Source organism: Hydra vulgaris, chromosome 08 (assembly GCF_038396675.1).
Source record: "Hydra vulgaris chromosome 08, alternate assembly HydraT2T_AEP".
In the NCBI taxonomy this organism is placed as follows: Eukaryota; Metazoa; Cnidaria; class Hydrozoa; order Anthoathecata; family Hydridae; genus Hydra; species Hydra vulgaris.
The window spans coordinates 67,596,669-67,727,500 of NC_088927.1; the positions used below are offsets into that span (position 1 = coordinate 67,596,669).

Here is a 130,832-nt window from a genome sequence, read left to right on the forward strand (position 1 = left end):
TTTTCTAAGAAGTTTAATAAAAATATGTTAAACAGTGCCTTAAAGCATAAAAATGACACATTAGTAAAAGCCACTTAAACTTTAATAAATAAATGGAATAAGTCGTCCGAAGCTACGTTCCAAACATGTGCCTAGCAAACATTTCGACGTAAATATAACGTCGAAATTAGGTTAAGGGGGAACACTCCTCAAAAATTTATTTTCTAAAATATAGCATTACAAAAGTTGTTATATGTTTCAAATAGGAGGACATAAAATGTTAGGAAGATTTATCACAAATAATGGCACCCCGTTGCCATGGCAACCTGGTAACTAGGGAAAAAAGTGAAATTAGTTCCCTCGCCCTGGCAAAGATTGGAGTTGATTAGAATAATATTTTTAGCTGATTTTTTCAAAACTTATAGAATATTGACAGATCTATGCAATAAGCAGACAGTTTTTTCTAACAACCTTTCTACCAGGTGTTATCCATGTTTGATTGTAGAAATAATTTTTAGCACAAAAATCACATACGTTTTTCAATATTTCTTCTGTATAAAAAATGTTTTGAAAAAGTTGTCTGTTCATTGTATACATCTTTATTAAAGGAAGCCTTCCTGAAAATTTCATACAAATCGGTCAAGCGGTTTTCAAGATATCTTTGCCGGGAGATTAAAAACCAGCGTTCTGAGAAAAATGCAAATAAAGATAAAATTGGAAAAAAAAATGTTATAAAAACAATAGTAACTCAAAAAATACCATATATAAAAGTATGTTAACTATAGTTATTAATCATGAAAACCAGCCTCATACATATTTCCTCCTTTCTGATCAAATTTATCAGATTTTTTATGTTTACGTCCTCTCAAAATTTTCCTACGCTTCTTGATGGTATCTTTGTTTTTATACTCCGACATCCTGATTCTTCTCCGGTTCAAGTAATTGCAACTAGAAATGGTATGCTGTCCTGGTATCATAAGTAGTTTTTCAAATATTAAAATACTAGACTTTAATCCTATATTAAAGGCTCCAATAGCATCATAGAGTTCAAACTTTAGCTGTGTAAGCGAAACATACTTTGACTTAGGTATTCTGGACCATATCATTGCATTAAAGCTTTCGTTCTGATTCTGCGTTTTCCCATGAAGTAAACGGTTTAAATAAGAATCTGATGTTAATTCAACATAAATGGGCTTCAATTTAAGAATAATATCAATAGGAAGACCTATTCCTGGTTTATACTCATTTGTACCATTAGCTTTATCTCGATTGTATTTACACCAACTATCTTTACCGACCGGACAATGCGGATAATGATAATTATTTTTCGATGAAGATGCAACATGAAATAAACTTGCTAAGGCTGAGGATCTCATACCTTCAAGGTTGCCACAATTTTGTCTAATAGAAATACCAAAATAATTTTGTAATCTATCAATTGTAGCATTTGTTAAACGGCCTTTACCATTTAAGCCCTTGACTTGTTTTTTTAATTGCCGACAGCGAGATCCAATACGCTTTTGAAAATGTCCAACGCAATCTAATTTAATTACTTCAACATCCTTGTATGTACTTTAAACAGTAGTGTAGCTCTTGCTATCCCCATCACCCAAATATTCTGTGTACCGTAATTTAAATTTCTCAAGAGAGCGATTAAATATATTTACAGCACCAACAGTTTCCATTCCACTAGCAGATCCATCATAGTTTTTGTTACAAACATGTGTTTTTAATTCTGCTTGGTTTTGCTGCTTTGAATTGAGGATATTTCGATTTTCATCGCATATTTTACATTTCCTAGATAAGGCTTCGACATCTAAAACCTTCCCATTTTTTATGGACAATGCTGCCGTAACCCTATTGTGGGAACTATATCCCCTTTTTTGCCATGTTCCATCAACAGAAACTCCAATATCAACTACCTCATCAGGAGATTTGCCTTCCCTGAGTTCTTGTACAGCTTCATGCATAGTTTCATTAGATACTGTTTGCGCTGCGGTTACTAATTTATGTACAATAACATAGTAGCTTTTATTACATATTCCTCTTGGCATATTCATAAGAGTGGCAAACCGATGTAGACCAGTTTGGCCCTGACCCAGTGTTCTCATAGCATATACCACTCTTTTATTAACATCATATCCTTCTACATTTCTTGATGTGTAAAAGTCTAATTTAAATCCACAAATACAACCTATAGATAATTTTGATGCAAATCCTTTGCAAGACTTTTTATTCTCGATTAAAGACAACAGAGGTTGCAAACATTCTGGACATCCAAGTTTATCAAATACGGAGGCAAGAATTTCCATATCAACAAATCTGTAGCCACTGACACATTTTGAGTGTTTACTCGGTACTATTATTGGTTTTTTTTTCTTTTTGATACACTTGCAAATACACTTTCACTATCAACATTATCAACAGAGTCTGTCATATTTACACCATTACTATTAACACTATTTACATCAATATTTACACATTTTTCTTGTTTTCTTAAACCATAAAATGTACATTTACGTTTCTTAAGACGTTTCGTTGAAAATTTAACTCTACCACAACTATATTTCGACTTAAAGCTGTCCATTTTTCTTCACTCGTGCGTAAATTAGCAGCTTAAAAGACGACTTACAATGAACAACACATAAAACACTTTTCTAAATATGTGGTTTTGAATCATGGCTTTAGAGATAGTAGAAAGTATTTGATGAAACTGCAAAAAAAAACGGCATAAAGAGGGGACTATATGCATTTTATTGATAATTTTCTTGTAACTAGGGGCGTTGCTAGGTGAGAATTGCAAACAGGTAGTCATACAAAAATGTCATTTATTTTACAAATAAAAGTTAATTTTGAATAATTTTTTCACCATTTAATTTTATAATAAATTTACTTTTAGAATAGCTAAAAAATAAAAAAAAACGTTTTTTTTGAGGAGTGTTCCCCCTTAAATTGACGTTGTTTTGACGTTGAATATTGAAATTGAATTAAAAGACGGAATGACGTAGAAGTCTAACAACTAAATACCGTCTATTTTCGACATTAAAAATCGAATATGATTTGACGTCTAAATGCTGTTAAGTTTCGCCGTCACATACGTAGTAATATTTAAACTTAAAATAACGTAAAATTACTACGCATTATGGATGTTAAACATTGACGTCGCATTTTGGTTGAACGTCGCACACTAATTAAAAGTGTAAGTAGAAACAACGTTGAAATTAATAGTCGTATGGATTTAAAACCCTGAATCTTCTCAAACTAAACTTAAATAACGTTCTTATGATTTTAATCTTAAACTATACTTTAGAGTTATAATTACAACAAAATATACTAAAAGAAAAATAAATTTAAGAAATATATATTTACTAAAAACATAACTGTATTTTTACAGGTATAGAAAAAAGTATATAAAAGGTATAAAAATAATACATAAACATTTCAAAATATTGTTATAAAACATTTTTTTCAGTGAATTTACGTCCACCTTTTCTCTTTGGCGCATGTTTAAGGTGTTTTGAAATGGCATCATCGACATCCTTCTCAATGCAATTGTTTAAATTAAGAGCGCTTGCTAAAAAAAAAAGCATCTTTTTATTTTTAACTATTTAACAATTAAAATAGAAAGTCGGTCTAAAGATTTTTCTGTTGGTGGTTTATTTTATGGTTTTATCACCTCCTTAGTCCGACTTTATTTACAGTATAAAATATATATGCAACATACAAACATATATACATATATATGGATACAAATTAATAACATCAAACGAAACCTGAATTTCATTTTTTTCGATATTATTTTCAGATGTCGCATTATGAAGCGAAAAGCTCAAAAAGTGGCCATTTGTGGAATTTTTTTAATACACCATTTTCATTCTTTTTTTTTTACAACTTAATAGAAAAATATATATTTTGGTTCCCTCATGTCTACTATCCTAGTCAGAGAAGCATTTTTAAATTATGTTTAAAATACTGTTCCCCCTCTCAAAGGATTGGAGAGGGCCGCTATTTGGGTTCTTCATGTTTCCAAGCTCCAATAACCGTAATATTTTGTAAAACATCCTCATTTGACAATAGTATTAAAATAAAAAATTTTGGAGTTCACATCATGCCTGGAAAAGTGTTTCATCCGTATTTCTTGAATCTTGAATACTGATGTTGTTAACATGATGTGATTATATTATGTTAAATGTTACATGGCGTGTAGCTAAACTGGATAATTGTTGTTAATGCGTTTGTACGGTTTTGTGTGTAATTGCTAATTTGTTTATATTTAAGCATGTTTATGTGGGTTTTAATAATAATTTTGGCGGTATGTAGTTTAATATAAATCATGATTAGAATTTGTAAGAGACAATTTCTCGTTGAGTTAAAAAAAGAAAAATTTTATTCATAACATTATTGTATTTATGTGAAAAACTACACATGAGGAGGATTGATGTTTTGTATAAAATCAAGGAAGTTGGAATTAATAATCCCAAATTGTGCTCTGTGGTTGAGGAAGAAGTGAAGATTAATATGAATGTTCATAACTTTAAAGATTAAAAAGGGAAGATTAAAACATTTCTTGCCAAGCTCAAGATCAAATATGAAAAACACGGAACCTTCTCTCGACTTGATGAATGCGCATTTGAACTGTACCCAAGATCTGCTCCTCCCACATCAATACCAGGAAGATCAGCTAAACCATGGACTGATAGTTTGGAGAGAACTAAAAGGAGAAAGATATCCAGGTATATTAAAGTTTTGATGACACAGATCTTTGAACAGGAGTTGAAAACGAAAAATCCTTGTTCCAAACTGCAGTTGTTCCATTGAAACTGGAAATAGGGGCCATCCGTGTATGGTTAAACCCAATGTCTTTAAGCCCCAAATTTTGCAGGCTTCTTCACCTGCAATACCAAAAAGAAACAAAAGAGTCAACAAGAGCTGAAGAATTAGATGTTAGAAAGAAAGTAGAAAGTCTTTAAGATTTTGAACTTGAAATCCCCTTCTCTAACCAGAAAGCAAAAATAAAAATAAAAATTGAGATGACCATGTTGGACGGTAAGGTAGTGAATGCTATAACAGATACAATCTCAACTCAATCTTGCAATGTTTGTTCTGCCAAGCTTAGTAAAATGAACAAGCTGAATATAATTAAGCTAGATATAATTAGAGAAAAAGTTTGCAATAAGCAAGCTATAGCTTTAGGATCATCTACACTGCACTGTTGGATACGAATTTTGGAATTCATTCTACACTTGGGATATAAAGTGGATATTAAAATATACCAGTCCCGATATCCAGAAGATTAATTATCTGTAAAATCTCGAAAAAAAGAAATCAAAAGAAAGTTTAGAGAGGTGTTAGGCTTAGTGGTAGATACTCCTACGCAGAGATTTGGAAATACTATTACAGGAAACATTGCAAGGAGGGCATTTCTAATAGCAGAATCTTTCTTTGAAATAACAGGAGTTAGTTTGGACATCATTTTAAGACAAAGAAACATATTGAATGTCCTTTGCAGTGGATTCCACCTGAACTTGGATGCTATAATGTATATAATTAAATTTAAAAAGTTGTATATATATGTATATATAATGTATATATATGTATATATATCATACAGTTATATTATATAATATGCAATATATATATTACAACTTATTTACAATTATATATTATATTACAACCAGTGGCGGAACTACTGGACGCAGGACCCTGCGTTGCGGGGGGGCCTACCAGCTATAGAGGGCCCTCATATAAAAAGAATTATACTCTCAATAATATTTATACTATAAAACTCTTTTCCGCAGGTATAGTGGGCCCTAAAATATAAAACTTGGATAAAAAAAATGTCATCCATCGTATTAAAATATATTGTTCAAAAATTTATTTTTGTATTGGAGTGCGTAGTTTACATTTAAACGAAAAGTTGTAGCCTTTTTAAAATTGCATACGCAATTGAGAAATAAAGTACGATTATCAGCTGCGAACTGCCAGATGTTATTGTATAGTTAATTTTTATACCGTTATGTTGTGTTTGTGTATGAATTAGACAATTAGACTGAATTCGGTAAAAATAATATTTTGTTGCGTATATATTTTTTTTAAACTGTAAGAAGTTCTTCAATTTATAAGTTCTTAGTTGCATATTCAACATTTTTAAAATATAAACAATATTATTTGTTATGTCGTTGCATATCAAGGATAATGATTCTATAATCCTTGTTGCATATACAAATTAACTTTTAAATGTATGTTCTCATTTTCAATTTTATATTAAATCTTCCGTTGTATTAAGTTAACTTTTCATTTCTTATTTTATCTGAATTACAAGTCTCCAATTTATTTAATCGTGTTACGAATAATAAAGTATTGTTGCACGAGAGTTTATTACTTCACTGATATATTTAATAAAAGGTAATTAATAAATTTGTAATAATTAAAAACTTTACAACAGGTACTGAATTTATAAATTTGTAATAATTTAGATTTTGACTCATAATAATGGAAAAGAAATTAAGTAGTACAAGCGGTGCAGCAAAAAGAAGAAAGTTAAAAGAAACAAAAGCTACTTTAGCTAAATTGCCGAAGCTAACAACGTTTTTGAAACCAATCGAAAAGCGAGCGGAAACGGAAGTGGAAAGTCAAAACTCTGCAGAAGTGGTATGTATAAATCAGTCAGTAGAACATGATGATATCGAAGAAAACATTGCTACTGGTAATAAAAATGTGAACGAAGAAGATGTGAATAGGTCTCCGAGAAACCACCGAAATGAAGACAAGGAAGATTCAAACTCTGATACGAATGACGCCATTGAACAAATTAATTTAGAAAAATCAAGTGAATTATTTTCTACTGACATTGCAAATTTTCATGGTAAACTACTAACAAAAGATATTAAGAAAATAATTGTATTATCGGAATCGTGTCGGCCAAAAGGTCCTTTTATACGCGACCCCTTGCAAGAAAACCGTAGGTTTTCCAAGGAATATTTTAAAACTACCACAAAATATGGATCTATAGAAAGAATGTGGCTTTGCTATTCCCCAAAACTTGATGCCGTTTATTGCGAGCCTTGTTGGCTCAGAAGAACGAAAAGCAAAGGATAACTGGCGTGAGCATGGTGTCAGAGATTGGCGTGGTCTTTCTAAAAAAATTAAAATTCACGAAAATAGTCAACAACATATATTTGCTTGTTGCATTTATGAAAAATGGCGACATAATGAAACAATTGTTAAAAATATAGAAGAACAAATACGATGCCAATCAAATTTTTGGGTGCAAGTCTTAGAGCGGATAGTAAATATAACATTAGCACTTTGTAAAAATTCTTTGGCTTTTCGTGGTCATCGCGAATCATTTGACAATGAATATAATGGTAATTTTTTAACCCAAGTTCAACTTTTAGCTAAATATGATAATGTTATGAAGCAAGTTTTGAGTATGCCAAATGGATCTATAAAATATTTAAGCCATCAAATTCAAAATGAAGTCATACATTGCCTTGCAACGCATTTAAAAGCCACTCTTACTGCTGATAATAATAGTTCACCTTTTTATTCAATTATAATGGATACAACACAAGATATTACTAAAAGAGATCAGCTCAGTCAAGTATTTAGATACGTAAAAATTATTAAAAATGAAAAAGATGAAGCCACATCAATTGAAATTAAAGAAGTTTTCTTGGGATTCACGGAAATATATAACCACACTGCTGCTGAATTTTAAATCTGTTAGAAAAATATCATATAAAATTAAGTAACTGCAGGGGTCAAGGTTATGATGGTGCGAACGTCATGAGTGGGATATACAATGGGGTTCAGGCCCTTTTTAAGAAAAATCAACCCAATGCTATGTATATGCATTGCGCAGCTCATAATTTAAATCTTGTTATTAATGATGCGGTTAAATGTTGTGTTGAAGTTGCTTCATTTTTTGTAATGCTAGAAGATGTGTATTCATTTTTTGGAAATAGCATAAACAGGTGGGATCTACTATCCAAATATACAGGAGAATCACAAATAACATTAAAAAGGTTAAATCCAACGCGATGGGCAGGAAGATATATTTCTCTTTTCGCCGTTAAAATTCGCTTTCTTGATATAATGAAAGCTCTTTCCGAGATATCAATAACAAGTACAAAACGTGAAGAACGCGAAGAAGCAGTACGAATACAAAAAAATATGAGCAGTTTTGAATTTGTTTTTTTATGCGTGCTTTTGTCTAAAATCCTTAATGAGGTACATATACCATCAAAATTGCTGCAAACTAAAAATTTAGATCTTACGACAGCTTCAGGTTCTCTAGAAAATGCCAGCAAAAATTTAAAACAATATAGAAAGATGTTTGATTCAGCAAAACTTGAAGCGGTAGAAATAGCGACTACGTGGCAGATTCCTGCAATATTTTTTCAAAAAAGAAGAAAAATTGTGAAAAGGCATTTTGACGAATTATCTACAGATCACCGTTTTGATAGTAGAGAGGAAATTTTTCGCATCAATATTTTTATAAAAATTTTGGATGTCGTTATCAACCAACTCGACAATAGATTTAAAGGAATGCAAGAAGTGGTACAATTGTTTTTCTGCATCCATCCAAATAAATTAATGGTAATGAAAGAACGTGAGATCATAAGCTGTGCAGAAGCCATTCAGAGAAAATATAGTGAAGATATAACAACTGAATTTCCGCTGCAAATGGTTATGGTAAAGTCAATGCTACACGATAAAATATCAAAAATATCATCTATACGTGAATTGGGTGACCTTTTAATAGTAAAATTGTCAACTATAGCTGCAAGCGTTCCACAAGTGATAACAGCATTGTTATTGTTTCTTACATTACCTGTTACTGTTGCATCAGCTGAACGTTCTTTTTCGAAACTTAAAATAATAAAAAATTATTTACGAAATACCATTGGTAAAGAATGTTTAAGCGACCTTGCAATAGTTTCTATTGAGGCAAAAGCGGCTGGAAAAATGGAAATGAAAAACATCATTACCGATTTTGCCAATATGAAATCAAGGAGGAAAGTTTTCACTATTTAAGTTCGGTTAAGTTTTAGTTTCGTTTTGAAGTTATCTTTATCTTTATTTAATTTTTTGTTTTTAAATATGATATATGAAATAAATATCTATTTAATATGTGAAGCTTTATTTTTTTTAAAAAAAACATTCTTTTGCGGGGGGGCCCAAATTTTGAAGTTCCGCCACTGATTACAACTATTTATACAATGATATATTACATAAAATAATATATTACAGCTATATATATATAATAATTTATTACATACATTGTATGTAATATATTATTGTATATATAGCTGTAATATATTTTTGTATGTAATAAGGCCTGTATGTACAGGCCTTGTTAAGAAGCGTTACGCAGCTCGCATTTTGCTTGCGAAAAAGCGATTTGCGTTCAGCAGTTTAGCGCTACTTTATCTTTATTTAAATTATCTTTTGATGATGTCGCTAACGTGACGTTTATTCAGAAGAAATAAAGTTGTAAGTAAAAGCATTTAACCTCAATTGTAAACTTATAGGTTTTTTGTTAAAGAAACAGTTTGTTTAATAATTTTTTTTATTTTTGTTAAAAATTAGTTTAAAAAAATAAAGTGTTTTAAGTTTTATCTTAAGGAATTAAATATATAAATTCCTTTGAAATATAAAAATTATTTTTTGTCGTAATAATTAAAAAAAATGCACGATTTATTTTAATGTAAATAAATGTATTTTATTCATAAATTTCATTCGATTTATTATGTCTTAGTGAGAAAAAAATACTGTTTGTATGATTTTTAACGCGTATATATATTAAATAACTTTAATTACAATGCGGTACTTGAAAAGACGCTAGTGACGCAATATAAATTCTAGCGATACAAAAATATATTTGCTGAATTTACGTAATGCGTTACGCGTTAAGGTGGTAGTATAGTAATTAGCAAAAAAAAAAAAAAATCAACTTTTTCAAATAAAAAAAAATTCTACAATGTGTAATATAACATCAATAAGCAAAAAAAAAAAAAAAAAAAAAAATTATGACAAATCTTCTTCAGCATAATTATCGCTGAAGGCCCATAAAGGGGTAAACTGCGACAGAGATTTTTCAAGAACCCCTTATATATTTTTTATTGAAAATTTGGCTGGTTTTACATGTGGCATTGCAACATAGACTAGAAGATTTTGATATGGTCAAAAAAATCAAAAAATATTTGCATTTGTGTAAAATTTTGCAATTTTTGGGGTAACACTCTTTTTCATTCCATATAAATTTCCAACGTTTTGCCTTATTGCCTTACCATAATAATTTTGCAATGTATTTATAACATGTTCTGTTAAGCGACCTGCTCCTCCTAACTTTTTGCCATCACATAAAGTTTCTTTATTTTGTTTTTTTAAGTTTCTTAACCCTTAAAGGACGGCGGGGTATTTTACTACCCCAGAAGAGTTTGTTTTTAACTGCCACATCAACAAATTTTGACTATTTGAACTGCCACTTCAGAACATCTTTTATTATCATTTAAGGAAGTTGTTAGTGTAAAATGTTTTTGTTTTACTAATTAATTGACAATAATATTGTTTGTTAAAAATTTAGTTACGTTAAGGACGGTTGGGGTATTTTTATACCCCATGCAAGTTTTCCCATTTTTTAGTTAGTGAATCAATAAATAGTTATATGAATCATGTTTAGTTTAATACTTGTTTATGTTTTTGTTATTTTTTAATAGGTATGGAGTATTATTTATCTTTTTTATGAGTAAATTATACCATATATGCATTATATATATACAATCACTGTAACAACAATAGTGTGCTCATGTTGCATATATTTTGTTTTTATGTCTAAAATATTTATATTATTGATACAAAATAATAATGCCTAAAGAATTTGTTATATATTTTTCACATATTTTGTTGGATAAACACTGAAACTATTTTTTAGAATAAATAAAACTAATATAATGAGTCGCCCAAGAAGAAATGCTGCAGTCGAGGCTAATAATATAATTTTTAGTTTAAATGAATTATCTTCAAGTGAAGACTCAGCTGACGAAAATCTTACAGATGATGAAGAAGATATTATTACAGCTGACGATGAATCAGATGCTATTATCTCTGATGAAAGTGATGAAGAAGTTGTTCAGGAAAATCACATATTAAATCAAAACATGATTTCAAAGAATGGTGAGGAAATTTGGAGTAAACTTCCATGTGTAAATGCTGCTCAGCCACGCGCACACAATATTATTCGACAACCAACTGGCCCAACAAGGTTTGCGGCCAAAGTGTGGATACTGCCTTTAAACTCTTTATAACACCAGAAATGATTAGAATTATTGTCAACTGCACTAATGCTGAAGCTCGTAGAATAAGACTAGAAGGATGGATTGACACGACAGTAAATGAACTTTATGAGTTTATTGGAGTTCTTCTTCTAGCTGGAGTGTTCCATTCTAAAAACCAAAGCATAAAAGAACTTTGGAGTAGATTAGATGGCATACCAATATTTTTGGCTTCAATGCAAAGAGATCGATTTGTTAACTTGCGACGATGCATTCGATTTGATGAGAGAGAAACACGAAATCAAAGACGGTTTGAAGAAAAATTTGCACCTTTAAGAAATATAATGGAAATGTTTATTACTGAATGTAAGAGCAACTACAATCCAAGTGCATATCTCACTGTCGATGAGCAACTAGTTACATTTAGGGGACGTTGTCCATTTAAGATGTTTATACCTACTAAGCCAGGAAAGTATGGAATGAAGATATGGATATTATGTGATGCTGAAACCTCTTACTGCATAAACTTGCAACCGTATATTGGAAGAGTAAATGGAGCACGTGATGTTGGACAAGGTACACGAGTAGTTCTTGAACTAACTGATCACTTAAATGGAAGTGGTAGACACATAACAGCTGATAATTTTTTTACAAACATTCATCTTGCACGTGCATTGCTAGGACGTAAAAGGACATACACTGGCACCATTAAAAAAAATAAAGGAGAAATACCAAAAAAGTTATTGCCAGCCTTACATCGACCAGTTTACTCTAGCATTTTTGGTTTTCAAAATGACTCTACAATAGTTTCTTATGTACCTAAGAAAAACAAAGCAGTAATATTATTATCAACCTTCCATCACAGTAATGACATTGTTGTGGACCATAATGAAAAACCACGTATTATTCTAGATTACAACAAATATAAAGGTGGAGTTGACACATTAGACCAGGTTGTCAGGTGCTACTCGAGTCACCGAAAGAGTAACCGATGGCCATTTACATTGTTTTGTAATATTTTGGATATTGCAGCATACAATGCTTTGATTTTATTCTTATCAATTCACCCAAATTATAAAAATGGGGCTTCTCATAGAAGAAGAGAATTTTTAAAAGAATTATCAAAAAGTCTTATTAAAAAATTTGATGCAAATGACAATCTTCCGCAAATAGTTGCAAATAATAATCTTCGCCAAGTAATTGCACAAAATAGCCTTTTAAATCAAGGTCAACCAATACAAGAGCAGCATATAAAAAGATGCTATATGTGTCCTCGTGTTCATGGCAGAAAAACCCGTCTGCAATGTGCATCATGTAGCCATTCTGTTTGCAAGGCTCATAGCAAAATTGTTTGCAATAGTTGCCTTATATAGAAGATATATTTTGTTTTTATTTGAATAAATTGTCTCAAATATCACTTTTATTTAAAAAAAAATTCAGAAAATTGATATTTTTGTTAAAAGCACGCATTTTTATTTAAAAAGTTCAACATATTTTGTATAAAAACCTATATTTTTAGTTGGGGTAGTTTAATACCCCAGCCGTCCTTAACGTAACTTTTTTTTCCCGTCCTTTAAGGGTTAATCTAGTACCAACACGTTTTTGAATATGCCCAATGCACTCTGCTTTTTTTATTTCAAAATCTCCATAAGGTTTTGCAGAAACGACATTAACATATGAACTGCTATCTCCATCTCCTAGAAACGTTGTATATCTCAAATTTTTTTTTTTTTCAGAACGCAAAAATATTTTTATTGTACCACTTGATTCCATAGAGGAGGCTGAACCGGTATGACTGATTTTGCACTTTTTATAATGTAAGGAGTGAAAATCATTATATTCTTCATGATGTGTGTATTTTTTTAAGTCCCATATAAACACAACTTACAAGTTTTTGTTTCTATTTCGTAATCAACACACTTACCATTTTCTACAGCAACAGCTGTTACTAATCCATTGTTTGAGGTGTATCCACGTTTCTGCCATGATCCATCAAACCCACAAATAATATCTTTAGATGTTTCATTGATTGATAGTAACTCATTTGCTGCATTTGACATGCTTTTGTCAACCAAACTTTGATAGACATCCAACATTATGTGCAATGTGTCATTATAGCAGTTTTTATTCATTGGAGGGTTCGTGTTCATAATTCCACAGAATGTTTCTATTGCTGAAAATCCCTTACCCATTTCACGAAATGCAATTACTGTACGAGTGTTTATGTCAAAGCGTTTTCGTCCAACACAATTAATTTTTTTATCCATTTTAGCAGATGAAAAAAAAATCGTTTCCCATTCACAATCACTGCAACAAATTTTTAGTCCAATACTTAGGCCATATTTTTTTGAAGAATCAAACTGCAAATTTACTAACTTGTTACATTCTGGGCATTTAAGGACCATTATTGCTTTTTTAAGTAAACCAAAGTTCATAATAAAGTTAAAGTCTTCATTTATCTGTTGAGATTCATTTACAACTTCTTTGTTGAACAACTTCTTGTAGGATGAGAAACATGGTATGTTTTCAACTGAAGGTATGGCTACGGTTTCATTATTTTTGCAGACATTTGTATGTCTGTTTCCATAAAACTTTCTTTTCTTATTTTGGTATACTCTTTTAGTATACTATTTTAAAGTTTTCTTCTTTTGGTATACTATTTTAAAAATTGACTGATGTATACTACACTTTAGACTATTGGTGAACTTATAAAGAGCATAAAATAGCAATAAAGCGTGCTCATTCGCGTATAAATCGAGTCAATAAACAAGAAGTAACTGCTGATTAACAATTTTCATTATAAAAGTTTAGCATGAAACTGTTTTTATTGCTTATTTTATATAACTTTGATTGCAAAAACCCGTAGCAACCTGGTAAATAAAGCGTTGCTATGGATAAAAATTGATATTGAACAATTTAAAAGCAATTTCAGAGGTATACACTGATTATTTTATTACAAAGCAAGATAAGATTTCGACTCTACAATAGTTATATTAGCTAAAAAATGTATTTTTGAAAAAATGAATTTTTCAATTTTAATTACTATACTACCACCTTAAGTAAATTCAGCAAATATATTTTGTATTGTTACGCGTTTTTGTTACTCAGCGAAACTCGTAACAAGGCCTGTAGTAAATATACTTACACATATACACACGCATACATGTATATGTCTAAATTTGCACAATTGTCTTATTTATTCAAATTTGATGAATTTTTTTATCAATGTAGTTTATAAGTCTCCAAACATTTTTAGTGCTCCCTAACACCTTATACTTACCAGATACAGGTAGTAAATTAAATCTTTTTCTGTTCCCTTGCTGACAAATTTGTGTTGTAGGTAGATAAACAGATTTCATCTGGATATTGTCAATAAAGAAGAACATTATATTAGGATTTCAATTTAAATATTTTAAATATATGTTAATAATGCTAAATATTATAGGTTCAATCTTAAAAATTTTAATGGTATGATGATAATGTGCGTCTTTCTTAAAATGTTTAAGATGCTTTAAATTGTAATCATATTGTGGCAAGATTTCAAAGTCATCTATTTATAATAAAACGATAAATTAATTTTTTCACAGCGTGCTATATACTTTATTTAGAATCTGCTGTAAAGTAAATTAAATATTCAATCATAGATTGTCAAATCTCATGACATGAAATTGTTATTGGAGTTTTGGTCCATAATAATCCAATTAACGCATGTTTTAATAAATATATTTGTAAGTATCCGGCATTTTTTTGTAATTGTAAATTTTCATTGCGATATTCATAACATTTTAGTTATAAAAAGATCCTTAACTCAACTCTATGAAAATATGGTTTGATGTTAATGGATTAAACTTTTTCTTCAATAATGAAAATAATTGTTAATGTAACATGATAACCATGTTGTTCATATGTTATGACCATTTTGTATATATGTTGTTACTATGTTGTATAAGTATATATGTAATAAATTATTAAGTTGTGCTTATGTTTATTTTTATTTTATTAAAGTTAAAACAGATGCAAGCACTAAAGAAGAAAGTAACGTTACAAATTGAAGCAGAAATTTATAACGAATCATGTTGACGATTAGATATGAATCGCAAAAAAGCACAATTGTCGAATGGTTGTGAATCAAATCTTTGTATAATAATTGCTATTTGTCGCGTAAATATATATTTTGAAATTTAAGCCTGTTTTTTAAATTTATTCATAATAATTAAAATTGTCAATAATCATTTGTTTAATTCATTTTATTGTCCTTAAACTAATGAAAAGAAGGCCATTTTTGACCAAAAAATTACAGTCGATTCTGCTAAAGATAACTTTAAATAATTAAGAAGTCTAAATATAAAGGAAAATATAGGGACTTCAAAAAGGATTGCTGATCCCGAAAAAAATCCATAACAATCCCATGCGCGACCCAGTTAGTTAACAAAGACAAAATCACGGTGGTACGATGTAAAACTGTCTAATCGTTGTTCTGCCAGTTCTTGTCCTTCACTGGCTAGCCGCTGTTTTACCATCACTGGCTAGCCACGGCTGGTCCATGAAAAATCCTTAGAGCAAAACGGAGCTTCGCCAACGTCAGCATCCATAGCCGGTCCAGTGAGGCAGCCTATACAGGGCCAGTGCGGGACCATTATATCCTTGCTGCCTGGGACTCCGGATGAGTCTAAAAATGCATTTAATACCTTACAACAAAACAAAAGTTCTGGGCTAGATGACATTAGCGTGAACGTGGTAAAAAATGCCAACGATATTATTGAATACCCCCTTCTGCATATCTGTAATCTGTCTTTAAAAAATGGGGTATTCCCTGATCAGCTAAAGCTAGCAAAAGTTGTTCCTATATTTAAAAGTGGAGATGATTCTATAGCTTCTAACTACAGGCCTATTTCTATTTTACCATGCATTTCAAAAATATTAGAGTGCATAATGCACAATAGACTTTACAACCATCTGGTAAACCACCGCCTGTTAAATAATAACCAATATGGTTTTTAGAAACATCATTTAACTGAACACGCTGTAGCCAAATTTGTCAACGAAATTTTAAATGGTTTGACAGCAATAATAGGAGTTTTTCTCGATCTTTCAAAAGTGTTTGACACAGTTGACTACGAGATTCTTCTTTATAAACTGTATAATTATGGAACTGTATAATTATGGAACAATTTAAAATGATTTCGCTCTTACCTTAATAATCCGAAGCAAGCTTTATCATATAATAACTCTGTAACACGACTTGAAAACATTACTTGTGGGGTCCCGCAAGGATCAATTCTTGGTCCATTGCTAGTTTTTCGTTTACATTAACGATATCCACTAATTTTCTAACATACTTAACTTTGTCCTTATTGCTGATGATACGCAAGAATTTTTTAGCCACAAAAACATTAGGCTATTATTTAACACTGTTAATCAAAAACTTGAGAACCTGAATGAATGGTTTAAGGCTAACAAACTCGCTCTAAATGTCGAAAAAAGTAAATATATTCTTTCTACAAAATTATCAAAATCTGAAATCCACCCCTTAATACTACCTGGTTTACTAATTGATAAAACTAAACTTAAACGAGAATACTCAACCAAGTTTTTAGGCGTAATTCTTTATGAACATATTAGCTGGAGTAATCATATTAAAGTAATAGAAAATAAAATATTTAAAATTATTGGAATTATGTATAAAACAAAACGTCTCTTGAACACAAATTGTTTAAAAAATATTTATTTTACATTTATTCGTAGCTACATCAGCTACTGCAACGTTATCTGGGCAAGTACTTATCCTTCAAAGTTAAATACGATCTACAAAATGCAAAAACGAGCGAGTCGCTTGATTTTAAATGCAAATAAATACGCTAGTGCCAGACCACTACTAAGAGAAATTGGAGTGCCTAATGTCTATAAAATAAATATTCTTAATATACTTATTTTTATTTTTAAGTTTAAAAACGGTATGCTACCAAGTATTTTCCAAACTTACTTTTTTTTTTTAAACCACAAATACGAAACTAAATACTCAATAAATAATTTTTTTATACCAAAAACATTATCAAAACAAGCTGATTTTTTGATATCTTGCCGAAGCCCGCGGTTATAGAGGGCCGCGGTTATGGAACTTGCTTTTAACAAGTAGTATTAAAACTTTAACTTCAACTCAACATTTTAAACGTGCAACAAAACAACACTTATTTGATTTTGATACAAAGGAATTACTATTTTTTTATTAAAATTTTTTGATAATCTTAGTTATTATTATGTCTTATAAACTTAGTTATATCTCTACTTTTTCCGAGTCTATAGTGTCCAGAAGCTCTAAACATGATTGTTGACTTATGATCTGCTATAAGAAAAGAGTTCCTGAGATATAATGACTTAAAACTTATTGTTTTTAAGCCCGGAGTCCTGGAGTCCCGGAGTCCTTGCCGCCATTATACCTAAGGACTCCGGGTTCAAAAAACGATTGTTCCTCTAACCTAAAAGTCTTAATTTTTTTCCTATTAGTAGTCCATAAACTTATTCATATTTTTAGAGCTCCTGGATACCAAAAACTAGGATAAAGTAATATTTTTTTGACTTTCAAATCCGGAGTCCTTTTTGAGACTCCGCATCCCTGCTATTATGTCTGATAAACTTAGTTATTATTACGTCTTATAAATTGACGCAGAATCTTAATCATATTGTATGGAATACAATATAATTAGGCCTGTAAATCGAGCCGAACGAGCCAAGCTTGCCAGGGCTTACCTTGGCTCGTTTACATATTAAGAGTGTTCAGGCTCGGCTCGAGCTCGCTTCGAACATGAGATTCTTTGTTCGAGCTCGGCTTGTTAAGGATTAGGATTGTTTGGACTCGGCTCGTTTTACATGTTGCTCGAGCTCGACTGGTTTAAAACTCGAAATAATTATTGTAACCTGTTAGTTTATAGCTCGTTTAGTAAAAAAAAATCGTTCCTTAAAGGCTCGTCTGTAAATAATGCAAGTCCAAATCAACAAACAACATAAACATATATATATATATATATATATATATATATATATATATATATATATATATATATATATATATACATATTCGATATAACATAAATATATATATATATATATATATATATATATATATATATATGTATATATACATATATATATATATATATATATATATATATATATATATATATATATATATATATATATATATATATATATATATATATATATATATATATATATATATATGTATATATATATATATATATATATATATATATATATATATATATATATATATATATATATATATATATATATATATATATATATATATATATATATATACATATTCGAGCTTTAATTGAGCCTATATTAACGAGCCTATGATGTTCAAGCTCGGCTCGTTTAATAAACGAGCCTAATTTTTTGTTCAAGCCCAGCTCGTTTACCATTTGAGCCGAACATGAACGAGCTTTTGTCGAGCCGATCACCGAGCCGTTTACGAACACGAGCCAAAATTTACAACCCTAAATATAACTAAGATGTTGCATCAAATCTGTTTTATATTCCATCTTAATTTGTAGATGGAATATAAAACAGATTTATTTGGTTTTGTATGTATATATGAACAGACATATATTTGTGTGTATGTGTGAGTGTGCGTGTGCGTGCGTGCGTGTATAATAAAAATAAAAGTAGAATAAATAGAGAATTAAAAAAATAATAATAAGAAGAAGAAATAATTTTTTTTTTCTTTTTTATTTTGCAAATAGTAAACTGATTTTTAAATCAATTTTCTCTTTAGTTTCTTTTTTCCTTTTTCATTTTTATCGGTTGAATTTTTTAGTTATATTAACAGGGCTGGATAAGACATGTCTTCTGCCAGCTCCGGTGGAAACTTTAATGTTTTATTGTAAAAACATTGAAAAGGCTTATTTTTTAATGACGAAATTAAATAAATAACATCCCAACATCATAATGTAAACAATCTGTTAAATAAAAAAGATGAAACATTATATAAGTAACATTCTGTAAAATATCTCCGAGCTTCATTTGAATAACTACTTTTTTTTTTAACGTTTCAATATGCGATTTTTCATTTTAACAAAGTTTAAATTTTTTTAAATTAATTTTCTTATATAGATTTCTAACATTGAACATTTGAAACTTTTTCTTTTTAATTAAATAAATTTTTATAAATATTTTTAGTTATTATAACATGTAGTTTAAGCATGTGACCAAAATGTACATTTTTCTTTTTTTTTGGAGGAGGAGGGAGGAGGGGGAGGAAAGGGGGGGAAACATATTGTTTTGTGCAAAATAAGTTAAAAAATATATATTTTACCAAATAATGCTTCTGATACCAAAAGTTATATATTTCAAAAATAAGTCCAATTAAAATATTATTTATTCACAGCTAAAATATTTTTACAATTAATATTTATAAGATTTGAAAACACTTGGTTTGAGAATAGAAAACGAACTATAGCTGATGTTTTTCGTATTCAAAAAATTGTATGTATCATTATTGTTCCGTTTGTATGTATCATTATTGTTCCGTTTGTTATAATGATTACTGAAGATATTTAGAATTGTATATTTTTTCAATTCATTTTGGGTTTTTTTTGTAGGAATTTTATTTTCTAACTCGGTCATTTTAAATTTTGCAGCATAAATGTTTGTTTTTTTTCGTTGACGGCGAATTTTGATTACGGACATCTGACGTTTTACTGATGTATTTTCATTATTAGATATGCTAACTTGACTACAACAAAGGTTATTCGGCGATATAGATTTTGATAAAAGCGTAAATTGTTTTGGAATATATAACTTTTTGATCAATGTTGATTGGTTACTTGGTAGAGTATTTTTATTTATATCGTAAAAGCAGTTCTTTGAACTCATTAAATTTTCTTCAAAATCAATACTATCGTTGTCTTTGTAGTTAAAACATTGTGGAGATAAATATTGTGGAGATAATATGCTTGTTCTTTTTTGTTTTCTTATGGATTTTTTAGGTTTAATAATAAAAGATTTTTTTATAACTTGACTTACTTGTTGTCTGTTGCGAGTACTTCCATTTTTACTTTTGTTTGAACAGGGTTCGGAAATCCATTTTGTTTTATCATTGTAATCAACCGAATCCTTTGAGTCGACTAACGTTTTGGTGGATGGCTCCTTTAAACTCACTTTATTTGGTTTAGTTAAATTTTTGTAGTAGTAAAACTTTTTTTTGCTGATTGTAGTTTTAACAACCAAATCCTCGCAAGAAAAATATGTTTTATTTAAAAGTGAAAATCCATTTTTTGCATCAGCAGGGCGGTCGTTATCACATGCAAACTGAGTTTCGCTTTTAGACCTATTTATCTCGGCAGTCGTAAAATCATCCAAACCTTCAGTTTTACAAAAAGAATATTTTCTTTCTAAACATTGCTCCTTTAAAACAACATCTGGCGTTTCGTTCTTGACAAATAAAGTAGTCGAAGATGCTGAAAATTGATGTTTCGACCATTTCAACATTTTTTTTAATACATTAAATAAAATGTACAAAAATGATTTTTTATATAAATCTGATTCATAATGTTGTCCATAAATTTCTGCACGTTTAGCAATTGCATAGTTTTAATTACACAATATATTTCAAATAGACGTAAACTATAGACAACGGAAAATTTTTATACAACATTAACATAAAAATGTAACATTTTAACATAATTGTTTAAATAAGGCGATAAATAACAAAAATTATAAAAAATTTTATTTTGATCTTTTTTTATCTTCTTTTTTTTTTTTTTTTTTAATTGTCAAATAATAAAATGTTTAAAGAAAGACAAAAATAAATAAATTATTAATTAAAAAATCTGCAACAACGAATTGCTTATTGATTTAATATTAATGTGTGAATTAGTTGAGACATAATTCTGTTTTTAATTAAGCAATCAAGTCTGTCTCGTTTAAAAACATTTTTTTTTCTTTTAACATAAGGAAACCGACTAATGGAGCAAAAGAGAGAAACCGTTTGATTAAGCATGCAGTTATTGAAAATAACAATTATTATTATTTTTTTGATATTCTGTTTAAAGACCATAAATAAAAGAGTTATTAGTTTTTCAAACTCAAAAAACTTCAACACAATCACAAACTTTAAAAATTTATAAACTTTCTCGCCTCCACTTTATTTGAAATGCAGAGTTTTGCGGAGGCTGTCGCAAAAAAGCAAAAACTGTTCGAAGTCTGAAGATATTTTAAAGATTGGTAGTAGTAATAGTATCGAAAACAACTGAATAAGCTCGAAAATGGACTTTTTGTAATAATATCGGAAAAGAGCATAAAACCAAAATTGTAAAAAAAAGGAATTGTATCTGAAATACAAAAAGCAGAATAAAGATCAAAATAGATCAAAAGAAAATAAGTTCAAATAGGGATTTTTCGGATAATATCAAAATATAGAATAAACTGAAATTGTGAAAAAAGGAATAGGCTTGCCCGAACCAAACCCTCAGTCGATGTAGCATCACTCCTTGTATGTTCTACCTATTTGTCAGACGACGTAGCAACACTCCTCACATGTTCTACCTCTATGTTAGTTTTTCGATACTATTCCTAAATCCAAATTTCGATACTATTCCGTATCGGTATTTTCGACACTATTCCTTCTTAATGAATTTCGATTTTTTTTGGAATATATTCCTTATAATTAATTACCGATATCAATCTCAAAAAAAAGTTTCCATCAGAAAAATTTTGATATTATTCCGTTTTTCGAGCAATTTCTTTTCGATAGTAATCTGCTTTCCTTTAAAGATAAGATAATTTGGGGTCCACCTCAAATATTTTCCATTAGAAGTTTAATGATACTGCACTGGTTCAATACTTTTTTAATTTTTTAAAGTTTTAAAAACAAATAACGGGTCCGCCATCTAACTTTTTTTTTTCAACTAGTGCTTATTTTGTGAATGGTAACACTTAGCTCATGTCTGATTTGACAGATAATTAGTTTTATCCTTCCGCTGAACGAATATGGTTGTGTATACGCTTGAACAACGCTGGGAAATATTGCGACATTACTTTGAAAATCATGGTAATGTTGCAGAATGTGTGCGAAAATTGCGTACGGATTTTGAAAGAAAATCCGTACGCAATTTTCCGTCGTTCTCAACAATTGAATATTTCGGAGACATCATTGAGACGAATTTTGCATAAAGACCTTGGTATGACGCCATACAAAATCCAATTGGTTCAGGAGTTGAAGCCAACTGACCATCCAATGCGTTTTCGCTTCGCTAAGTGGGCCTGCGATCGACTTACAGAAAATGCCGATTTTGCCAAAAAAATCATCTTTTCAAATGAAGCTCATTTTGATCTTGGCGGGTATGTAAACAAGCAAAATTGTCGCATTTGGGGCACAGAAAACCCGCACGCATACATTGAAAAGCCGATGCACCCAAAACGAGTCACTGTTTGGTGCGGATTTTGGTCCAGAGGCATAATTGGGCCATTTTTCTTCGAAAATGAGCAAGGAGTGGCCGTTACAGTCAATGGCGATCGTTATCGGGCCATGTTGACCGAATTTTTGTTCACAAAAATTGAAGAGGAAGATATTGGCAACATTTGGTTTCAACAGGACGGCGCTACGTACCACACAGCCGAAGCAACACTCGATGTTTTGCGCTTTGTTTTTGAAGATCGCATTATCAGCCGCAGAGCTGATGTCGTTTGGCCACCTCGGAGCTGCGATTTGACACCGTTGGACTATTATTTGTGGGGTGCCTTTAAAGATAGGTGTTACGCCGACAAGCCAGAGACAATTGACGCTTTAAAGGACAATATTCGTGAAGCCATTGGTGAAATACAGCTGCACACAATCGATAATGTGCTTAAAAATTGAACCGATCGTGTAGGCTACTGCATGGCCAGCCGAGGCAGCCATTTGAATGAAATTATTTTTCATTATTAACCGGAAGGATTGTACTTTCAAATAAAAAAAGACATTTGAGAAAATATTCAGTAGTTTTTTTTATAGCATTTTCCAAAAAAAAAAAGTTTTTTTTTTTTTTTTGAAAATGCTATAAAAACAATAATTTATAATTTTAATTATAAATTATTGTTCAACAACGAAATTTTGTATTCAATAAATTTTAAAACTTAATATAAAGAAATACACCATAAGTGATTTACAAGATTTTCCATAAACAACTTTGTTGTACCAAAATCTTATTCAAAACTGGGTTCTTATTCAATTCTGATTTGCGGGCCAAATTTTGTGGAAAAGTTTTCCAAACATTGTTGCCGAGAAGAATATTTCACTTAATCAGTTTAAAATTAAATCAAAGCAGTGTTTATTTATCTTGTTTTAAGTGTTTCTTTTTAAAAAAATCAATAAAATAAAATGATCTTAAACACTACATCAACATAAATACAATGTAAATAATTTAAGTTAATCTTAAACCAAATGACCCTGCAAGTTCAAGGACTAAATTAAATAATTACTGACAAGAAACATTATCATTAATCGCAATGTTTTTTTCTTCAACTTTTTAGTTGTTCCTTGTTTTTTTTTTTATTTGTTTGTTTTATGTTTTATCTAATTTATTTATGATATTATCTAATAATTACGATGATCTTATTTCAATGTTAATATTTTTGTAAACATTTAACTTATTTCTTAGTATACTTTATACTCTTGGAAAATATTTTGTAAAAAATATATTTATTTATTTATTTAAGTTTACAATGTTAGTCGTGTTACATAATTCATAAGCCGTAATACATAAACATAAGTCGTAATACAATTACGCAAATAATACAATTCAGCGTACTAACAATATAAAGCTAGGTTTCCAAAAGAAGATCATAAGGATCTTATCATCGGAACCTTAAAAAGTAATATTTATAACGTATATATATATAAAATAAAATATATATACACATATACATATATATATATATATATATATATATATATATATATATATATATATATATATATATATATATATATATATATATATATATATATATATATATATATATATATATATATGCAAAACACACATACACACATATACATATATACATATACACACACACACACATATATACATATATATATATATATATATATATATACATATATATATATATATACATATATACGTACATACATACATACATACACACACATACATACACATACACACACACATAAGATTTAACGTATTTACATTATGCAAATATACAACACATTTTAATATATAATAAGCTGAAGATTTAACAAATACATTTTACATTTATTTTTAGTAGAATTTTAGAATGTTGTCCATAGAGAGAATTAATTTTTTTAACTTAATTTTAAAAACAGGAAGAGTAATAGAAGGATCAAAGTTAGGTAATATTATTTTATTCCAAAGATGGGGTGCACGATATGAAATACAAAATTGATTGAACTTAGTTCTACAAAAAGGTTCACTTAAAAAACTAAAATTTCTTAATGTGTACTTATTTATTGGTTTTAAAGAAAAAAGATCATTAAAAACAAATAAAGATAAATCGTTTTTCCATATAAAAGTAAAACATAAGACATTAAATACGTTCAGTTTATAAACATTTAAAACCTTCATATAATCAAAAAAATATTTTGAATGTGAAAAGCGATCCGCATAATTAACTACGCGGATTGCATGTTTCTGACGGCGATAAAGATGTTGTAATTTACTTTTATCCGTACTTCCCCAGGCGATGATTGCATAATTTATATAATTGTGTATAAATGAATAATAGAGTTGGGTTAGGTTTTTTTTGTTTAGATAATTTCGGGCTTTGTATAAAATGCCAATGTTTTTAGAAATTTTAGTGCTTATATGATCAATATGTTTTCTCCAAGTAATATTCTCATCAAGATAAACATCTAAGAATTTTATAACATTATCTCTTTTTATTATCGTTTCATCAATATAAATTTGAGGCATATTACTTGGTAAAAAACGTTTTTTTGCGCAGGAGTGAAAGATAATCCATTTTGTTTTGTTTATATTTAAAGTTAATTTATTAGCTTTGAACCAATTAGAAATGAGATTGAGTTCTTTGTTTGTAGTTGAAAAGAGTTCATATATTGTAACACGGTGGTCGACGATAAGACAAAAATAATGTCTTCTTTTCCTTCTCCGGCCATTAATTTTATTTGTAAATTTATGTAGATTTTAACATTTCTTTAACAGTAAAAAATATATATATATAAAAATAATAATAATAATAATGAAAATAAAAATATAATCAAATATTTAAAAAATCATTTAAGAAACCTTTATAAAAGACGATCGAAATCAAAAGAGCCTAAAATTATTATATGAAAGATTTAAAAAAATAACTTTTTTCAGTTTATTTTTGAATATAGGAACAACAGTGACTGAGCATTTTTTGATGTTTAAGAGTTAAACCCCCATGTGAGGGGGTTACAAAAATTATATAGTCAAAACCTTTAAACGCTGAGAGACAATACTATGAAATTTAAAATTTATCGATGAATATAAGTCTAGTTGAAAGTAGTGCAAAAAATATTTTATCAACTTATTCCCCTCACGATGGGTTGGGGATGAAATTTCATGGCTTTTTTGTTCCCAGCCTTCAATCATCGCCATTTTTTGAAAAAGCATCGTTTCTTGACATAAGTATAAACATGCAAATGTTTGGAGTTTGCTCCATGTCTGGAAGTTAGCTTAAACACCAAAAAATGGTGGATCCGTCACTGAGGAACACTTCAACTTCACATCAAACTTTTTTGCAAAATTAAAGATTATACAATAAAAATGTAACTTTAACTTTTGGTAAGTTGCACGTTTTAATCTTAGGATCGCTAGTAATTTCATTTAAATTTTGCTAGTATTTTAACGTTTTAAATCTTTATAACGTTTACTACGATTAAAAAATTTTGACCGTGTTTAAATAAACAATTAATTAATAATTAAAAAAGTTTTTTCAATAGTTACTAGATAAATTTATTTAGGGGTTGTCCATTAGTTACCTCACATAACTTTTGATAATTTTTGACCTCTCTCCCCCTCCATCCTCTAGCAATAAATCTTTACGTCTTACTAAGCCACCCCCACCCCCTTCCTCCTTAAAATTATGCAAAAAACTTGTACCCCTTGTATCCATCATTTTTTTTGTGTGGCGTTAAATACGATTTTCTTTTGCTTTTAGTTTTTTACTCTACATTATTCGACTAAAACTAAAAAAAAATTGAAAAAAAAGTCAATTTAAAAAAATCAATTCTAATTTATGTTAAATTGGAATAGCCACAATCGAGTGTACATCAACTAGGGTGGTTTATGTTTTAGGACAGGCACAATAGAAAAGATTTTCTAGATTTGAAACTTGAAAATTAAAAAAAATGTGTTGCGTCACATAACTAAATACCTCGTCCCTCCTCCCCCTTGTATATCTTATTGTCATAAAATCGCTAACAGCTTACCCAATCGCGCAAAAGGGAAGGGGGAGAGAGTCCACAAGTTACAAAGTTACTAAGGTTACTAAGGATCGTAAGGTTTACTAAGGGGTCATTTGAAACTTGTGTACTCTGGACACGAGGATTTTAATCTTGTATAATAAATGAGTTGAAAAAAATTATTTAAAAAAACGTTTTGTACTAAAACAAGTATTAAAAAGAAATTTAGGAAACATACATTATTAGGCAGCTTTCTTCAAAGTTTTCTAATAAAGTATAGAATTTAATATATTAAAAAGAAACATTAATAAATTTTGACGTAAGATAAAAACCGGCGCCATATTTTGCAAGTTTATTTTTTTCTTATTTTTATTTTACTTTGCTGTTTAATAAAATTTATAATAAGAAAGATCTTACATATATAATAAATGGCCGGAACAAGAAGAAGGCGCATATTGTCTTATTGCCGAGCCCCGTTTTCATTGCCGCTTTAAATTTATGAAACAAATATAAAATTAAAAGTTAAAAATGTACAGGTTGAAAAATTATTAAGTAAAATACAATATAGGCCGGGTGAATAAAAATTAGCAATTGCTTTTAATCAGTAATTGGTCAGCTTTACGTGAATAAAAACGTTAGCAGTTTTGCTCTAATTTTTATTCACGTAAAGTTAAGCAATTTACTCAGTAATTATTCAGCTTTATGTGAATAAAAACTTAAGCAAAACAGCTTAAGTTTTTATTCACGTAAAGCTGACTAATTACTGAGTAAAAGCAATTGCTCATTTTTATTCACCCGGCCTTATATTACAAATAGTAAATCGTATAATAAGATATGTATATTTACTTATAGCTATTTATTTTTCGTTTTTATAAGAAGAAAATAAGAAATAAATAAAAATAAAATTAAGTGAGTAATAATTAGAGTTGTTAACCGGAAAATTTCGTACAATTCCGGAAAATAAAATTCTTTCGGAAAGATATTGAGAATCAGGAATTTTTTTTTTTCGTACCGAATTTTACGAAACAAAAAAAACCGTCGATGTTTATTTTGCAAATGCTATTTACGAAATGTCGTCTTTCGCAAGTTGAATTATGAAATAAAACTATTTTGCTACATACGAAAGTAGCGCTTACGGAACGAGCTCTTTCGCTCAACGAAGTTTTGAAGTCTATAAAAAAATTTTGTTGGCCAAACGAATATAAATGTAAAAAATAAAATTTTTACATACCAAAATGTTTATAATAAAATTTCATTTTCAGTATTGCAACATATGAACATTAAGGTTTTATTTTTTGAAATAATGATAAAAAACCAAATTTCTTTCGAAATGAAAATCGTTTACACTGCAACTTGCGAAACAGTTCTTAACGGAAAAACACTTACAAAACGCGGCATATTAAAAATATTTAACTACGTTTTATGAATCAAATACATATAATTAACTAGCAAACTAAAATACTAATTATTATAAGTATAATGATATTGATAAGTTTCAGTCAGTAAATTTTTATACATAAAACTAGACTTTTATAAAACATACTGAAAATGTCTTTCAATGAACAGAGTTGAATAATAAACATAACTTGAACAACATAAATTTTTCCCATTTTGGAGGAAATAAGAAAACTTAGAGCATGTAAGTCATTTGTTTGGGATCATGTAGATTTGCCTCAAAAAAATAATACATTTATAATATGTCGACATTGTAAAACAAAGTATGCCGAGGACAATAGTAAATAGAAAATAAAATGGTCCGGCGATTCCACAAGCAACATAACTTGGCATTTAAAACTTGTTCATAAAACATTTGGACCATCAAATTGTAATATCAAAAGACAAGAACTAGATGTTCTTTACAATTTAGATTTGAAAAAAAAATGAAGAAATAGAAGTTGATGAAAACAGCTACATTCATTGCAAACTACCTTGGCACCCGTAAATCATTATATTGATGCTTGCATAATATTAAAGTAATTGGCTATTTGATAATACGTGTTAAAGTTGATTGTATAAACAAAGTAATTAAGGCAAATTTGGACTTTATTACCCTCTGCAATTCATAAAAGTAAGATTAATTTTGTGTCGCTTTAAATAAATTTGTTGTTATATTTTATTTATTTAGCTTTGTAGAAAAGTGAGTGATAATAAGCTGTTGCTAGCTGTTGCTATGTGTAAAATAAGTTAATGACTGTAGTAATAATGAATTAAATTACTGTAATTGGTACTGTAATTGCTTACCTGTATACAGGTGTATAATTAAGGCATACAGTACAGTACATGTAATGTTAAATTATTAGGAAACTATTCTGTCTGTAAATACTGAACTAACTTAGGCAAATATAATTACTGTTCATTTCTGTTTTTATATTATATCAATTTATTCTTTTTTTTATTACAGGATGGGTAAGAAACAAGAGCGGAAAGTTACTCAACGAGCCCAGGTGGAAATATTGCGATCCAAAGGAATGTCATTTAGAGCAATTGGGCAGATCTTAAATATATCACCTGGTACAGCTTGTAAAACATTTAAACGGATCCGTGACACTTAAACGTATTCATCACGCCCTCGCTCTGGCCAAACAAGAAGAACTACAGTGCAAGATGATCGTGCGAATTATGGGATTGCTGTATGCACGCCTCGTTCAACGTCTGGGTTCATAAGAAGTAGACTACCGGAAAGCTGCAGAAACACGAGCTACAAAACTATTCGAAGAAAATTATCTGAAAAAAGTTTGAAAAGCTGCAGACCAGCAAAAAAGCTAAAGCTGTCATTGAAAGATCAATTGCAGTTTTGTGAGAATTACAAGGGCTGGTCCGAGCATGATTGGGAACGAGTTATGTTTAGTGATGAGTCAACGTTCACACAATTTATTTCCTATGCACCAAAAGTTTGGCGTCAAGCACTAATGAGGTACAATAGTAAGTACGTGTTGCCCACTGTCAAACAACCAAAGAAGCTGATGATTTGGGGAGCAATATCAGTGTTTGACCGTACAGGTCTCTGGGATATGCCAGACGGAACTACCATTAATGGCAATGTTTACTTAGGTATTTAAAAAAAAAAATTGCCTAATTTTATGGAAATACATGGAACCACAGTCTTTCAACATTGGGACCATGGCCAGGTAACTCAACTGATCTAAATCCCATTGAAAATGTGTGGTACACTATGAAGAGAAAAGTGGCAGAAAGCAATCCAACCTCTCAGGCCGATTTCATGGAAAAAGTCAAGAAAGCCTGGACATCACCGGATATCACCGAAGATTATTGTCGTTCACTAATTCATTCAATGCCTCGTCGTATAACAGCTGTATTAAAAAATCGTGGCGGCCATACAAAATACTAAATAATTTAAACAAACTACTTTATTTTTGTGCAATATGAACTATTTTTAGTCTATCAGCTATGGTGCTTATTGTTACTTTTATTTTCTTTATATTATTACACATTTGCTATTTTTCACTTGAATAAAAGAATGCGTTTTGCAATTTTACGAACTTTGCAAAATTACGAACAATCAAAATAACAGAAGCTGAAGCTCGAAAATATGAAGAAATTAATTTACTTAAAGATAAATTTAATAGCTTGATTGCAAAGTGCAAATCATTAGTTGGTTTATTTAAACATAGTGAAGGTAATTATTTTATACAAATTTTTCAGAATTAATGTTTTTGATATTGTTAGAGCATAAATTATTGATTACATTATCTTTTTTTTTTTTTTTGCTGTTTAACAATAAATAATCAACATATATATACAAGAAAAAAATAAAAATATGTCCGTAGAAACAAGCACCATTTTTGTATATACAATAAAAAATAAAAACTGTTCTTTTTTACAATGATCTTCATAAAAAAAGAGTTAAACAGACAGGGGCTCAAAGAAGATGAAAATGACAATACGTCATCACAATCTTTTCATAGAGCCCCTTTATACATTTAAATATCGTTTGAATAATTGAATATTCATTTTTAAATACTTCTTGAAATTAGAGGGGTTCTGAACGTTATTAATGTTACTACTGCTTAGAAAATATGATTTTCCAATGTTTTGAGTCTCAGTACCCAGCAAACTCTCCATGCTTTGTCCATGCATGGAATTTATTGGCTGATGACTGCTACCACTTTTTTTTTTTTTTTTACATTTATTTTGCTGTTTAACAATAAATGATCAACATATATATAGAAGAAAGAAAAAATATGTCCGTAGAACAAAGAAGACACTAAAACCTTGTCAACAAGCACCGTTTTTCTAGATATAATAAAAAATAAAAACTTTTCTTTTTAACAATGATCTTTATAAAATAAAGAGTTAAACAGACAGGGGCTCAAAGAAGATGAAAATGAGAATACATTATCCTAATATTTTTTATAGAGCTCCGTTATACATTTTCAATAGAATATAGATATTAAATTAAAAACCCTAATGGACATAAAACTGCTGCGCTAATCAGTAAATTAAAAAAAAAAAAATAATAAATAAATACTAAAATAATTAAAATTACTTGGTGATCCCTTTAAGTACAAATGATTCTCAAATTTTAAAAATTCATTTTTTTATTAGAAACTTAAATGAACTTAATGACTTTGCCATACATTTGAATCCTTTTTGAAAACTATTCCATATATTTGGTCCTCGATATGCTATGCTATATTCAGCACATTTATTAAAGTTTTGAGGCAGTTTATATGAGTTACTAATATTTGCTCTTAGGTAATAGTTTTCATTTATGTTTATTTCAAACTTGTTAATAAAGTTTGCAGGAGAGAGATTATTATTGAATCGATACATAAAAATTAAGTGCTGATAGATATTTATTTCATAAACATCCATCATTTTCATATCTTTTGTTATAGGTTTGGCGTGTTCACGCTTTTTTTTAGAGTAAATGATTCTGCTACCATGTTTTTGTAGACTATAAATTTTTTTAAGTATTGATGGTTGCGTACTCGCCCATCTTGTTTGTTTGCATATCTGATGAAGCAATGAATTAGTCCAAAATATATTAGTTTGAGACTTTGTTTATTGATATATGAGCGAACTCGACACATCATACCAATTATATTAGTGATTTTAGATTGAATATATCTTATTTGAGGAAGCCAGGATAAATTCTCATCAACAAAAACTCCTAGGAATCTAATACTGGCTTGTTTTTTAATTAAGTTATCATTTAAGATAAGGTCAGGCAACTTAACAGGAAGGTTTTCTTCTTGTGTTTTTTTATGAAGTAATATATAGTTTGTTTTCTCTTAGTTAAGTAAGAGTTTGTAAGCCCTAAACCAATTATTTACTTTATTTAGTTCAATATTTATATCTAAGTATAATTTCTTGATATCATTGTTAGTAAGAAATATATTTGTATCATCAGGTGGTAAGATTTTTATTTTTAATCCAATGCTAAGTTTTATTAATTATACCTTATCTTATAGGATGCAATGGTCAACTGTGTCAAAAGCTTTTGATAAGTCAATAAATACTCCTAGAGTAAATTTGTTTTGTTTAAAATCATCAGTTATTTGATTAACTAATTCAATGATTGCAAAGATTTTTTTAAAATCCAAACTGGTTTGGGTAAAATAAATTGTTTTTAGTGAAGTGATTATAGATTCTATTATAAATTACACGTTCAAAAAGTTTTGAAAATATAGAAAGTATTGATATAGGTCTATAATTGGTTATGTCTGAATGTTCATTGCATTTAAAAATAGGAATTACTTTTTCTAATTTAAGTACATCAGGGAAAATCTCCGATGTTATTGAGAGCTTAAGTATATGGATCAGAGGTCTGCTTAGACTGATTTTATTGAAGATAACTAAATCGCTAGTTATTTCATCAAACCCTGGTGCTTTCTTTTTCTTTAAAGAGGAAAAGGCTTCTTCAAATTATTTATAGTTCAATATACTTATTTTATTAGCGAGATTAGGACCAATATTTATAAAATATTTGTTACATTCTTCCGAGATTTGTTTTTTACAGAATATGTCAGTGTTGTAAACATTAATTCTTTTTGGTAAAGAAGTTAAATTTATTTTTTTCCTTCCCATTTTCTCATTAATGATGGACCACGTTTTTTTATTATCAGATTTACATTTAATGATTTGATTACTGTAGTATTTATTTTTAGCCTTTTTTATAAGATTTTGGTAAAAATATTTATAACTTTTGTAGTTTATCTCATTTTTTGTGTTTTTATTTTTTAAAAATTTATTATAGAGTTTTTGCTTCTTTTTTGAGCATTTTATAAGTGATTTATCCATCCACGGATTGGCAACTGCTTTTGTCCTAATTTGTATGTTCTCTTGAGGACAGGTTTCATTAAAGCAATCTAGGAATATATCTAAAAAATTATTAAAAGCTTCGTTAGTGTCATGACATATATACACGCTGGACCACGTTTCTTGTTTTATCGATTTTATGAATTATCGATTAGAATCGATAATTCATTAGTATTACTTGTTTTAAGATTGCGTTTTTTCAAATTTATAACTTTTGGTTCACAATCAGACATGGCTTTTAAATTTCTTACTTTTATAAATATATGAGTATAAGTGATCGCTAATATCAGTCATAAATATCCCGGTTTCAAATTCCATTTCCAGGTAATTATTAATTAAAATATTGTGTATTGCCGTTGCAGAGGTTTTTGACACTCGTGTTGGCTTATTAATTGCTGACAAGACATTAAATTTAAGAAGCATATCAAAAAAGGATTTTGTTTTCGGAGACTTTGAATAAGTTAGAGCATCAAGGTTTATGTCTCCAATAACGTATAAAGTTTTATTTTCTTTATTTATTTTTTCAATCGTATTTTTAATAAAATTTTGAAATGATTTGATTTTGCCACTTGGTGGACGATAAACGCATCCAATTAAAATATTTTGAAACTTTTTATTTACAATTTCAATGAAAAGGCTTTCATAATTATCGTTTGAGAAGCATAGTATGTTTTTTACCTTAAAATCATGCTTTTTTGAGACATAAAGCCCTAACCCTCCACCGTTTTTTTCCACCTACTATTGTTTGACTAATAAATTTATAAGATGGCAAATTAAAAGTAGAATCTAATTCAAGAGAATTTTCAAAATCATGCCAAGTCTCTGAAAGAACTATGACGTCGAACGTGTAATTTATAATATTTAAAAATTCTTTCAGTTTCTCAAAATTTTGCTGCATGCTTCTAATTTTTATACGCAAAACTGAAAAAGAACAATGATCGTTTATTATTTTAAAATCAAAAGGATCAATATATGGTGTGTCAATTAAGTTCATATGGGTTTCTTGAAAAATATTTATATTTTCTTCAGACTGGTTATTTAAAAAGTTACCCTCAAAAGATTTTAAATTTTAAATTATCACTCGTTATCGTTGATCAATTTCTTCATTTCCGTGCGTCGAATTAACAATTATTTTGTGGTCTTTTCTTTAAATTCGTGAACAATAAGTTTATTGTTCACGACTTTAGCATAATGACCATTTTGTCGATGAAGCTTGGCCTGCTCAAAAAGTTCTTTTCGTATTTTTCGAGTCGTAAAACTATAATCTTCATTTATAAAGATATTGCTCCCTTTTAATTTGATTGTTTTTCTAAGATTACCTTTTTATCTTCATAATCACGAAGCTATAGAACAATTGTTCAAGTTTGTTTTACTTTAGCTTGTCCCACTCGATTGGCTCGTTCAATCTTAATATCTTTCTCTATTCCAAGTTGTACGTTAAAAAGTTTCTTAATTAAAGTTTTGTTATATTCGTTTGTTTCAACTATCCCATCGATTCGTAAGTAATTTCGCCTGTTTCTATCTTCATTATCTACCCTCTTTAGTTTTAGTTCGGTATTGTCCAAAGATATTTTTCCCTGCATTTTTCTAACATTTGTTATCTTCACAAATCTTCACAAATCTTATTTATTTTTTCTCCTACTGCTTTAACTTTGTCTTCGCATTGCTCTGTTCTTTAAGAACATTGAGCACTCTATTTGTAAAATACACTAACATTATATACATATATATATATATATATATATATATATATATATATATATATATATATATATATATATATATATATATATATATATATATATATATATATATTGATAACAGTTAAAATATAGGATTAACGAAAAGACTAAAGAAAAACAAGATATATTACAATATGACGTAAAGATAAAATTTTTGCAACATGTTAAAACAAGATGGAATTCAACATATGATATGCTTGATTCAATTTTTTCAAGTAAAGATGCTTTATTATCTATGAAATATGAAAATGGTGCTGAATGCATATTTCAATATGTGCCTTCAAATGACGAGTTTATAATAATAAATGATTTTTGCAATTTGTTTGAATTACTTAAAGATTTTACAATAAGCTTAAGTGGTCGTAATTATCCTACAGTTTCTTTATTATTTCCAGCTGTTTACAGTTTATTGAATAGTAAAATAACTATTATGGAATTCTGTACAGATCTAATAGAAGCATTAAAACTTCAGTTACTAAAAAGTCGCCTAAATTATATTTTAACTGATGATATTTTTGTGGCAGCTACTTATCTTGATTTTCGATATAAAAAATTTGAATTTATAGAAGATATAACCCAACGTCTTGGTTTAATAATTCGAGCAAAAAATTTTGTTAAAAAAATATAACACCGCTGATGCAACAAGTTAGTTTGTTATCGCAAAATGCCATTCATTTAACACCATCAATTCCATCAAACCAATTGTCAAATAATGCGAGTAATGGAAATGCACCAAGACATAAAAATATTACTTTTATATCACAATTAACGGATAAATTTGTCATAAAACCATGTACAAATCTGTTTGCGGATCAAATTCATCAAATAAACTTGGAATTCGAAAAGTATGATGGACATTTAATGATAGTTAATGCGAGAAACAAATTAGCTATAGAAGAAAATGGGTGTTTGGCTTATAAAACAACATAAAATTAAATAATTACGTAACTAAAATATTCGGATGCAACTTCAGTTGCATCCGAAAATTTATTTAGTGTAGCAGGAATTATACAAGATGAACAAAGAAACCGGTTACATCACATGCTTTTGAGTATCCTTAGTTTTATAAAGTTTAATATTATGCAGAAATATTAATTTCAACTTTCAATTAACTATTAATAATATAAACGATTTTTATACATTGATCTTAACAACACTTTTTGTTATATTTGTCAAATAATTATCTTAACGACGAAATAATTATCTTAATAACGTAATAATTGTCTTAATAATAATTAAAAAAAATAATTAAACTTTTACTAACATGTTAACATTAAATAATCAAATCTTAAATTTTAATGAAAGAGTTTTTTATTGCAAAAATTGAGTTGTTTTGAACGAGTCGTTTAAAAAAAAGAGGTCAGAACTAATTTTTACTGTAAACTTGTCGTTAGTTGAACTCAAAGACAGTTTTTCTCCTGTTCTTTCCTTCACATTCATTACTTACCTGAAATTGTGAAAGAGCAGTTAATTAGTCCTGAGTCAGTAAGTTAATGGAAAAAAAAGAGACGGTTTTATACGAATAAAATTTGCGTGGTTGGGAAACAATGCTTTTGTTGAAATCAAAATAAGACATAATTTAAGTAATCAATCCTAAATAATTACTACTCCATAAATAACTACATTCCCCGCAATTTTCAACATCCCAACGTTATTGGGACTATACAACCGCTGAAAGTTTTAAAGCTCTAGCTAATTTGGAGAGCAGTAAAAATTTAGTTGCAAGATTTTGCGGCAAAAAAGCGTGTACGTACAATACAAACTTTTCCCGGGTCTTCGCCCCTAGAAAAAATTTAAACATAAAAGCTCACCAGGACTATACAAGCGCTGAAAGTTTCAGAGCTGTAGCAAGTCTGAAAAATAGTGATAAATTAATGGTTTCATTACAAAAAATGTAATGGAACCAAATATTTTACTTAAAAAATTTTTTTTTTTAAGTTTTTATATTTGAGAATATAAATAGTAAACCTCCATTTCTGCAAAGCCAAAGACAATAAACAACCAAAAGTCGGAAGTGAACCAAAGACAGTACTTGATAAATATTAATGCATATAAACACTGGTATTGGAACATGTTGCGGAGGAAGCGTTGTCCTTTCCCTAAAAACTAACTCAAAGTTTTAGTTTTTTCTATTTAAATTTTAGCTGCGTAACTTTCTTAACCTTTCTTAACCTTTTAATTTTTCAAAAAAACTTTTCCATATAAATGGGTCGCGGTATTGAATTTGAAATGAACTGAGTTTTAAATAAGATCTTGGAACAACAAAATTATTAGTTGAAAACTTTGTGGGATATTTATGAGTAATTTCGGTGAAGTAAGAGTGAAATATATTAGGAGATAAACCATGTTTTAACTTAAACAGTAGAAGCATAACTTGGTATATGTTAAGTTTATAAATATTGAGTGCATTAAGTTCCATAAAAGAGATTCAACATTAACAGTTCTGTTGACACCAAAAATAATTCTACTTGCATGTTATTGTTTGCTATAGGTTCTTTCAAGCTTTCAGCATATGTCACTTCCCCATACAATATTGCAATAGGAAAGATAACTATGAATAAATGAAAAATATATAATTTTGAAAGACTCAATATTAAGAAATGGTTGAACTTTATATAACATTAAGATATTTTTGGAGATTTTGTTTTCAATAGATTTAGTATGATATTTCCATGATATATTTTCACCTATAATCACTCCTAGAAAGTTAACCGTTGACTTCCTTTTGATAACCGTTTTATTTATGAAGAGTTTAGGTTATTTTAAAGAAAGTGGAATAAAAAAAATTTAGTTTTCCCAACATTTACTTAAAGTTTATTATTTGTAACCCAGTCATTTATTTTTAATAATTCTTCGTTAGATATTCTAAACAGGCGAAAATTCGAATCAATTAATTAACATTAAAAATTTTGGATACTAAATATAAATTATTTATATAGAGTAGGATAATAGCGGGCCTAAGATTGATCCCTGGGGAACACCACAAGTTAAAAAATGTTTTTCTGCTTTATTTGCTGCATATATTATATATTGCTTTCTGTTTGACAGGTAACTTTTAAACCATAGTAAGTTATTGTTTAGTATTCCATACAGTTCTAGTTTTTCTATAGGAATATTATGGTTAACAGTGTCTAACGCTTTAGAAAAATCAATAAAAAACTCCTAACGTATAGCAATCATTATTGAACCCATTGGAAATATAATATATTAGCTCGACTATCGCATGATCCGTTGAGTGATTCTTTTTGAACCTAAATTGTTTAGTATACATTATTTTGTTCTCAGTTAAATATATATTCTATCATACATAATTCGTTCTAACAGTTTTGAGAAACATGGTAAGACAGAAATAGGTCTATAATTAGACATATTTGTGTCATCGCCAAATTTAAAATTAGGTATGATCTAAGCAATTTATAATTTCTCTGGTACAATTGAACCTGTCATTTTGAAAAGGGCATAAGTCCAAAACTTTTAACAGTTAGTTTATAAGTTTGAATTAAAAATTTCTATATGATTTATGTTTTTTTTATAAAAAATAAAAAATACATAAGTTATATACGTTCATTATTTATCTACTTCTATGTTTAATTTCTTTAGCAACCTAGACATTATTTTAATAAAAATCATATTTTTGTTGATTTTGAAAAGTTTTAGTAAATGGACTTGTGCCCTTGTCGAAATGACAGGTTCAATTCTGGATTTTGGTGAAATATTAAAAATATAAAACAGTGGCGGTTCAATAATATTAAACACTGCTTTAACAACAATCACGATAATTTTATCTATGCCAGCCAAGTATAAAAACTTAATTTTTGTAATGGTTAAGGAGTCTTGTTTGCACTATAATTGTTTTATAATAGTTAGATTTTCTTTGAGTACTTGCGTTATTTTGTGCTGGATTTTTTTTTGTTAACTGATTGCCTGCTTCAGTTTATTTCAATAACATAGAATACTGAAATAGGTTTTCAGATAGCTAAATATAAATATGCTACTAAAAATAAATTTACATGTTGCTAAGATTGCCTAAAACTCTCAAATGAAGTTAAAATCAAAGGTTTGTAATTTTTTATTTATTAAAATTGAAATTAAAAGAAGAAATATCTTTTTACTATGAATATTTATTTGGTCTTTGTTTTTGGAATTCTTTTACTTGATCTTTCCTTAATGAATATGTGATTTCATTTTGCAAATTATTATTTAAAATATTATTAACAATACGAGATCTATATTCGATTCTGCACTTTTGATGTTTTTCAATAGTAAATTGACACTGCTATAACAAGTCTTTAAAATTTTTTCTGCAAATTTTTAATTGAAAAAGAATGAATGCAATGTTTTATTAGAATAAGAGAAATAACATGGAAAATACTAAAACGATGACAAATAAAATTAGACAGAGGTTGAAATGGATATATAGGTTCTTCTCTGCATAAAATAACGTTTATTGATCATAAGTTTAACATCAAAATCTTTTTGTTAATTTTTACCAATATTACTTGCTTTAGTATATATATTTGTGCTATCTTTAGAAAGCTGACACTAGTATTTATGTAGACAACTAAGCAATATCTTGCATTATACTTTTTAAGGATTATCAAAATTCTGATATATATTTTCGGGGATCTGCCAAAATCTTTTTACTAATGCATATTTCTAAAAGACTCACAAAAAGTCTACTACTGGTCATTTAACTATACTTACTAAAACCTAGCTCCAAAGGATCACTTTGTAAATTGGAACTAAGAACAAATGTAAAGCCTTCTTCAAGTAAATCATCCATAAGAGATACAATTGCTTGTAGTGTTGTAATTAGAGCACGAGAAGTTTGTATGGTTACTGTAAATTATTTAGGGGAGAGTGGGGTAATGGCGAACGCGGGATAACTCCGAACATGGTAAAAACAACATTAAAGAAAAATAAATTTGACAATTTCTTTTTACCTGCTGAGAGGGAATCCCATGCTTAGTTCCAGAGGTGCAGTAGTGTAAAGATGCTGCAATTGTTGTTCACTATAATTTGATTTTAACTTTTTCCGATAATTTTATGCAACTTTTTTCTTGAGTATTATTCTATTGCAGCTTCTGTGGATATAATACCACTCCTTTTTTGTTGTTGTTGTTGCATAGTATAGTTTTTGTACTATACTATGCAGCATATAGTTATTACAATTAGCATTTTATTCGTTATTACACAACAGTGTTTGTGATTGCTCCCCGGTGTGTTCGGAATTACCCCATATACGTAGGGTAATTCCGAACACCAATGGTTTTATTTTTGCCATAACTTTTTATTTTATAATAAGATTTATAAAAAGTTGCTTTTGGGGGTTTGTGACTGAATAGTTCAACTAATTGATTAGCAATAAATGTGATCAATTTTGTCTAACTGGTGTCTTTAATTAACAACCCCGCTTAGGTGTTTGCCATTACCCCACTCTCCCCTATCAAATTTTATTTTGATCAAATTTCAGTACAATTTGCAATTTCTCTATAAAGTGTGGGTTTCTTATCACCTTTCATAGCAGCATTGCTGAGTTTGATTGGATGAATTGCTTTGAATAAGTATGATAAATAACTTATAATATTGATTGGATGAACATAACTTATAATATTGACTGTTATTTCTTTCAGGAAAATAACTCTATATTACAGTTGCAGTTGTTTCGTCAAATATTGTCAATGTTGACAACATGTTTGTTGTTTCCATGATATGTGACTTGATTATTAATTTTTCTTGCTTTTTCTTGCTTGTTTAATAGTCGATCTTTTAATAAACTTTAAGAAATATATTCCCTGAAATGTAGCCAGCAGGAACTTTAACATAGCCTCTGGAAAATCAAATGAAAAAGAAGAAATAAACTTTTTTTTTGCGTTTAACAAGTTGTTACTTACATTTTTTATAAATTTTGTTACTTACATTTTGTTACTTACATTTTTTATAAAACGGAGTATATCAAATAATAAGTACGTTTTAAACTTTTATAAACTAGATGATAAATTAATAATTTTCCATTTCCAGTATATGCTTTATGAATTTACAGAAATGCATTAACATTGGTAGAATGGTTATCGGTAACAACAGATCTTATCTTAAATTCAGATTGGTGCATTGAATACACTCATTAATTTCTTTTTTCAAACATAAACCTGTTATGTAAACTTTAGGTGAGGATTTTATAACATAAGAAAAAACTTTTGAAGCCCGACAATCATAAAAACAAAAACAACTTCATTATAAAGATTATTTTCTCAACCTTTACCAAATTGTTTACCACTTTGATATTGGGCTGCTTTTGCAAATACATCTTACCCACAAGAAGCAGATAATCACTTAATATCAAACTTTTTTCAATAATTTTTCTAATATATTATAATTTTTAATTTGTAATTTTCACCACTGTGAAACCATTTAGGTAAAGAAATATGATTTATTAGACAATAAAACGTTAAGAATTTTATTAACAGCTATTGCTTCCAAAACAGTTGGTATGTCTGATGTTGCTTCCAAAACAGATGGTATGTATGATATTTCTCGGCCTGCTGTAATTAAACGGCCTGATTTGTTGCATTTTAATTGCTGCATGTTTGAAACATGCAGCATATTAGAGTATTTACATTGCAAAACATTGTTATGCAGTGTAAATATTTCAAAGATAAATCCATGTTTTATACCTAATAATTGCAGTTATAATAAATACAAAATTACAAACATTTAAAATTTTTTCCAATGGACAGTTGTGGGGAGTTTTAGTAACATGTAAGGTGATTTTTAGTAGCATGTTGGTTTTAGCAACATGTAAAGTTATTTTTAGTAGCATGTTGGTAAGTGTTGATATAGCTATCTGAAAGCCTATTTCAGTATTCTGTGTTATTGAATAAACTGAAGCAGACAATCAGTTAACAAAAAATTTAGCGCAAATTAATATCTCAAAGAAAATTAATATCTCAAAGAATAAAACATTTATAGTGCAAACACGCCTCTTAACTATTTCAAAAATTAAGTTTTTTTACTTGAGCCGTAAAAAAACTGACCTCTTAATTTTTTACGGAAAATGCAACAAATCAGGCCGTGTAATTTAAGTAGGCCATCGATGGGCCAATATCAAGAAAATATTTGTTGAGCTTTTTAATTACGGCTTCTTTATTATAAATCATTTCCCCGTCAACTAAGAGTTTTTGTGGCAAATTGTATTTTGGACATTTATTTTTACCGATTATCTGCTTAATCATAATCCACGTTTTTTGTGTGTTTCCGCGCGTTATTTCCAACAATAATTCATACGCATTATTCGCATTTTGAGATTGTAATAGAAGATTATAATCAATTTTTTCAGATAAAAGATTTCGAAAGTATAATATAGATATGTAATGATTTGTCGTATTAAGATTGTTGATTTAGAGACAGAACGGTTAAAGGTTGTATTATCTGTAATTAAGAATATTGGGTAATGATCAGTTATGTCGGTTTTGATTATACCCGATTTTAAGAACCAGTTATGAAAATTTTTAGGTAATATATTATCTAGTAACGTCGACGAGGTCTTAGTATTCTCGTTGATTTATTTATTATGGGAATTATATTGTGCTGAATACGCGTATCTAAAAAACATTGAACGTTTACATTTGAAGCATGATTTAACAGGTTTAAATTATAATCACCAGTTAAGTACACGTGCTAAGTAGGGGAGAGTGGGGCACAGCTAAACACGGGGCACAGTTGAACAAAAGCATCAAAGATATAAAATCAACACAACTTATTCATCTATGCTCAATTACGTACGTTACACAGTGTTACGTTGATCATGTTAGTATTTAATTAAATTCGGATAAATATTCTTTGTTGTGAAGCTTGGTGTAAACAAACTGAGATTATTACTTTTCAATTCATATACAATAACAATTGTAATTTCTGGTAAGTTTGTTGATATATTATGACTACTTTTGATTTTATCAGTAGATTTGTAACTCACGTATTTAGAAAATGCAACTGTACTCGATGATTTTGGCACATTATTTACGTATGGTCATGTCGGTAGACCGCTACAGTGTGGGGCACTAATGAACAAAAATAATGGGGCACAATCTGGTTTGTTTGACATGCCCCCATAGGTCATGTTTGACTTTAAAATAGGCTTTCGCCTAATTATGGCTACGATGCTGTTATTAATTCTTAGATCTGCAGTTCATTAGTCCAATATATATATGTATATATATATATTATAATATATTTATATAATTGCTCTGTTCTTTTAAGAACATTGAGCACTCTATTGTGTAGAATACTTTTTAAAGTTGTTTTAATATATATATATATATATATATATATATATATATATATATATATATATATATATATATATATATATATATATATATATATATATATATATATATATATATATACATATATATATATACATATATATATATATATATATATATATATATATATATATATATATATATATATATATATATATATACATATATATATATATAAATACATATATATATCTTTACTTGTTTGCTTGACAGGTAAACCTCAATATGGTTCGATCCAGGGTTCGCAAGACAGATGTCGGAAAAACCAGCAGTGCAGATATGTTGGCCACATCCAAAGCTGTCGTCAACCGAGACATGTCATTGTGTCAGGCTGCCAGTCACTATGGAATTGCAAAGTTTACGCTATCCGGTTACGTAACGAAGTTTAAGAACACTGGGAGTGACACTGTCGTTCGTTTTGATCCAAGTTATTCATTTCAGCAGGTTTTCAGTAATGATGGTGAGCAGTTGTTATTTGAATATTTACTTACGGCGTCCAGACTTCACCACGGTTTGTCGATGAAAGAAGCTCGTTCTCTAAATTTTAAATTTGACAGGCAAACAACAAATTTGTACCAAACAATTGGATACTGGAACAAACCGCTGGCAAAGACTGGCTATGGGGGTTTATGCGTCGTCATGTGACTTTGCCACTTCGATCACCACAAGCAACAAGCTTGTCACGAGCTACTAGTTTTAACTGAACAAATGTTGGTGCATTTTTTGACAATCTAATTGACATCTGTCAGCGACATAAGTTCCAGCCTCGTCAAATCTTTAATGTCGACGAAACTGGTGTTACAACTGTCCATTCACCTGGCAAGGTCATTGCAGAAAGGGGAGCAAAACAGGTTGGTCAAGTAATATCGGCAGAACGCGGTACTCTCGTTACTGTATGCTGCACAGTTAATGCAATTGGAAACTTTGGAAACAACTGGAAAATTGGAAACCGTCAGTATTTATCTTCCCACGTGTCTACTTTAAGAATCCAGTGATAAAGAATGCTCCCCCGGGAAGTTTAGTTCTTTCGCATCCTTCAGGGTGGATGACGGCTAAAAACTGGGAACTGTACATGAAACACTTTATCAAACATGTCAAGTGTTAGAAAGAAGAACCGGTGCTGCTGAATATGGACAATCATGAAAGCCGTATATCAATAGCTTCACTAAATCTAGCTAAAGACAGTGGCGTTGTACTTCTCACTTTGCCGCCGCATTGTAGCCATAAACTACAGCCTCTCGACAGGTCCGTCTATGAACCCTTTAAACGATTTTACAACAATGCTTGTGCAGGCTATATGGCAAGTCATCCAGGCCAGCCGATAACTATTTATGAAATCGCAGAGTTAGTTGGACAGGCTTTCCCACTGGCATTTACTGCTGCAAACATTACTTCTGGATTTAGAGCGTCATGGATTTATCCTTTTAATTGTGATATTTTTGAAAGTAACGAGTTTCTATCATCATATGTAACAGACATAGAAAATCCTGTAGAGAGCAGAAACAGCTGTGAAGTCAGACCTGATACGGCAGACCACAGCACATTGCAGAGAGATATTGACTTTGAAGCTGAATATTCACCGTCTTCATCAGTCAAGTTGGCACCTGCAGTTCAGTCTGCACCGTCTACATCAGTTCAGTCAACATCTCCAGTTCAGTCTGCACCTACTGGGATCATCAGTCCGGCTGAGGTCAGGCCTTTTCCAAAAGTAGCACCACGAAAGACCACTGGAAGAAGGCAAAAAGGTTCCACCAGAATTCTCACAGACACATTGGAGAAAAAAGCGTTGGAGAAAGTTATTCAAGCAAGATCTTCATCCAACAAACGGAAGCTGAGCATGGACAGTAATAATAAGAAGATAAAACAAATGCCAAGACAAAAAAAAACAATTGGAAGCTTTATAGCTGTATTTTATAGTAATTTTATAGCTGTATGTTCTTTCGCCTGCTAGATCAGTATTGTGCATGTAAGACGTTTGGTTTATTCAGTATTAATGCCTAAATATTTTTCCAACTGCATTTGTTCTTGCTTTTTATTGTTTTACTGGGCCTAATTTATCATGGGAATCAATTGTAGAAATTGCTAAGTTCAAGTGTACCCCATCGCTGTTTCAACTGTGCCCCACCACGGGGCACAGCTGAACAATTTTGCGAGCTTTGTTATAATGCATGTCACCAATAAAATAAAAGTGTTTTTATCTTTCATAGACATAATAATCATGAAAATAAAGATATTAAAAATTTAGGATTTTACACTTTTACTTTTCATTGCAGCCCAATCGCGTATGATGAGTTTATCATATGAAATGCTTGAAATTTTCCTGCCGCTCGTTCCAATTTTATCTGTTCTCTTAGTAACTTCCTAATTTGCATTGTCTTAGCGCAAAAATCTTCATTTATATAGATATTTTTTCGTTTTAAGTTGGGCGTCTTTTTTAAAATATCTACTTTATCTTTATAATTTAAAAGTATTATAATTATAGTTCTTGGTTTAACTGAATCTTTATGATCAGTTTAGAACCAGTCCAAGTTACAAATTTATGCATATTTTTTTGAATATAAAAAAAGTAAAACAACTCATTAAACACAAGATGTGTTTAACATATCTAAAAAACGTATTAGGGCCGTGAAGCAGCCTAGCTACAACTCTGACCGTATTAATACGTTTACCTGCAAATTATAAAATGCATAACTATATGACATTTTTTTTAATTGTATAAATTAAAAAACAAACATCGTACGGTTTTCCATTTTCAAGATATCATAAAAATGTTTGATTATGTTTTTTTCTATAAAGAAATTTAATCAATTTGCCAGGATCAAGAGAAAAGCATGATCAAAAATTTTTACGATATCAAAAAGATGTTTTTATAATATCAAAAAAATCAGTTTACTACTCTGATTGTAAACTATAATTCAAAATCAGAGTAATAAACTGATTGGCTATAATTGCTCCAAGTTACCGTCCATGTAACTTTCCATCTTTTCTTTTCATTTCTTTTTCTTGATTGTAGAAATAGTTTACTTTAACCCAATGTTGGGAAAAGATATTCAATCAAAAACATTTTTTCAAATATATATTTTTTAAATATATAATGCCTTCATTTTGATTTTTGATCATATTTTTTTTTTTTTTTGTAACCTTGACTTGATATAAAATTTAAAAAATGGTTTTATTTCAAAAATGGTTAAGGACAAAAAAAGACTTGACATTGTAAAGACTGTTTAAGTTGAATCTTTAAGATTTTTATTCATCTGGTTGAACCAGATTTTTTAGAGATGTCAAAGAAGACAAGGAAGTTATTGAAGAAATTATGCATCTTAATTTTTTGAGTCTTCACTTTTTTGTTCTAGAAACTCCTTGAGCTTCTTTACCAAATACATTTAAAGAGTCTACAGCTTATTTTCTCATCTGGATGCATCATTAAAAAATAAATCATTTTAAAAGCGTATTTCTTTTAAAATGAAGTTAAACGTAGGTTTGGTTTTTTTTGTTGTTGTTACAAGTTTTATTTTCTATCAATTATAAACAAACAAATAGGTGAAAAGATAACTATATGGTATTGTCACAAGAACGTAATCTTTTTGTTTTCCAATCGTATGCAAGTTCTGAAGTATCTCTACACACTAACCAACAGTAATCAAGCATAGCTTCATTCCAACAATCCTGGTATCTCTGTTTTATTACAGAAATATCATGGTGAAACTTAAATTATTAAATAAATGTGGAAGAAGAACATCTTTTGGATCGTAGAATGGTTCAGCAATAACATTTTTTATTTGTATTGAGATTTCTTACAGATCAGTCTTCCTTTATGTAAATTGAATTTATGTTTCTACTGTCACTCATACATTGAAATAAGCAGCATTTTGTATGAACAATAACTTTTTGTTTTAAAGTTATTGAAAATTTTTCAAATAAATTTTTGCAAAAAATAAGGCAAGTTTTCTTATTTGAAATTGGAAAATGGTGTGTCATTTAGCAAAAAGTTGTACGCAAATTTAATAAAGAGACAATTACCAATGTTACGTAGAAATGCTAAAAATCATCCGAGAACATTTCAAAGAAAATTAGCAATAAAACTTCTTACGAAGTTTTATCATCAAAAATTTGTCAAAATAAAATAAAAAAAGACGTGCAGTCCCAAAAGAAAGTAAGAAAGCTCGAGATAATACCTAAATCATGTCGTAAATTGCGTCGCGATTTCTTAAACAGAAACACTCTCATTGTGATGGATGATAAAAAAAATGTTAAACTTTCTCAAACAATGACATTTTAGAAAATGTTGGATTTTATTTAGACGATGTATGTAAAACACCAAATAATGATACCCAGCAAACTATTTTGTGGTGGATTTGCACTGGACTTTTAACCGTATTTTTAGCGTTCATTGGAGTTTTGATAATCGTTTACTTAGTGGAACATTAGTAACATCTGCCACTAAAGGTCTACTAAAATGTAATATAGTGGCTAATCATCGGCCAGCCGCATTTGACGGCTGTCATAAATAGTCCATTAAGTAATCGATGAGCAAAACTAGAATGGACTGCTCAAAATGCCTATATAGGTCCACTAATATTTTGCTATAGAATTTTTGCTGGTTAGATATACCAAGCAAACATTGTTTTAGTCGATTTGCAGTGGCCCTATATCAATGGACCGCTCTCGTCGTAACAAAATTAAAGTCGATGGTCTAAAAGACTCACCAGAAGAAAGTGATTGCGAGAAGTCTGTGAAAAAAATACTTACAAACAACCTTAAAATTTCAACTGAATTTATTGTTTGAAATTAATTACTGAACGAGCGCATCGAATTGGTTCGTATAAAGAAGACAAAAAACCAAGAACTAATGTAGTGAAACTCTTAAACTACCATGATAAAATTAAAATTTTCAGTTCATTTAAAAACCTAAACGGAAGTGGAATATATATAAATGAAGACTTTGCTAAAGAGACGATGGAAGAGAGAAAGAAACTTTGGGAAGAAATTAAAAATCTTCGCAACCAAGGTAAATACGCAACAATTAAATTTAATAAAGTTTTTTGTCGCAAATTTAGGAAATAAGAAAATTTTTACGTAAAGTTAAGAAAAAGTTTTAAGTAAGTTTAAGCGATCGAAGCAAAGTTAATTTTCTTAACTAAGGGCTAAAAAAACAATAGATAACGAAATGCAACACTTAAATGTTTTTAAATTGGCTAATAACTTTTTACCTATACTTAAGATCCGGATTTGCATTTTTGTAATGAAAATAAGTTTAACTCGCGGTTTTTTGAATAAAAATTTTTAAAAATGAATTACAATCTTTAAATAATAACTTTGCTGTGATACACATAAATATAAGAAGTATAATTAACAATATTGACAAACTAAAACATTTTCTTAAAGAATGTAATTATTTGTTCAGTATGAGTTGCTTAGCAGAAACGTGGTGTTCTGACGAATTATCCAGAATAAATTTTTTTTTTATTTTTATTTTTTTTTATTTTTTTTTTTAGGTGCCCCAAGAAGTCCTAACGGTCTTGTCACAGAGCACCGCGGAAGTGCATTTAACCAGGAAGTTCACGCCTCCTTCCTTACCGTGACGCGAAAATATGTCCAGAGCTCGTTTCGAACCTGGATCTCCTGCTTATTAAGCAAGCGTTCTAACCACTGCGCCACGGCCGCAAATTCGAACCTATTAATTCCAAACTACAAACTATTACCTTATGAGCGAAAAGTTCAAATACGAGGAGGTGGAATTATGATATATATTCGTAATGATCTGACAACTAAAATTAGGAGACGATCTTTCGGTTTCTGATGCCAATGGTGAGGCCTTTACAATTGAGATAAGAAACAAAAAATTAAACAATATGCTGGTGTCCACCTGTAACAGACCACCTGAAGGTGATATAAAAAACTTTTCAAATCACCTAAAACAAATATTTCTAAAAAATAACAAAAAGCACAAAGTATTATTCTGTATTGGAGACATAAATATAAAAAGTCTACAGTGCAATGAAGATGCTGTTACCAAAACCTTTTTTGACGATATATTTCCACACTACATATTTCCTATAATGAACAAACCAATCCGGGTAACATTAAATTCAATCACTGCAATAGACAACAAATTGAATAATTCATTTTATGATTCTTCATTAAAAGCAGGTGTAATCAAAACGGATATATCCGATTTTTCCGATATACTTTTCCTTTTTTCAAGACACAAAAAATAATAACTTTAAAATCAAAGTCTATAAACGAAAAATTAATAATTTTACTATTCAACAGTTTAAAGACCCACTATCGGCAGTGAGGTGGGACAGTATTTACCAAGAATGCAACCTTGGGCATACCAACTAAGCTTATAATGAATTTATAGAAATATTCTTAAAGCGCTATGATAATCACTTCCCAATTATATATTTAAATCATACCTAAGTGATACCCAGAGCGAACTAAAATACAAAGAACTAAACTACCAAGAACTTAATTTTGATCTAATTTCCTTAAAATTGAATAAAACTCTAGGTATAAATAATATCTGTAGTAGTGTAGTGGCTTATGTCTTTACAACGATAACTTGACTTATATTTGAAATTTTTAAGTCTTCGATTAAAACAGGACAAGTACCGGACAAGTTAAGTAGTTAAATTAGTACTAATATTTAAAACAGGTGAATCATACTTAATTAATAACTATAGACCCATCTCGGTACTCCCTACCTTTTCTTCTCGAAAGAGTAATCTATAACAGATTGTATGAGTATTTAATCCAAAATAAAATCCTAAATAAAAAGCAATTTGGTTTCCAAAAACAATATTCAACTGAATATGCAATCTTAGATTTAGTTAACAATATAAGTGATTCTTTAGATAAAAAACAGTATGTTCTAGGCATCTTTATAGACCTGTCAAAAGCGTTTGATACTGTAAATCATAATATCTTACTTAAAAAAATGGAAAGCTATGGGATAAAAAACATAACTCTTGACTGGTTCAAAAACTATTTAAGCAACAGACACCAATGTTTTTTTTTAGATAATTATAAACACTCAAAACTACTCAGAGTTGAGTGCGGTGTCTCCCAAGGTTCCATTCTTGGCCCCCTTTTATTTCTTCTATGTATTAACGACCTTACAAAAGCCTCGGAAAAACTTGATGTAATTATGTTTGTCGATGACACAAACTTATTTTATTCCTCGAACTCAATCAAAGACCTTTATTAATGTATGAACAAAGAGCTTAAAAGGTTAAATATATGGCTGAAATTAAATAAGTTATCACTAAATACACAAAAAACGAAATACATATTGTTTCATTCTAAAAAACAAAAAAATAATATACCAACTATCCTTCCTTTACCAAAAATAGATTAGGTAAACATTGAAAGAACAGAAAAAACTAAATTTCTTGGGATACTTATTGATAAAAATATAAGTACAATAAGCATCAAAATTTCAAAACCCATTGAGATACTCTACAAAGTTAAACCTATGCTGTCCCAACATAATCTTAAATTTATTTTTCTTACATCCAAAGTTATCTTACATACGCTAATATTACACGGGCAAGTTCACTCAAATCTAAATTTATATAATTCAATAATAAATTCTATTTATATAAGTCAATAACATGCATCAAGATAAGTTTATAATAAAGATAAACTCACCCTGCATAAAGATAAACTCACCCATGCTGAACCCTTACTAAAAACCTCGAATGCACAAAATGTTTACTAAATCAACATCTACCAAAATGTACATTTATGCTTAAATACAAACATGAACTTGTCCCATCGCATTTTTTAGATAACTTCTTTTATGTTAACTCTAATAGATATATAACAAGAGCAACAGGAACTTCACACTGCCTAAAAGAACAACAAAGTTTTCACGGTTTTCTATTTCCTACCGGGGTCCATACCTATATAACAAAATAGTATCCAAAAATAAAGAACTTAAAGTATTAAATAATCCTGCCAACTTGAAAAATAAATTAAAACACCTCATACCTAATATTAACAATTATATCAACATGTATTAAACTTAACAACAAAGTTTAAACTAAAATATTTATGTGTATCATTGACTGTATATTGTTTAACCACTTTTAACTTTATATAAAAATGAAATAGACTTTATTTAACCATTTAAAGAGGTACTCGATGATAAGTCTTTGTAGACTTCTACAAGTTTTCCTTTACAATAACATGTATATATCTAAAGTAACAAAAAGTTTCTTATATTTTTTTTCCTTTTCTTATTTTTATTCTTTTATCTTTAAAAATTACTGGTAGTTTTTATGATAAGAAACACTGTTCATTTACGCTATACTTAGTTATACTTGTTAAACTTTTTTTTATTACCTATATAGGCATTTTTAGGCGGCGATTGGAGTTTTGCTCATCGGTTACTTAGTTATTTATATCTGCCATTAGTGGCAGATATAAATGGCAAGCCGATAACTTTTTGACATGCTAATAGAGGCTAGTTATCGGCTATCTACTTTTGGCGGCTGCTACTAATGGTCCACTAAGTAACCAATGAGCAAAACTACAGTGAACCACTCAAAATACCTATATAGGTCCACTGAAATTTTTTTTTTTATATTATTTTAGGTGCCCTAAGAAGTCCTTACGGTCTTATCACAGAGTACCGCGGATGAGCATTTAATTGGAAGTTCACGCCTCCTTTCTAACCGGTGTCGCAAAACTTGCCCAGAGGTGGGGTTTGAATCACGGGTCCGATGTTTCTGAGGCAAGTGCGCTATCATCGCGCCACGATGCAAATTCTTATGTAGAATGTTTGTTGTGTATAAGTCATGCTAAAAATTTTTTTCATCTAATTGGATTTCTGAACAATTGATCAAAAAATCAGGTTGTTTTGCAATCAATGTTGAAAAAAAAATGACATATGCTAAAACCAGAAGTGTTTTTTAAGAAATATGATGACAAATACGTATTTTAACCAGATTAAGCAGTTCACACAATCCAATTAGTACGATAAATTGGCTTCAAACAAAGAATATAGGTTTTGTCTTGAAAGGTCTTAATTCTCCATATTGTCCAAAGTTAAGGTCAATTGAAGATCTTTGAAGAATTTTGAACCATTTTGAGTTCTAAGGTTCATGAGAGGCTATATCTGTGTTAAAATTCGAAAGAAGGATTAGAAAGAAAATAAAAGAACCTAATTTTAATGTTGTCCCGGAGATGCTTTAGAACATGAAATTGAGGACTAGGATCTTATATAAATTTATAATTTGATTTTTGTGTATTGTTCAATGTATTTATTTTATATAAAAACACACTTTGGATATCATTAGTTATACTCTATAACCAGTGATATCTAATTTTGAAAGTGTTCTTAACATTTTAAAGTCAAACGTTAATTGCATTTCTGAAAGAAAAGCAATAACTTTTCAAATGACAAAATGAAATTTTCCATTTGTGTTCAATATAAATGATTTAGTTTAGGAGAAATTTCATGTTTAATATGTAATATATATATATATATATATATATATATTAGGGATATGACTTTTTAATTTTTTTTCAAATAAAATGTTTCCTGTATCATAAATCGATGAACTTTTACCTAAAATCATGAAAAAAGGCCCAAATAGCTTTCTGCAACAAAAAAAGGTCACCCCCAAAATAAAAATTTGATTTACCATTTTTATACATTCATTTTTGACCGATGTTTTAATCTTAAGCTTAATTCTCAGCTTAATTCTATTTATTTCATTATTTTGTTATGAATTTATAAATATAACGCCACACGTTACCATGGCAACGAAACGGCCGTGTGCCGGCAAATACTTGGAATTGTTATGTGATGACGTCATTGTGTTACCACGGTGATATAGACGACTGTAACAGACTGTAGAAGATTATAGAACTTAGTAGAACATTCTGGAAGCTCTAAATAATTATATAAGCGAGCTGCTGTCAGAGCTCAGTGTTGATAATGTGAATAGTTCTATGAAGTACTCTGCGTGTAACTGAGCTAATAAGGAACTACTGCAGCGAACTAAAGACGCTGTAAGTGTACGAAGTATAAGTAGTTGTAGCATTATCGTTAGGATACGGACTGGATTATCGAACTGTTATCAACATTGACTGGATTATCGAACTATAATTGGATTACTATACAGTTAAAGTATTTTATTAATTAAACGACTTTATTAAACGGATATTTACGCTCAGCTATCCGTAAAGTCGTAACAATATTATATGATGTCTCACAAGAAAAGTCATACCACAGTAACAAAGAACAAGAAGACTTGGACTAAAAATTTGGTGAGATTTCAAGAGTCACACAGAAGAAGAGGAAGCGTGGCTGTAGAAGAACATTCACTCGATGAAAAATCCAGAATACCACTTCAATTGCAGATCGTAGGAAGATACCAGTTTCTCGGAGCATATGTTAAAGGAAGAAAAGAACGAATAGACCAAATTTCTAAGGAAATTACAAAATTGTGGGACAATAAACTGAATTTTCCACGTGTGTCTCATCAAGTGATAAGAGCAAAGCTTATGAAGGTGCTGAAGGTCTATGATGAATGTGTCAAGCGTGGAAAATATGATGTTCTCAATGCATTATTTGACATCACGAAAGTGAATGGCCAGTGGTTATCCTCGGAAGATAAACGTCTATACCACCTACAAAAAGAAAGTAAAGGACAGGTGGGGTACTCAACAGGACAAGTGGCAAGTAAAGAAACCATTCACCCTTCCAAGAGAAGGAAAGTCCAGTCTGGAACAGCAATACCTTCCACATCACAAGTCCTGTCTACCACAGACAGTGGTACTGAATCTGAAAACTGCAAAAGTAAGAGTGAAGATGATGAAGACGACGACGGTGATAAAGACGATGATGAGGACACTCAGAAAAAAACTAGAAAGCACTACAAAAGTAAATTTGCTGTAAGTATGGTTACATCAAGTGGAGTTTCCACAAAGAAAGCTGCTAAAATATGCAATGTATTATCACAACAAGGTATTGATATTCCAACTCCAAGTCAATCAGCAATTTACAAGTCCATATTCAAAGAGGCAGGTAAATTAAAAAAAGAAATGATACAACAACTTAAAATGGAACAGTGGTCCTTACACTTTGACGGCAAACGAATAGATGATAAGGAATATCAGGTAGTTGTACTTCAGAATGAAAGAACTGACGTGAAACTTGATGCACTGCGTTTAAAAGATGGCAAAGCTGAAACTGTTGCTGAAAAAATTGCCAAACTTATTGATGAATACAATTTGTGGAATTCAATTAAGATGATCATTACTGATACAACAAATGTCAATACTGGGAAGAGAAATGGAGTTGTTGTGAAGTTGCAACGTATGTTTAAATTAAAGGGTGTCACAATACCACAATTTATCGGTTGTCAGCATCACGTACTAGACAGGATTCTCCGTCTGGTGATGGACGAAGAACTTGGGGGTGATACCAAATCTCCAAAAATTGAATACCCATTTTTGTCTGAACTGTTGAATAAGTATGATGAACTGAAGGATAAGTTTGTGAATGGAACTGTAGAAATTCTTGTTAAATCAGGGTGGAGAGACGATATGAAGTTTTTGTACCATTTAACAAGAGTGTTTAGGTTCTATGAAGAACAAAGAAACTTCCCTCTGATTCACTTTCAGAACATTCCTAATATGAGCAATGCCAGATGGAACTCAAGAGCCATTCTCGCCATTCTGGCGTTCATTCTTATGCCTGAAGCGAGAAAGAATTTGGAGAAGGTTTGCAGGTTCATTTCATATGAGTGGGCAGAACATTGGTTTAGTAGTCAAAAGTACAATGACAATGACTTCAAGAATTTATCTGATGTATTGAAGCCTTACAAAAAGGCATTGCAGTCATTCAAAAATCACTGGAAGAAAGAGCCATCCGTCATCGACATACCACGAAGTAATCAGATAGCTGAACGTGCAATCAAGGTGATGCAAGACCTGTATGCTTCCTGCAGAAAGAAAGACAAACTGCAACTTCGATTCATTCTAAGTAATAAGCGCTAGACTCTTTATGAGACGTGAGCATCATGTGACCCATGTACTAAACACAGTAGGCCTATAGACACAGACAGTTATGTATATTGTTGTACTAGACGCTTTGATACTGTTAATTTTGTAATACTTGTATAATTATATATCACATAATGTTTTTTGTTATATCACAGTACATGTTGCATAAATAAATAAAATAACAACAGGAGTATGACTCTTACAACATCTTCAGCCTTTAATATTCATTTACTGTACAAAAGTGTACCTATTGAAAATTCGATTTTTTGGTTTTGGGGTGACCTTTTTTCAAAATATGTCAAAATGAAACATCTATTCGTTCTTTTTACATAAAAGTTCATTGAATTACGATACAGGCCTAGTAGGTTGCAAAAAAGTCATATCCCTAATATATATATATATATATATATATATATATATATATATATATATATATATACATATATATATATATATATATATATATATATATATATATATATATATATATATATATATATATATATATATTTAACTATTCTTAAGGTGAATCCAAAAATTACACAGCTATTCATAGGCTCATAGGCTCTACTTATATGTTACATATATATTCATAGGCTCTACTTATATGTTACAGCATATAAATAGAGCCTATGAATTATCCTGCTCCTCTATATTGATACCAAAGTAAAGCTGGTAAGCAGTCTTCACAAGAGGTGTCATGGTTCTTTTCTATGATGAAAATGTTATTTCACCATAAAAGTAAAAAAATTGTCAACAAAATTTCACTCTTACTGTTATATAATTGTTGTTAATTTAAGAAATGGAAGATAATAATGCCCCGTACATTAAAAAAATAATGTCTATCTATCTTGATACCAAAGTAAATTAGAAAAGATCTGTAAATGTGTTTCTCGTAATGTGTAGCGTCGCTGATCTATGAAGCATACTTAATGCAAAGTTTATAATGCAGTTGCACCAAAATACTGGTAAAGTAATAAAGGCAAAGTGTGATTCTTTGGAACATCATTAATTTTTTAATTACAAATTGGAAAAAGGTACGAATGTGAAAAGTACGAATGTGAAAAGTTTATGTACTCAAAAGAGCACCGAAAAAAATAATAATAAATACACTTAATCGTTAATAGGTCCAAGTTATTTTTGTGTATTCTTAATTGATATTAGATAAAAACACAACTCATTGAGTTAAAACTTGAATATTTACATAAGTACTCTATAGAACTCCACAGAGATTTTTTATTTTATTTAGAATTTTATTTAAAATAAAGTAGTATTATTCAAAATAATCTAAAACAAAAGTTGTTCGTATTTTGGATCATTTCAAAAAACAATAATTAATAATAAAATATTTAATTAATTAATAATTTATATAATTTAATAAATGAATAATAAATTATATAATTTATATAAAAATAAATTATATATTATATAAATTTTATGAAAATAAAAATAAGTTATTTAATTTAATAAATGAATGATAATTCAATTATTAATAATAGAATAGACTTAAAAAAAGACTTAATAATAGCATAGACTTAAAAATAGCCGACATTTAGTGAAGATTCATGACATAAATATGTCATAGTAATACCACACATCTACACGTGATACCCACTATGTCATATTTTTGCCATAAATACAAAATAGTCATATAACATAAATCAAAGACAGGGAATATCTCCAGTGAAAAAAAACGCTTGTTCCCATGGGTTCCATGTGGGTCCCCAGGTATCCCATACGAAACACATGTGGGAAAAGCTTTTTTTTTACTGGGTCTACATTTCAGGAACATTTCGTAGAATTGACTTAACATTTCATAGAATTTTGGGCATTTACAAAAATTTGTTGTAATTTTTAAAGGTTTTAACAAAACACATATGATAATTTTCATATTTTTAAGATACAAAAAATTATAATAGAGTGGGGTTGACGTTTTTCATTTTATTTTAAATCATGATCATTTTCATTTTATTTTAAATCATGATGACGTTTTTCATTTTATTTTAAATCATGATCATTTTATTTTAAATCATGATTTAAATGATGATTTTAAATAATGATTTGAAGAAAAATATAAAAGTCTAAAATATAAATAATTAATAGTTCAAATCTCGAACTCGGTAAAATGCACACCAAGATATTTTTTCAAATTGTAATTTTACTGGTAACTATGCGGTTGTGGTGTAGTGGTAGAGTGCTTGCCTCATCTCACTTCTCAGCGAGAAGTTCCAAGTTCGATCCCTACCACGTCCGTAGTAATACCGCGCTCAACTTGTTTCTCCGCGCAGCGGCCTTGTTCGTCAAGGTTTGTATTTCGGAGTTGAGAGAGGGTTGTAACCACAACTAAAGAAGCCTCCTCGACTGTAGTGGCCTTCATGGCCTCGGGGAGGTGGTTTAAAATGATTTAATTAAAAAAATAAGTGCGTATAGGTATAAACATGTTTCAAGTAAAATAAGGTACTTAAATACCTTACATTATTTATGATAAATTAACAAAAATTTGAAAAAAAAAATAAATTAAAAATTGAAATAATAGAAGTTAAATTTGTTAAGAGTACGATTATTCTTTTGCAAATGCCCCAAAAAGAAAACTATTCTACTATGATACCTTTTACTTTCATATACTTATGGTAATTTTACCCTATGTTTATTCATGGTACTTTTCCCCTACATAAATTCATGGTACTTTTTCCATCCATATAGTTATGGTACCTTTCTATTACAATATTATACTTTTCCCTCACATGAGCACTTTTTTCCTACATATAGTCATGTTACTTTTCTCGAAATATAATTCATGGTAATTTTTCTCTACATGTAAATTATTATTTTATATGTAGGGAAAATGTTTTTTTTTATTTTTTTTTTGAGGAAACTACTTTATATTATTTTAAATTATTAAATTTTATTTATTTTAAGCAAATTATATTTTATAAATTTTATTTATAAAAGCAGCCTAGCATCTCCTACCATAAATAGAAGTTGGAATAAAGCGCCGAAAGGTGACTATACTGGAGAAGAAGGGTTTTTTGCGTACTACGAAATATGCAACATGACACTGACTTTGGGGTGCACTTAGTTTTTAAAATATTTCATCAATAATTTTTGTAGAATTATATAAATATATAAAATATGTTTATCGCAATTAGAGTTACCAAACCAACAGTTTTAGTTACCAGAACATAGTATATATATACATATACCATAACATATACCATACATCCAATACTTTATTATTTTAATAATATACTATTAATAATATTGAGTCATACTTTAAAAATAAATCATTACAAAGTTAAAATATTATATAAATACATGAATATATAAAATTTCTTTATTGACATATAAACTATTTTTAACGTTTTGCTTATTAAAGTCAATAATAACCATCATTAACTATTTTATTGGTCCTTTATTTCTTAATGCATTCGGTTCCTGAAGCTTTTAGTCGGTTCCTAACTAGTGATTATTTTATATAAGTAACTAAATTATTGTTTAAAGTTATTAAGGTTTCAGAGTTATATTTAGTATAAGTTTGGAAACCAATTATAATTTTATTGTATAAGGTTTAACAGTAAATTAATTGTGCACTTTTAAACCATCGGCAAATTTGACTATAAATACTAAATGATCCAATATTTTAACATCAGTTAGTTTATTGCAAAATGCTGAAGGTAAAGTTATTTTAACATTATTTCCTTCATTTTGAGATAACTACATTTTTTTGTTCATATTTTGATTTTTTTTTTAATACTAATGATAATATAATAGTTCGACGATAACAATAAAATTAATAATAATAACAACCTACACTCTTCTCACGTTTAGATGTTTCTAGTTTTTCGATTCCTAATCTTGACTGTTTCAGTAGATGCGTACATAAGGGTGTGTTACTATACCAACTGGTCACAGTATCGACGTGATAAAGCCAAATTTCAACCTGAGGACATTGATCCAAACCTTTGTACCCATATTATTTATTCATTTTCAAAAATCACTTCATGTAAGTCTATTTTTTCATGTAAGTCTTAATTTTCTTTTATGCGCTAATCGATAAACTTTCACAATAACGATACTCAAATCGATAAACTTTCTCATTTTGAAAGCTTATCGATTTGAGTATCGTTATTGTGAAAGTTTATCATTTTATGCTTACCAGTTTTAGGTTATCTGGATGCATATCTTTTAGTAAAAAAAAAATACAATTATTTATGAAAATATAATAAGTAAAACTAAAGAAATATAAACATTATAAATATATATATAATAATTAAATTATTATGTTTTTTGTTTGTTTGTTTTTTAAATAGATAAAAAAATTTCATTCTATTTTATGTCTAAAGACAACAAGCTTGATATAGTTGAATGGAATGATGATCAAATGTTTGCTCGAGTTATTGCTCTAAAGCTCAAAAACCTGAACCTCAAAATATTACTTGCCGTTGGTGGGTGGAATCACGAAAATGGTGGGAGACGACTATTTATAAGTTTATTTAATCATGTTTAACAATTTGACATTTTTTGTTTTTTTGTATTTTCTTTTCAATTATTATTTTTTCTTTTGTTTTTTCTATTAAACTTAATTATAAAAGCCATTATATATATATATATATATATATATATATATATATATATATATATATATATATATATATATATATAAAGCCATTATATATATATATATATGTATATATATACATATATGTATATATATATATATATATATATATATATATATATATATATATATATATATATATATATATATATATATATATATATATATATATATATATATATATATATCTTAGATGCTGTATCAAAATTTTCAACTATGGTGAATAATCAAACAAATAGAAATGCATTTATTAAATCAACAGTTGATTTACTTCGGAAATATAACTTTGATGGACTTGATCTTGACTGGGAATATCCTTCTGGTAGAGGAAACTCGCCCGCAGGCGATAAACAAATGTTAGATTTATTTATTCTAAAAATTAGAACTATATATTAACATGGGCAGATCCAGGAATTTTTTTTAAATTTGGGTTAAGTAACTTTCAGGCAAGTTTTAAAAACATAAACTTTGTAAGTTTATACTTATGTCATATAATGACGCTTTGCTAAAAATTGCGTTGTTGAGAAACAAAATACACTAGAAAGTAGGCGCACTCTCTAAATGTAAGACATATTGGTTTTTCAAAATAGTAGAAGTAACTGGAAGCTACTTAACTTCCAGTATTTTAAAAATAAAAAGAATGTAACTGAAATGCCACAAATTTCTGGATCGGCCCCTTATACACACACACACACACACACACACACACACACACACACACACTCACACACACACACACAGACACACACACACACACACACACACACACGCTTTTTCTTAGCCGTAAAGTATAGGAATATATATATATATATATATATATATATATATATATATATATATATATATATATATATATATATATATATATATATATATATATTGTAACTTAAGGTTTACTATACTTTGTGGAGAACTTGTAAAAGCTTTTGAAGAAAATGCTGTTTCAAGTAATAAACCAAGACTTCTTCTTACGGCTGCTGTTTCTGCATCTTACCCTATTATTGACGCTGGTTATGAAGTTAAAGAGTTAGGCTCTTTATTGAGTTTTATAAATTTGATGGCATACGACTTACATGGATCATGGGACAATATAACTGGACATCACGCAGCCATGTTAGGAGACGGTGGTATAAAAAAAGTGTTTTTCTTTATCTTTTTTCTTCATTGCCCAATTTGCTGTATAACTGTACTATGTTGTTGTTACTTCATTTGAAAAAAAACAATTCCATAACTTTTTTATGTTTTACAATTAAAAAAGGTCATAAAAAGTTTCCTTATTTAAAAAAATTAAATGTTTAATTATATTCAGGAAAATTACCTTACCGCAATGAGTACACGGTACCATATGCTGTTGATTACTGGATCAAACGTGGATTTCCAGCAAATAAAATAGCTCTTGGATTGGCTACATACGGGAGAGCTTTTTTTTTAAATGATATTAATAAAAGCAGCCTAGCATCTCCTACCATAAATAGAAGTTGGAATAAAGCGCCGAAAGGTGACTATACTGGAGAAGAAGGGTTTTTTGCGTACTACGAAATATGCAACATGACACTGAATATTGTACAAGACAATATTGTCGATGCACCGTACGGATATATAAATGACAAATGGATAGGATTTGATAATCAAGCAAGTTTAAGAAAAAAAGTAAACACTCAAATAATCGGTAAGCAAGTATATGTTCGTGTTAATAATTTTGTTATCTTTTATATCTTTTATACAAACAATTTTTAAAATTTAATTATACTTTGTCAACCAAGTAATCAGCACCATTTTTTTAAATTCACTGTTCACATTTAAAAGAAAATTGTTTATGTTATTTTATATAAAAAAAATTTGTTTTCGGAATTATTTAAATATGTTGCTCATGACCAAGCCACACGTCAAATATGATGTATGTTGTTTGGCAAATTTTTGTAATGTTAAAAATTAGTATGAATAAAAAACCTGAACAACGGCGAAATGAGAGCCATAAATAAATCGGAGAATGCAGAAACCACTTTAGTCATAAAAATACGAAAATTCCTTTTTGATGAAAAGAAGCTTAATTTTAAGATGTGTAATTACTGTATTTTAATTTGTATTTACTATTTTGGTACAAGTATTTTACTTTTAAAGCTAAAGGCCTTGCGGGTGCAATGTTTTGGGCGCTTGATCTAGACGATTTTAATGGAAACTTTTGCGGAAATGGTCGTTATCCTTTAATTTCATCAGTTATGCAAGCGTTAGAAAATGTTTAGCGGAATTGAAGTCAAATGTTTATGTTGAAAAGAAAGTTCAGAAGAAACGATAATTATACTTAATTAAAATATTTTGTATTATCGTTTAATTTGTATTATTGTTTATCATTATCGTTGTAAATACATTTATCAAGTTTAAACAGTTTTAATTTCAATTATAAACGCATCTTATACTTAGCAAAAAAATGGTTTAATATATATACACCATGCCAGGGGCGGGTACAGAATTTTTTTAGGATAAGTCCAAAAACAAGTCCCCCTTCCCCCATTTTTAAAGTTTCGACTTTCTTCGGCAGATTGAGTGTATTTTATAAAAATGTTTTAATTTCCTAAAAAACATCCATTAATAATTGCTAAAATGAAAAATCAGTAAAATCAAGAGAACATATATATATATATATATATATATATATATATATATATATATATATATATATATATATATATATATATATATATATATATATATATATATATATATATATATATATATATATATATATATATATACATATACATATAATATATAATCTTATTTTATTTGAAAAAGAATAAAATAAGAAAAACAAAAATAAATAAAATTAAAATAAAGAGAGTGAAGAAAAGAAATAAATAAAAAAAAGCAAAAAACATAAATAAAAAATTAAAACCAAGTCGAACAAATTAACAAAAGAAAAAAACGAGAAAAAAAACGAGAAAAAAAAAAAGAAAGGCAAAAAACCAAAGTTAGAAGAAAATGTTAGAAAAAAGTTAGAATCAAACATTCCAAAAATGGAAAGTAATTAAAAATAATTAAAATAAAATACGATATCAGTTTGCTAGGTATTATGATATGATTTCCTCATTTATTATAAAAACTCTATACTTTTCATAACTAAATGTTTAAATGTGCATGTTCGCCTGCGTGCGCGCGCGCGTGTGTGTGTGTGTGTGAAAAATTTTTATTTGTGGGTGTTATTGAAAAAAAAAATTCTTTTGTTTATTGCTATTTTTTAATGAAATAACTTTTATTGTTTTTATTTTTTACTTTTTGTTTTTATTATGATTATTGAAATTAAAATTAATATATTTATTAAATCATTGTTACTTTTTTTTACAGTAATTGTTTTAGTTACATGGTTGTTACGTTTTGTCAGTACATAACTGTTTGTAACTTTCCTGTCTGCATAATATTTAATTGTTGTTTTAAAGTTGATATTGCTTTATTATTATATAATTTCCTTATTATTCTTATGATTTTTAATTTATCATCATTATAGTTATCATTATTATTTGTATTATTAATACTATTTCATGGTATTTACCTAAGATTAGTTTATAACTATTTGTAAATGACCTCGATTGTAAGATCTTTTATCGAAATATATTAATCGATTGATTGAACAAATTTTACTTAATCATTAAGTTTTTAACTTTTTAATCATTCAGTTTTTAACTTTACTTAACCATTAAGTAAAATCATTATATAGTCAAGTTGTTTATTATAATTGTTATTAAATAGTCAAGTTGTTATTTTGTTCATCTATCTCATTAATTTAAAGAGTCCAAAAACTGTATATAGATGTTCTAGTTGTTTTTTTTCACAAATGATTTATTTTTCAAGAACACCAAGAAACATAAACTAGTTTTTAGCATTGCAGTTATAACTAAAAAAATCAATAAAAATAGCTTCTGCTTGTATTAGTTTTCCTTTCTTATATCTAAAGAATTTTGTTACACTGATAATTTTGTAATACCGACGATTTTGTATTACCGACGATTTTGTTCTACCGACAATTGTAAAACAAGATAAAAATATTTTTATTATTTTTCTAAAGTTTTTATTCACGTAAAGCTGAGCAATTACTCTAAAAACGCTGAGTAAAAGAAATTGCTTTTTTTATTCCCCCGGCCTTCTTTTGCGCATTAGAGCGAACTGGCATAAATGCGAAGCAATTTCAAAAACTGAAATAATTGCGAATCGGCATAAATGTGTCGAAAAAAATTTACAAACATAGGCATAAGTGAAAAACTAGCATAAGTGCGCCGAATAAAATTGCAAATATTGGCATTGATGCGAATTGGCATTACGCACTTATTGAAAGAATTTATAAACTTTGGCATAAGTCCGAAACAGATGCAAAAACTGGAATTAGTGCGAATCGGCATAAATGCGAACTGGCATAAGTTCGCACTAATGCCAAAATTCGCACAAATCAAACCTGAGAACCTGAAAAAATTTTTCTTTTTTATTATTATTTCGGATTGTTTAACTTGAAAAATTGTCTATACTTTAAAAGCATCTTACTCTTTCTCACAATTTTATTTTAATTCCAAATAGCAAAAATTTTAAAGAAAATTTGTGTTACTTGATATCGTCTGCTGTATACACGACATTCAGATTGCAAACTTTAAGTTTGGAAACCTTTGACGATTAGTTTCAAATAATGACCGTTTGGCGTTCATCTCAAAGAAAAATTACTTGATACATATTAACAGCTTTTTTTTTTAAGGTTTCGTTCCAAGTATTTTATAAATGTTTATTATTTTGGAGAAACGTCGATAAATTCAGGTTATTTTTTGGATCGAGGGTCAATACTAGCGATTGGAAAGATTTGGTGTCATTTTTGTTCATAACTTTAAATTTGTAAAGAAACAATATATCGTTTAGTCCCTCTCATATTGTTGCGAGCGAAAACCGACGTTATTTTAAGGCAATACATACTTGGACTAAACTAAAAAAAAAATAACACAAAATGCGTACAAATTCTTTAAAATTGAGTGCGATTAGACGCTATTTTAAAAATAATTTTGAAATTAAAAAAAAAAGTATCTATTTCTAATATCAGGTAAAAATTTTACACGCGTAACGTTTTTGACAACAAACAGCGTCACGTTGACGTGACAAACAAACGACGTCAAAAGTAAATCTTCAAATAAATTATTTCAAATAAAAAAAATGGTGCTACAAAAATAAATAAAAATCATTGAAAAACAATGCATGACGTAATAAGCGTAACTACTATGATATATTATCGACAACGGAAAATTTTTAAAAATTAAACGGTTTATTCAATTTCATAATCAAAACGAAAAAACAAAGTGCAAAAACAGTATTTAATAAAAGCCGAAAATAACCGTTACAGCAATCGTAGTATTGGCATTAAAATATATAGAAAAATATGTTTTAAAAAAAAATATGGTGAAATGATTGCATGGGTGAATTGGAAATATTTAATTCAGTATTTTAAAAATTGCTATTAAGGAAAACTTTCGAGTTTATTATTTAGATATCATATTGGTCATCTCTAGGAAAAAAGTTTGGGCATCTTAACGGCATGTCTAAAAACTATGAAAAGATTTATTGCATTGGAAAGTTGGTGTTGACAAAAGAAAAATTTTCGAAAGCTCTTTGATCTATTTGCTGAATAAAATTTCTATCTACTGGTGTTAAGCGAGTCGCTTCATCCGTAAATTCAGTGTCGAAATTATCATGAGATCGTTTAGATTTCTATATATAAAAAAAGAGCATCAAACTTTTTATAAAACTGATTTCTAGAAAAAAAAAATTTTTTAAATGTAATAACAAAACCAGAAAACTAAAACATTTAACCAAGAAATATAAAAAATATAAATTTAACAGAATGAACTTACAACTTTAGGTTTAAAAGGAGGCTGTACTTCCATCTTGAATAATTTTATCCAATCAATATATTTAAAAAACGCGTGATCACGAATATCTTGTTCTCCAGTGTCACCAGATCCCAGTCTGCGACTCGGATTTTTTGTCAAAAACTATTTAAAAAAAGAATTACAAATTCGAGATTTGCAAATTGTCTCAACTTAAAATTGTTGTCGCACCTGAAAACGTAACATGCTGTTGTGGAATATTTAGGTAAAAATACGTTTCATACTTTTATAAATACAGGCATGTAGCAACCAAAGATGGAAGCAGGTGGGGGGAAGGGGGGAAAGGCAGGTGCATTTGCCCCCCCTCCCCAATAGTTTTTCAAATAAATAATTTTTAAATAAACGGACTATAAAAGACAAAAAAAAAAGAAGGTTTCTAAAACTATTTCGGAGCCCTTTAATCCAACACTGGTCCACCAATATAATTTTTGTTCTTACGGGCCTGAAATAAACACTAAAGTTTTTATTAGTTTAGTACTTTACTTTTAAATATTTGCGATTATTTTTAATATTTTATTGTTAATTATAGAAGGATTAGTATAGAAACTGCCTAAAAATTAAATAGTATTAATTAAAAAAAAAAATTTTGAATAATAAAAAAGGAATAGTTACTAACAAAGCATTCGACTTCAGCTAAAATAAAACTTTATATTAATTCAAAACAATGTTAACAATGTTAACAAATAATAACAAGAAAGTTCCTTCCCAGGTAGAACAAACACAAAAATATAAATATTTTTTATATTGTTCTTATTCTTAAAAGCTCAATACTACTACTTTTTATTATCGAAAAAAAATTTATTTTTATTAAAAACATCTTTTTTTTTATTAAAAAACACAAACTCTTTCAATTAAAAACATTTTCAGTAAAACTTACTCCTTTTATTATAGAAATTGCTTCTTTAGACAGAGATCTTGGAAATGAAACAGTTTGTTCCAGAACAGAATTAAATAACTCGTCTTCATCCTCACCATCAAAAGGAGGCTAAAAATGACAATAGTAAAAAACCTCATAAATTAAAATAACGGGTGATGCGCAAGTTATCGGACAAAATAAAAACGTCAATAACTTATTTATAAATAAAAAAACAAACTACTATTATATATTTTTTTAAATAAAGCATTTATCTTTTAATAAAAATATATTATTTTTTATATGAAAAAACACCACCATCTGCAATTGATCTCAATTTTGCTCTGACGCCTTTCATACGCGACTGTAAAAGATTTAAATCAATTTCTTGTAGTTTTAGTTTAATGCGATCAATAAAAACTTGCTCTGTTGAAGCTTGCCAATCTCCCTCGTAAACCTTCTGTGCCAAATGTCAAAAATTTTTAATTGGTCGTGCTTGAGGCACATTTGGGGGATTGGATTCTTTATCAACGTAATAGACATATTGATCCATCCAATTTAGAGAATCTTTAGAATAATGAGAACTTGCTAAATCTGGCCAAAATAAATAGTTAAAGTCTCCATGATACTTGTGAATAAATGGAAGAAGTCGTTTTACTAAACATTCATTAATATAGATTGATGAATTGCTCGCTACAGCCTTGGAAGTGCAAAACAATGGCTCGGACATACCACGGTCAGATATGGCTATCCACATTAATAATATTTTTGGAAATTTCTCTTTTCCTATAAAACGAACACTTTCTGGGCATGCCTTTTTGTTGTTTGTGTAGTATCCAGAATTTTCAGGCATGTTGTCCCCTGCAAAACAAAAGTATTTTTTGTCATCGATGACTAGAAGCGATTTTGTGTTATAGAGTTGGTTAACTAGTTTCCTGCTTCTTTTCTTTGCCTTTATTTGTTGTTCTATAGTGTATTTTGGAGTTTTTTCACGTTTTCTATATTTAATATTCATTTTTTTTAAATGACGACCAATTGTCGATTGATTTACACCGAATTTAATACCTATTTTTCTCTGACTGACCCCTTTTCGATTGTTGACAAGTCTCGTTAATTCGGCTTTCTTTTCCCTAGTCCAGGATGTCGGACAACCAGGGTGTTTTCTATCAGAAAACGATTGAACAGTTTCAAGTCTTTTTAGGTTTATATTACATATTAGATTTATTTACAAAAAAAATTTTAGTCGCTTTCGAAAAGATTCTCGTTCAGCTGCATTTAACCTCATTTTAAATAATTGTATTTCAAATAATAAAGTTTATATTTTATAGAACGTTTATGCCTATGCATAAAACCACAAAAACTAATTATTATGCTCAAATAATGAAATTAGGATTTGTCCGATAACTTCTGCATCACCCGTTATATAAAATAATTTATTCAACTTAAATAAAAAAAGACAACAAATTATATACTGCTATATACCATGTAGCTGATATGATGAAAACTCTAAATAAATAAATAATAATAAAAAAAAACAACCTGTCCTGCTAACATTTCATAAATCAAAACTCCTAGAGCCCACCAGTCGACAGAAGCATTGTAAGGTTGGTATGCAATAATCTAAAAAAATACTATTTTTAAATTGCTTTTTAAATGTTTAAAAAACTTTCCTCTTATTTTAATGATTCATTAACTTTAATTAAACTTTTTATTGATAATTTTAACTAATCTTATATTTTTATTATTCTTATAAATTTTATAATATTTTAACTTAATTTTATCTTATAACTATAAACTTTTGCCATTATCTCTGTAATTTTTATTCAGTCCATAATATTGCATTGCACATATGCACAAAATATTGGAGAGATAATTTTTATTGCACATTAACACAAAAAAATAAAAAATATCAAAAGCACAATAAAATACCTCTGGCGCAATGTAGTCAGGGGTACCACAAAATGTGCGAGTTGTTTTTGGAGGAAATATGTTTTCTTTGCACATTCCAAAGTCTGCTATTTTAATATGGCCGCTTTGGTCAAGCATTACATTGTCTAATTTTAAATCCCTGTGCAACAATAGAATACAAAAAATTTTTTGTCTCTTAACAGTTAAAAACTTTATTAAACAGTATATTTTTTACAACTTTTTTTTATATAAACCTTAATGAGTTTTCAATTACACTAAAAAAATAATTTTAACTCAATTTAAACTTTTTAACCTCTTTAATCAAAAAGATTTATAAAATTTTACTTTAATATTTCACAAAAAAAAATAATAATGATAACAATAATAATAATATCAAATTGCTTTATAATTTGTGCTAAATAAAGTTAAAATTTTAAGTTTTAAAATTTGCACAACTTTTAGTAGTAAAAAATTAAGAAATAGATGTTTAAATAAAAACTACAAAAATCTCACCGATAAATTATTCCACGTTTGTGCAGAAATAATAACCCCTCAACTATTTCAGCTGCATAAAACCTGTACACAAATATATTTAAAAAATTCTATTACAAAAAAAAATGTAATGTCATTTCATGATCTTACTATTATCTCAATTGTTTCAAAGAATGAAAAGTATTTAAAAAAAAAATGAAGCAGATCACTGAAGCACACCAAATAAATCCTAGAGGCAAATAAATAATTTTTTTTTTAAGAAGTTTTTAACTTAGTTTAAGGTTTTTTTAAAACACTTTTTCCAAAATGTAGGCAAAACCACCACCATTATAGTCATGCATAACAATAGTTTTACAGAAGATATCGACTATTTTACTTACACGTATTTTATATGTATTCAGGTATGATGATTTCCTTATCGAATTTTGAATTTATATCAAACTATCAAACTGGTACTTTCTGAATTCATCTTTTAGAGATCGAGAAACCCTTGGAACTCCTTTCTCAAAAATATAAATACATGAAAAATACACAAATAAACATTTTTTACAGCAACCTATGATTAAAAAAAAAAAAAAACTTTTGCTAAAGGTGATAAGTTTGAGTTCAGAGGTAAACTTCAATTGATTGAACTGAAGAAAAGTTTGAGGTCAGAGGTTTCAATTGACTGAGCTGAAGAAAAGTTCAGATTGTTATGATTCTATATTTTGAATATTTGCTTAATACAATCATCTTTGCTGACCCCTTTGTTTTTTGTTTTCTTTTTAAACTAGTTTAGGTTATTCAAGAAGTTCTAATGGTCATATCAGAAAGCACCGCAGAATAGCATTTAATTAAGAAGTTCATGCCTCCTTTCTTGGCAATGATGTAAAAGCCAGCTTCGGACCACAGACTTTAATCTAAAGCCAGCACTCTAACCACTACTCTAACCATCATGGCTGCACCATGCGGTTGCTTAGTTAAAAATCTAATGCTGATTGTTCAAACACATCTATAAAAATCTGTTATTAATGCTGGCAACAGATCAACTTTAATCACCTTGAATTGTTTCAATGGTATCAACAGCAGACGTCACAGAGCTCAACCTTTATTTTCATAGCTTTTTGATTTATTATTTGTTTTGAAGATTTTGGAATATTTTTTTAGGGAGGTCCATTCATTGTAGAAAAACACAAACTTGTTGTTAGCATTTTGTCTTTTCATAAGTTTAAGCGGAACCTAAAGATGTCTTTCACCTCATTAAATACTTGGTAATAGTTGTGATAGGAATGCATTATAAGTTATATAAAATAAAACAATAAACTTACAACTACAGAAGCAATAACACTCTAGAAAAACTGCAACTAATAACATTATAATAGTGTTATTACTTTTATAACGCACTTATAACTTTTATAATTCATTCTTTGTTCAAACAACATAAGTTATCACATATTTGTTCAAACAACATAAGTTATCACATATTTGTTCAAACAACATAAGTTATCACATATTTTATTTGAAGTAGAAAAGCATCTACAAAAATAGAGTGGGTATTCAAATAATATTTAAAACATATTAAGGAACTTAAACAACTTTATTAAAATGTACTGTATAAAAAGTTTAGCATTATGAAAAACATTACTAATGGTCTGTAAAAACTGTTAATTTTAAAATCAACTAATAAACTTTTGATTGCTTGATTTTAAAATTAACGCGCGTTTTCACAGACTATTAGTAACGTTTTTCATACTGATAAACTTTTTATAAAGTACGTTTTCATTAAGTTGTTCAAGTGTATTTGTAAAAGTTCCTGAAATTTTTAATATTTGAATATCCACTTTATTTTTGTAGCTGCTTATCTACTTTTATTAAAGTTTGGAATTACGTTGTTTGAACAAAGAATGAACTTTAAAAGTTATAAGCGCTTTATAAAAGTAATAACATTATTATAGTATTACTTTTGTAGTCGTAAGTTTTTTATTTTGTTTTGTTTTTTATAACTTTTTCGCTAACAAACTTATAATAATTTGTTCCTTGAAAATTTAGTACATGGCTTTGCATAAACCAAAATTTTAAAAAAATCATTAGTTTCACCCGGGAAAAAATAAAAAAAAAAAACTTTTACACCAGACTACTGATTATCATAGTGGACAACTCAAATGAAATATAACAACTGTTTCAGTCGCCCTGCGGGCAACTGGGAAAATTCTGGAGAGTACACCACTGAAATTCAATTGAAAAACTCTTCAAGTGATTTGATTTTTTTCAACCATTGCTTCAGCATTGTACGAACCAAAGATGCAAACTAATCCCAAATTGTTTAATTTTCTTCACTACAATGCAGATTTATTCCAAAGAAGCGGCGGCGAACAGTTGTATACTCGTAAACACTAGGGTCAACCCTTTTACCATTTTTATACCATTTTACCGGTAAAAATTTTTTTACAAATTTACCGGTAAATTTTGATGGTAAATGGTAAAAATTAAGGAAAAAACGTTTTTCTGCCATATTAATTAAATATTCATATCAAAACAAACAAATTTTGAACTTTTTAATTAATTTTTCCATTACAAATGGCATCTGATGCCACTTGATGCATCTTATGAATTAAAAGAAAGTGTTAGTGTTTACTTTTTTAATTCTTTTTTTATTCAATTTTATTCAATACTATTATTTATTTGGTCAAGTAGTACTTTAGTCAGTCAACTGACACACATAAAATAACTACAGTTTTCATAAAAAAATGTCTGCAGTCTGGAAAAATTATGAAAAAGATTGTTCTGAAAGTGTTTGCAAGATATGTGGGAACAAAACTCAGTTCACAGGATCTACAACAGGAATGTGGTACCATCTTAGTCAAAAACATGGGATAAAAATACCCCAGGACCGGAAAGAAACAAGAAAACCTGCAGCCAAAACAGCCCCCAAAATCTCAACATTTTTTCAGGAGTCAATTGGTGAAGTTCTTTTAAAACTGGCAGCTTTGGACGGATTTAGTTTTAATGCTTTAACCAAAAGCACATTCATTCGGTCAGCAATGACAGAAAAAGGCTACGATTTCCCAAAAAACCACAAACAAGCTATTCAGCTGGTGAAAAATCAACTAAACTCATTGTTGTTGACTGGAGAACGTTTTTCCATCACTCTGGATGAATACACATCCCTGAAAAACCGAAGATTTCTCAACATCAACATTCACCAGAAGAACAAACACTGGAAACTTGGACACACACGTGTTTCCGGATCTTTCCCTGCAGAAAAAGAAGCAGATATTGTCTAAGAGAGAGTGGAAGAATTCGGACTGAACTTGGCTAATTGCATTGTTTGTTCTGTCACTGACGGGGCTTCAATGATGGTCAAGTTTGGGAAAATTGTTCCTACCAAACATCAAACTTACTACACTCACAGGGTTCATCTGGCTGTTCAGGAAGTTTTGTACCAAAAAAATCAGAACAACAATTTGGACGAGGAAAAACAAGATAGCGACAATGACAAGGAGGAAGATTCAGATTCAGACAACAAAGAAAATTCCAGATTCATTGATGACGAAATCAATGAAAGCATTTCTCTCCCAAAGTTCAAAGTTCATTTCCAGTCTGTCATCATCAAAGTTCAAAAGATTGTCAAGTTGTTCAGGAAATCTCCAGTCAAAAATGATGTGCTCCAAGAAGAAGTTAAAAAACACCATGGCAGAGAAGTTGCTTTTATTTTGGACTGTCCAACAAGATGGAACAGCCCCTTGGTAATGATTTAACAGTTTCTAAAAATCAATGAACAAATTGAAGTTATTCTTGCAGACATTTCTCCAAGTCTCATTTGCACAGTGCAAGAGTTGGACATCTTGACCGACATTGATGATGCCCTTGAACGAGTCAAATTGGCAGCTGAAGCTCACGGCAGGAAAAATGTCACCCTGTTGACAGCAGAGGGAATCTTCAAGTTTCTGATCAATAAATTGAATAAGAAAAAATCCAGCCTTTGCATCAGAATGAAAGATGTTGTCTTAAAGTGATTTACAGAGAGGAGACAACTTGGTCAGTCTGTACAAATATTTGTCTAACCCAGACTGCCTTCACGAAATTGAAGAGCATGAAATTTTCAACATGCCTTGTAAGACTGTTCTTCAGAAAACTGCAAAGTCGTTGCTTTCAAGGCTTTTCCCCACAAAGACATTGAAATCCTGGATCAAGTAGAGAGAGACAAAGGATGAAAAGAAGCTGAAGAACAACTTTCTCTACAGGAAGAGTTGGAAAAGGCCATCGAACATTCAGCCAAAAAGCAGAGACATAACTCAAATGATGAGTTTAAGGCCATTTCAAAAGAAATGATGGTTTTTGAAGCCACCAGCAAAAGAACTGCAAATCTTGAGCTGTTATTCAATGCTCTGGAAACTATCCCTCCCACAAGTGTTGAATCGGAGAGAGCATTTTCTGCTGCTGGACTATCTGTCACAAAAATTCGATCCAGAATGAGTGATGACCTACTTGACACTTTGTGATTCCTTAAAGTCCATTTTTTGTTGAAAAATAAATCCTAAAAATTGTGTCTTATTTATAGCTATGTCTAAATTATGCTAAGGAGTCAAAAAAGCATGCTATTTCATAAGAATTTCTATTTTTTTAAATTTACCATTTTTTTACCATTAACCGGTAAATTCCTTTAATTTTACCAATTTACCGGTAACTTTAAAACCCCGTAAAAGCTCAAACCTAGTAAACACTTATACTGAATTTTCTTCCCTTCCCAATTTTTGAAACAATTTCTGAAACCATTTGATTTTTCTTGTTATGAAATCAGTGTTAATAAGCCTCATTACCCAGCTCTCAATTTTTGGAAGTTGATATCCTTCTTTTTTGATTGCATTGCAAATGAACTGATTTCTGGTGATAGCTCTAATGGATATTCCGTCTGTAGCCCTGTCAGAAACTATTTCATTTAAGCTCTTATGTTGAACAAAATCAAGCATTGTTTTAGGTTTCTTTTCTGCTACAACTTGTTCAGCAGGAATATTTTCAGTTTGAGACCAATCAATTCCATGCTTCGATTTTAAGTGAGCCTTTAAGCTTGTGGTAGATCTTCCAGAGCACTTAATGACATAATTGCAGTGATTGCAAACTCCTTCTATATCCTTAGTTACAGGATTTTTTCGTTTTGTTGCAAACTCCCAAACAGATGACAACTCTATTGAATTAAGGTGTACATTATATATACATATATAATAAATATTCTTCATAATAAGAATAATATCTACTTTCTAGCAAAATATTGAAATAATCAAACTCAATTATTTAAGCCAACAATATCAACAACTCAACCTCACTGTTATGTCTTGTATTCTTATTTATAGGAAAGAGAATCAGTATTATGTTTTGTTTAACATTTATTTCTATATTATATTAAACTATTACAAGTAATTGTATTATGTTAAAACTATGTGTAGTTTTTCATATCATTATTCCAAATCTGTTGAATTTAGCGCTACGGCTTTTATTCCATTTGTGCGAGAATTCCTTATGTGGAATGAATCTCTTAAGGAAATAGTTTTGCAATCATTATAGAGTTTTTCATATAATTCTCTAAGGGGAACTGGTTGTGTTGCAATCTTTAATGATTTTTCTAAACGAGTATTAGAAATGATTGTCCATAGGGAATTGGTTTTGTAACAATCGTTGCACTCGCTACACAAAACAAATACTTTTAAGTTTAATTCATAGAGGGCACTTGGTTAAATATTAAAAATCCAGAAATCATTCAAAAATCAAACTGTTCTTTTAAATTTTTTTTATTTTTATTTTTTATTTTTTTTTTTAATTTTCTGTTGGAAAAAAATATTAAGATAAAAATCAAAAACAGGAAAACAGGTAGCAAAAAAACAGCTGTTTCCTGTTTTCCAGTTTTGGCTAAAAAACAGATCAAAATAAATAAATAATGAAGATATATAAAAAAGATATTTAATTAATAATATCTATAAATATACAATACAAATATAGAAGTAAAATTTATAAATAAAGGAACACATAATGTTTGAGAAGAAGATATCAAGCAATTGAATCAACTTTGAATTTTTTTTAATTAAAATACTCACACAGCTTGAGGTTCTTTAAACTTTCCCACTTGTTGAATATGAAACATTAAATCTCCTCCATTGACAAATTCCATAACAAAATATAAGCGATCCTTTATTAAAAATTAAAAAAAGACACTTAACTTTATAAAAATTTATTTTCAGTTCCAAGAAAATTTGTATTATTTAAGCAATTATTTGTATTTTTTAATTATTTAATTATTTGTATTTTTTAATTATTTAATTATTTGTATTTTTTAATTATTTAATTATTTGTATTTTTTAATTACTTAATTATTTGTATTTTTTAATTATTTAATTATTTGTATTTTTTAATTTTTTAATTATTTGTATTTTTTAAATATTTAATTATTTGTATTTTTTAATTATTTAATTATTTGTATTTTTTAAATATTTAATTATTTGTATTATTTTAAGTAATGGTTTATAAAACTAAAATTATTCAACTATGAAAATACTTTCATTGTTTATAAAATAAATTTTGCTTAACATTTTTTAACTCAATTTCAGTTTTTTCTTTATTGCGCTCCTTCTCAGAGTCCTTTCTCAGTCAATACTGCTGTCATTGGTGACTTTAATACTCATCAAACTGATAAGCTGGGCTCTACTACTACTAATCTTGCTGATCCTAAAGCTAAAAATTTTATTTTTCTTAATATCTTCCCCAGATTAACTTTGTGATTCATTTTTCAAACAACCCTAATCATTAACCTTCACTCCTTGATTTGCGTCTCTGACCCTGGCTTGTGCTTAGTTTCTCCTTTGTTCTCCTTTAGGTGGTTCTGATCATGCTACGATTTCAATAAAACATTTATCTTATACTTCTTCCATCTCTAATGATGATTTTATTACCTCTCCCAAGGATAAGGCAGAACTGTTTGCAAAGAACTTTCCCTCTAATTAATTAACGAGTCTGATAAACATACTTTGTCATCTCAAAGAAACAGGTTGATCCACTGTTAAACAGGTTGATCCACTATTAGGCATCTTGCTTTTGTTGCTTAAGTTGTTTCTCACTTAAACAGCTTGTGCTCTAGACAACATTGTGATTGTCTTACAAGAACTCATTTGAACTTCATTATTATATAAACTCAATAAAAAGTCTTAAATTGATTCTTATTTTCCTGACTACTGGAAAATGGCATCTGTGGTTCCAATGTTTCCACTCACCTTCCTTTCGAGTATTTTCTGGGGTACAGAAAGGCTCCAACCTCACTCCTGATTGTTCCCCTGATTTCACTCTCTACCACTTGAAATCTTTCTTTGAAAAATAGTCCATAATTGCATTGTAAATATTTAATTTTCTCTAACTGCTAAGATTGAGCCTCCATTTTGATAAAAAAAAAAAAAATTTAATAAAAAAAATAAATTATTATTAAATGATTGGCAAAACTGATAATCATTTTAAGAACTATTTGCTGAATAGACGTAATAAAATCTGGTTTTGACAAAATTAATTCATTGCAAACATAGCTTATAACTCATAAGCCAATCTTAATGGTTTGTAATGTAAGTTTTGGTTGTATGTCTCATGGTGTAAATCAAGGGCAAGAACTAAAGTTGAAGTGGTGGTAGAAGTGGTGTGACTTAAGTTGAAGTGGTGGTAGAAGTGGTGTGATTTAAGTTGAAATGGTGGTAGAAGTGGTGTGACTTAAGTTGAAGTGGTGGTAGAAGTGGTGTGACTAAAGTTGAAGTGGTGTGAGTTAAAGCAAATATGGTCAAGGAATATTAATAATAACAATAATAATAACGATGATAATGATAAAAGATTTTTATATACAAAGGTAAAGGTACGCAAAGGCAAAGGTAAAGCTAAAAACTTGAAAAGAATAAAAGTTGATTCAAGAAGATTAGTTTTAAACAAATAAAAAAATTTAATTTGACCAAGACTTGGAGAAAACTATGTTTGAAAAACTGTAAATTAAATAAACTTAAAATAAATAAAAGTACAATTATTTAAAAATATTACAATAATGATTTTTTTTTTAAATTATTAATATTTAATTATTTTAAAATATAAAAACTTAATATTAATAAAAAATTAAATAATTCTTTAAAAAAATAACATTCAAAAACAATTCTTACCACTGTTGTAAAACACGAATGAAGAGCAGTCAAAAAAGTGGGTTTTCCTTGTAAAGCTAAAACTCTTTTTTCAGTCAAAACACATTCAAGGTCATCATTTTGGAGAACAACATCTTTCTTTAAAATTTTAATAGCATAAACTTTATCTGAACCTTTCTTTTCAGCTAACATAACCTACAAATAAATTATTTTACATTTAAAAATAAGAATACTTAATAAAATCCATTTTTTATAATCTCGAAAAAATCCTGTGGTTAACAATCCCAAAATTTTTAATTTTTTCACTTTTGATTGAACTAATGCATAGCAAAATACAAAATAATAAAAATACAAATAACAAAATACAAAATAATAAAAATACAAATAACAAAATACAAAATAATAAAAATACAAATAAAAAACTAATGTAAGATTAACATAAAAAAAGTCACAAAAACTTCAAATTGCACAAAAAATATTTACAAAATTTATTTTGCAAAAATAATATTTTATATATATAAAGCCTTCTCAGGAGGCGCATATTTGTTCATGCATGACAAAAATTTCTTTTTTTCTGTTGCAGAGCAAAAAATATATTTTTTGTATAGCATTTCTAATTTTCATTTCAAATATGCAACCCATATTTCATCATCACATAAAGTTGTAAAGATATTTGAGTTTAAATCTTTAGCATTTGGGGTAAAATTCCTAACATTGCCACAAAAAATAAATAATTTAAAAGTATGTCGACTAAAAGTCTTTAGCCTTATTTCACAATAAGTCAATAAATTCTAATTAAACTTATGTTTTCTAAAAGCTCTATGAAAAAACACTTTTTTTGACCCAGATTGACATTTTTCTTTAGAGTTAAAAATCTTCTTAAAGTACAGTAACTATATTTGACATTAAAGATGACATACCTCAGACATGATTTTCAAGGTTCATTGTATATTTCTATGAATTTTTCATTCAAGTAAGTAATAAACAAAAATAAATAAAAATAATAATAAACAACCTTTCCAAAACTTCCTTTTCCAATCACTTTTAAGAATGTGAAATCTTCTAACTTCCAGTGCTCTTTTAAGGCAGAATTAATTTCATCAGTAATAATTTCTTTTTGTTCAGGTAACACTTGCTGTCGTTTATCAAGCTCCTCTGGATCCATAAACTGAAATACATAAAGAAACAATACTTTTATAAATTAAAAAAGAAAAAACTATAAATTAATAATAAAAATATAAATTAGATGTAAAACACACACAGAGAGACACACACACACACACACACACACACACACACACACACACACACACACACACACACACACACACACACACACACACACACAAAGAAAGCTCAAAGTTTAGCACACCCAGAAGAATCATTATTACAATTACTAACAAACAGATTCCTAGAAACATATTTTTATTTATCCAAAGCATAATAAAACTAAAACTCTCAGTAAAAATTATTTTTAGCTAAAATGTTAAACCATAAATGTTGAATAACAATGAATGAAGAAATGTTTCATCAAAAAATGTCTTTTTCCTTTAGTTAATTATTTTGAAATAATTTTTAAACTAAAAATTAAACAACATTAAATTAAAATTATATAAAGATTAAAAAATGATTAAACTTACCTTAAACTTTTTAGCTAAAGCAGCAACTGCAGCATCATCTTGAATCGGAACATTGTAGTACTCACCTTCTTCTGCATTTAAAAGTTTATACCAACCATCAACTTCATCTTTCATTAGCTCACTAACTCCAAATGACATAGATCCCATAAAATCATTAGATGTTGCGAGGTCCCAGTCCCATACTTCAATACATAATCTTTTATCTTTATCATTTGGTCCAATTTTACTAAATAAAATAATTTAGCTTTTAATACCTTGCAAGAAAAAGGATAAAGTGTAGGAAGATAGCTTCAGTACACACATCAACTCTAAAGACTTCTAGACTTTAGAAGTCTTTAGAGTTGACTCAACATTTTACAATGGAACTTTAAATAAGTTCTTATTAAATTTAGAAAATATTATACAGTCATGTAGTGTATTTAAAAACTAAACCAACTAAAAAAACAAGTTGGGAAAAAAAAGAGGGGGTGAAGTTGTCTATGTAAAAAAAAAAAAAGAGGGTGTAAAGGTATGTTGTATGTTAAGTTAAAATAAAATAACTCTATAAAAATATTTAAAAAGATAAAAAAAAGTAACATAATAGTTTGGTAAACAACAGAATTATTCTTAATAACATTAAATTGGTTTTATTTAATACTGTGGTAGAAAAATTCAAGTTAAAAAATTAAAAAAAATAATTAGAAACAACAATTTATTAAAATAAAACTTATTCATTTTATTATTATAACATTATTATTATTACTTTTATTTTTATTATAATAGTATAATATTTATTATTTATTTAATATTAATTATAATAGTATAATTATAATACTTTATATTGAAATAAAACAATGCAACAGAATTAACTTAAACAATATATCTTATCTGAATCTTAAACAATATATCTTAAACAATATAACTAATAAATAATCTAATCTATCTAATAATAATAAACTAATAATAATCTAATAAAATAATCAATAAATCTAACAATACATCTTAAACAATATATCTTATTTGAATCAGAAACAATAAATGTTGTTTCTATTTTAATTGTTTTTAAATTATTTTATAGTATACCTTTTTGAGAATGAAAATTTCCTTTTGAATAAAAACCAAAAGTTTTAGACATTGGTAAAATGAAGAAATGTAGAAATTTTGAATGAGTTAAGAATAGGAATAAAGTGCGGAAATAGGGTTAGGGTTGTGGTAGCTTCAGTTCATACATTGACTAATTTAGGGAGTATACACAAAGGGTGCTGCTACATTGACTTCGGATTTAGGTAGGGGTAGCGATAGGGTTAAAGTTAGGAAAAACTTTCAGCACTTTATTCTTGCATTTTAATGTTAAAAATATTTCCTTATTTTACTGTGTCCAAAATTGTTGTATGAAATATATTGTGGGTAGGGATTGCAAATTCACATACTTCTTGCTTTCCCACACTAGTAGGAACTATTTATAGTGTGACTTGGATTACTATTGTCAAGGATATGGCTGCTTTTTTTGTTAAATTTTAAATTATGGGGAAAAACCTGCCAGTTATTTTAATAGTTAAATTTATCATCACTGTTTTAGATAGTATGAAAAATAAGTCATTATTTATGTCACTTAAATTTTAATAAGCTAAGAAGATACTTTTTCCTTCTTTGCCATATGCTTTCCATTAAACATTCTTAAGATCCTCAGCAAAATAACAATCTTGAGCATCAAGCTCTTTAACAATGAAATTTAATGTGTCATCAGCTGTTAATACTGCTTCTCTTCTTCTGCAAATCATTTCAGAACCTAAGACATGGTTTTAGACTTTTTGCTAAAGTTTTAATTACCTTTATTTCATCATCAGACAACATGAGTTTTTCTAAACTAAAAGAAAACCAGAAATTATCCAGCTGCTTTAAAGCTCTTGATTAAATTTATTTTTAAAACAGCATTTCACAGTATCTATTTTTAAAGTAGATTATTTAAAAGTTACAACTATATTTTTTGAACTTTAACGAGAACATTATGAAGCTAAGAAACTTGAATATTATAACTTTATTTTCCTCCTCTTCATCATCATCTGTATCATCATCATCTTCATGATGATCAACATCATTATGGTTATGATCTTCATGATCATGATCATCAAAATCATCTTAAACATCTTTGTCATTAGGATTTTCAACTTTTTTTTTTTTTAAATTACATCAACTACAGCTAAATGTATTTCATGCGCAAAACAATGTTGATATTCAGTAGGAGAAATATTTCCTAATTTTTATGTGATATTACTCGTAAAACACTGGAACTTAAAAATAAAAAAAACAATAATTCTGTATTTATGCACTTTATTTATAATTCTGTATTTATCATTTATCTATCATTTATTTTTGCTCAACAAAATCAAACATGTAATCAAACATGTAAACAGCTAAAAAAAAAAAAAGCATGTAATCAAACATGTAAACACCTAAAAAATGGATTTCCAATAAGTCAAAAAAATTTGTGCTGTTTTAAACAAGTCTAAAAAATAATTTAAACTAAGTTTCTAAAATAGAAGATCACGACTGATTAGAACATTCTATTAAAAAAAAGCAGAAGGATAGAAGAAGATCAAGTTGTCACCTTCTAAATATTAGGATATGAATAGAAAGCTTTTCTTGAGCATTAAGCTGTACAAGCAAGCATGCAACTTTTGTGTGTGATATTTTATTTTCAAAAGCATAAATTAAGAATAAATTTAGTTTATTACAATCTGTAATGCAAGAGAATTTAATGAATAATATAATGAATTAAATAAGTCAGGGTAACTTTTTGATATGAATGAAGCTGGTTTGCAACTAAACAATTGCCATTGTCAAGTAAATGCAAAAAAGAGAAAATTAATCAAGTCTGCTGAGAAGGAAAATACAATAATTACCTGTTAGAATAATAATTTATTATTACTATATCATGAAATGTGTAATGAAATAAAAATATAAAGATGAGTATCAAGATGGAAGTCTATCAGGTAAAGATTGCATTTTTATGCCAAAATAATAAGCATATGTTACTAGTGATATTATATATGTTAAAATATATATATATTATTCATTAGCTGTTTTTCTGAAAACGCTGTATGCTATAAAGATAGGAAAAACTAGTAACAATTTGCTATCCAAATACGCTATAGTAGATACATACATACATACAAACATATATATATATATATATATATATATATATATATATATATATATATATATATATATATATATATATATATATATAAAAATTGCTGATTTATCTTTTACGTTTTACAGAAAAAACCTTCGCGTCAAAATTTTTTTCTGACTTAATGCCAACCTCTAAAAGTATAATAAAAGTTATATTATTATAACATTAGTGATTGCTTGCTTACAATTATAAATTTGTATTTTCAAATAAATTGATTATCCTTCTACTTTTTGAATAAAATTCTTTATTTTTGTTCATAATAAAACAGTTTATTGCCGACCTTATTTTTCCTAATTTTGAGGGCTGATATCAAAATAATAGTTTTTATTCAGGTTTGGAACGAAAAATTGTTTAGTAGTTGGTGAGTAGAGGTTAGTTATTTTGTAGTAAGTAAAAAACAAATAAAGTAAAAAACCCTTAATAAAACAAAACAAATAAAATGTGTATGTATAAACATAAACATGAGAAGCAAATAATATTTTAAAGTAAATCTTACTAAACAAATTTTTCGTTCCACACAGGGTTCAAGCACTTGCGAATGGTCTTTGTTTTTTGCTTGTTTTGTGTAGTATCAGGTAGCAACTTTAATTTTACATAAGGATCAGATTGACCATTTGGATCCATCGGAATAAGATTTTTGGCTTCAAAAACTTAAAAAGATTTTTTTTAATTACTCAATAATTTAAAAAAAAAAAAAATTTTTTATAACATAACAATATTTAATTGTAAAATTTGGAATAATAATAAAAAAATAAAGAATCAAAGCAATTTTTATGTTTTCTTGAAGTGTTTAAAAAAAACTAAAAAATAGATATTATATTAAACATGGTAAGATTATATGAAACAAAGTAACATGCTTTTCTACTGAATGAACGCAAATTTCTAAAAACACTTCTTACTGTCTATATTCAAGGCACCTTCTTCCCCTTTTTGAGTAAAATTTATTTTTAAACGAATTCTTCCACGCTTTTCAGTGTGATCAGCTCCACATAACTTTGGTATACAGCCGGATTTCTCACATCGCTTGTGAACATTCATGTCACAGGCTGAAATATGTTTGATTGAAAGGAAAAAATTAAAAAAAAAAAAAATCAACTTCATAACACATTTTTTTTTAAAACATGTAAAACTAAATAACCTCCGCATTTTAACCCTTGGTGAAATAAACCATACAACAGTGTTCCACAATGGTCACAAAAGGTAGGACTAGAATATGTGTGAACTTTGAACTTATGAGGATTTTGAGGAGCCTATATAAAAAAATAAAATAATACCAAAAACTAATGAACAAAATAAGACAAAAAATAAAATAAATAAATAACCTGCTATGTGTAAAGGAATTGTTGTTAAATGTTTGATATTTGTTGCTAGATAGTTTTGGGCAAAATTTAACAATACTTATAAAAAAAAGTTTATTTTTTTTTTAATATAAATGCATAATATAAATTAACATTGTTTAAAAGTACGATACTCACATCTGATTCAGGTCCAGTATCTGCACCAGGACACTTGAATGAAACATACTCATGGCACCGCTTGTGAACACCAAAACTACACACTGAAACAAGATATAGCAATACTTCACATTAATTCAGACAATACTCACAAGAATAAGACAAGATAATATAACAAAAAAAAAAAAAAATGATGATGATGATGTCATTATTTAATAATGCTGATCAAAAATGATGACTCTAGTAAACACAAGACGTGTTTTAGACTTCTAAAAATGCATTAATGTTTTAAAACATACTATGTGTTGTTTTTAGTGAGATGTCATTATCATTGGTTTTTTTATTAAAAAAAATTTGATTCTCTGTCAGAGGTATAACATTTTTGTTATACCTCTTGTTGATTCTCTGTCAGAGGTATAACGTCATTGGTCAACCAGCGGTACATGATGGTTTGTTTTTGAAAAGGGCAACTAAAATTTAAAAAAATACCAGTCAGTAGCACAGCAGGGCAATAAGACAGTTATTACTTACAAAAGAGTGTTTAATAACAAAACCATATTTTGAACTATGAAGTTGGCCACTTATTATTCTTTTCATTTATTATGTAATTATACTGAATGTAATAAAAAAAGCTGACATGAATTAAATTAGACACAAATTAGAAAGTGCGACTGTTTTTAAAGAAAAACTAGTCATATTTTAAAGCACATTTTCTTTTCAATTCAAAAGGTGTTTCCAAATCTTTAATTCAAAACTCAAACTTAATATACTTTTTAAATATAATAGTCACACTTTGAATCAGGGTTTTCGTTCAATTCAAGATGCATTTCAAAATCGCATTTTTTTTAATTACAAAATGCAAATTATTACATTGATTGTGAATCATAAATAAAGCGAAGCTATTTTTTAAATTTAAATTTAAATAAATATTTATATAAACTTTGTCAAACATTAAGAGATTAAACTTTATTAACGATGCACATGGAAAACTTTTTCTAATAAAAACAAAAATAAAAAAAAAGCTGTTGTACTTTTTAATAAAAACATTTTAACTACAGTGGTGGCACAATGTCATGACCACATGCATATTTTGATCTCTTTAATAGTGTACTTAGGCAATAATAACTAATTTTTGTAGCGATTTTTATTCAGAAACCTTACTAAATATCTAGTTATCGATGTGGTGCTTTATTAGCAACCAAATATTATTATTTTTGTTATTATAATTACTGTAATTTTTGTTAATTACTGTTCTGTGTTGATTTGATCAGAAATTGTTGATATCAGTTTGGTAAGTTTAAGATTTTTCTGGCATTGTTTTAATAGATATTTACTTAAAATTAATGTATTATCACTCGACTACATATCGTACCAAAACAAGGAGCTAATATTGAGAATAAATTAATTAGATTTAATTATAATTATAATTAGCAGTGCTAATTAGGATTAATTATTCTTAATTAGCTATAATTAACAATTTTTTGGAACTTTTTAAGTTTTATTGTGTTTCTAAACATTTGTTAATAATTAATAATGATTAAAATCATGTTTTCTTTCATTAAACAAACAGAAGCTATCAACTGAGCAACGACTGAAGATCATTGTTATGATTAAACAAAGCATTTCTTACAGAGATATTGTTGAGCAAATGAAAATCGGACTGTCAACTGTTACCAGAACAGCCAGAAAATAGAAAGACACCAGTACAGTGGCAGACTTAGAGCATGTTGGACGACCTCGTAAAACTACCGCAAATCAGGATCGGCTTTTGGTTAGGGTGAGTTAGTCCAATCGTTTCACAACAGCTCAGATAATGCAAGCTACATGGGGAAAAACCATGAAGTTCATCTGGCAGCAAGGACAGTTAGAAAACGCCTGCACCAAGCTGGTTTGAATGGGAGAATTGCTGCCAAGAAGCCTTTATTGCAACCTGATAACATCGCGAAAAGAGCATTCGCGAAACCTGGATTGTTGCACAATGGAATAAAGTATTATTGAGTGATAAAAGTATCTTTACTGTTTTCTGTGGAGCTAAAAGAACTTATGTGAGGAGAAGAGTTGATGAACAATTTAGTCCTCTGTGTGTAGCTCCCACAGTAAAGCATCGAGGAGGCTCTCTTATGGTATGGGGTTGCATGTCAGGATCAGGTGTAAACAAATGAAACCATCAGCAAACAAACTATTTGGTAAAATTAAACCATTTTTCTTTTAACAGGACAATGCTCCTTGCCACAAAGCTAAGAAAGTAATGGAATATCTCAAATGTGCTTGTACCAATGCTATTGAATGGCCCCACCAAGTCCTGACCTGAACCCCATTGAAATTTGTGGGAGGAGCTCTTCAGAAAGGTACAGAAAACCAAACCCAGCAATCTGGATGATTTGTGGCAACATTTGCAAGCTGCATGCGTGTACAAGCTGTGCTTGATGCGCATGGAGGGCATACAAAATACTAGTCTTTTAGTCAGAATTTCTTATGTTTTATTAGTGGCGCTTATTACTGACAATGCAGAGTCATTTTTATTTCAATGTGGTGCTGTTTTATTTTATATTGTGCCAAAAATGAATGAAATTCTCTTGTTTTTCAACTGTGGTTGTGACTTTGTGCCACCACTGAAGTTAAAACTGTTTAAAGATCAAACAAGAACAATCAAAAATTTCTTAACATTTTTTTATTAAATTATTTATTTTTAATTAAACAGTTTCTTATTAGTAGTATTTTAGTAGTCCAATATTTTAATTCATTTTTTCAGTTTTATTCCTCCATGGTTAAGAAAACCACCAAAAAAAAATTAACTGAAAAAAAAAAAAACTGGTAGAGACAAACTATGTGTAAATTGAAAGTATCAAGATTATTTTCCCAATTTTTAAATCTTAGTCTATTTGAAAACATTTTACATAATTTTTAGCAAGATACATTATTCAAGAATTCAGAGATTTTCAAGAGATATATTTTTTATAAAACTTGATTTGAAATTTTTTAGTGCAAAATGGATTAGAACTAAAAATCTTCATCGCTATTGTTATCAGAGGCATCCCTGCATGAAGGTGTAAGTTTTAAACGTCCTCAATTAATGGCTTTTTCAAAAAATAATGCAAAATGTTCTTTATCTCAATTTCTATTTTTCGTGTAATATTTTTAGCAGAAGGACTTTGCTTACTCATTCATTCTTAGTGTTATAGTTTAATAAACTCACGTTAAAATTTTAGTGGTCAAGTGTTAAGCAAATTAAGATTACATATTACATTATAATTTATATCTGAGAAAAAATTCTTTTCAGATGTCCTCTTCACAAAAAGAAACTGATTCAATTCAAATACAAGGAATGTGTTAAAGACCAGACCAGAAGCTATAAAACTTTAAACTGTAGATTTTGAGTATCATTTCATTTTTTGTAGATTTAAAGTATCATTTCACTTTAAACTGTAGATTTGAGTATCACTATATTAATTTTTTTAAAAAAAGAATTTTATTTTATGATATATCTTTCTTGTTATGTTTGTTTTAATTTTGTATTAAAAAATGGCAACGTTTGTCAAGTCATGATAGAGAGAGCAATGTTTCCTTGTCTGATAGAAAATTTGAAGTTATCAAAGAATACATCTTTTCTCTTTAAAGACCTTCAAACATCAGCCAAATTAATTTTAACTACTTGGAACCAAAGATTAACTCCTTACTTTCTCACATCTTTGCAAGGTAAAAAAACTGCAACTACTATTTTTAAAAATTGGTAGCCAAAAATACTTCTTTTCTTTCCAACAATTTCATCTCAGTTAAAGATCTTCTTAACACACTATCTGACACACTATCTGAAAGTGAAAGAAGCTCTTCTTCAATAAAGCTGCTAATCAAAAAACAAAAGGTTGGAAGAAAAAATAAGCCATTTAATGAAAAAGCAACTAGAGCATAGCAAAAATCAAGTGCAAAAATTTGCCAAGAAATTGAACCTGATGCAATTACTAAGGCTGCTTCTCAACAAGGCACAACTCTGCCAAAAGTAATTCAAAAAGTCAATCAACCAGGGTGAAAAAACTTCACAACATGCAACTGATGCAGTTTCCTCAGAAAAAAAATCTGAATTCACACAAAAAAGCCCTTATGATGCTTGGCTTTTTTATTGCTAAATGGTTTATCAAAAGATCAGTATTGTGCCATGAAGAGTGCATGCACTGCCAGCAATGCCTATCATTTGGGCAAACTACAATAAATTAGTTGATGCCAAAATTAACTGTCAGCCAAATGACATTCATCTTTTGGAACATTCAGCATGGGTACCAAATGCAAAATCTTCTTGATCACACTATATGCTCCTGTCTTATTTGAGTTCACAGTGGTCAGAAATGTCTAAAAATATGAATTAATTCATTTTCCTTCTGCAACACATAAAACTTGCAAAATTTAAGACACTTTTTAGGAAAGAAACATTGTATATTTCAAAAAATAATTTGGTTTACCCATTTAAACTCAAAAATGAATAAAATTGGACAAAAATAAAAACATTTAATAACACATTTTTTTTTAATTTTACATTGAAAAAATGCTTCACTTTTAACTGTCACAAAAAAATTTTTAAAAAAGTATTTCTTATCTTAAATTAATCAGAATCACTATCATCACATGAACCCAGCTTGGTTGGTTCAACACACATAAGTAAGTCAATAACACTTGTTGGCATTTTCCTCTTCTTTTTGAATCTTTGGTGTTTTGCAACACAAGGTTCTTGAATCTTTGGATGGCTCAAATCCGTGAGTCTGTGGAACATCTTAGTGATGCCTTGAGTCCAAGAAGCCTTCCTGGTATGATGCAATCAAAAGTTTCTTAGAAACTTGTTATTAGCTTCTGACTCTTCTTCACTTGTCAGTCCAATCGGGAGTGAACCGTTGTCAATTAAATCTTTTCCAGGTTTTCCTTTTTCAGTGTTGAAGGTAAAAAATACCAATAACAGTCGTCCTCCTAATGAAAATAAATTTCTTCAGTTTTTTTTTGCAAAGCTTGGCAAACTTTGTTGAATTAATGGCAAATCCACTTGACAGTACCTCCTCTTCCAAATGGTAGCGAGGTTTTCAACAATTTTACTAGGGACATTGCGAATATCTGCTGTAATTGTAGGGTTATCTAAGGCAATTCTGGCAACATTGCCAGTAGAAGTAGTCCCAGTACCACCATCTCTTCTTTTATCAACAATAATTCCCAATCTTTCAGCAAACTGAGCCTTCATATGTTCTTGTGTGGTTGCAATGGTCACTTTTTCTGTAGGTGTCAAACACTTGCAACATTATTTTACATCTTAGTGATAGCCAATATGACAAAGACTGTCAAAAGCTTGCAAACCAAAATGCTAAATTGATGCTCCAAAGTCCAATGCTCCTGGCACAGGGGTAAATTTTTTCCACAAGGCTTATAGCATATGGAGCACGATGATGATGCTGGACAGTCTGTAGAACCTTTACGCCAACCATTGTTAAAAGTCCATGCACTCTTGGACTTTTGCACTCTTACACTTTTGACAATATGCATGGCAAAAGTTCTGTTTGTTCCGTACAGACTCATTTTTGATGGCCTTTTTTGACTTCTTTTCATATGCAATTTGCAATGGCCGACACGACTGTCCAGAATTTGGAGATGAGTTGAGGTACACTATCCTTTCTGGACAATTTACATCAATGATTTGCAATGGCACAAGTTGACTCACAATTAAAGTACTAATATGTGGGATCTCTTCATTGGAATCTTTTTGGTGAAAAGTGTTAAATGATCCACAGCCATCAAAACCAAACTTGAAGCAAAGAATAAGTTATTGTAATTAATGTTATTGCTGTTCTCTGCCATCATTGCAGTAACTAGATTTTTATCTAAAATCCATTTTTACAGAATTTGGAGAAGGGTTGAGGTACACTATCTTTTTTGGACAATTGACATCAATGATTTGAAATGGCAGATATTCGCAATGTCCCTAGTAAAATTGTTGAAAACCTCACTACCATTTGGGGGGAGGGGGTATTGTCAAGTGGATTTGCCATTAATTCAAAAAAGTTTGCCAAGCTTTGCAAAAAAAACCTGAAAAAATTTATTTTCATTAGGAGGACGACTGTTATTGGTATTTTTTACCTTCAACACTGAAAAAGGAAAACCTGGAAAAGATTTAATTGACAACGGTTCACCCCCGATTGGACTGACAAGTGAAGAGGAGTCAGAACCTAATAACAAGTTTCTAAGAAACTTTTGATTGCATCATACCAGGAAGGCTTCATGGGCTCAAGGTATCACTGAGATGTTCCACAGACTCACGGATTTGAGCCATCCAAAGATTCAAGAACCTTGTGTTGCAAAACACCAAAGATTCAAAAAGAATAGGTAAATGCCAACAAGTGTTATTGACTTACTTGTGTGTGTTGAACCAACCAAGCTGGGTTCATGTGATGATAGTGATTCTGATTAATTTATTGAGATAAGAAATATTTTTTTTAAAGTTTTTTTGTGAAAGTTAAAAGTGAAGCATTTTTCAATGTAAAATTAAAAAAAAATGTGTTATTAAATTTTTTTATTTTTGTCCAATTTTATTCATTTTCAAGTTTAAATGGGTAAACCAAATTATTTTTTGAAAAATACAGTATTTCTTTCCTAAAAAGTGTCTTAAATTTTGCAAGTTTTATGTGTTGTAGAAGGAAAATAAATTAATTCATATTTTCAGACATTTCTGACCACTGTGAACTCAAGTAAGACATAAGCAACATTTTAGTCACCTGACAGGAGACAGACAAAAACCTGAGGTTACACCACTTATTGTAGAATCCATAGACAGAAGTTTAAACAGAATAATACTTTTTATATCATTTTATTAATTATATTAACTTAATTTTATGTACTTGAACTCAGTTGATGATTTTTTTTTAATAAAAAAAACAAAAACAATAGCAAACAAAATGTGACTAGTTATTCAAACTTGTGATTAAATAAAGTTTAGAAAAAAAATACAAGGAAAAGAAAAATAAAAAAATAAAAAATTAGGAAGAAAATAAATAATATAAAATTAGATACAAAATAAAACTATAATAAACTATACGAAACAAATTGTATTACCTTTGCATTGAAAGCCATTGTTTCCTACTATGCCCCTTTAACAAATAAAAAATCTTTAAAATTCTTTTAATATTGAGTGCGTGGTATATATATATATATATATATATATATATATATATATATATATATATATATATATATATATATATATATATATATATATATATATATATATATATATAAATGAAAATAGAATCAAGTACAAAGTAACACCAAAAACATGTACAAGGGGAAAAATGGGACCAATCTGTTATTTGACACCATTAAAACAAATGCCCTTGCAATAAAATAGGACCAGGTCAAAAAATATCAAAAATAAAACCTAAAATATTCAAACGGAAAGTTTAAGAATCAATCTGAAATTGGTTTAATAAATGAGGACTCATAAAAGAAGTATTAAATTAATAGTAACCAAGTCTAACACTGTCCTACATAACTTTTATACTTATGCAATCAATTAAAAGAGAAAAAGAGAGTGAAATCCTTTTTCAACATGAAGTATAGAAAACCATGGAAAAGAGATTTTATTAATGCATATAATTAAAGCGAAGATACAAAATCTAAATAAGAATAAAGTTTTTTTAATGAAAAAGTAGTAATAAAAGAACTTTTATTGATGTTCATAAATTTTATTTCTCAAGCAAGATGTTGATATATTGGTTGGCATTGGTTATGTTAGCATTATTAAATGTCGGACCCTAGATCTGAGGCCTGTATAAACATAATTGTATAAACATAATTTGGACTACAAATAAGGTTATTTTCAATGGATGGATCCACTTGTATTATATAGTTAACGATGTCATACATATTTTTGTCATAAAGTTTATTCATCTGCCTATAATATTCAGTATACCCTGTAGTACCAATTGAAGTGCGAAGTTTGTTTAAACTTGTCATGTTAACATGTTAACAAAAACAAAAGCAAAAAATTATCAGGAGGACATTTTAGAGCAGGTGGTAAAACCTTTAAATGACTCGTTGTTCAATGGGGAACAATGGTCATTCCAACAAGACAGTGCCCCTTCGCACAAAGCGAAGACAACACAGAGGTGGTTGACAGCCAATGTGCCCGATTTTATCTCTACGGATGCCTGGCCGTCAGCATCACCAGATCTTAATCCATTGGATTATGCAATCTGGTCTAAACTGGAGGCGAAGGTGTGCTGCAAACCTCACACTTCCGTTGATGCCCTCAAGCGATCACTTCTGGGATGGGATGCTTTATCCATGGATACCGTGCGTAAATCAATCGAGGAATGGCGTCCAAGACTGGAGGCGTGCATACGGGCAAAAGGGGGTTATTTCGAGGACTCTCTTTATTAATGTGTACTTTAGCATTTTAACTAAAACATAACATGCATATAATATGTATATATTACATTTGTTCTTGCATTAAAAACATGTTCTCTTAAATTTTTTTACTGAATTAAAATTTCGCACTTCAATTGGTACTACTAGGTACAGTGTGTTGTTTATTTTACAACAACATAGTTTTTAATCTCAATAAAAATGAAAATTTCAATGAAAACTGCTGCAGAGTCACCATTATCTTATGGAAGTTTATAGAATGCTATTTTTAATACCGCTTCCACTGATTAGTTTAAATGCTTTAAAATAAGGATTTTAATTTTAATGAGATGTCACACAAGTTTAATAATAAAAAATTGGGTGCATTACTTGTGATGTGAAACACTTTTAGATTAAAAAAAAAATTATTTTTATGCTTTTATTATTTCTAGTTTATATCTTATTTGTTTTACCATTTGTTAAGATTTTGTTTCTGTTTTCAGTTTATGGTTCATTTTCTCTTCTGTTTAGTTTGGATTTTTCAGCACATTTTTAAAACATAAAAATTATCAAAACATGCAGAGCCGTGGCCAAGTTGTCAAAACAAAATACTATATGTGTGGTCAGATAAGGTGTTTGAATGCACGCCTATCTTCAGAAAGCCTAATGTGTGTGTGTGTGTGTGTGTGTGTGTGTGTGTGTGTGTGTGTGTGTGTGTGTGTGTGTGTGTGTGTGTCTGTGTGTACAGGCCTTGGCAGAAGTAAATGAATGCACGAGTGGTAGAATTCCCATCTAAAAGCCTGTCAGGCTTTTTTAATATTTAGATAAAAAAGCTCATGGAGAAATAAAATGATAATGACAATTGATTAAGATTTTGTAATAGTTTTATTAATTACGCAGCAATGTTTTATGTCATATCATATATACATCAGAGAAACAATTGTTTTCCAGATATTTATTTATTCAAGCAATGTAATGTTTGTGCTCAACCCTTTACTCCCTAACCACACGCCCGCAAAACTTTAGAAATAACATTAAAAAGCACTTGGCGAAAAAAAAAAACATTTTTTTATAGCAACAAATCTTTTTTGTTCATCAAACACTTTTATGAAAATTCGTGTAAACATTTTTATGAATAAGTTATTTTATTTAAAATTCAAATCAAACATTAGTTGTGTTGTTTTTGTTTTAAATATTTTATTTAGAGTTCAAATTTTTTTTTTTTAATTTTAATTATTTTAATTTAGAATTTTAAAAAAACACGCTCCTTTTGATGTTCTTATTTTAAATATTTCATTTAAATTTTGAATAAAAGGTTTGCCTTTTTGTTTTTATTTTTATTATTTTGTTTAATATTCATATAAAACATCTTTAATATTTTATTTTTATGCAGTTTTTATTTTAATTATTTTATTTAGAATTTAAACAAAACCTTTCTTTTGCTGTTTTTTTTATTTTATTTTAATTATTTTGTTTAAATAGTTATGTAAAACATTTTTATCATATATTTTTTTGCTTCTAATTTTTAAACGCTTCTAATTTTTAAACGCTTCTAATTTTTTACACAAGAATGGATTTTAGTAGATGGCACAAGAGACTCTTTAGAGCAGTGCCCATATACCCTCTTTCTCTTTTCTATAAATACTATAGTATTATAGTAAAGAGAAAGAGAAGCAACATTAAAACAATGTGATAATGGTTGGAGGTTGGCTGCAAGAGCAGGTCCAACTATGTGTACAATGCATTTTAGCACCTTGTTTAAAATGGAAAGGGCGTCATCATAAGATCCGCTCCAGATATGGCAACAGTATTCCATACAAGGATGGATTTGAGATTTATAGAGATAAAGAATAAAATCCTGAGTAAGAAAGTAACAAGCAAGATAAAGAGATGCAACCTTAGCAGATGCTAATTTTGCAATTGATTTGATATATAGTTTCCAAGAAAGATCAGAAGAGTTAATTATAGATAGTAAAGTGTATATGACTTATCAAGTACATTACCGTTCATAAATATAGGAAGATCCAGACTATTGCAATAATGATTAGCTGAAAAAATTGAGTTTTCAAATTTCTTTTCTTGATATTTATACAAATTTGTTTATATCAAATATTCTGATATAAACTAATATTAAACTTGATATAAAATATAATATCAAACTTTTTAATTTAATAAAAAAAATTGAAAGAAAACAAACATTCCATAATAGCATTTCTACATTTATTTAATATTCATTTAACTCGTTTTACAGTAATTAATAATATTACAGTAGTTTAAAAAAGTCGATGTCTTTAAAAAATAAAGATTTATGATTTTAATTTAAAATATATTTTTAATTTAAAATAAGGCTTGTATAGTTTCTATAAAAGACCAGTAGAGAATAAAAAGTCCAAAAAAATAGAGGACTTAATAAAAGTATTTAGTATTTCTATATAAGTCTTTATTTATATTTAGTACTTATATATTAGACTAATGAGTATTTAGTATTTATATATTAGACTTAACAAGACTATTTAACTTAGTAACCCATTCTTAAAAATAATTATTGAATTCTTGTCTATAAAAGTTATTATCCATAAAAATAAATATATCACAGCAATAAAATAAAATAATACCAACAAAAAATTGATGTATTGAGTGTTTTTGAAAAAGGTTGAATGCCAATAAAATAAACTATAGTTTACAATTTGATACTATTTTACTTAAAAGATCATTGACAGAAAATTATAGATGAAACATTCATATCAGAGAAGCGCCTCTAAAGGATTCTCACCTCAATTCTCAACCCCTAATAATTCCTAACTTATGCTAAGAACTTTCCATAGCTAGTTTTTGCTTTGGTATTGACATTTATTAATGATAAGTCACAAGAAAGAAACCACTTATCTGGTGACTTATTGTATTTTTTAACATGACAACAATAATTTAGTATAGGCAAAATTGAAGAACTTAGATTTACATAAGAAAAATACAATAATATAATAATAACAAATTTTTTGCTGTACACATTTAATGTAATGTGGTGAGTTTAACACCTGTAGATGTTGAAACTTTGACAGCCTTAGAAGAAGTTTTTTTTTCTCCATTGTTTACATTTTATATTTTTATTTTGTTTTGTTTGTTTCCAGATTAATCCAACTTGTTCTTAAAGATATTCACATTGTCAAAATTGATTATCTCTTCTGTTAAATTATTTCATTTATTAACTGGTCCGTTTGCGAAGAAATGACCTCTTGTTTTTGTATATTTAAATATTCTAGTAGTATAATTCCATTGAACTTTCAATATTTTTACTTATTTTCTATTACTGAATCATATCACCTCTTGCTCTTCTTGTTTTTAAAATAGTCAAGTTAAATCTTTTCACTCTATCTTTGTACTACAGCTACGATTTGTATTCATTCATTTAGAAAACTATTAAACCAACATATTAAATGTTCTTGAATTCCATATGATTCCAGTTTTAATACTAATCTTTTATGCGCAACTGAGTCAAAAGCTTGAGCAAAGGCTATAGCTTTAATATAAATCTATATCTATTGCTATAAATATAGATTTATACTATACACTTGAGGACAAATTAGCAATAGATATAGCTTTTCAAGCTATATCTATTGCTAAATTTATAGCAATAGTCTATAGCTTTAATATAAAGCTATATCTATTGCTATAAATTTAGCAATAGATATAGCTTGAAAAGCTATATCTATTGCTAAATTGTCCTCAAGTGCTTGGGTTATTATGTCTAATGTTTCAAGTAAAGTTGGGCAACAACTTTTGGATGACATAAAACCATGTTGAGAGTCTAAGAACAAACTGTTCTTAGTCAAGTGATTAATTAGTGTGTCTCTTATTATGCTTTCCATCACTTTGCATACAATCGATGTGAGTGATACCTGCCTATAATTTGTTACTTTTAGTTTATCTTCTTTTTTAAACAGAGGGGTAATATATTTGCGCATAACCATAAACCTGGAGCGATACGATTCGAGAATGAGCGATAAAAAATAATTGATAGTGGTTTTGAAATACTTTTGCAACATTCTTTTAGTACTCTATAGTGCATTGTGTCTACTCCAGTTGATTTATAAACATTCAGAGTTGCATGCTTCTTACTATATGTTTCAATATCGAATGTAAGATTTGGGCATAAAATATTGCATTGCTTTTGAAACTCTGGGAGGTTTTCATCTTTAATTGTAAAAACTGTGCTGAAAAATTGTTTACTTAGTAAACAATCTCAAATAAATTGGTAGTAACTATTCTATTTTCATTCTCAAGAGCTTAAATATTGTCATTAATTTGAGTTTTACTATTTATATATTAGTAAACTATTTTGGAATTCTTATTAGCATTTTTCGCTATTTTATGCTCATATTTAACAATTCCATTCTTAAAAGCTTTTTTCATTTTGTTTTTATGTATTTATATTTTGCTTCAAGTTTTTGATCTCTAAATTTTGCATTTTTACACTTTATCCATAATAAATTTTTTGCTTTTATCAATCTAGATATTTTTATTAAACCAAGGTGCTTTTTTCCTTTTATTTGATTTAGTTAATGGTATATTTAAATTGTAAGTGTCTTTATATTGTTCTAACCATTTTTTATAACACTTGTTTGCGTTTAAATTTTCGAATATCTTTGACCAGTCAATACTATCAAAGTGTTTGTTAGTTTTATCATAGTTTTTTTATTATAAATGGAACTTTTTTTGTTGAACTCAGCAGCAATTTCATTTGATGAACTGTAATTGTAACTATAGGTTTGATTTGATGGCTTTGTAGCACACCATTTGAAACTTTAAAAGATTTTGAGTCTTTAACACATATGCAAACACCACCACATTTGCCATAAATTCAGTCTCATTCAAACAGCGAATGTCCTTGAATGCTTTTTGGAGAGCAATTGTTCTACCATGTTTCACAAATAAACATATAGTCATGCAATTTGGATCATCAAATGTCTGTAATTAAATAAATTTAATAACAGACTAATTATTTTATTTAATAATTATAGCAAACTTTATCTAACACTCTAAATAGTCTAGAGAAAATTCTATTTGTATAAAATATCTTTTTTGAATGAAATTTAAATCTATACATATTCATTTAAATACTTAAGCTAATATTGAAAATAAAATCATTGGCAAGATAAAAAATCATTTATATTTCTAGATAATTCAATGTTCCAAAACTTGTATCTCCAGTTTGCCTATACTAAGACAATTAATTGTATATTTTCCTACAATAGAAAAATATAAAACAATTAAAAAATCCCCTTTATAAGTTTACTTTTTAAAGTTGGCTCTGAGTCTTTTTAGACTTACCAATAAACACTGGTTAGAATAAATCTATTTAATATGAACTATCGCTTCTTAAATAATATATATATAAAATTTTAAATAAATACAACGCTCTCATTAGTAGAGACTTATCATACATAAAGAATATTAATTGGCTGCAGTACATACTTTGACTATCTTATTGCCTGCATCTGCAAGGAAGTGCTGATAAATCAACTGAGTGATTTGCATGGGGCAGCAATCTTTTTTCTTTTTTTCTTTTATTCCAATAAATATTTCTTATGTTTAAAAAGTCTCCTCTAAAGAGAGCGCAACAAGCAAAAAAATAAAATTATTTTAGACTCCTTAACTGCGGCTTTACCAATAATAGTAACAACAACAATAATGACAATAGTAATTTTTATTTATTTATTAATAATTTCTTCAGTATTATAAAAATTTACAATAAAAAGGTAAATTTAACTTAAAAACTGAAAGGGGATAATACTTAATGAAAGGTGTCTTCCATATACCCTGAATTTTAAAGTCAATATATTGTCTTGAATAGATGAAACAAAATTTTACAATTGACATTCAACACAAATGATTTGTGACATTTCAAACCCATATTAAGAGCACGAAGATTGTTTTTTTGATTGCTTCTTGAATTTTTTTGGACTTAAAAGCAAATCCATTTCTTTCAATTGATGAACTTTAATTGCAAATAGTTTTATAAGTTTTATCAGACTCATTTTTATTTAAATTTAAATTTGGTAAATAATAACTTTAATGTTAATCATGTTTAATAAAGATAATTAACTAGCAAATCCTGGATATATTAACTTAGAATCTCTGTTGCTCATAAAAATAATAAGTTATTAAATGATACTGCACTGTAATATTATGTGTAGGCCCGCATTTATAATGCCCTGAAAGAAGTAATTTGCTTTTGGTCCAAAATTAGGTATATTTTCAGTTTAAACTCAAATAGCAAGTCCTAAACAAGGGTATAAAAAAATTGGTATGGCATATACAAACACATAGAGTTGATATTAAAGATTAATAGTATATACAAAAACATTTTTTGTTAAAGATTTTTACAAAATCACGTTCAAATTCAAGAGATTTCTTGTTGCCCTGACAGGGCAGTATACACATGATCATCAAAAAAATCTGTTTGTTGTTTGGTTCTACAACTAGAAACACTATTAATTCTAAAATTTTAGTTATTTGTTTTATAAATATGTATGTATGTATGTATGTATGTATGCATGTAGATACATATATATATATATATATATATATATATATATATATATATATATATATATATATATATATATATATATATATATATATATATATATATATATATATATATATATATATATATATATATATATATATATATATATATATATATATATATATATATATATATATATATATATATATATATATATATATATATATATATATATATATATATTATATATATATATATATATATTATATATATATATATATATATATATATATATATATATATATATATATATATATATATATATATATATATATATATATATATATATATATAATATATATATATATATATATATATATATTATATATATATATATATATATATATATATATATATATATATATATATATATATATATATATATATATATATATATATATATATTATATATATATATATATATATATATATATATATATATATATATTATATATATATATATATATATATATATATATATATATATATATATATATATATATATATATATATATATATATATATATATATATATATATATATATATATATATAGCTACTATAAATTTTTAATTACCAAATGAAGTCTTTGCAGTGTGCGCAAAAAGTAGGAGATGTGAAAAACTTGGGCACAAACTTATGATTTTTTACTTCAAAAACATTCTTTTCTCTAATCGCTCCACGTCTGTTGAAGCCTTTCATAGTTTCTTCATCAATTTTAACAGAAGTCATTTTTTTATCTAATGAACAACTTTTCTTTATGTACTAAAATGCATTAAAGCGTTATCATAAGCGATGCCACAAATTTTTACACTTTTATAAAACTTACAACGCTTGTATAAAATTGTTTTTCGTTTCTTTAACACAAAGTTGGTGTACTTAGATAATTGAGCCTAATATCAATAAATAAACGGTTATATCTTGTTATAAACCAGACTCCATATACAATTTTCACACCCAACGTGTGAGTACAAAACTCAACGGTTCAGAAAAAGTGCGTATTTTTCAAACGATAAACATTTGCAACCATATAATTTACCGTAATTTAATATAGTATAGAAAGACAAATATAGGAAGACTCGGATACCCTTAAGATACCCTGTTTATTTTATTTGCATAAAATAAACAGGGTATATATATATATATATATATATATATATATATATATATATATATATATATATATATATATATATATATATATATATATGTATATATATTTATATATATGTATGTAGATATCTGTGAGTGTGTCTGTGTGTATATGTATGTGTAAATTATAATTGTATTTTCTTTGTTTATAAATTTATATATATATATATATATATATAATATATTATATGTAAATTATGTTAGCGTATTTTACAAATAGAGTGCTCAATGTTCTTAAAGAACAGAGCAATAAATTAATTAGTAAAAAGCATATATATATTATATATATATATATATATAAATATATATATATATATATATATATATATATAATATATATATATAATATAAATATATAAAATAAATATATAATATGTATATATATATATATATATATATATATATATATATATATATATATATATATATATATATATATATATATATATATATAATATATATAAGTAGGGTTATATAGTAATAATTATATATAAGTAGGGTTATATAGTAATAAATAGGTAAGGTTATATAAATAGGGTTATATCTTATATAAATATAAAAAAAACAACCTATTTATTTATATTATGTACAAACATTTTCACAACTTATATTTCAAATATGAATATGAAAAGTGTTTCGTTGAAGATTTTAAAATAATATAGTGTTAAGGTTTATTACTCTCTAGTTTATTGTCTTTACTAGGACCACATATCAAAATCGGTTCAACTACAAATTGAGTTTCATAAACAGTAATCATTAACCGAGAGTAATTGTCAGAAAACAAAGATAAAGTTTATAATGTAAAATTTGAAAAATAGGAAAGAAACAGTGAGTACAAACAGTTAGAGAAATTCTAAAGTCAGGCAAATACAAGTCAAAAGTACATTTATTTAAAAATGGATTAGTATTAGCAGCGCTTTTTTACATTTTTGTAATACTATTATTATTTTTAAGTACAATTTGTAAAAACAATAGAGAAAAACAAAAGTAAGAAAGCAATTGTACGAGATTAATATTTTTTTTGTATTGCTATTTATTTTGCGTGTATTTGTAAATGAGATTGTAGGCGAAGTTTTATTTTATTGTTAAACATTTTGAAAGTAATTTAACGTTATTGCCGATCTTATGCTGTCTCTATGACAATTTTTTTTTTTTCAATTAAAGTTTTATTTTTTAACCACCTACTGACATTGCCAATAGATTGAACTAAACAAATTCAAAACGTTTTGTAAAAAAAGACTAAAAATAAAATTAAGAAAAAAAAAAAAAACCAGATGTGTTTTTTTAAATCATCAAATTAATTTTGCTAAAAAGATAACAATGCTATATGATAACTATATCTTTCTTTCAAACGATTCCAATGGTGCGCGTGGCTGAAATAATTTTTGCCTTAAAACGTGCGCATTGATATCTACAATATTAAACGACGATATTTCTCTCAAATGAATTTTTTAAATAACCCTTACAAACTTTATAATTTTATGAACATTTGAAATCAATTAATACTTTATCTTGAAAAATATTTATTTTCCTTGTTTTCTTTTTTTTCTTCTTTGAAAAATCGTAGTATTCGTTCATTTTTTTGATTAAAAATTTGTAAAAAATCCATTACTATTTATATCTGCATGCATTTATAGAAAAACCAATATTTATTATTTATTATTATTATTATTATTATTTGTTTAACAAAACTAACATTGTTATGATTTAAGTTTTATTTATAAAATGTTTAATTAATATAAAAGTAAATAATAATTAAACACATAAAAAAACTTATAAAGTACTCCATAAAATAAAAAACAAAAAGAAAACAAGAAGAAAGATTGGACATGGTAAAACATTATTACAATTTTTTTTTATTTTAAAGAAAGTTGATTTTTTATTTTAAAGAGTCGTTGATGCTATGAGCAGTAATTTTTGTAGTTGCTGTTGTTGTTGTTGTTGCTTTGCTGTTGTTCTTTTTTAACATTAATCTCTCAAGGCCGAGGTGGCAACTACAGATGAGAAAGCTTTTTTATTATTATTATTATTGTGTTAAAAACCTTTTCTCAACTCGATAACTCGATAAACACGAACTTTGATGAACAAGATCGCTGCGTCGAGAAACAAGATGAGTGTGGGATTATCAGAGACGTGACTTCTCATTTTATAAACGAGAAATCCCGAGTTCGTGGGTCAAACTCGGGACTGTATGGTTATGAATCGAGCGCTCTACCACTACACTACTGGTGCGCTTTTACAATTGCTAAAATGGTAAGAGACTCCAAACTTTGGCGAGCTTCTCGTAAATTAACATAGCATTTATGAGCTTTTGCGCATTTGACTAAGTCAACACTATTCAGAGTGAATATGTTACGCTGAATTCGCAAACTTACCGAATTATTGAGTTTGGCAAAGGATTGCTTATTTCACGAATACAGCACCATTGTTGCCACATTCGCAAAATAATATTGTAATGTGAAAACTATTATTACAAACACACACACACGCACACACTATATATATACTATGCGACAGCAGGCTAAATGTATGGATTAATCGTGTATATACATATATATATATATATATATATATATATATATATATATATATATATATATATATATATATATATATATATATATATATCGTCAGCTCGGAATACAAGTGTCGTATTGATAATTTAATAAAATTATTTATAAAATTGTAATGATCTAATTTATGAAAATTTAACATTATGTTAATGAAAAAAATTATTTTTGTATAACGTGATATTGTAATGTTATACAAAAATAATTTTTTGTATTTACATATCTTTAAATTTAGATAAATTAGATAATTTCATATTGATAAATAGTTTTAATAAATTTTCGATACGACACTTGTATTCCGAGCTGACGATATATATATATATATATATATATATATATATATATATATATATATATATATATATATATATATATATATATATATATATATATATATATAAAGTTTTTATTAGAGCCTGTCTTTTACTAGAGCCTGTCAAATGTAAAAAGCGAAGAAGACTTTACTGAAGTAGAATTATTCAAGTTATGCTGCATAGTAAGCATTTGCTTCTTAAATTTCATATTATAATCCATAGAGATGTGATAGATTAGCTAGGGGAGAACAAAAACGAAATTGGTTTTAAATCGTGTTACAGTCTTTGTAGTATAACTATTCCAGCGGGAAATCAAAATAGTGTTTTGTTGTGAAAAAAGAAAATTTTGAAATGAAATTTGTAGCTTTAAAAGCTCTAAATGAATTGATTTTTTAAAAGCTACTAAATAAATATTTAGCAACTGTTCGAACTATCCAGATAAAGTAATGATCTAGGTAAAGTGATCGTTTTTTTATATATTTGATAGTAGGTTAAACATATTCGATTAAACCAGGTTAAAATATTAAATGTTAAAGCAGTTTAATATTTAGTAATATTAACGTTTTAGACCATCTCTACTATCTGTTTAAACCTTAACCTTTGCTTCTTTGTTTAGCTATAGGTTTGTTACGTTCTTAAAAAATAATTTTTCGGCAAGAAATTTGAGCTTGAAAAGGATCTCACTTCTGCTTTTGAGCTTGAATCGAACATTTGAGCTTGAAAAGGATTTCACTTCTGCTACAGCATGGGGCTCACAGTGGCTGGTGAACTTCAATACAGATAAAACTCAATTTTTTTTAGCCAATCGTTATCGCAATAATTTAGATCTTCCTATATTTATGAACGGTGATGTACTCGATGAGTCATCTACTCTTCATCTTCTAGGATTAACTCTTACTTCCAATTTTTCTTGAAAACCATAAATCAAATCAGTTGCCAAATTAGCATCTGCTAAGGTTGAATCTCTTTATCGAGCTCGACACTTTCTTACTCCGGATTCTATTCTCTATCTCTATAAATCTCAAATCTGGCCTTGTATGGAATACTGTTGCCATATCTGGGGCGGATCTTCTAATGATGCCCTTTCTCTTTTAGACAAGGTGCAAAAACGCATTGTAAACATAGTTGGACCTGCTCTTGCAGCCAACCTCCAACCATTATCACATCGTCGTAATGTTGCTTCTCTTTCTCATTTCTACAAATACTATAGTGGGCACTGCTCTAAAGAGCTAGCATCTCTTGTGCCATCTACTAAAATTAATTCTCGTTTTACTCGTTTTTTCCTCTAACATCAGCTCTTTGGAATTCGCTTCCTTCATTTTGCTCTCCTGATTCATATAATTTGCAATCCTTTAAGTCGTCCGTCAATCGTTATCTTGCTCTACAATCTTCATCTTTTCTCTTCCAGTAACTTCCAACTTTAATTAGTGGTTGCTTGCAGCCTTGTTGGATGCGAAGATGTTTAAAAAAAAAAAAACATATTAAACTTCTCCAGGATTTTATTTTGTTTTGTAGTATTTTTGTTAGTTTGTAAAAAACGAGTACGCGAAACGAGTATTATTAAAAACCGTACCCTAACCATGACACTAAACTTTAGGGTCATTACAGAGCATAGTCACAATAAAATAACTTTATTGGTCAGGGTCAGGGTTAAGGTATGGTTTTTAATAATATTCATTTCGCGTACTAACTCTAAATATTCTCATAGTAAATATTGTTTTAAATGTTTTTAATATTTTATTTTAGTATAATTTTCTAAATATTTTTATTATTTTATTTTTGTTTTCAATGCTTTGATTATTTTTTTTTATTTTTGAAACAATATCATTGAATAGTTTTTTAAAGGTTGAATGTGGTTGGATAACTTTAAAATATGAATAACTACGCAATTTTTCATTGAAAATTATGTTACTAAAAAGTTCGGTAAAAAAAATGACATAATTTTGCTTTGTTTTCCCTCCAGCTAGTTTATTATACCTTTTTTTATAATTAGACGAAATCGCAAACGCAGATCTTGTAAAGTTCTTTATTTATTCTTTAAAAAAAAAAAAATAACTCATATAGTTTATTTGGGAGATTACCTCAGAAATAATCATTATTTAATAATATTCTTACCAATAGTCAATATAAAGCATTTCAAATAAAATCAGAAATGTTAAAATATGTTAGTCATTTCCTGAAGCATTTAGGTATTAGACTACTGAATCAAAAAAATACTGATGAGAAAAAAAAATGCAAAGACAAGAGAATACAATAGTTTTTGGTATTGTTGTTTGATAGACTACGGCACATTTTTACGGTATTGTAACAATGCACTAGCTTTTTCGAAAGTTTTATCAACCAACTTTTGATTTTCCAAAGTTTTACCGGCAAAATGGTTTCGAATTACTGTACTGTTATATCTAGCGGAAGAAATTGTACTCAGCTTCAAAACTTTTTGGTTTTGTGGACATTAGAAATGAATTAGCGCTTTTTAAATTATAAACAACAGCCATTTTTAAACAGAGTAAATTTTGAAAAAAACGAACTTTTCCTCAGAAATGTAATTGAAATGGCAAAAAAGCTATTTATTGAGATTATCCATGAAATTTAAGGCTTTTAAGGGAGGGACCTCTTTTTTAAAATCAAAAAATGAATTTGATCTAGTTAACCAGAAGAGAATCTAAAAATATCTTGCTTTAGACTTTCAGGCATTGTGCAAACTCCAAAGTTAAACATGCTTATTTATGTGAAAAGTTATGCAAAAAAATGCCAAAAAATAGCGAGAGAATAAAACTGTCAAAAATCTTCGTCCAACTTACCTCAAATGTGATAATAAAAATTTAATTTTGCTCTCATAAAACACTTAAATTCATCGACAAGTTAATTTTACGTTTAATTTCACTTGATAACTTTTTAGTCTGAGAATTATGGCCAGATAATTATTTTTTTATCCGATTTAAAACCTGTCGATTGATTTAAATTTAAAAAAATATGTTCAAAAGAAATGTTTCATTAACTTATAGTCCTCTTACCGTTTGGGGTAAATGCAGCAAAAGTTTTGGAATAGTGTAGTTTCCAGACTCCAATTACCGCGATTTTTTGAAAAGCATTCTCATTTTACATAGGTTTGAACATACACAGGGCTGGCGCAAAGGCTATGCAAATTATGCGGTCGTATAGGGCGCCGGCATGGCTAGGGCGCCACGTTGGCGTAGCCAAAGTTTTTATTATTATTATTTTTTTTAAATCATAATTTTGTTTTACAAAAAACAAACTTAAATATATTTTTTGGCGCCCATAATGTTTACATGTAATGAGTTGTTTACATATTAGAGGCACCAAAGTTTATATCCTAATGGCTCAGCCCTATGGATAGAAACCTTATATTCTCAGGGCTCAGCCCTTCAATGAAAAAATAATTATCGGATTTGTTCAGGTCTTAGACACATCTGGACAAAGGTTAACAGCTTGCTTGTTAGACGAGCTTTCAAAAAAAGGAATATCCTAGGTCAAGATTATTATAATGGATCAAACATGAAGGGAAAGTATGTAGACGAACTAAAAAGAATCCTTAATTTTAACCAACGAGCAACTTTTTTGTTTCTTGTGAAAGCCATTCACTAAACCTTTTTGTCAAGGATGGAGCACTTTCCGGCATTGTAGCTGTTACCTCTTTCAGTAATATTCAGGAGGTTTGCAATTTTTTGCGTGGATCAACCCATAGATGTAGTATTATTGACAAACATTGTAAACAATTTGAATAAAGTAAAACCCGTTAAATGAACAGGATAGGCGCCTTTGCACCTTTGCGATACCACATTGGTGATGTTTATGAAGTTGTCTATGAATCCACGTTAGATTCTAAGATTGATGGTTTTGGAAGATGTGCCGCTATTGAAATTGTCAAAAAAAAATTACAAATCTTAAATTCCTCTGCTGTTTGGTCATTTAATATTATGTCTCGTTCAAATTTAATTTAGTAAGCAAAGCACTTCAGATAAAAACTGTTAATCTGCAGAGCACTTATAAATTAATTCAAAGTGTCAAGACTTTTTTGGAGAACCTGAGGTTGGAAAATGGGCAGTATAGTGTTATTACAGATGCTGTGGAACTTGCCAAAAAACTGGGCATTGATCCAAAATTTTCTGATGCAGGTCAAAAAAAATCAAAAGACAATTTTCCAATGAAAGTTAAGATGAACCTGTAAAGCCCGCAAAGAAGTCTTTCAAATTAAATTTCTTTTTTTGTAACTTTAAACATTAGAATTAATTCTTTGTCAGAAAGATTTGAACACATGGAAAATTACAGCTTAAACTCCTCTATAACACTAAGAAAAAAAAAAAGGAAATGGGAAACAGATAAAATCTAAGAAAAATCTGCATTTTGTTTTGACAGCTGATGGCAAGAGTGACATCAATAGAAATTAAATGTTTAGTGAAATTATAAACTTAGCTCCAATGATGCCAAACTATAGCTGACCCAAAGAAACGCGTCCAGACGCGTCCAAAGAAATAAATTTGGTATGTATAAACACAAATGGTATTTAAATCAGGCTTGTAGCCTGATTTAAATACCATTTCTTTAAAGGGGGAGCACTTTTTCAAGAGGCGCCAAAAATAAAATAAAATATTTGTTTAATTTTAATTTTTTAGTGGCCAAACAGGACAAAGCGCAGGGGAGCACGAGCCCCTTCTTCGCTCCCGCCCTGCCTACGAGCTTGGCTTAAATGAGTTTTACTAAATACTCGTTTATTCATTTTAAAATAGCATGTGAATAAACTAAATTATGGAAAAAATATTAAACAATATTTGAATTTTTAAATCACAAATATTTTTCATAAGAATGAATTGTTTTCGGCAACATGTCATCTTTTTCAATTTTTTCTGCAAATTCTGAGCAGTTATATTTTCTTAAATTAAATTTAACAAACAAAATAGCTGTCAAAGTTTTCATTGTAAGTTGGGATTTCCCTTCCGTCCAAATATCATTGCAATCAAAAATAATCGCTCTACGGAAGCGTTTGTATCTGGCAAACAAAAGCGGCTTCCACCAATTTTAACAAATTGTTATTAGTAACGTGATTATTTTCAAAATGAGAAAAAATTTCAACCCATCGCTTGTCACATTCAACAGACTGTGAGTTGCAAGAAGAAAACTTTTCCTTTGTGCAATATAAATTAGTTCTCCGAATTTCGTCGAACAATTCATGTTCATCGAATGTGATTTCTACTGATTTTTTAAAAAAAAGTTATATTTTCAATAATTTCCATTCGACTTTACAGTTAAGTAAAAACCATTTAAAAACTTCAACCTGATTAAAGTGATGCGTCCACTCATCTATATACTCTAGACAGACACTGTTAAAAACGTCTACTTCTTTCAGAAATTGGTTTTTCAAATGATGACTTCTTTCTTCAGTAACTCGCAAATGCTGTCTTACCATGAAAGATGAAAGAAATTTTTCTTCTTTTCTAGATTTTATCTGATCTTTCGAATCCATTAATACTACGGCAGCTTCAGCAGCAGAAATATTATCTTTCTCAATTTTTTTTTACCGTGTTATAAAAAACATTGGCTCGACTGTGAGCAAAAAACAATACTGTTTCACCCATTTCGTTATTGAAAAAGTCAAATAAAAGTTTCTGACAATTTTCTAAGCTTAAAAAGTATGATCTTAGTAGCTGATATAACTTAAGAACTCTTTCGATAGCTTTCGAAGTAAGGCCACTCTTTCGATAGCTTTCGAAGTAAGGCCACTCTTTCGATAGCTTTCGAAGTAAGGCCACTCTTTCGATAGTTCGTTGGTTGGCCTTACTGGAAGTAAGGCCAACCGAACTTTTGAGAATACTTGCAACTTTTGGTATCCCACACCGGCCTCATCGCAGAAATTTTCTAAACTAGAAACTCGAACAGTAAAACGGTAAAAAAATAAACAAATTTGAGGAATAATTATTTCCACATTAATAGATAAACAACCAGATGCAGTATTTATTGCGTTTGATAAAACATGAGCATTGCAACCGGTACCAATGATTTCACGGTTTATCTTAATGATTAACTTTTTGTGAATATTGTTATTACCGTTTCGTTTTAAACCTCCGAAATTGGTATCGGTGTTATCTGCAGAAATAGCCAAAACTTTTGAAGAAATATTGTTAGCTCTAATGCATTTAAAGATAACTTCTGATTAAATATCTGATGTTTCTCCATTTACACAATCCATGTTAATCAGCTGAATTTGCACTCCCTCTTTAACATCAAAATAATAAGCCAAAATTGGATAAATTTTAACGTCCTTGTGGTTTGATGCATCAGAAAGAATTGACACATGATGCTTTTAATAAAGCATTTTCTGAGTTAGTTTCACAATATTTCTGGAACAGGTTAACAATTATTGCTTCACTTTTGTACGCACACACGCAAATCTTGGATTATTAAATTTCTTAATTAGCTCTGATGTACAACTTCTAAAGCTGCGGTTGTGTTTGATTGTGTAAAATGCAATTGTTCCTTCTTGAATGGTAATATTATTTCATTTTGACCAAAGCTCTGACTGTTTATCAACTTTGTTATTTTTTTTGACAATATAGAAGCATCCAATGCCATTTTGTGTTTGATAGATTTGCAATGATCTTCAATTGCAGACCACCCACGACTACTAATGTCAAATAGACTTTGACAAATAGTACATTCCAGGAGCTCATCTTTGATCTGCGTTAAAAAAGGAAATTTTTTCTTTAAATTATCATTAAATGTGTTTAACCTTCTCTTCTTACTATTCAGTTTTTTGAATTTGATGTATAAATAGTTATAAAGACCTTAAATTACTTTTTTATTAACACTTATTTTTATGAACACTTATTTTTATGAACACTTTTTTTTATGAACACTTTTTTTTATGAACACTTATTTTTATGAACACTTTTTTTTATGAACACTTATTTTTATGAACACTTATTTTTATGAACACTTTTTTTAATGAACTTCTTATTAAAATAAATCGCAAAGCGTTATTTACAATAATTAGGGAAAAAAGACATTACAAGGCAAACAAAATTTGCTTCAAACAAACGCATTTCTTTGTCGTAGTTGAAAAATCATTCGAAGTAATTATTTTCTTTTCTTATGAGAATTTTAAAAGTTTTTTTTTTTAATGTTTACGGGAACTTATTTTATTTAGTTTCGTGTTTTATAGTTAAGTTTATTGGAATTTTATTCATTTTATTTTTTAACTATATTTTAGAAAATTCATTTATTAAAAGTCTTTCAAATAATATTTTTTGAAAAAATTTTATTTGCTTTTTTTAATATATAAACGCGTACACAAACGCGTACAAACCCAAAACGCGCAAAACTATCGTCAAACGCTTACTGTACGCGCCAAACGCGTACGTATGGTCACTTTATCTATTATGACGAGCAGAAAAATTGCTTTAACGGATTTTAGTTCAACTAATACGTTGTTTGTAAGAGGACTTATAAAAAATAAATATTAACGAGAACAAATTCATCCTGCTGTAATGCTATTTAAATGCTATATAACGTTCCACAGAATTCCTAATGTGAATGTTCCGTTGGTGTGAGTGAGCTATGTTGCCTTACTGTTATTTCTGAAATACTTTCTAAAAATTAAGGAAAAAATATTATCGCTTTCATGTAGTGAACAACTTCAAAAATGGCATTGTTAAGGTTTAATTTTTATGATTCTGCTTCACCAAATTAAATGCAAAATTCTGCAGGTATTGCTTGTAAAGAAATATGAAAGCAGGGATGGGGAGTCCCAAAAAGGACTCCGGATTTGAAATTCACAAAAACATTACTTTATCCTAGTTTTTGGTATCTAGGATACCAAAAACTAGGATAAAGTAATCTTTAAAGTAATCCAGGAGCTCTAAAAATATATTAAGTTTATGGACTACTAATAGAAAAAAAGTTAAGACTTTTAGGTTAGAGGAACAATCGTTTTTTGAGCCCAGAGTCCTTAGGTATAATGGCGGCAAGGACTCCGGGACTCCAGGACTGCGGACAATAAGTTTCAAGTCCTTAAATCACATGAATTTTTTTATTATAGCAGATAATAAGTCAACAAACATGTTTAGAGCTTCAGGACACTACAGACTTGGAAAAAGTAGAGATATAAAGCCGGAGTCCTTTTGGGACTCCGCATCCCTGGATTAAAGTTTGCACAAGGAAACAATTGTTGTAAAAGACCCAGAAAATTCAATACTCAAGAGAAATTCTAAAAATAAAGAGCAACTTAAAGTCTAAAATAAAAGATACAAAAGTTCCATAAGTTACAAAACTTTATAAGACTTATAAAACTTTGTAACTAAAATAAAAGTTACAAAGTTTTATAAGTCAAGTATAAAATCTTCATCATTATTTGATCACCTCAGCCATCGCTTTACAAAAATAGCTGCTTGTTGCTTGGTAGATCATGAGTATGTCAAAGAAAACCAAACTTACAATGCTGACCTTGTTTCTACTGATCTTAAAATGTAAACCACAATAAAGTATAATTTTAATTTTGTAATGGAATGAAAAATTTATGCTATTCATAAAAATAATTTAGATAATGATTCAACTAGTACTTCAAAAAAAAAAAAAATTTATTGGAGAAAATAATGTTTCTAAAACCAATACAAATAGTAACAATATATCTGCAAGTGATGAAAACAACATTAGTCAACAACATTTAGAGGAAAAATTAGAGAAATGAAAATTCAGAACATGTACCCTAATGATGAAATTAAATTTTCTGGTAGTTGACCAGCATTAGTTGTATTATATAACTAATGCTGGTCAGAATACAATCATATACAGTATATGGTTAAAAAGAAATTTGAAAGTTTTAAAAATTTCTGTCGTGGCCATCACTTTGGAAAAAAAGCACTATTATTTTTTTGAAACTAGTTTTTATCAAATGCTATGCCATGTGGTTTCTTTATTTTTTTTAGAAGATGAAAGGCGAATCCAATGGCTAAGCAACTACTTTTAGAGCTTGACAGCCAACTAATATCTTCAAGTGGTATGTCACATCGTCTTCTTTAATTACTGTTTTTATATTTTATAACTTTCACTAACTATTTAAAACTATTTTCTTTATTTTATTTCTGAAATATGTACTGTTTGAATTTTTAAATTTTTTTAAAAATCAAAGATCGAAATATGGAATTTGCATTTCACTTGCTTCCGTACATTCTTCAAGTGCCTCCTAGAAATAAGGATCGACCGTCTACAGCTGAAGTTGCAGCTCACTTTATTCAAATCTTTCCTGTAAGTTTTTTGTTTTTAAGTTTAATATTTCTAGCTAAATGGTATGTGCTATAAACTAGATCAATAATAATTTCGCTATATTGTATCTTAATTATTTTTGTTTTTACAAAGGACACTACAGCTATGGAGACTATAATTGATGCAAATAAACATACCTCTTTCATGCATCCATTTGTTATTACACTAGGGGCTCGAGGCAACTTGATTCAGTCCTTTATTTTTATAGAAGAAAATGTTATTCCTATTAGAAATGGCATGTTGAGTGCAGTAGACCGTTTACTGAAACTATACTTCGTTATCGATATTGAATATGCGCCAGAGTGCAGACATGTTTTACATTTTTTACAACGTGTAGTTATGGGTATTAATGACGATTTGCCGTTGTCAAGAGGTGGCAGTGATCTTTCATTGTTTGTTAATGAAAAATTAAGAAGTGGATAAACTTTTAAATGTTTTTATTTTAATGGATACCAATAAATTTTTTATTTTGTAATTTATATTGAGTTTGTGATGTGTACATATATGTGGCTAAGTGTACCAATATGGCTAGTTTAGTCATATTGGTATACACAATATAATAAAAGTTTCCTTGTATAACAGTTATGTAGTAATTGTTTGGAAATATTTTATCTTACTCAAAATATTTACTTGTAGACTGAAAGCATTTTTATATAAACAAAATCTTATGTTACAGCTTATTTTTTAAGTCTATGTTTAAAAATCATTATGTTTAAAAAATCAAAACTTAGCTTAAAAAAATGGAGTTTTTATAAAAGTTTTAATAGCGTAACTTTTCGTTTGTTATCCATAAATGTATCTGACATGTTAATTCTAATTGTAATGATATTTTTAATTCTATTGAAATTATTATAAAAATGTTTATTTGAATATACTTGAGCATTTAAAAAAAAGATATTTTCGTTACTGCGAAGAACTTGGGAAAAAAAACTTATTTCTCAAAATTTATTTGAATATTCTTCTAGTTTTAGATCATATATTAGAAATATTTTTTTTGAAACAAAGAAGTCAATATAAATATTAAATCTCCGAAAATTTTCTCATTATAAGCAACTTTCTTACAAATTTAATTTTTTTTAAATACTTGTTCGGATTCATATTTGCTATTGCGCCAGTTCAGGTTTTTGTAAAGAACTATTTCAGGTTACCTATCGCGGTTGTTCAGGTTTCCGTTCAGGTTCAGGTGAATTGCCGGAATGTTCGTCTGGCACTTTTTGAAGAAAACTAGTTCAGGTAAAACGCCTGAAGTTCGTATAATTTACCGGAACTTTTTCCTGAACTACAGTTCAGGTTACCTATCGTAGTTGTTCAGGTTTTTTTTAATGAACAGTTCAGGTTCAGGTGATTTGCCTGAATATTCGTCTGGCACTTTTTGAAGCAAACTAGTTCAGGCGAAACGCCTGAAAGTTCGTATAATTTACCGGAACTTTTTTAAGAGTGTATATATGTATATATATATATATATATATATATCTATATATATATATATATATATATATATATATATATATATATTTACTTTTTAAATTTAATAATAATTATACTTATTTAATAACATTTTTTTTTTACATTTGCTTTCAGACTACTAATGGTACAAGTTTTGTTTTTTGATTTAGATTCTGTATCTCAATGATATCCTGGCCTATCGATACGATATCCTGTTAATTGTATTTTTATATATTGCATAAATATATATGCAAACACTCACACACATAAATTTTAAAGAAAATATTTATATTTTTATATATATATCTATAAATTGTATATGTTAAGCTTTTTTATATTTATCATTGTATATTACTGTTTGTATTAAAAATTGATTTTGGAAATATTGCGAGGGCAGAGTTCAACTTACAATTTAGTTTTATTTGCCAAGTTAATATATATTATAGCCACGTTTAATTACGTTTAATAATATTTTGCGATATTTTATACAGCGCATTTAAGCGTTGATTCAACGTTATATTTCAACCTTTACTCGACGTCTTTGAGTCACGTTAAATCGACGTTTTACTAACAACGTTACAAATCCTTGCAAAATAGACTGCTTTAACAGCGTTTATGCAACGCTTTTTAGGTAACGTTTTTTCAACGCTAAGTTGCGACGTTTATTCAACGCTTTTTATGTAACGCTTTTTCAACGTTTAGTTGCGACGCTTTTGTAACTTCATTTAGTAACGTTTTTTCAACGTTACGCAATAACGTTTAATCAACGTCTGTTTAACAACGTTACATATCTTTGCAAAATCGATTACTTTGTCAACGTTTCCGCAACATCTTTTGCGACCGGTTTTCAACGTTGATTCAACGTTGTCATGTTTGCTGGGTCGGAATATAAACATGTTGCAAAATTCGCAGAATTTTACTCATCATCGCTTAAAACGAAAGTCTTAATTAACCCCTGGATTAGATATTGTACAATCCCGGGATTTAGAGATCATAAAAATACCATGATCTTAGGATTTCGTGATCTTAAAATTCAAGTATTGCAATTTTTGAAAGATTTAACTAAAGTTTGAAAAAAGTAAATTTAAAATTCTAATGACGGACTCAGCATAAAGATAAAAAAATCTTGATAAAAAATTTTTTAAGTTTTTAAGATTACAAATAAAACAATTCTTTTATTTTTTCACTAATCTTCCTCTTTTTAACAAACGATGAAAAAGTCACGGAATGCAGAATATCAAATAAAAATATTTGATATAAAAAATATCCCAGCAAACATTCTATAGCGGAATTTCAATGGGCCTATATAGACACTTTGAGCGGACCGCTTCTAGTTTTGCTCATCGGTTTCTTAGTGGACCATTAGGGGTAGCCGCAAAAAGTAGTTAGCCGATGATTAGTCACTATTAACATATTAGAAAATCGGCTTTCCATTTACAGCGGCAGCCACTAATGTTCCACTAAGTAATTGATGAGCAAGACTCCAATAAACCGCTGAAAAATTCCTATATAGATCCGCTGCAAATCAACTAAAACAAGGTTTGCTGGGTATGTATATATATGTTGCTGTCTTAGCTGTGTTATTTTCTTAACAACCTTCTGAAAAATTTTCGCCGTGTTTATTTTTAAAACCGGATAACAAAGTTTTCAGTTTTGCAGCTAGAATAAAAATCCAACTCATCGCCAAACATTTTTTCATAAAAAATTGAAAGAATTTTAAAAACAAGAACTAAACATTGCTCTCGTTTTAGAAGCTTTAACATCAGCTTAATCGTGTTCCAGAAAGATTATTTAATTCATATAGAATCGGCAAAATCTATTAATCGGATCAATAGTCATCAACAAAAAAATTCTGGTCGAGAAATGCTACAAAAAATTCTCCCAAATCATAAAATGGTTAACTATATGGTAAAATTATATATTTCCAAAAAATAAATTTAAAAAATAAATTGCCACTGAAACATTTTCCTACATTTCTTTGATAAATTCTGTCCTATTAAAGCATTTTTTTTCTTGCTGTTGCACCGGTGCAAGCTGTTTCAATTTTTAATTTTGTTTGTACTGTTTACTTTTTATATAAAAAACTGAGAAGCATTTATGGATAAATTACGACTATAAAAAAAAGTTAACAAGTGCGTGTGTGTTTTTAAAAAAGTTTATTATAAAGAACTATTTATTATTTAATAGAATCTCCTAAAGTTATATTGACACATAATTTATCATAGAATGTAATTTTTTTTTTGTATAAAACGTCAATAAATACATATCACATATACAAAAAAAAATAATTTTTATGTATAAAAATGATATATTATCTGATATAAACTTTTATACAGTATTGTTCAAATTCAATGAAAATGGCAGGAAAAAGAAATCAACATCTATGGATCAATATATTGATCAACCATTAATCAGTTTAATTAATGCATTAAAAGCTAATTTATTTTTTTCCAAACCAATTTTTTAATTGCGCAACATATTGTTTAGCAATAAATATAATGTATGTTGTATATAATACGCTTTAGAAGCTTTGAATAACTAGGTAAGACAAAAATAGGTAATATTGTAATTTGAAACCTTAGATGCGTCACCAGACTTAAAAACCGGAATGAGATTTTGGCAAGTTTTAACTATTTTTTTCTCAAACACCTCAAAAAATTCTAAAGTTTTTACAGAAATATGTTTCTATCAATTAAAAGCATAAAATAATTATTCAGAGCTAATGTTTTTACATATTGGAATATAATCTTTTAAATCTGTTATAAAATAACAATTATGATCATTGTTTCTAATTATATTCAATCATGTTTTAAAGAGATCGAAGTAATTTTTAGCTGATTGTAGGAATTAGGTTATATATTATGTCAGGGTTAGGGTTAGGATTAATGTCAGGGTTGGGGAGGATATGAACGTTTTGTAGTATTAATTTTTAAACTAATGTTTTGATTATAAAGCCTGATCAAAAATAATAAATAAATAAAAAGTTATATATATTTGCTTGCAGCACATTAATGATCTTAAAAAAAAATTACATATGGTTTAATTTTTTCTAATTTATTTTTAATTTTTTAATAACCAATTGAACCTTTACAATGTTAATTTAATTAGACATTTTATTCAATAGAATGCAAAATTAAGGATTTTAAAGTGCAAAGGACAAAGTCTTTTATCGCATCCAATCTAACTTTGAGTGCATCCCTAAAAATGCTTTTTGTTAAAAGCATACATTTTTCCAGTTTTTCAACCAAATAAAAAAAATAAGTTCAAAATTTTATTATAACCAATATTAAAACCATTTTGTTAAATTAATATTTTATTAATATTTATTAAACCAATATTAAAACCATTTTATAATACCAAATCAAAATTTTTAGAATGTTTTAACACTCATTATTGAAATCATTGAAGTCTAACACTCATCGCTTAAATCATTTTGTCTTCAAAGATTTGAAGACTTTCAGAAAATGTTTTTAATGTTCCAAAATTATAATCATAAATAATCAATTTAAAAATTGAAAACATTATAAAATAATATTTAAAAACATAATTGTTATGCATTTTTTAAATACTGATTTCATTCCACGGATAATTTTGTTAATAGAATAATATATTACAATTTCTTTAATCTATATACTATTTATAAAACACGGCAATACCGGATGCATTTGATATGCTAAATATATAAAAATAATATATCATAACTTTCCATAAAATAAAAAAGTAAAGCAAAAAATGTGTATGTGTGTATATGTCTTAGTGTGTATGTGTAAGTAAGAGATCGAAAATGCCAGGGTGCAACGCTTTTTATAGGAAAGGGAGGGCTTCACATTTTTTAAAACAACCTATATTATTGTTGATAAAAATAATTTAAAATAATGTGTAATCAACTTACCAAATAAAACTGGTGCAATGGGCACAGTACGTTGGTTCGCGAAAAAACTTCGGAATAAATTCATGTTCCATTACTTTAAAGACGTGCTTTTCTCTAACTGCTCCTCTACGGTGGAACCCTCCTCCATCTCCTCCTTCTTTTTTGGTACTTTTTTTTTTAGATTTTGAACTCATGTTTATATTTTGAATCACTGTAATTAATGAACACATTAAAAAATTTAAAAAATAAAATATCTAATAAGCACATAAAATGAAATACAGTATTGGCCATTAACAACAATCAAGCATGTTTTTTTGATATCATTGGGCTTTGATTGATATTAAATCAATGGTTGTTTGACTCTTTACAAATATAAAAAATGTATATTGATGAGCATTCTATTTTCTTTCAAATAAATATAGATATTCATAAAAAATATTATTTGATGTGCTAATTATATTGCTTTATTTTGACATATATATTATAATCTAAAATAGTTATGAAGGCCAAAATTATCCACTGGAATTTTATTTTATTTGGAACTTCAAAATTTTGTTTTTAATTAAAACTTGCATGCAAGCTGTTCATAATTATTTGAGAATTTTTATTTAAATTTTTATTTAAATTGTTATAAATATTTTTATTTAAATTGCTATAAATATTTGAAAAATTTGCGTAAAATGAAATAGAATAATCAGTATCTAATAAACTACAGTATTTCAGCAATAAAACAATCAAATTGACTGGAAAAGTTATTGATAATATAACAAAATATAAAATCATAGTAATGAATGAACAAAACATCTTAATGAGAGAAACTGCAAAACATTTTGACACAACACATGCCACTTTTAGCAGAATACTTAGCCGTAAGATGCAATAACTTCAAAATCTTCTAGGTACTAAAAGACTCAGCATTTCAAATAAAAGATATGAACGTTCACTTGTTCACATAGTGAAAAAAATACAAGTTTATCATCTACTGATCTCAGTCGAAAAGGACAAAAAGCTTCTAGCGATGTCGCTAGTGCTCAAACAATTAGAAGAGTCCTACAAAAACACAACTACAAGTGGTAAGCTGTGTCCAAAAAACTACGTCTATTGATAAAAAATCAGAAACAAGAAAAACCTGGTGTTTAGCTCATAAATTTTGGTCTATGAGCATGTGGCACAACAATCTTTTCAGAGATAAAATAAACGTTGAAGTTGATTAAAGAAAAAACCAAGTAATGCTGAGAAGAAAGTCACATTACAAAATGGACTTAAATTGTTCTACGAATAGAACAAAACATGGTAGTGGTAGTATAGACATCTGAGCCTGTATGCACTATGAAGGTGTTGGTCGTTTCAGAATATTTGATAGCTTGATTCTATAAGATATTTAGTCATATTGAATAATTATTTGATGCCTTCTATTGACATTTTCCCAAAAGACATGGTATTCTTCCTACAAGATAATGATACATGCTGCTAAGATTTGTAAGCAATTATTTGAGGAAAACAACATTAAAACCATGTCTTGGCCTGCCAATAGTTTAGATCTCAATTACATAGAGAACTTGTGGTCTGGGTTAAACCACAATCTTGGTCGAATTGAAATAAACGATCTGGAGCAGCTGAAAGAATTAGTAACAAATTTACTGAATAGTGATCCAAAAGTGATTACCGAAAATTTAGTAAACTTCATGCCGAATCATACCAATGAATGCTTAAAAGCAAACGGATTGTCAACAAAATTTAATTCTTTATTTTTATGTTTTGTAAGTATTTTTTTAAGGTTTGCTAATTTTGTTTTTATGGTTAGTTTAATTAAGCAACATTTTTTTTTTACTCAAATAAACACTTACTTTAATTTCATTATTTCAGTTTTCAATTTTTTTAATTTTTATTTCTTTAAAACAAATTTATATTGTGACTATTAAATGTATTTCAATAAAAAAAAAAAAAAGGAAATAATCACTTTTAGTTTATAAAATATCTAATTTCAAACTTATACTCATACTAAAATAACATGATGGATTGATATTAATTGCCAATACTGTATATATATATATATATATATATATATATATATATAAATATAAATATATATATATATATATAAATATAAATATATATATATAAATATATATATATATATAAATATAAATATATATATATATATATAAATATATATATATATATATATATATAAATATATATATATATATATTTATATATATATATATATATTTATATATATATATTTTATATATATATATATATATATATATATTTATATATATATATATTTATATATATATATATATTTATATATATATATATATTTATATATATATATATATATATATATTTATATATATATATATATATTTATATATATATATATTTATATATATATATATATATTTATATATATATATATATATTTATATATATATATATATATTTATATATATATATATATTTATATATATATGTATATTTATATATATATATATATTTATATATATATATATATATATTTATATATATATATATATTTATATATATATATATATATTTATATATATATATATATATATATTTATATATATATATATATATTTATATATATATATATATATTTATATATATATATATATATATATTTATATATATATATATATATTTATATATATATATATATATATTTACAGTGGCGGCGTTAGGGTGGAGCCTGGTTGGGCGATGGCCCAGGGCGCCGAATATAAAAGGAAAAAACCATTATATTGGTCCAGATTGGATCTCATTTTAATTATTTAAAAGTACTATTATTTTACTTAAAAACTTATTATTGTCTTTTATTATTGTCTACGAAAAAAAAGAAAAGTTACATAGTTGTAAGTACTTATTTATACATGCTAAAAATAAACCATATTTAAAAAAACGTCTGGAAAACTTTACAAAGACGTAAATAAATTTTACGAGTCAAACTAAAAAACATTAAATTAGTAATTAACCAATCGGTGTTGAGTTTTTAACACAAATAGGGGTTATAAACCAATAAGTGTTGAGCTGGAATTACGCAATTATGCTATTAAAAAATTTATTGTGGTAATTTATGTTTAAATATATTTGGATTTACAGATATTTACTTAATTTATTGCAAAAAGAAAACCATCTGGGTCAGAATATAGAAAATCGAAGGCAGAAAAAGAAAAAGAATTTCAAAAAACAAAAAAGTTTATGAATAAGGAGAAATATCTACTTGCGATGGCGATGTGCAACAAATTCCGTTGGCGATGTGCATACAAATTCCAGATGACTTAAGCGCTGTTTTCATGAATATATCGGATCCAGCCATATGGCTTTTCATTCGAAATAGCAAAGTTATTGATAATATAATATCTAACTTCCAAGTACAAACTCACATTGATAATTTTCCAAAGAATGATACAGGCCGGCATTTCTCTAATTGCCATTTCACAAAAAAACTTGCAAGCAACGAAACAATTCAGCGTCGTTGGTTAATATATTCCGTTTCTAAGGATCGAGTTTATTGTTTTTGTTGCCGGCTATTTGATAGTAAATCAACGTCGAGTTTAGTATCTGAAGGATATAACAACTGGAAACACTTGTCAGAAATGTTAAAAATTCATGAGAATAGCACTTCTCATAAGAAGTTTTACTTTTCATGGATCGACACTGAACTACGATTAAAAACAGGGAAAACAATAGACTGCCAAGAGCAACATTTGATTAGAAAAGAAACAACAAGATGGAATAATATTTTGTCTAGATTGATGCATATTACACTTTATTTAGCTGAAAACAATATGGCGTTCAGAGGTACCTCCGACAAACTATATACGCCTAATAATAGAAGTTCTTGGGCTTAGGACAACTTTTAGTCAAATTTGATCCAGTTATGCAGGAGCACTTGCGGTTAGCTACGAAGGGTGATGTTTCAGACCACTACTGCGGAAAAAATATGCAAAATGAATTAATAGAGCTGATAGGTACAAATGTGAAGACAGAAATTATATCGCGCGCAAAGAAATTGAAATATTATTTCATTATAACTGACTGAACTCAGGACATTACTCATTTAGAACAACTTTCACTGACAATACGGTTTGTTGATTTATCATCAAATGACGATAAAATATCAGTGAAAGAATATTTCATAGAATTTTTGTCTGTCGATGAGTCGACTGGTGAAAGACTCACTATAGTTATTATAGGTGTTTTAAATAAATACGGACTGGAATTGAACAATTGTAGGGGTCAGGGTTATGACAACAAAGCGAACATGGAAGGAAAAAATATTGGGGTTTAAATGAGAATTTTGAAAATAAATCCCTTAGGTGTTTCTGTACCGTGTGCCTGTCATAGCGACAATATCGTACTATGTGATGCCGCTAAGTCTTCTGTAAAATCAGTCTATTTATTTGACTAAATTAAATTTTTCAAGTTAATGTAGTTAGTAAATCATCAGACATGGATTTTGGTAAATGTTAAAAAATGTTGAAAAAATGCTGCACTTTTTTGGAGGAATATAGAAATACATGATTCAAATCCACCATTTTAACGGCAAAGGAATTGGCAGGAGAACTAGAAATTGAGCCTGTGTTTAAAGTCACATCAAGAGTTCGAAGTGTTAAGCGTCAAGCTGGAGAAACTATAACTTCCCCAGAAAAAAAATTTGAAGTTGAATTTTTTACCTGTCTTTTGGACTCAACATTAACTTCATTCAATGAAAGATTTGATCAGTTAAGTAAGTATTCAGAATCATGGTCTTTTTTTGTACAATACAAAACAGATTCCGGAAAAACCTGACTTTGTCAAACTTTGTAGTAATCTCCAATTGAAATTAACTGAGGACTCTAAGTCAGATATTGACGGTAGTATATTGTGCGATGAACTCTTAAGTCTGAAAGCTTTTTTGTTTGAATAGAATGCGGTTACTCTTGTTTTTGTTTTAAATTTTATTAAAGATCGCAACTTACAGTAACTATATCCAAATGGATAGCATTGCGAATATTATTTACTATACCTGTTACGGTTGAAAGTGGGGAGAAGAATTTTTCAAAGCTTAAGTTGATAAAAACCTATCTAAGATCAACAATATCCCAATCTAAGTTGACAAACTTTGACAATCGAAAATGAAATTGCTGAAAAAATTGACTTTGATAAACTCATAAAAGAGTTTGCCGATAGAAAGGCAAAAAAAGCTAAATTTCATTAGTTTTTCTTTTTAATAAATAGTTATTTATATAACTAATGGGTTATTTAATTGGTTATTACTAATTGGTTATTTTACCCATTGCCTTTTTTTTGTATGGGGTTAAATTGAGCTAGGGGGCGCCGTAGAAATCTCGCCCAGGGCGCTGGTAGTGCTAAAACCGCCACTATATATATATATATATATATATATATATATATATATATATATATATATATATATATATATATATATATATATATATATATATAATATATATATATATATATATATATATATATATATATAGGTGGCGTATATTACATTTTAATTTTCTCATAAATTTATTTAAAATTCTTGAAGATTATACAATGATAGCGGTCAATGATAGTGATCGATGATAGTTGCCAGTAATGGTAGTTAATGGTAATAAACAATATTTGTAGTCAACAATAACAGTTAATGAAGTTAGTCAATAATGATGTTCAATGATGGTAAAATAATGTATCTTTTATTCACTGAATTTTGAATTGAAGTTGTTGTCAATAACTTTAAATAATAGTTATTGTTAAATAATTATTTTTAAAAGTTAAACAAAGTAAATATCCTTTAAAATTGAAAAGACTTTTAAAGAAAAGAAAAAAATTGAAACTTGGATATGCTCGTCAATAGTTCTTGTATTTTTATATTTAAAAAACTGTATTTTTGAATTAAACTTTTTGTGGTTTTATTTTATTTTATGAATATTAAAGCTTTTTAAATTACATTAATTATTAATTGAATTTATAATAATACTTTATATAATTTATAAAAATATAATAGAATGAAATTGCTTAAGTAATTTTATAGTTTATTATCATTATTATTAAATTATTATAATTAAATTGAAAACCGTAGTATAAAAATTATACGGAAAGTAATCACATAAGAGATTACTTTATAACAGTTGAAGTTTACTTCTATCTTTTTTATCAATATTGTTTTTAAAAGAGTTAATCGTTTTCACATTAACAGTTTCATATTCTAAATTGTTATAATTATTACAGACTCGATTTATGAAAAATTTATGTCTTGCGCTACATTTTGGAGTGTATTCCCTTGAGAATCTAAAGTTGTGATTTCTGCTTTTTTTTTTCCGTCTTATACTCTGTTGGTTATAAAATTTATTGGTTTTTGTAATGAAATTTGGTTGCAGCCATATACTATTCTATAATTTTGTACAAGGTCTCCGCAAGTTCTTCTTTTCTCCACCGAACCAGGTTAAAAACTTTAAGTCTGTTTTCATATTTCATTTTTTATATCATTAAAAGTCGGAAAATTATTGCTTGTTGTTTTGAGACATCAAAAAGTTCCCAATATCAGCGTTTCAGTTGTAATGACGACAAAATATTAAAGATGATGTCAAAATATTTGCTTTTTAGTTAAAGATGACGTCAAAATATTTGTCTTTCAGTTCTATACTGGAATAAGATTAAAATTTAAAAATAGAAATTATTTAAAACGGTTTAAAATAAAATTTTTGTAAATTTGTAAAATGGAATATATAATAAATAAACAAACAACTTTTATTATTTATTTTAAACTATATAAAATAATGTACGTTAAAAGGTTTTATTGTTTGTTAAAAACATAGCAACAAAAAAAGCCATTTTGATTAAGTTAAAAAAAGGTAAAAAGTGATTTAGTGATTTAGTTTGTCACAAAAAAAGGAAGGATTTAGTTTGTCACAATAAAAGGTGACGTCACTAATATGGTAATGTCATATGTAAGATATCGCTCATTAAAACCAATATTGCTGATAAGGTTTCTAATAAAAGATCGTCCATAATTTACACGTCGCGAAACTTATTTATACCCCGTTCATACTGACGATAAAACACGTTTTATCTTAAAAGCGTATTAAATTGTTATTGCAAAAAGCTGTATAAAACAACAATAAAACAATACTGCAAGGTTGCTTTGTCAATATAAAAAGCATGTGTTAATATAAAACAACCTCGCCATGTTGTTTTATTACTGTTTTGCAGAGTTTATAACATTATAAACACAAAACACATTTAAAATAAAACGTGTTTTATCTCCAATGTGAACGGGGTATTAAAAATTAAAAGTTTTAATGAAAGATCATTTACTCTTTTGCGCAGTGATTTTAATTAAACTTATAGAACTAATTAGAGTCTGAATGAGTTTGTTTTTGCATTTCTATTAATACAATTTACGTAAATTTTTAGTATTATAAAGACGTTGTTTTAAAGTATTGTTTTAAATAATGGGTGAAACATAAAAATAATTGCTAATAAATGCTAATATTTTTGCAATAAATGCTAACATTTTTTCAAATGCAGTTTCAAGCATTTTTTGCAGTTGCAAAAAAATTCTTCAAAATGCAGTTGCAAACTCTTCAGTGAATAAATTTTTGTATATACTTTTACAATAAAAGTATTTATAGTATTTAGTGAGTAGATGCAAAAAATTTTTAGAGAACTTTTGATGATATCATTACGAAACTATTTTGATGATTAACTGTGACATTATTTTTACATTACAAGTATGTTTATTTTTTAATCTTGTTTTTTATACAAGCTTGAACATAAAAAACATTTAAAATCTAGCAGAGCGTAGTCCATAAGTAAAAAAAAAATGTTTAAATTATATATAAAAAAAAACAAAAAAACGTTAAGACTTTTTGATTTGATCTTTATAAATAACAAAAAAACAGTAATATAAAAGTCCAACGATATGTAATTCACTGAGCGTGAGCTAAAGTTATGTCTTAAAACACCTTGTTTCAAAATATAATTTATTATAACTTGAGCAGTTGTGGCGCTGTCGGGAAAGGCCATGTTTCAATAGGTCTGAGAACCGATGCCATAGATTATGTAACATTATTATATTTGAATGTAAGTTCATTTACAAACAGGTGGAACTATGAAAATTGTCTGATAAACTGTTTTTTCTTAAATAAAATGTCCAGTTTGTAAATAAATCTTAAAAGATGAATTTAAAAGTCTCTTTCCTATTTACTTTTTTCATATCAATTTATTATTATTAGTCATTATCTTTTTTACCCTCTTACAAAGTTATCCTTTTTATTATCATCACTGTTAGTACTTTTTAAGATTCTATTTCCTCTCACTTTTTTATGATACATGGTGTACACCTAAGCAAGCTTATTTTAACCACTAGACGAACTAACATTTTTTCATTTTAGTTTGGCAGTTTTTACTTTACAAATTATAGTTAAAACTGCAAATTAAAAATCAAAAAATGCCAAGTTAAAGTGAAAATTGGCCAACTTAACCTACTACCACTATTTTCACTTTAGCTTGGCATTTTTTTAATTTTAATTTGGCAATTTTCACTTAAATTTGTAAAGTGAAGATTGCCAAGTTAAAATGAAAAAATGTCAAATAAAAGTGAAAATTGGCCAACTTAAACGCAAAAAGGTGTATTAAGTAACTTTAGGCAAAAGAATTCGATATTCATGGCGCCATAAATTATTTGGATAAAACAAAAAAGTGCTTAATAAGGTTCAGAAATTAAAATTTCGAAAACACTGATAAATGCAATAAAAATATCAGTCAGTTTAGAGACACTCGAACTTTTAGCCCAAGATACCAACACCTTTCAAACCCGTGCCAACCAATATTAGATCAAAAAATAAAAATTTTACGCAAAAGGAGATGACAAACCTATTTACAATTCAAAATAAAATTCAAAATAAATTTTTCAAAAAAGTTCAAAATAATTGTTCACTTTAATGCTCTGACACAATAAAACTGGTTGAGAAAAAATATAATTTAAAGCAAACAATCAATTTTGGTTTTCTTAGTGATGCTTTCAGTTTACAAAATATAACAAACAAGAAAATATAATAAACAAGAAAACATAACAAACAAGAAAATATAACAAGCAAGAAAATATAACTAACAAGAAAATATAACTTACAAGATCATACATGTATAGATTCTATTGAATGTAAATTCAAATTAAAGCAAACGACAACATAATATAACTTTAGGATTTTTTTGTGAAAGTTAAATTTAATCAAATACTGCGACAGGCCCGCCTAGAGTGCCAAACACTTAGACGCCGGCCTTGTACCCAAGTTATATCTCACATTAGCTTAATGTTTTCAACTTTTATCTTTTTTTATTCATCTGTATATTTACCTTAGCCTATTTACTTAATTCTCTCTCTCTCTCTCTCTCTCTCTCTCTCTCTCTCTCTCTCTCTCTCTCTCTCTTTATATATATATATATATATATATATATATATATATATATATATATATATATATACATATATATGTATATATATATATATATATATATATATATATATATATATATATATATATATATATACATATATATATATATATATATATATATATATATATATATATATATATATATATATATATATGTATGTAATATATATATATATATATATATATATATATATATATATATATATATATATATATATATATATGTATATATATATATATATATATATATATATATATATATATATATATATATATATATATGTATGTATGTATGTATGTATATATATAATACCCCGTTCATACTGACGATAAAACACGTTTTATCTTAAAAGCGTATTAAATTGTTATTGCAAAAAGCTGTATAAAACAACAATAAAACAATACTGCAAGGTTGCTTTGTCAATATAAAAAGCATGTGTTAATATAAAACAACCTCGCCATGTTGTTTTATTACTGTTTTGCAGAGTTTATAACATTATAAACACAAAACACATTTAAAATAAAACGTGTTTTATCTCCAATGTGAACGGGGTATAAGTTTATTATTGCTCTTTTCTTTTAAGAATATTGAGCACTCTATTTTGTAGAATACATTTTAAAATTGTTTAAATATGAAGATAGCAAATGGGGCAAAACAGCTTTTCATACAACAACTCAACAAAAAAACTTAAAAATGGGTCAAAATGAAACTATATTTACCCCTTTTATCTTAAAACGGTTTATAAAATTTTTTAAATATTATTAACGCAAATTTTATACGCATAAGTTTACTTTTTGCGCTGAAAAAAAAATGCCTCGGTTTCGGTTATTCATAACCGACACAAGTAGCATACCTTAAGAATATATTATAAGACGTTATGCTTTTATGCTTCTCTTTTACCAATTTAAATTCTCAACCAGACGGTATTTAAACATGTTGGAATACCCTGCCGCAAACAGCAATCAACGCAACAGAGATTGCATTGATTGCTGTTCGCGGCAGGGTATTCCACTGGTACACAACACATACATACATACATACATACATACATACATACATACATACATACATACATACATACATACATACATACATACATACATACATACATACATACATACATACATACATACATACATACATACATACATACATACATACATACATACATACATACATATGTATATATATATATATATATATATATATATATATATATATATATATATATATATATATATATATATATATATATATATATATAACATGTTCTCGCTCTCTCTCTCTCTCTCTCTCTCTCTCTCTCTCTCTCTATATATATATATATATATATATATATATATATATATATATATATATATATATATATATATATATATATACAAATACATATTTCTTTCCATATACACATATATAACCTTAAATTAATTAATAAAATTTATAGAAACATACGATTGTAACTAACCCAAAACAACATACATTTAACAACATACGAACGGTAATAAACTGGGAAACGATTAACTAAGCAGATGTTAAATCAACATCCACAGAATATTTTATTAGTCTCTAAAATATGCATGGTGTGTATTGTTGAAAAGGTTTTTGAGTTCTAAATAAAAGATTCTTAAATAAAGAACATACAATATTAATTATAAATTTGTTTATTTTTTGTACATAAAAATGCAAGTAATTTTGTAAAAATAACTTTAGTAGGTACATATATATATATATATATATATATATATATATATATATATATATATATATATATATATATATATATATATATATATATATATATATATATATATATATATATATATATATATATATATATATATCAATAACTACTTTATTTTATTTTATTTCTTCTATCATTTAATGCAAAGTTAATAGTTTTTTTTTTTTATAGCAATAACAATAAAAAAATATATACTAAAATGTTTAATACTATTAATTTGCACCCTACCCTTTGTTACTTTAAACGTTTTTTAAAGATTTTTTATCTTTTCAAAGAATTTAACAACAATTTAGAAACGCAAAACATAAGTTTTTTTTGTTTAAGTTATATTCTATTAAACCTAATCTGGGAGATTTTAAAATAATTGGAAAAATTGAAATTGAAACTGAAGAAGTAAATTAATATTTAAGTTTATTTAAATAAATTGTTTTACACGACAACACGTCAGGAAATAAATGATTTTTCTGCAAAAAGCAGTTTATTTAGAAATTAAGAGTTTATTTGCGCAATATTTTAAAATAACTATATAATAGAAAGCCGCAATAGTTTAAAAACTCGAATGGTAAATAATTTCACATCAACTGCATAAAACATTATTAAGTTTTTCAAGTATATTAAACAAAACATAAATTACAAATTCTAATATTTTTTTCAAACTAAGTTTAAGGATGATCTTCATAAAGTCAGGTCAGGTAGTTAGGTTTTTAAATAAATAAAGTCACTTTTGGTGAGACTTCATTTATTAAAAACTGAAGAAAAATTTAGTAGTTTTTTACAAATTCTTTTATTAATTAAAACTATGCTTTCTTGTATTGAACTGAAAAAAAAATTTTATTTAGTTTAATATTTGTTAATTTTTTCATTGTTTTTTACATTTTTGTTAAGTCACTTTTTTACCTTATTTTCGCAGTGTGCTTAAGCCAAGATTTAGTTTTAGTTTTTTCAATTTTATTTAAGTCCCCCAAGAAGCTCTTGCGGTCTTATCACGGAGCAACACGGATGAGCATCTAATTGGTAGTTCACGCCTCCGTCCTAACCGATGTCACAAAACTTGCCAAGAGGTGGGGTTTGAACTACGGATTCTATTTTTTGTTTATTTTATAACTTTATTTTCCAATCAAATGGAATGGTCCTATTAGATGGTGTAGTGTTAAACTCAGTGTATCAGCAGGATATATGTATGGGCATCATGCTTACATTCCAAGTTCACTATGGGATCTTTCAAATGTCACATATAATATCTTAAACAATTTTTTGTTGACGTATAAAAATGTTTTTTTTATAAGGTCTTAAGCATTATATCATTGGTAATTTCAAGATCTTTTTTGATATTAGAGGTTCTTATTCCTTTGTTGCTCGGTTTATAAGTATAGTGACGCTTATTTTTTAGAAAGTGAATGAACTTCATTTCTCGATGTTAAATTACATGTAAGGCCATTCATAGGTTTGTTAATTTTAATTTGATGCGATTGATGATTCTCAGAGATAATTAATTTCTCAATTAACTTAATGTCATCTGCAATTAACTTGGTTTCATCTGCGAAAATAATTTTTTTTAAACCACTGGTAAATCATTGATAAATACCATAAATTAGATAATAAGTTACCCATCCTTGAGAAACATAACATGCAATTATTGCCCAGTTTAATATTTTCTTGGCTTGTATTACATTTTGGTGTCTATTAGTTAAAAAATTGCTGATTGACATATAATAATTATTAAACTGAAGTTATAAGGAATATCTACCGCATGACTTCAGCTTAATTAATATTAGTTTATCTAATACCGTGGATCTAATAAAGTCAAGCGGATGTCTACTATAATGTTTTCAGCTAACGATTTAATCCTATTTTTTTTCTTTAATTCTATTAATTTAATTAAATTTGTTAAAGAACACTTTCCTTTACAAATCTGTGTTGAATGTTTATTTAATAGACTAATATTTGTTAAATGTATTAAAAAAGAAAAAATTATTTAGTCATGGGAAATGAAGGATACAAGTTTACATTTATTGTTTACAAGTTTTGCGTATGTCTAAAAATCGTACAGACAAAAAAAAACAGATTTATCTTATCGCCACGTCAGTTATATACACACCCTTATATAAATGCGTTGCAACTAAAAAGAAAAACGAGATAAAAGCAAAATTTTATGGAGAAGTATGTGAAAAAAGCAAAATAACTCATCATCTTGGAAAAAAATTTCATTTTATTTATTATCAAAATTTCATTGTTATTTGTAAAAATAGAGTTGAATAAGTTTTAACTTAATTTAAAGCAAGTTATGTGAAAAGATTAAAATATGAAGAATAATTATTAGAGTTCATCAAATGAAGAATAATTATTGGATTTCATCAAATATGAATAAAGCTATTTCTAAAAAACAAAAAAATAAAAAATAAAAAATGAAGAAGAATTTTAAACCTTAAGAAATAATCTTAATCTCCTTTTTTTTTAAAAAAAAAAAAAATTCGTTAAAAATATTTGAAAATAATATTTTGTGATTCAAAAATATTTGAAAAGAATATTTTGTGATCCAAAAATATTTGAAAAGAATATTTTGTGATCCAAAAATATTTGAAAATAATATTTTGTGATCCAAAAATATTTAAAAAGAAAATTTTGTGATCCAAAAATATTTGAAAATAATATTTTGGGATCCAAAAATGAACCTAAATTTTTTTTGAATGGAGCTACCATAGTTTTATTTTAATTATAGACTCAAGAAATAAACCTAACTAAAAACAGCTTGCACAGGTACATTGGTCCAACGT

At 28.0% G+C, this 130,832-nt stretch overlaps 7 protein-coding genes across 8 annotated transcripts; 6 read left to right on the forward strand and 1 right to left on the reverse strand.

Annotated features, from left to right (window-relative positions):
* The first annotated feature begins 7,024 nt into the window (after positions 1-7,024).
* LOC136083560 (uncharacterized) lies at positions 7,025-7,699 on the forward strand. The gene has a single exon (XM_065802963.1). It carries the CDS (start codon positions 7,025-7,027, stop codon positions 7,697-7,699), a length of 675 nt encoding a protein of 224 aa, XP_065659035.1.
* A 68-nt stretch (positions 7,700-7,767) lies between these two features.
* Positions 7,768-9,018, forward strand: LOC136083561 (zinc finger MYM-type protein 1-like). Its single transcript, XM_065802964.1, has one exon. The coding sequence runs from the start codon at positions 7,768-7,770 to the stop codon at positions 9,016-9,018; it is 1,251 nt and encodes a 416-aa protein (XP_065659036.1).
* A 2,281-nt stretch (positions 9,019-11,299) lies between these two features.
* Positions 11,300-12,631, forward strand: LOC136083562 (piggyBac transposable element-derived protein 4-like). The gene has a single exon (XM_065802965.1). The coding sequence runs from the start codon at positions 11,300-11,302 to the stop codon at positions 12,629-12,631; it is 1,332 nt and encodes a 443-aa protein (XP_065659037.1).
* A 29,477-nt stretch (positions 12,632-42,108) lies between these two features.
* LOC136084425 (uncharacterized) lies at positions 42,109-45,009 on the forward strand. Of its 2 annotated transcripts, none has more exons than XM_065804418.1 (2): positions 42,109-42,632; positions 43,256-45,009. In XM_065804418.1, exon 2 carries the CDS (start codon positions 44,172-44,174, stop codon positions 44,991-44,993), a length of 822 nt encoding a protein of 273 aa, XP_065660490.1. In that variant the 5' UTR covers positions 42,109-42,632; positions 43,256-44,171; the 3' UTR covers positions 44,994-45,009. The 2 variants fall into 2 exon arrangements, with proteins under 2 accessions (XP_065660490.1, XP_065660491.1); XM_065804419.1 differs by having other exon boundaries at positions 42,110-42,230.
* A 14,870-nt stretch (positions 45,010-59,879) lies between these two features.
* Positions 59,880-61,937, forward strand: LOC100214923 (acidic mammalian chitinase). The gene is made up of 4 exons (XM_065802966.1): positions 59,880-60,037; positions 60,573-60,808; positions 60,991-61,350; positions 61,803-61,937. Exons 1-4 carry the CDS (start codon positions 59,898-59,900, stop codon positions 61,922-61,924), a joined length of 858 nt encoding a protein of 285 aa, XP_065659038.1. The 5' UTR covers positions 59,880-59,897; the 3' UTR covers positions 61,925-61,937.
* A 3,197-nt stretch (positions 61,938-65,134) lies between these two features.
* LOC100199454 (protein kinase C beta type-like) lies at positions 65,135-99,066 on the reverse strand (the record flags this gene model as incomplete). The annotated part of the gene is given in 16 exon segments (NM_001309681.1): positions 65,135-65,414; positions 65,558-65,698; positions 66,471-66,578; positions 67,986-68,066; positions 68,376-68,514; positions 68,868-68,930; positions 74,915-75,006; positions 77,000-77,173; positions 77,994-78,146; positions 78,619-78,844; positions 82,293-82,446; positions 82,696-82,842; positions 82,935-83,046; positions 83,272-83,354; positions 90,331-90,365; positions 98,786-99,066. Coding segments are annotated over 16 exon segments (2,013 nt in total). The 3' UTR covers positions 65,135-65,264.
* Positions 99,067-101,138: 2,072 nt separating this feature from the next.
* LOC136084082 (uncharacterized) lies at positions 101,139-112,142 on the forward strand. The gene is made up of 5 exons (XM_065804221.1): positions 101,139-101,192; positions 102,361-102,426; positions 111,184-111,254; positions 111,387-111,502; positions 111,614-112,142. The coding sequence occupies exons 3-5, from the start codon at positions 111,203-111,205 to the stop codon at positions 111,941-111,943; spliced, it is 498 nt and encodes a 165-aa protein (XP_065660293.1). The 5' UTR covers positions 101,139-101,192; positions 102,361-102,426; positions 111,184-111,202; the 3' UTR covers positions 111,944-112,142.
* Positions 112,143-130,832: the final 18,690 nt, after the last annotated feature.

Excerpts from the sequence above, each read along its gene's own strand:
- LOC136083560 (XM_065802963.1), top strand. The coding sequence starts at position 7,025 with ATGCCGTTTATTGCGAGCCTTGTTGGCTCAGAAGAACGAAAAGCAAAG.
- LOC136083561 (XM_065802964.1), top strand. The coding sequence starts at position 7,768 with ATGAGTGGGATATACAATGGGGTTCAGGCCCTTTTTAAGAAAAATCAA.
- LOC136083562 (XM_065802965.1), top strand. The coding sequence starts at position 11,300 with ATGATTAGAATTATTGTCAACTGCACTAATGCTGAAGCTCGTAGAATA.
- LOC136084425 (XM_065804418.1), top strand. The coding sequence starts at position 44,172 with ATGGACAATCATGAAAGCCGTATATCAATAGCTTCACTAAATCTAGCT.
- LOC100214923 (XM_065802966.1), top strand. The coding sequence starts at position 59,898 with ATGGTGAATAATCAAACAAATAGAAATGCATTTATTAAATCAACAGTT. Across the intron at positions 60,809-60,990 it reads AGCCATGTTAGGAGACGGTG|GAAAATTACCTTACCGCAAT; the intron begins GTATAAAAAAAG and ends AATTATATTCAG. Across the intron at positions 61,351-61,802 it reads AGTAAACACTCAAATAATCG|CTAAAGGCCTTGCGGGTGCA; the intron begins GTAAGCAAGTAT and ends TTACTTTTAAAG.
- LOC136084082 (XM_065804221.1), top strand. The coding sequence starts at position 111,203 with ATGGCTAAGCAACTACTTTTAGAGCTTGACAGCCAACTAATATCTTCA. Across the intron at positions 111,255-111,386 it reads CCAACTAATATCTTCAAGTG|ATCGAAATATGGAATTTGCA; the intron begins GTATGTCACATC and ends TAAAAATCAAAG. Across the intron at positions 111,503-111,613 it reads ACTTTATTCAAATCTTTCCT|GACACTACAGCTATGGAGAC; the intron begins GTAAGTTTTTTG and ends GTTTTTACAAAG.